General features: G+C 37.1%; 3 protein-coding genes across 10 annotated transcripts in view; 2 read left to right on the top strand and 1 right to left on the bottom strand.

Annotated features, from left to right (window-relative positions):
• LOC133226495 (vitamin D 25-hydroxylase) overlaps positions 1 to 2,199 on the top strand; it is an 8,781-nt gene extending 6,582 nt beyond the window's left edge. For all 7 annotated transcript variants that reach the window (XM_061380111.1, XM_061380110.1, XM_061380113.1 and 4 more), the window contains one exon: positions 1,921 to 2,199. In XM_061380111.1, coding sequence (XP_061236095.1) covers positions 1,921 to 2,096 — 176 coding nt within the window. In that variant the 3' untranslated portion in view covers positions 2,097 to 2,199. The remainder of the gene's footprint in view (positions 1 to 1,920) is intronic.
• Positions 2,200 to 15,067: 12,868 nt separating this feature from the next.
• Positions 15,068 to 111,293, bottom strand: PDE3B (phosphodiesterase 3B). Of its 2 annotated transcripts, XM_061380481.1 has the most exons (16): positions 109,928 to 111,293; positions 39,611 to 39,661; positions 38,520 to 38,765; positions 34,535 to 34,674; positions 31,293 to 31,399; positions 29,664 to 29,874; positions 29,048 to 29,121; positions 28,426 to 28,529; positions 27,513 to 27,647; positions 25,180 to 25,291; positions 24,230 to 24,343; positions 21,487 to 21,686; positions 19,526 to 19,729; positions 18,909 to 19,070; positions 17,270 to 17,516; positions 15,068 to 16,986 (listed from the first exon to the last, which is right to left on the bottom strand). In XM_061380481.1, the coding sequence occupies exons 1-16, from the start codon at positions 110,960 to 110,962 to the stop codon at positions 16,763 to 16,765; spliced, it is 3,366 nt and encodes a 1,121-aa protein (XP_061236465.1). In that variant the 5' UTR covers positions 110,963 to 111,293; the 3' UTR covers positions 15,068 to 16,762. The 2 variants fall into 2 exon arrangements, with proteins under 2 accessions (XP_061236465.1, XP_061236466.1); XM_061380482.1 differs by lacking the exon at positions 38,520 to 38,765 and having other exon boundaries at positions 109,928 to 111,291.
• A 22,989-nt stretch (positions 111,294 to 134,282) lies between these two features.
• Positions 134,283 to 144,002, top strand: PSMA1 (proteasome 20S subunit alpha 1). The gene is made up of 10 exons (XM_061342531.1): positions 134,283 to 134,322; positions 135,119 to 135,163; positions 137,910 to 138,011; positions 138,498 to 138,601; positions 139,390 to 139,478; positions 140,239 to 140,309; positions 141,252 to 141,381; positions 142,119 to 142,198; positions 143,058 to 143,162; positions 143,657 to 144,002. Exons 1-10 carry the CDS (start codon positions 134,320 to 134,322, stop codon positions 143,711 to 143,713), a joined length of 786 nt encoding a protein of 261 aa, XP_061198515.1. The 5' UTR covers positions 134,283 to 134,319; the 3' UTR covers positions 143,714 to 144,002.
• The last annotated feature ends 177 nt before the right edge of the window (positions 144,003 to 144,179 follow it).

The raw sequence follows: 144,179 nt of genomic DNA on the forward strand, positions 1-144,179 counted from the left end.
TCAGCATTTATATCAGCACCAGAAACTGCAGACCTGATTCAGAACTAGCCTGGGAGTCAGCATGCAGCACTTCATTCTGCCCTAAGGAAATACTCTTAACAGTCCCAAATCATTATGGATTTGTCTTTTGATGCCTTTAAAAGTGAATAATTTGCTTCACATATGATTACCAACCTAAAAAATTAGTTTTATTGTCCTGGTTTTGGCTGGGTTGGAGTTAATTTTCTTCCTAGTTGCTGGTACAGTGCTGTGGTTTGAATTTAGTCTGAGAATAATGTTGACAGTACACTGATGTTTTAGTTGTGGCTGAGTAGTGCTTACTCTAAGTCGATGACTTTTCAGTCTCAAACAGTCTGCTAGTGAGGAGGTGCACAAGAAGCTGGGAGGGAGCACAGCCAGGACAGCTAACCAAAATTCTATACCATAGAATACCATACTCAGTATATAAACTGGGGGGAGTTGGACAGGATCACTACTTGGGGATGGTTGGTTATAATTTTATATATATATATATACACACACACACACACACACACACATAAATATTATATAATACATAAGTATATATTATAATATATAATATATATAAATATCATATATATATATAAAAATACAATAATGGTTGCTGGCTGGGGTTAAACCATGACATCTGTATAAGCTAACTGCCAGGGCTACCTCTGCAGACCATGGAAAGAGAGCCTGCAGACAAGGACTTGGGGGTGCTGGTCGATGAGAAAATGAACTTGAGCCAGCTTCAGTGTGCGCTTGCAGCCCAGAAAGCCAACTGTATCCTGGGCTGCCTCAAAAGGAGAGTGACCAGCAGGTCAAAGGAGGTGATCCTGCCCCTCTACTCTGCTCTTGTGAGACCTCACTCGGAGTATTGTGTGCAGTTCTGGGGTCCTCAACATAAAAAGGGCATGGAACTGTTGGAACAAGTCCAGAGAAGATCCATGAGGATGATCAGGGGACTGGAGCTCCTCCCGTATGAAGACAGGCTGAGAAAGCTGGGGCTGTTCACCCTGGAAAAGAGAAAGCTGCGTGGAGACCTCATAGCAGCCTTCCAGTATCTGAAGGGGGCATATAAGGATGCTGGGGAGGGACTCTTCATTAGGGACTGTAGTGATAGGACAAGGGGTAACGGGTTAAAACTTAAACAGGGGAAGTTTAGATTGGATATAAGGAGGAAATTTTTTACTGTTAAGGTGGTGAGGCACTGGAATGGGTTGCCCAGGGAAGTTATGAATGCTCCATCCCTGGCGGTGTTCAAGGCCAGGTTGGACAAAGCCTTGGGTGACATGGTTTAGTGTGAGGTGTCCCTGCCCATGGCAGGGTGGTTGGAACTAGGTGCTCTTAAGGTCCTTTCCAACCCTAACTATTCTATGATTCTATGATTAATTTATTATGCATTCTGTTTCTTTTTGCCAGTTCGACCTTACCAGTTACAGATGTTCTTACCCATTCATCTTTGTCTTCCACATTTATTCCCTGTAACTAGTTATACATAGAATGGGAACTAATATTTAAAGGCATTATCCAGATCTGTTTGATATCTTTCTGCTTCCCAAGTTGTAATTATTGCCAGGTAATAACAAGTGACAATAGATGTAATTAACAAAACAGTAGGGGACAAAGGCTGAAATTCACAGTATCATTATTTAAAACATCTTCTGTCTAGATTGCTACTTCAGGACAAGATAAAGTAGCTGATAGCATATCTAAATAAATTTGATATAATTTGTGTAGTAAGAGGAACAAAATGGTTTCTTGCTGTTAATTATCACCAATCCTCTCTTACAGAATACTGCAAAGTTCATACAGCTCCTCTCAGAACACAAAAAAATAACCATTCTTATTCATAATAACAGTGAAAATGTAATTAAGCACATTTTAAGTCTTTCTAAAACTGTTTTTTCAATCCAGGAAGAAGACATTGCCTTGGAGAGCAACTGGCTCGAATGGAAATGTTTTTGTTTTTCACTTCATTACTGCAACGATTTCACCTGTGTTTTCCTCATGGCATGATTCCAGATCTCAAACCAAGATTAGGCATGACATTACAGCCGCAGCCATACCTCATCTGTGCAGAAAGACGGTGAAGAGAAGGGTCTAGATTGTCAGGTGAAACGCAGTGTTCCAAGTTGCAGCTGAGGATCTACTTTGACTTCTATTTCTAAATGTCTTCATGTCAGAAGAACAAAATTTTAAAGGACTTGCAGATAAGTAAGTTAATAGTTTCTTTTTACTTGTTTTTCACAAAAAACCCGCCCTGAACCAAAACCATGAAACACATCCTGCATTTAAAGTTCATGTTTTCACTCCAGAAGTCTTCTAATTCCTAACTTCTTACTCAGCTTTTAAATATTTAATTATCTAGCAAGCCATTTTATTTTGAGAGGATATTTTTATAAGCGTGGAGAATATGGCTCAAAATGTTCATACTCAGATTCATCCATGAAAATAGTTTACATTATTCCAGCTAAGATGTTCTTTATAATTCTCCATTAAATTTACATAGCTAAAAAGTTTTCAAAGGTATCTATTTAAATTTCTGTAACTCAGAATAAACTGTCTTTTCCAGCTTTAATAAATTGTTTATTGAAGGATTTTAGTCTTTCCTTCTCTTTGCTCTATCTTCCCAGTTGGTCATACTTTTTCTAGAGAATCAGATGACTGTGAATTCACTTTTGAGATCTTTTATGGCTTGCTTCTTATTTAGCAGCATATACTGAGTGTTCAGTTATTGCTGTACTCCTGACAGTCACAGCAGTTCTTTTGCCAGTTTATTGCATTACCAGAGTATGGCCTCCATTGCCTCCCAACACAAAGCATTATGTAATGATTAATCTCTGCCTAAGTAGTCTGGAAAAAAGAGTGTCTGTGTTAGTCACATGCCCCTGTACTATGAGTAAAGAAAATAAGCTGCTCCTGAATCTGACCAGAGAAGAGACCTTTTGGCAGGGGGACTGGAATAGGATGGGGAGGAACAGATTTTAAATGGATTCCAAACACAAGTTTTAGGCTCCATTTTTTATTCTTGACAGCTATTGCTTTATTGGTAAAGATTTATGCAGGCCTTGGGGGAGAATCTAAGTATGGCATGATAGTTTCCACCTTGTAGGGAGGAGTAGGGCCTCGGAATAGGGTTCAGAATAAGCCATACACTGAGCAAGCTGCTCTTTAAGGCAGGGCTGAATATTAGACGTTGTTCTTTATACAGCTTGTGCTGCAACTTGGAGCTGCAGGAAATGTTAAAGGCAGGAATTAGTGTTTTTCTGCTGACCTGATGTTTTCAGCTTATGCTGAACAGAAATGCCTCCTTTCTTTTGAAATAGCAAAGGAGAAGGATCAGAACTAGTACCAGTCCACTTAGGTAATAGTGTAGTGACTTAAGATGGAGCAGGTCCAGATTAAATTACTCTGTCTGAGGGTAGTCAGACCCACCTGCCCCGGAGAGAACACCTCAAACACATGTTCCTGGTGCTCTGAAGAGGGTTGTTAGGCTACTCCTCTTGCTGAATAACTGACTTTCTGTAAAGATTTAAGATTCAAAAAGCAGAGGAAGGAGGTAAGCCTCATTGCTTCCATGCATGGTGTGCATTGGGCACACCATGAAAGCTGCAAATAAACAAATAAATATTGGCAAACAGTGGTTCTTTGGAGTCAAGATTGAGGCTTTTCTGGATATGTGCATAAGTAAATGTAGGGTGCTTGTGAAATGCTTAAGTAAAAATTGGGGAATCTACCAAATTTAAGTGCCTTCAGTATGAAGAATATCCAATAGGAGGGTTCATTATTACACCTCTGGACTCATGGTATTTCTTCCTGCATCCCACCCTGTGCTCTTAGATGAACCAGATAGAGTTTTGTTAGACTCTAGGCTTGCCTTCTGGATTGCAAGAACTCTAGGACAGCTTTTTGTTAAAACACGATTCAAATAATCCTGATATAAGTGGGAAGATAGTTATTTTAAAAATATATATATAAAAAAACCCAAATCAAGAACCAGTTCTTGCAGGGGCTACTCTCAAAATGCAGCTGACCAGTGATAATTCCCTTTTGCTGAGGTTTTCTGAGATCTAACTCCTGGCTAGTCTTTAATCCATTTAATGAGAACCATAATGATTATATGTCATTCTGGTTTATAAATCAAAACACCTTATAAAAGCTTCAGAATATCAATCCAAGCTTTTACCATTATCTGCCAATTTATGGCATCATTTAAGCAAATACATTTGACAAACTGTCTTTTCTAGAAATTGATATCAGTATTAGTTATATTTACATGTTTCATTACCAACTTTTTCATTATTTTCCCTCTGACTTAGAACTATCCTAATGATTCAGTTTAATAATTTGAAATACTGACATAGGAGTTTTTTCCAGTCCTCTGGAAATTCTTCATTGTTTCAAGATTGATCAGTGATGAACATCAATCAGTAGCCAGCCAAATGATCAGAATTTCCTGATGAGTTTTCTAAAGCTGAGATATCTAGCATAGCTGACTGCTGTTTAACAGTCAGGGATTAAAGTTTGATATATTAACCAGTATATATTTTTCTGGTTGTAGATTTAAAGATGAAAAAAGACATTAAGTAATGTATTGAGGTAATACTGTTCCTATTGGAACAGTATTGGAGGGGACTGAAGCACCTCCCATATGAATTTGCTTTAAGCCAGAAACTGCAGAAGTAGTTCTGTGCCTTTGCTTTTTGTGCCATTTCTGTACCATGAGAATCGGTGCTTTCTGCCCTGTTTCTCAGATAGTCTATTCCTGTCTCCACTCCTAGACTTTAGGCCAGGCCTAGGGTGATGCATCTTGCTATCCAGCAGGAGATTCCCTTCTTAACACTGAGGCAAGAGCTGCAGTCTGCACCACCATAGTATCTTAAATCCCCCTTTCTAAAACTCTGTCCTTGAACTTAAGGTTTTGAATTAACCTTGACCAACTCAGCATCCACAGAAACTGAAAAGGATACACCATAAGCATGTCATATATGACACTGAAAGAATGCCAAAGAAAATTAAGCACTTGATTTTGCTTAACTTGCACTAGTTTCTGTGATACTGGGGAACTTCAGCTTAGTGTGAACCAAATGCAGGAAGGTTCATTGTTTTATGCACTAATTATATTAAGAATTTAACTATATAAAGTGGTATTTCATACAAGTTCAAGAAACATGACTACTTCTCCAAAGCAGATAGTGTGAATTTATTGTGATATATTCTTTATATGTATCCAGAATATGTTATGATATGATGTGAGAATCATAATAGTGCTGTATTGTGGTTTGCCAGTACATATTAGAAGTAGCTCAGCTAACTTGGACTATAATCTAGGATGTAGCTGCATCTTTTCTCAGTGAACAATCTCTCAAATTCTCTTAATAAGGGGTTGATAAAATAGAAACAGGGAAAAGGAGACCATTCCAGCTGGTGTTTACAATACACCATGCATTCTAATGTTATTTACAGAACTGTCAAATTTGTAATGTTTAACTGGGAACAAATAACTGTCCAGAGAACTGGTCATATCTGGAAAAAAGAGAAAGCCAAATAAAGAAAAAAATTATAAATAGGGACAAAAAGAGTAGATTGAAAGTAAAAAGGCAGTGGGTTCTAGTTTTTGCAGTTATTCACAAACCATTCTGAAGCATGAGTAGTTTATCTGGAAAAATAATTACAGTTATTTTAATGACATTTCTGTATTGAACTGGCAGATTTTTTCAGACTAAGTACCAGAAATAGCTACATCTGTAGCAGCCAAAGTGCTGGTTCAGACTGGAGTTCACAAAGAGCCTGTTTCTTTCACCTTTAAATCAAGTATATCATAGAACCGTGGTAATTTTTAAAGCTGTACAGAATCAGGGTTGGAAAGCAGCAAAACTTACATTTAAGGTCTGTAATGACTTAAGAGCTAAAATATGTCTGGAAGATGTGATCTCCCTTGTCTGTGGTTTGAGCATCACTGCAGGAAACATGAACTGAACCTGCAAGGGAAATGGACTTTTCATTGGGCAGAACGAGTAGTTCCTTCTGGTATGGGGATATGTCACTGTGTTATGGGTAAAGGAAAGCGTAGTGCCTAAAAGCCCTAGAAATCTATAAGGAGAGCAATGCAAATATGCTTTCTGTAGACCCAGAATAATTTAGGTTATGTGGGACCATGATGTGGCAGTAGCTGAGTGACCTTCCTTGAACAGCCCGGGAGACCTATGACAATGCCATCTTTAGCCTGTGGGTGACTGGACAGCAGCTGGGAAATGTTCAGGTGTTTTGTGAGGATAGCTGTCACCACACGGACAGAAATATCTCCTTGTGTAGTTTCTGATAAATGTTGAGAGAACAGGCACATCAATCAAAATAATGTATTACCAGACTGTCCAAAGTTCCAGTTGCTCAACATGCTAAGGACAGACCAGGCAGCTTTGCACAGAGATGTTTGAGGTGAGCTAATTTCTTTGCAGACAGTGTTCAACAAGGATTGTTGAAGCAAATAGTCTAGGTAGGATATCAGATCAGCTCCTAGTAGTGTCCATGGTGCTTTAGAGATGTACAGGCTTTTGTAGAATTGCACTTATTAGATTGCAAGGGAAGAGAAGCTTGACTGGTACCTGCTTGTATAATAGCTATCTATTATACAAGCAGTTTCTATTTATATAGAAATATATATTTATATAGGAATATATACTATATAATAGACATCTGTTACACAAGTACTAATGCAGTTTTTCTGCTTATTAACCCATCATCATCATCATAAAAACCATTAAAACCATTAAACCATTAAAAACCATTCTGCATATTTGTGGACTCATTCTCCTTTCTTCTTCCTACTGACATGAATATTCGCTGAATCTAAAACTGCTGAGCAGATGTGCATGTCTCCCTTTCCTCTACACCTAATTTTCTTGCAAAGGAAACTTCAGTGTACTCCAAGTGGGAGAATAATTCTGCAGCCACAGTGTAGGCAGTGTTGATGACTAGTATTACAGTACTGCCCAGGGTATTCCAACGTGCACTGATTTTATGCTGCAGGAATTTAGTAGTCTCTATTCAGACGTACTCAGCATCTCCCTCCAATTGTTCCTTGCCCATAACTAGACTCAACCAGAGTTTAAGGTGAAGTCATGAATTTTTCTGCATTTGTTTTGGTGATCCCTCCTTAAGCATCATCATTGTGCGTGTAATTTTCTAATACAAGATCACTCTGGTATTTTTAGTAATGTTGCAGAAGATATAAAATGGTAATTCTGAAAAGAACTCAGTTCATTTTCATTCATTTCATACACTCAAACTATAATCTGTTCATTTCACAGAGTATGTTTTTTGACCTCATGGGCCAGATCCAATATCAATAGAAAGAAGGTCTTTCATTTGGACTCTGGCCTTTTTGGACATGTCCAAATATAGATTCAGATGTCTGTGAGCCAGTGACACAGAAAACAGGCATAGGATTAAGGAAATCTATATTGAAAAGCTGTAATTCTGAAAAGCTTGGGATTCCTGGTGGATTGTTAGTTAAACATGAGCTTTAACACTGCAGTCAAAAGATCACAGGATTTAGATTGGAAAGATGTTTAAAATCCAGTCCAACCATTAACAGATTACAGAAGCTATGCATGTGCTGGCATAAGCATTCCTTGGATACTGTGTCGTACTCTGCTGTTTATAACTGTTAAAATAAATAAATAATAAGGTAGTGTTCCTATAAAGCTGATAAAATTACAAAGACTTTGTTTATGCTAGATATTCAGAACTGCTGCACAGAAGTACTTCTGCTGATTTATGAGCTGACCAAATAGTATGTGAGCGTATCAGGGCAGCACTATATCCAAGCTAATACACTCCCACTTCAGAATGATTTATTTCAGACTTTGTGACACACTGGCACTGTTAGACAGTTTTTTGATAAGTTGGAGCCTTAAGCATGTCTCCAGAATATACAACACAGAAGTGTACTATAGAACATACTGGCCAGTGACACACTCAAGACAATTCAGTTTATTCAGTGCAGCTCTGCAGAGAAGGACTTGGGGGTGCTGGTTGATGGGAAAATGAACATGAGCTGGCAGTATGCACTGGCAGCCCAGAAAGCCAACCGTATCCTGGGCTGCATCAAAAGGAGTGTGACCAGCAGGTCAAAGGAGGTGATCCTGCCCCTCTACTCTGCTCTCGTGAGACCTCACTTGGAGTATTGTGTACAGTTCTGGTGTCCTCAACATAAAAAGGACATGGAACTGTTGGAACAAGTCCAGAGGAGGGCCACAAGGATGATCAGGGGACTGGAGCACCTCCCATATGAAGACAGGCTGAGAAAGTTGGGGCTGTTCAGCCTGGAGAAGAGAAGGCTGTGTGGAGACCTCATAGCAGCCTTCCAGTATCTGAAGGGGGCCTATAGGGATGCTGGGGAGGGACTCTTCATTAGGGACTGTAGTGATAGGACAAGGGGTAATGGGTTCAAACTTAAACAGGGGAAGTTTAGATTGGATATAAGGAGGAAATTTTTTACTGTTAAGGTGGTGAGGCACTGGAATAGGTTGCCCAGGGAAGTTGTGAATGCTCCGTCCCTGGCGGTGTTCAAGGCCAGGTTGGACAGAGCCTTGGGTGACATGGTTTAGTGTGAGGTGTCCCTGCCCATGGCAGGGTGGTTAGAACTAGATGCTCATAAGGTCCTTTCCAACCCTAACTATTCTATGATTCTATTCTATGATTCTATTCTATTCTGTATTGTCAGTAAGATGGCGCATTCACCTGAAAAGCAGCAAGTTCTGAGAGAACAGTAAGATAGCCAAATCACATTGCAAACGGAGTGAAAATAAGATTAAGTAAAATTTGCAACAATGCATTGAATGGGAAAATATGAAGATTAAACAGGTGGAAGTCATTATGGTGAAGATGCAAATCAGAATTTATCTATTTGATGGAATAAGGAAAACACAAGATAACACAGCCAAGTACTATTCAATATAACTATTCAAATGTCTGAAAGATAAACTCCCAGTATTGGTCTGTGAACCTACAGACATACATTTTCATAGCAGCTAGATGTCCGAGGTATTTGTTGCTTTTTTTTAAGTGGCCTCATAATTCAAATGCTTAGTGTAACCAAGATCCAATTAAACTTCTGTTCTGGAAATACTATTCCTTATTCTGTCCTTTCATACAATACAATTTGAGAAACAGCAGCTTCTTCCATTTCTAGATTATCCTTTTAGATATTTTTGAAGGCTGTCAGCTATCTAGATGTCAATGTTATGAGAATTAGGCAGAACCCATACTCAAAGTGGCAATTTCTTCGGACTACTGCCAGACTTCAGGAGACATTACATTTGTTACATTCTTCTGAATATGTAACATTCCAAGTAGATTAAATCCATTAAAATAATGAAGCATATCAGGAACATGCAATCTAATCCAATAGTTTACTGTTACCGTAGCAGATGGCTGCTTGCCTAGAAGTTTACATGTGATGTATACCAGCCTATAGTAATACACCAGAAAACAGAATAAACCTACTATTCATTCCCTTGCTGATTTTAAGTGATGACTCCCTTTTCTATGCTTGTACTAAAAATTTTAAAAGAATTTTTTTAATTTGAATAAACTATGACTTACCAGAAGCATAAAAAAAAGTTACATATTAAAAAAAAAAGGAGTTTTTTACATTGTAGCTAATTTGTTAGGATGCTTAACCACATTATTCCCACCATTAGGCTTTAGACAACAGTGTCCACACTGTACGCCCTATGGCCACTCTTATACCCTCAGTAAAATGAGGGAATAAAGGATGGCTCAACTGTTGTTCAGGTCCTTGACTAATACAGGTAATCCAGGCAGGGTTTCATACCAGTAAGGAATGAAAGTTAGGTAATGAAATCACTATAGCTCAGTTATTCTCAGGTAATTCAGTTTCATTTCTCGACACACATCCCTGTTTAAGGGGTCCAAATGCCCTTTTGGTTGTTTTCAGCTTGCACAATAAGCTTAGTCAGGATAATAATGCTGCTGAACATGCACCACAGCAGAATTCTAGAAACCTATGTTTTCCAGAAAAAATATACGTACTTATGACCCTTGTGCCTATACAGGTTAGGAAGTTAACTGTTCTTTTTGGAAGCATAAAGGTTTCTTTTAAAGCCTATTCAGGGCATCTTCAGGTCTTGTTCCATTGTATTTTACATTGCATAAGGATACACTGTTTTTCTCTCAAAGAATGTACAGTCTAAATTGTCACAGTATAGAAGGAAATGCAACATTGAGTTTACCTCATCACAAATTGTGGACAGTCTAGAATATTCAATTTCTTCATGTCATAATCAGTGTCACAATCATGTATTTGAAAAGTGACTGCAAGAATAATCCATAGTTGATTACAGTAAAACTCAGTGCTAAGGGCTAAATTTATCTAAAAATCCTTTCCTGCTTAAACTAATCCTCTTTGTAAGTATGTGAATTACATCATCTTCAAAAGCATCCAACACCTCCCAATGTCTTAAGTATGCACTTTCTTAAGATCTAGAGAGGACCATATAGTTTGACAAATACTTAAAATATAATAAGCTTTAGGAAAATAACTTTACACAATCATACATTTTTTTAAAACATTTTGGAAACTCAATTTCCATTTATTCATAAGATGACAACTAATCAGAATCTGAACTCTGGCTGAGCTTCAAACCATGTCTGTGTTTTCAAAAGGATTCTAGTTCTCTCTCTCAACAAATAAAAAGGTTATTTCTGGTGGGAGGTGCATTACCAGTTAAATATTCAGTAAATTAGAAGTTTTTAATATTCACTGAATTTGAGATTAAGTTAACACATCCAGTTACCGTTGTTTTATCGTTATTATTTTATTATTTTCTATCATTGTGCACATTTTCTTATTGGCATTTAAAGCACCCTGTATCAGATCTCTAGGCCCCGTATTTAAAAAATGGGTTCAGAAAGGATTCAGCAAGTTACGTAGTTCACTCATCTAATCCAGTAATACGTCTTTTTCAGACTGTGTTTTATTTTAAAGACCTCCTTAATACTGCAAAGCAGTATATTTTCGTGAGTCACAGCCATCTCAATCCTTAGACAATTTGCCGTGTTGGGCCTGAATCTTACTTCTTGCAATCTAAAGCTGTTACTTCTTGTCCTAAACACTATGAACACTGAAAGCATTATTCTGATTAATTTGCTCTTTGAAGCAGCCTTATTATTTAAAACGTCAGAATATCTCACTCAAGTCTCATTGCTCTAGACTTGGAAAAATCTCTGGAATTAATTTAACCTTACTCCCTCTCTTTAGGCTATGTCTTCCATAATTCTGGTCAGTCTCACTACCCTGTACTGGAATTCTACAATCTGTCTAGGGGACAGATACTTTTCTTGGAGTGTGACATCAGAAATCAGAAACGTTATTTTGTTAATGGCTTATTTCTCATGAATAGAACAAAACTATCACAAACCCATTCTCAAAGATAAATAGGATGACTTTTTCATTCACTTCTTTGAGAGAAAGCTTAGTTAATATATGAGTCAGATAAATTGGCAATACCTTGGAGATTAATAAATTCTAGTAGGATAAACGTCATGATAAATAAAAGGAGGAGTATACTACATCTATTTGAATGACCACATATAAGAGCAAGTTTTCACATCTAACTGGCATAGGTGACAAAGTATGCAGTCTGCTCTGCATGTGCAGTAAGTAATGTCAAGCTTATCATTTGGATTTTTTGTATAAAACTTACATTTTAAGCTAAGCATTAGTCTTTATTTTATATTCCAGAAAAAATATTTTGATGTCATGGTAGGTGCAAAGGGTTCTGCTGATCTAGAGAGATGAGTCAGAAGTGACTCATCACCTGTTTTTTTTTGGCAAGATACTTAAAACATGGACAAATCACAAGGTTAATGGTAGGAATAATTTGAAACACTACAATCTCTCACCATTATTTAAAGGCTCTACTGGTTTAATGTTAACGCATTTCTATTTTTCTGAAAGCTCTCAGATAAACCAGAAGGTTTCTCCTCAGTATAAGATTTTTACTCTCTTAACTTTGATTTCACTGAACGTTAACATTCTGCCAGGTAATACAACCTGTGCAGTAGGGTATCATACACACTAGATGCTATCACCTCTGGTATCTTGAAGCACAGAAACCAAAAGATGATTCACAGGGCACAGATTCCAAAAGAATCCTTCCAGTCAAATGTTTCTGACTGTGTTGTGCCCTTTTTAAAGAGTGTCTGTAGTGTCGGATAGAACCAAGTAAGTGTCAATCCCTTAAATGCATTAAGCATCTGTTATTCCGTACCCTGATTGTGTCACAACAATAGCATTTAAAGTCAGCCAATTTCTGGACAGATGTTCCTGTCTCAGTAACAAAGGAAAACAGTTTCTTCTTTACTGAAATCATTTTCTGTAGCTTAATGATATTATAAACTATAAAAGCAATTGCTAGTTACTTTTTTTTTTTTTTTAATTTTGAGTATTGCAGGTAACCAGAAGTATTCTTTCCAGTCTAAGCCAGAAATGTCTTAGAGAAATGTGATTAATGAATGTCCAGCAAAACCACTGAGACAGAAAAGTTCTGTATTAGGTAGATTCAATCGGATGTGGGGATGTACACTATGCCAGGAGAGTCACTGCCAACTAGAAACTCAAGCACATTGGAAAGTTTATTCTATAGCAGCTTACTCCATAAGCATAATTTTCTCTTTCCTCTGAAATATAAGACTTTATCCTTTCTCATTTAGCAGAGGACAAAAGTACTAATTACTTATGGCCCTATTAAATGAAATCAGATAGGGATTGGGTTACAGATTTCTTTTGCCAGCTTCATCTCTGAGAATCTGCAGGATGATTCCTATAGCAAGTTCAAGGCTTGCTTCAGAAGATATTAAAAGGAAAATTCTTTGCAAAAATGAAAGCAGTTCATAAGCTCATATGAAGCAGCATATGTTGTCCAGAAACACAATTCTGAAGAAAGCTGAAGAAAAAAAACCACTCCTTTGATCATAATTTTTGTACCTCATTTTACCAATGTCATATATTTATTTTCCCTCATCTAATCTTTATTGCTGACAGAAAAATAAATGTTCTTAAACTTGCGTTACAAGTTTTAGAAAATTTGTGTTAGTAGTGTAATTTAATTTAAATTTCTATTTTCATTTTTAATAATCCAAATACTCTTACCAAAGTTACCCCCTTTCCACATTCTATCAAAGACAATGAACTGGCTGGAAACAATAAACAGTGTCTCTCTTCTGAAGAAGAACCATTTGTGAGTGTATGCCATCCTTAACATCTCCTTTCTAATTCTTATCACTAAACTAACTCCATCCTTTTATTCCAAAGCATGTCTCTCAGACGGGTTCCTGATCTCACACTCATCAGTCAGTGTACGAAAACATGTTATTATATTTTTTAAAATAACTTCCACTTCTGCACCTCTCACACCTTCTCAAATGTTTTTTGGACAAAACGGAAAGTACTGCACTGTGAATGTTAGTACCACACACTGGATTACCTCAAATTCCATATATACTTTTAGAGGAACCAGAAGCCCAGCCTCAACTATGCCTGCCAAGGAGGAAGCACCAATGTTAAAAGTGACTTCTTGAATTCTGGTAACTCCTTTTTGTTGATTTACCTGCCACTGGTTGTGGCTAAAATTGAATCCAAGAGCAGAAATTGTTCTATACACAGAGCAAATCAGGTCTTGCAAAACTTTGTTAATTTCGATTTACCATAAGCAACGTTACAGCAGTCCTTTCATTCTGAATCTTAGATTTACCAATGAAGTTTGTCATGGAGAAAGAATTCATGGGAAAAGGACCCATGTAGTTAGTTTTGACTAGTTCAACACCACTATAACATCCAGATCGCCAGAGGCATGAAAGGAATTAGGTCCTTACAGAAAACTTTGTAGTGAAGTTCTGTATCCACTCTATGCATAGAAGCAAGTAATCCAACATACATTGTAAAAGGCAATGAGCTGATGGGACATTTTTGATAGGAAAGGGGCTGAAGACTTTACTTAAACCTGAGAATGTTATCCATTAAAAGTATATCTACTGTAGCAGCATAAACTTCAGAGCAGGCTAATTTGGCATACTTCACCAAAAAAAAAGAAAAAAAAAAGGAGTATTGCCTTAGAAAGTATTTTAGGTGTGTTTTGCATACTTTTCTGTGCTCCTTAGCATCCCTTGGTAGCTGTAAATTGAAGTGTGATCACAGATGTAGATTGGGTTGTTATCAGAACATTGGGTTGTTATCAGAATAAGTGATATGCCTTATATGGAGATGTGTTATTGCTGACAACAGCTCAATCAACATTCAAATGATCTTCCATTATCATTTCTAAACAATTAAGACACCTTCAGCTACAGTTATATCCACTTCTGCAAACATGCTCTGAATCAACCTTTGATAACATTTGTACATTCTTTTCCCCTTGCTCATAGAGTATCAATTAGTTACATATTCTGTGTACAGAAATAACAAATACTTTAAGGTGGATTCTGAATAATTAAATGTATCTTTGAAGCAAGCTATTGTAACTTAAAAATATCTAACTGGAAATATGTATCAGCACTACATTTTATTAAATAAACACTGAGGTTTGCTACTTTTTTCTGAATTTAAGAATTGCTTCAGTATTTCTAAAGAGTTTAAGGAAACCCTGAGATAAAAAAGTTGCTGGCAAAGTTGTCACCAGATATAAATGCTGCCAATGCTTTAGTAATAGAAAAAATGTTATTTTTACCTTCTTATTTTTTCTTTGGATTAATTTTAAATATTCATTTTTAAAAGGGAACTAAATGGAAAACTGTTATGTAGAATAATATAGCAGTAACTTCAGACAAGCTCATTTGCATTTTTTTCAGCTAAAGCAAAATGAAACTAAACAGTTATAAAGTGAATTTTTTATACACAAACACAAAATCTACATGCAAAATGCTGACAAAACAGCATACTGAAACAAGCATAATTTCTGTAGACTTCAAATTATCTGTTAGGAAAATATATGAACAAGATAAGTAAAATACAAGTGAATGATCAGTAAGTGCCAGCTTCAGTAGTGCAACATTTTATTAATGACAGAAATACCTGTTTTTTAACACTGCTTATGTTACAAAAAATGCAGTGATAGTAATAATGGCAGCAAAGGGGGATTTGGCACTGAATATATAAAATAGCAAAAGCACATCTCAGTGGTCTTCTAAATGGATGAACAAAAAGTTTATTAGTAGAAAATAATAATAAAAAAAGAATTCCTTTCAGTTATTTAAACTGGCCAATCAAAGAGCAGAATAAAAATTTGTTTGTATAACATAGTGCAATACAATTTACACAAGGCTTTCTTAGGAATGTTACCTTTTTTCAAGTCAACTGATGTAAATGTAAACACAAATATGCTAAGTTTAGGAATTGCATTTGTTTCCATTCAATTCGACCGCACAACATACAAATGTTTACTACTAAAAAGTGCACTTTTAAAACTAGCTTAAGTTGTAACTTGCTTGCATACTTGTAGTCAAATTTATGCCTTTTTTCCTTATTATTATAGACTACAATGGTAGTGTTCCTAAAAATACATGTGTGGAATGTCTAAGTTTTATTTAAAAACTCAACAATCTAAAATTTAATATAGGACAGTGATGTTTATCTCGCTGTTAGGTTTTACACAAAGTTTTCACCATCTGCTTTTGATTTGTCTGTTTCAGGATGTACATCAAACTTGAAGGTAATATAATGCAGGGCACATTAAAATACACTAGCCATTTTGAAACAGTAGTTTGTCTTTTTTTTTTTTTTTAATTCCCCTAAAGTTTTACATACAAAGAATAAATGCAAAACAATCTTATTTCCTTAAAATTTAATACCGGAAATTGGTGCAAGGTAAAAAGCTACGATGTGGTTGACTTGGTTTTAAACAGGAACCTGAGTAAGGGCAGGAAATATAGCATTAGACTTAAAGAATAAGATTCCTTAATAACTTAAGTAGCGAAAAGGTTTTTAATGTTCTACCACAAAACAGGAAGGCAACAGATGATAATGGCCTTGTATTCGATGAATTATCATGAACACCCACTGCAAACCTTAATATTTTCTGCAAAAATAAAACATCAGGTTATGCACAATAATAAAAAAGCATCAGAAATAGATGCACCCGGATTTTTCTTTTCTTTTTTAAACCACAAATATCAGAACTCAGCATTTATGTCACAGTCATTGAACAGGTGCTGAGGTGACTACATTAAGCACACTACTGCACTAAGTAGACACCCCACAACAGGCTTGCACTACAATGATAACATAGTTTTCTTAGAGGCACAGACTTTTTCTCATTTATGTTCAAAAACAACATGAAATAAACAACTCAAGACAATATTAGGATTCATCCCAAATTTCCTTGTTAGCTAAAAGTTCTTGCCACTTTGGTAACAGAAGTCAGTGAATGCTTTTAAAAATTGCAGGTACCTCAAGAAAAATGAGTTCCGTATTCAGCAAGGCAGCATTTTATCAGGATATTTTATACCAACTAAGGCATAAAGAACTATGCATCAGGGTATACAATACTCAATCTCTGAATAAAGTTCCATATTCTGTGTGGTGAAAGTGCATAGGAGTGGGATTCCACTAGAGTAGAAAGAATCCTCTCACAGTATTAAGGCCTTTCAAATTTTATGTGAAATGTGTCAGGCTAAAGTCAGCACAGTGGAAAAAAAATGAGCTATCATCATACTGGACACCACTGAAGATTTCTTAGGATGTCTTGTCTTCTAGTTGTCGCTCGTCATCTTCATCAGCTTCCTCAATAACCTGAATTTCATCTGCTTGAGGTAAAGGTGAGATCTCACTCAGCAGTTTAGCTCCTTCAGCTTTATTTTTTTCTTCCTCTTCAATCATTTTCTTCCATATTTTGTGATTTTCACTGAGATGGTGTATTAGCTGGCAAAACACTCGTCTTCCTTTTTTTCTTTGAGCTTCTGTAAAATTATAAGCATATTTGTTTGAGATTCAGAGTAATTGTATTTTACACATAAAAAAACAACGGCACATTTTAACACATGGATGCTTATTCAGAATATTTAAATAGAGACAGGGCAAAGGATAACAATGAGTTTTTTTCAAATTTCATGTCTCCTGGTTTTAACAAAATTTTATTAAAAAACTTATTAAAAATTACAATATTTGTACTGTACAGTTTCAAGCATCTTTGCTATGTTTGAATCTATTAAATGACAACCATAGGCACCAACTGAAACTTACTGAAAATAAGATCATGTTCCATTTCTTCATCATCACTCTCCAACTGTGCTCCATCATCATCTTCAGTACTTTCTGCATCGTCCTCTTCATCAACCCATTGGCCTGGAAGCAATCCAGCTGCATCATAGGAATTACAAAGGGGGCCAACTATGTGAGTGATGAAAGATTCTTGCAGTTTTGCAAGCTGTGGAGAAGAACGATCCATGAAGGGGCTTACAGGTAATCCAAGACTTGCTTCTTCATCACCCTGAAAAAGAAGTGAAAAAAAATGATCAGAACTTCTCATAAAATTAGCTTTAAGTGTTTATTTGAAAGAATACTTTTAAGGAACCAAGTAACCATCACATGGATTGTATCTTTTTACTAGATGCATTAATACTATAGACTAAGTGACCGAGAATGTAATTAGGCCAATTTAAAATAAAGACACACTATGGCTCAAACTTGCATAGCCCATAATCCTCCCTTCAGCTTTGCTGTGAGATATTCTTCTGCATAGATGGAGACCTAGTTCTACTGCAGCTGCTATTCCTCTGCCTTTATAGGACAGCTTTAGGGTAGGCAGAGATTTTCAATTGCTGAGCTAATGAACAGAGAAAATGAGAAAGCAATCAGTAGAGTAAGGCATTGTAGTAAATGGCTTCCTCCAAAAGTCATAGAAGAATGAAATGAACTATAACATCTAAAAAATGGTTTGGTTTATGGTTTTTTCCCATTTTATAAATTGGGGAAGAAAATATTGAACAATTGCTCATACACAACTCTGAGTTGCAATCCCTTACCTCAGCACTTCTGTGGACCTGAGAGTTTTACAAAAAGGTTTTTCTTAAAGGAACAACTTAGAATACTACAGTCTCACAGTAAGCATAAACACTTCTGATTATTATTGCTATTGCTTAAATCTCCCAAGTGATTTTGTTGTTCACTTTTATCTTCCTTGTTTGAAAAAAATATTTTTCAATCCTTGCTTTTTGCTTCATGAATAGTTAACTCCTCAGAAAGTTGACTATGGGAAAATGACAGAGTGAAAACATAAAATATATTTAGGGGGCTTACAGAAGTTATAAAAGTAAAAATAGGCAATGAATTTTCAGACTTTTTCCCAGTTAATCTTGATAGAATTATTTACCAAAGTTCCACTGTCAAGTTCTTGCTTACATTTTAATATTATTAGTTACTAATGTGCATTTTTGATATTTAAGTTTTAAAGTTTTGTGATATTTTCTGTCTTTGCACTGTGTTAGCTGAATATACATTTCCAGTCTTGTGGAATACTATACATATTGTTTCACCTGGAAACATACCAGTTACCTTAACTTTCCAATGTAGAAGTTATTTTGGTTTATCAACATCCTCCTACAAAACAAAACAAAACACCCCAAAACTGATACCTGAAAAATGGACAACATTGGCACAGAGCTTGTTTGCAAGCTTCTAACGTAACTGATAACAAGTAAAAGATCATATTCATACACTACCTATAAGAAAAAGTGTTCAGTATTCAGAAAGAGAATACAGAAATACCTTCAGATTTAACACAAGGAATGTTTGGCTTAGTTCTGTTATCATTAATCTATATCATTAGGCAACGCAAAGAACTGTCATTAAAAAAAGAGTAAATTGCGCTTTCCATATCCACCTGTTCATAAAATTCATTAACAATGCCTTCTGTCCATTTCAGATGCAGCTCTCTGTCTTTTGCTGGGCCATTAATATCTGCCAATTTGATGCATATTTGACAGGCCAGTAGGCGATCATTTTCATTGCTCCATTCTATACCATGACTGTTGATATCATTGACCTGGATTGAGAAAATACATTTTAATAAATCAAAACAACACACACTTGAATTATTTTTTCTATATAATTTTTTATTTTATACAGTAAAAAAACCAAACCAAAATAAAAAACTAACACAAGAAGAACCACCAAAAAGCAACCACCCAAAAAGTCCTCATAAAAAAACCCATAAAAGCCCAAACTAATTTACTATCTCTCAGGAGATGGAAGCGAGAGGTATGATCAGTGTCTCCTGGGGGTTCCTATGTCACATCTTCTAGGCTTATTAAGCAATGTACAAACAAACTACAATTGGTTTGTACAAAGGAAATACTTCATTTGCATTTTTTGTAGTAATTTAAATTTAAATAATATAAAACCTTAAATGCAAGTCATTAATATTAATAACTACTGATTAGCAAAACTAAAATCAGTATATTGTGACCAGCTCAGTGCAGACACTAAAATGTAACAAACCTTGGCATTAAATTCTGCAAGGAAATCAAAATGCTTCTTGAGATCTGTGGCAAGGATTGCTTCAATCACTAGGAAACGAAAGCGCTTGAATTCTACGTGATCAAGATTTGATAAAAAGTTGTATTCCGGTCGTGATAAGAAAAGATTCCAGGCAGAAGCAGCATGGTGATTTTCTAAGACTGATCTGTCATTGTAGAGCACAGCCTACCAAAAAAAAAAAAGACAAAAGAGTCATAAATGACAGACTAAAGATTTAAAATTATAATAAATATGCTGAAGCTTAAGGGCTAGTCAGAAATGAGTCTTTAATTAAAAAAAAAAAAAAAACAAACAAAAAACCAAACATTGGCAACAATGTTTTGTCTTCTAGTTTTGAGAGTTAAGATGAAAGAAAAATGGCAGATGAGGATAAAATAGAGCAATGAAACTATACAATTAGTGAAGTTTTTTTTCTTTCCTGAGAAGTCCTTAATGATATCCTAGTGACGTCTACATTCATATTGCAAACACACATAAACAAACCACTTAAAATGTAAACCTTGCACTCTCGGCAGGATTAGGGGAGCACACACCCTGACATTTATAAAAAACCTCAAATCAAACCTAAACCTGAGATTTAAGTATATGCTTTTAATTCTTCTTAATTCCAGTATTGTTAGGGAAAAAAAAAAAAAAAAGGCAACCAAAACCAAACCCAAACCAAAACGCATGAACTCCAAAGTATATAAGAACTGTGGTTAATATGAAATGGTGTGAAGAATCGCTAGTTTTCAATGCGCTACATTTAATGCTGATGAATACATTTTAACTGCGAGTTAACTAAAATATTAAAACAGTAGGTTTTACTCACAACTCCCATGTTTATACAAAACGTCCTAGAAAATAATTAATTTAATATGATTGCATAGGACCTAAAAAACTTACTTGGAAAATGGCAAAATAATCTTTATGTTCTGAGTAAAGGAACATACCATTAACAAAATGAATGTATTTCTGAAAATCAGAGATGAATGTCTGTGTTTGTTTTTTGGTTTTATTCTTCCTTGTGTCTGTTTTCAACAGAAATATGTAACTGCCTACATCTTAAACGGCTTTTTTTTTTGCAATGAGGAATTGTTGGAAACGGAATGAAAAGTTCACTTTTAAAGTTTCCATCTCCTGGCAAGCTCTACTGGTTTCTGGTTTACTATTCTGTTGTTGTTATTGTTTTCTGTCTCTAGTTTATTAAGCGATCCAAACAGCCATTATAACTATTCTTCCCCAGATACTATTCCACTCTTTAGATAAGACCACCTCGCCATGCAGTTTAGGCATCTTTTCTGCAGTGCTTTTCCTTCCTTTCAATAATTTCCTGCCCCACCCTTTTTTTTTCTTTATTTGTTATCTGCTACTTTGTTTAGCTTTATCCTGTTTTACCTCTCCTCTTAGGCTTTTAGATCCTGAAGAGCACAGTATCTCCTGTCTTTCTACTCTCTCTTCTAACAACAAAGTTGAATAAGGGAGATAAAAACAAGGATGCCTTGCTTATTTCTTCTTATTTCACTCACCCTCCCTTAAAGGTAATGCTTATTTACATTTTTACAGTAATTACAGACACCACTATGATTTCAGAGGACTGCCAAAATGTAAGGTATTAATGAACTAGCAGCTTAGATAGTCCTAGGGCCAGCTCTCTATGAAATAAACTTTCACTCTAACCTTCATTGCTTTATATTATTTTCAATTTTGAAAATCTAAAATTATTTTTACACATATACAAAACCAATATGGAATTTATCAGGCCAAATTAAAAAAATAAATAAAAATAGAAGTACTATACAAGTTAAGTACAAATTACTTTCCCCATTTCTTAAATTGGCTAAATGATCCTGAACAGGCTACAGAAGGGATATAGAAGAGAAATTGTCATTATTCTGATTTCAGATATAGACAAGTAATTTTCTGGTTAAAGAATTTCTTACCTGAGGTGCGTTTGTAGCTACTAGAAAAGCATTTGTACGACCAGGATGATCATAATCATGCATGGCAGCTGCTACATATAAAGCCATCAATTCCAAAGCAGGAATATTTGATGCCAGACAACCATAACTATCATCATCAATAAAGCAACTTTTTGAAGAAATGTAGCTGACTTGAACAGGAGAAATACCACTGGCTTCGTCTAAGAAAATTTAAAATACAAAAATAAAGGGTTTTTTTTGAACATTATTTCATTCATATTTTTATAACATTTTAAATGACTCAGCTAGATAACTATCCTGAACATAATCTTAATACAGTTATCCTTGTTACTGTGGAGCTGAATAATTGGCAAAGAAAAACTTGTACCTAAAGAAGAAAAGTCACACTGTTTTTTATGGATAAACTACCAATTCTGAAGAAGTTGAAATGCCAGTAAATCATAAATTCATCATAGCCACACAGGCTGTACGAAAGAAGAGGGTAGGCAGCCTTACAAATACATAAAAAGCTTCAGCTATTTCATGACACTAGACTAGGAGGGCAAAATCCTACAGGATGCTGTGGAGCCTGTAAGAAGTGTCCCAAAACTGGAAAGTGAAATGTGGCTGTTCTGAAACCAATTCTTTACCTAGCACTGCATAAAGATACACCTTGGGATCAATTTTTCGGACAAGAATTCACATTACAATCCTGAGGGATAACTGTCATTCACACAAATAAAGGAGACTTTCAGAAGAGCTTTGAACAGTCATAATCAGGAAAAAGAAATATTTTTAATACACCACAGTCACAGTTCACTCTTGCCATGCAACTTTAGAAAAAGAAACAGACTTTAAAATTCTGGCAATATTGTATTGTGGGGCACAAATCCAAGCTCCCTGCCCTCATCAAAAGAGGGGAGGAAGGAAGAAAAATGTGCATTGGTCCTTGAAACTCTGTGGTGCCTTAGAAGACATAAACCAGATGAAGTCACTCTCTTTGCAGCTACAGTTCACTCCATGCTGCACAAGGCTGGTTCAGAGGAATGTTTCAGCAAGCACAGAAGGTAAACTAGTGGAACAATGGATACTGCCATCTAGTCTGTGCCTCTTGACTGCAGTAGAGTTATTATTTAGATTAGAAAGCAACCATAATAATCTAAGCTTTTAATTATTAATATGCACTTGTAGGTATTTGTGCCATGGGAGGGAATGAAGAGGAGAAAAATCTAGCAAAAATGTACAGTACAAATGGCTCCACATTACTGTTAAGGTCTATCACTTTTTTACTTTCCCCTTACTGTCATGATGTTAAAGACCTGCTGTTATGTAAAACTGGAATTTCACTGCCTTCTTAAAAATGATAACACTAAAAGAGAATTCTACAATTTCTCTCCAATCTCAGTAAGGCCAATAAAGGGTCTATCAGCATCTCCTGTAGTATTTCTATAATTTGCCCATTTCTTGAACTGCAGACCTATAAGAATAGCTCAGGGGACAGTGGAAACTACTGCAAAAGGAGCTAAACCCCTTAAGTTAGAAGTATGTGCATAATAAGGAGTTCATAGTTTTACTCTCCTCTTCTTCCAGACAAAATCACTACTTAAAAATAAGGAAAGAAAAAACAATAGTGCTTATTTAGTCACTGCATAACAAAAGGAGGACCTTTTGCCTTAATAGAATAAGCGAGGATTAAAAATCCTAGTAACACTGACACTGAAAGAGTTCCAAAGCAATAAGAATATATATTTATCATTTTAATGTACCTTTTTTTTGTAAAACAAAAAAAAATTATTTTTATCATTTTTCTTTCCTCTAGTCAAGTCTCCAGTCCCAACCCTTTTATAACACTCAAAGGAAGAAAATGCAATAGGGTGCAATCAGTGGGTATTGACAAACATAGAAAACAGAAAAGTGACTGCAGAGGGGGTTAATTAGTAAGGAAAAAATAACATATAGTGTACGATGTTCTGTACAGTTCACAAATTCTTAAAATTACAGACCCAAATTGTCTTTTTTTACTGCACATATAAATCAGAGTTCTTAGAGAATGCTTGATTTCCCCATATTATTGTGATTAAAGACATAGATTTTAATATAAGTGTATATTTAGAATCATTCTACTCTACTTATAGTATACATTTTAGTAAAAACTACAAACCTAAGCTTAAAAATTAATTCCATGGAATAACAGACAACAGAAAAGTAAGCTTCATTAGAATTAATCTCATACAAAAGTTGAAGTCTATTTCTCTTTAAGGGATGTTATTGTTAGGGTAGTCATGTAAACGTCTGCATGTGATATCTAATACAGGATTCTGAAATACTCATTTTTACACTAAAGCCATTAAGCACAACTTAAGTTACATACTTTGGTATTTTTTCTTTGGTCTATTTAATTTTCTGATTAAGAAATATTAGTCTAATGTATTTCAAATACCAAAAATATGCTGACTGTAGAATTATACAGGAGTTTCAGCACAGAAAATTTAAGTGAGTCTGTATTCTTGTCTGACAAATTCGACATTACTCATCTAATAATTTTTCTAAAAATCTACTGCATGGTATTTCTGAATGGTGCATACTAACACTGTGATATTTCTGTTGCATTATATTAAAATACAAGGCAATAAAAATTTAGAGTTACGAGAATAATTAGATATTTTCTTCCAGAGCAATTTCTTTTACCTATTATAGTTTCATTAAAATATTCTTACAGCAAAAAAAAAAAAAAAAACATACCCCAACCTATGTGAATACATACCCATATCACTTTCCATTATATGCTCATTAGGAATTTGCTGGAATCCAGGAATAGGCCGTGTTGTCAGATACCATACTGCATGAAGAACATCTGTTGCATGTATGCGATTGTGATCTGAAAATTATCAAAATATAATCAAAAATATTATCTGAAATATAATCAAGAGGATCAAATAGAAAAGGGGGAAAAACAAAAGATAAATTCAAAACAAAACCAAATCCAGAAAAGCAAACAAGAAAACAAACAAAAAAAAACCCCAAACCAGAAAACAAAACAAAACCGAAAAAATCTGCAAAGTACCAAATAAGGGAGATTTTGATTAAATATAAAGGAAAAATTGAATTTAAATTGTTACTGGGGGCTGTATCAGCAAATGCTTAAGAAACAAGCTAGATAACCACCAAACATCCTCTAAGCATACTTCACATCCTTCCTGAGAGTCAGGAAGGGATTAAGTAGCCTTTAAAATCAGTGATGGTGAGCCACTAGCATTGCTTCTAATCTAATACCTACAAGCACGTGGTATGAACATCTGTGATATGGGAGCTGGAGAGGTAGGGGAAGGTGAAGGGTGGTTTTTTGTTTTATTTCCCAATAAATTTGTCTGCCCCAAACAACAAGATGAATAGTTATGGTCAAAATTCTCTATTTTCTTGTTATTCTATTATGGGCCTAAACCAAATTTCTATTAAATCAGCAATTCACTCACTGAGTTCAGTATGTTTGATTCAACCACCCATTCAAATTCAACCTATATATTAACAAATTCAGGTATTAAGTCCACTAATTTTTTTGTTGCAATTCACTAATCAGTTCTAAATTCTGAAAAAATAATTAATAATATATTAAGTTTATATATTGTCTACCTCTGTATTAAACATCAAAATAATAGACACACGAAAGGAGACACAAATATAAAGGAAAAAATTATGTAATTGGATAGTACTTACAGGGAATATCTCGGTAGCCATTTTCTAGTGCACGGAAGTAATTAATGAATTCTTGAGTTGGGATTTTAAAAATTTCAAACAAACCAGTGTCTTGAAATAAGGTGTAAGTTACCTAAATATATATTAAAGTGAATTTTAGTTTGAAAAATATACCTGAGCATAGCCTGCCTTTTCACGTTTCAAAACGTTTCTGTGTTTAAAATTTTGCCTGGTGATAATAGTTGGAAATTACTGACATTCCATTAAAGATTATTTGAACCTATTATTAAAGAGATATGTTTAATGATTTTTTTATCACCCTCGCAAGTACAGAATAATAAGTTTTACTTTACTGATAAATTCTAAACACGATTATTTTTAATAAAATTTTCCCAAATTTGCATAATACTCATACTTTATTCCATTAATGACCTAAAAAAAGCAAAATCTACACTCTGACTTATTAAAAACCTGAAATCACTAAATATAGTAGCAGAGGCAAAAAAAACCCCAAACCTAAACAACAAAACCAAAACAAACACCACTTCCTACCCCTCACTCCCCCCCTCCTCCAAAAAAACCCCAAATCAAACCAAAACCAAATCAAAACCGTTTTATATGTTTTTGAGACTCTGGCAAAGAAACTTTATTTCTTTTATTCATTATGACTTATCTTAGCTATTTTTAACACAGCTACCTGGTAAATGAAAAAATGTATTTCAAAAAGGTACTCAAAACACCCACACATGTATATACTCTGCAACCATGTGTACATGCTTTGGAAGTAGAACTTAGTGACTAGAAAGACCTAATTCCCCCCCAAGACTACAAATATTAAAAAACCTTTTCAAAACAAGTCACTGCTACTGATTTTTGTCCCTTCTTTCCCAGACACTTGAGAGAAAGACTTAAGTTCTTGAGTGTGAGGGATGCCCAAATGAACCAGAGAGCAAGGGAGAGGACATCCCTCCTTCCACCTATCCCAACCATCCCCCTTACATGTAGCAAATCTGAGAACCTTACAACTGATGATACTAAAATATAGGTTTTAATTGCCTCTTAACTAAGATATGCATCAGGTGCTTACAAAGCACAATAAACGAAAGGACTGGGACAGGAGGAAGAAGACAAGTAGTACGTATATATACAATATCAGGAAGAACTGAGACAGAAATACTGGTAGAATTAAGTAGAAACTTGCACACTGAAGTGCTTACAGGTTTGAACTATGCCCTATATTACACAAAATAAATGCAAGTTAATATGAATCACAGAGTAATAGTATACTACAGTAAAAAAGACCACTCAGAATTGGATTGTCGCATTCTAGTCTGCACATTAACAGTTGTCACCGACATGACAAAAGACATGAAAGCATTTGAGAGAAAAAGGTTAACTGAAGATTTAAAACAACACCACGAATATTGTATAGTATGAAATAAAAAAACAGTGTCCAATGACAAAATATTGTCTAATGACAATATTATCCCCATTATTTTTATCTTTCTTCTGTATAGGTGCAGGCCTATGGCTCCAACTGGACCTGAGTGCTTCTGAGCTGCTTAATTCCCTCTCATCAACTGTTCTCAACACTACCCCTGAACAAGAGTAACACGCATTCTACTCCAGGGAAGAAAACTAAGATACTGGCAATAAAAATATTTTGTGGTCAGATCAGAAGCAAATCCAGCCCACACTATAGCTCCATGATTGCTAAATCCACTATAAAGAAAGAGACAGAAGCTTCCAGATGACATTGATGAATGGGAGAGGCTGGGGAAGAGCAAACAGGATTATACTATTGCACCTGCCAATAGATTTGCTTCAGCACAACATGAAACTGCATGAAAAGAGCTTAATAGTAATTCATAAAGAGATAAAAAGGGTTACTACATGCAAAAAGCAGCATGAAAAAAAAAAATCCCATTGTTTGTCTAATCAAGAGGCAAAAGACTGCCTAAAGGTTCACTTCTCTTCCCCCACAGGTGTAGCATTGGGTGAAATATTTTGCCGAAATAAAGAAAAAAGAAATGGTTGACAAACACAGTAGTAATTCTGAAAGCAGGGGACATTTTTTTTCATAGGAAATGGCATATTACTACAAAACCTAGTAACTGTGAATCTAACCTATTTTTATATTGAGAATAAAATTCAGAAAATTTGGAGCAAGTTGTCTAGAGATCAATCACTTTCTATGGTTTACAATGAGATGGAGTACATGAGAAATGACATCTGCACTTTTCAAGTTAGTATTCATATATATGTTGACCACAAAATTTTTTCACAGTTTAAATAAAATATGATAGCCTGACAAGCTTTACACACCCTCCCACATATAATAAAAGACAACAAACCTGGCTAAGGATCCTTCCAGACTGGTCTCCCAGTTCTTGCACAAGGTCAAAAATTTGGAAATTCCAATTGCTCATTTTCTCCATTAGTGAATCATGGTCTAATAACATTAGTTCTAATGCAGGACTCTGATCCACCTGTGTGAAAGTAAGGTACTTTATCAACCCTAAAATAGCAATGAAAACTAATCTTTCAGTTTTATTGGCAAAAAAGCCATGAAAATGGTAAATCATTATTGAACTTTTTGAATAGTGTTGTAACTATGCCTATGAGAACATAATAAATCAATAATACAAATACTACAGTTAGGGCTTGACTTTTCCTACTTTGAGGCAACAGATTCCAGGGCTTTTTGAGACAGTGCTATATTTTCATTCTTACTCCTTTTTAAACAAAATGAGTTAATAAACCAAAGGAAAAATATGCATAGGCTTATAAAACATTTACTGATGTTTAGCAGCTCATTAATTAAATAAGCTTTAAAAAACACATGTATAAACCTAGAATGTTAGTAAAGCTTAAACCATTTGTCTTCCTGCACTTCCAATGTACTGCACTGTGTGAATGTTAATTTATAAGCCTCACTGAAACTGCCCCATCTTTCATAAACTTCCAAGACAAAATACTAGGCAGCCAGTGTTTGAGCATTCTATCAACACTACATCTACAAAAATTGGTTTTGATCAACAAAAAAATTAATACAATCACCATAATTTTTGTCATTTGGAAATAGAATTTATGCAAGCTGGTACACAGCTTGTTAAATGAAAATTTGAATTCAAATGATGCACCATTTCCCTTCAGAAATTACCACTCTTAGCAATGCAATGACTTCTTTACAGCATGTTAGAAGTGATAAAGGAATACTGTGTTGATAAAAGTTACTGCAAGGCTTTTTTGCAATTACATGCTTACAAGAAGATTATTTTGTGTTTGATCGATCATTTCCTTCGTTTCGACTTTTTTCTTCTCTGTATGGTGGAATGATTCTTTTGAAACACTAGCACTTCCAACTTCACCTTAAAGAAAATATATACATAAATACTACATCAATAACTTATTTGTAAATTATTACTGTCTAATAATTCTTGAGCTGATCATACAATTATTCACAGAAATATCTGTAATAGCTTTTTTAAATACTTTTTAAGATTTCCAAAACAAAAAGTTGTAAAATACAAAATTTATTAGTCAAAACCTATTTGAAGATTGAGAAAAGCTAGAGGCATAATTTTTTACTTGCAAAAATTTCTTCAGTGATTAGGTTAGCTGAGATGGCAGAGAACTTGTTTGATATATGGAGTACAGAACCATAACGTCATGACTAGAAGCCTATTATAAAATCCTTACTATGAAGCAGGCAATATTTTAGATTATCTTAATCATCCTAGGTCACAAACTAAAATAGAATATATGCATATTAGTTACCTAGGGTATAGGAAAAAAATTGTGTAGAAATATAAAAATTTTAATTTCATTGGCTTTTTAAGAAAAAAGGCAAACTGATATCAAATATTTGCCTATTTTGAAAACTCACCTGATTTCCTGTCTTTATACTCTGCAAATTCCGGTTCTGGCGTTGGGACAGGCTTGAATATCTGACGTCCACAGCTTACAGAATACATGAAAAATATTTACATTGAGTAATTTTTCTTTTGCTACAGCTCTGTTGTACTGAAAAATAACTGTAAATTTCTTTAAAAGACATGCTTTTGAAGGTTCCTCCATAAAATTACCTTAGTATTTTTTCCTAAATTGGGCACATACAGATTAAGCCTGTAATTAGAAAACGGTCAAGCAACACCGCTCATGGACTCATCTCATTGAATTAATAAAGTAGAGCTAATTATTTGGAAAGTATTCAGAAATGCAGGATACAATTCCCATGTAGGAAGTCCTCCCTTTCTAAAAGTTTGTAAAATATTGTTACTCTAGAATAACTGCTGCCTTTGAGGATGAGGTATTTGAAATCAGTGGCATACATACAGCATTCTTTAGTCATTCTGGACAATATAGTTACAGATTATTATGAAATATTTTTTTTTTCTCTAATATACCAGTCATAGCTGTATAAGTCTTGTTCTATTTTTCATTTTAATTGTATTATTTTCAACACACATGAAGTTACTAAAAACGTTAACAGTTTACAGTACCTGTTACACATATAACCTATAGATGTTTTAACTTGCTGCTGAAAATCTGGAGAACTAAATGTGTATCCTGGAGGCTTATGTATATTAATGCTTGGTTTTGTAAGAAAATCAGCAGTATCAGGAAATTCTACAGGTGACCAGCAGCTGAAAGCCCCACTGGAGACAGATCCATGACTAGGTGAACCCACAGGACTCAGGCCAGGAGATGCACCTTCCAAAACAAACATTGCATGGCATTCAGATTACAATAAAAACATTGCTGCTTAGAAAGACTGAAATTAAATAACAAAACCCTTGTATGTTGTAAAGAATGTGCAAGCTGTCAAGACACAGTCTCTGGTTCACACTGTCAAACACATATTAAATACCTAGATCTATTCCAAGTTTTGAGATCTACAACTATGTAGCAGTCTAGACTACACGCCTGAATGAATAAACTATGTAATGTATTATAACATCTGGCTTTCAAAGGTTTGATTTTGGTTTTAGATTTGGCAAAATTAATCAGTAGCTAAGTCTTTCCATATTCCTTTCTGATTCAGGACTGCTTTTTTAAATAATAATAAAAAAAATATCAAAATCATCAAAATCAATTCTGTATTTATAAATTATCTAGATAAAACTCTTTTACCACATTGTTTTGCAATAGAGAAAACATATGCTTGAGACCTTTTTAAAAACAAAGTAAAAAGCCCAGAATGGGTAATTACAGATAAATAACAAAAGCAAACACACTTCCATCAGAAAGAATGAAGTTCCCATGAGGAAGAAGAGTATTGCGATTAAATAAGGAATTCATAGATAATATACTTCATAGGCTACACTGACTTGACTCACACATCCTGATAGTAGTATATAATTGCATTTTCTTACAGTAAATGACAAGATTTTTCACAGTTCTCATTGCTAGGTATAGAGACAGACGTTTTAGAAAGCAAAGGTCACTTCACTACCGCAAAGAAAGACTGGAAAGTTGAGAAGAAATTTGTAAATTCCCTTCCAGAACTTAATCAGATTAATACTCTAATGTTGGTTACTTAATTTCATTCATTTTACATGTACAAATTTGTCAGGTTTTAATGCATACATTACACTTTATTGCTCACAAGATTAAATGGAAAAAAGCAGAAAGCAGCTCAGCTTTTATAAAGACAGAACCATTAAGAATATGCAACAGTGTGTTTAAATGCAGATCTGGCCTGAGTTCATACACTTCCTGGTGTTTAGAAGACTGAAAGGGAAACAACCAAACCATCAGTAAGTAATACAAAGAAAACTGGTCAGGTTTGGGGTTTTTAAACAACAACAAAAATTAGAAGTGCATTCTCCTCACTCAATCCAACCTGCTTATTTAAACTTTTATAAAACGAAATTATTATACAGGTTTATTTTTAATCATGGTAAAATGGATAGGCAGAGATGTCAAAAGAAGTATCAAATTTTCACTTAATATGGGCAAACAGACCAGTTATAATTTCTGAAATACTGATACACACATTATTTTAGCATTACTGCTATGGTATTTACTAGCTTATTACACTGACAGTGTTAGAATAAATTCTATGCCAAATCCTTCCACAATTTTTATACTCACCTCAGATGGCTATCAGGTCTTTAGGAGTGTCTTACCTGATCGTCGGGGACCTATATGATGAGCCAGTGTCACGGAAGATGATCTTTGTTTTGGTATTGTCAGCATATTTGCACCAAAAGATCCATTTGAATGAGATCCTTGGCTGAAAGTAAAACAGAGTGGGTTTTTTCTTTCTTACCTTGTTTTGAATTTTTATTAAATAAAATGCTTACAGAATAGCCAGACTGCTCTGTTACAGACCCACTACCATTCAAGAAAAAGAGAGTACAGAAAGAAGTAAAATTGAAGATCAGCTAGAAGAATATATGTCAATAATAGGGAAAAAAAACCTGTTGGGTACGGAATAAAGTTAAGAGAAAACTTTATACAGTCCTAAAATGACACAGTATATTTGGACAACATGCCATAGGTTTTACTGTCTAACATGGTTTCCTTGAACATTATAACAAAGCAGGTTATTTTCTAACAGATCTGAGAATATTTAAGATTGATTACTTCGGAAATACTATGACATCTTATACAGCCATGGCTTGGCTTTTCGAATCATTTTTTCATATTTAATAATTTTATTTATTATAATCTTAAAACTAAAGCTGGTTTTGACAGTCACACTGCAGTAGCTAAATCATTAAACTCAACTGTTAAATTATGCCATCTGCTGTTCTAGTCATGAAATTGCACATCAAAATTCCAATTACATACTTCCTTTAGTAAAAAAATATGTATTATGCAATTAAAAATAACTGTATGCATGTATTCTAAACTACAAATATTTTATGTAAAACTACTTCTTTCATTTCAGTGTGGGAAAACAGTATTTACCAAAACAGGTTTAACCTTGTTTGATCAGATTTCAAACAAAAGTCAAATACAGAAATAATACCTGCTCTCCCATTATTTGTTTAAATATACTAATATACAGAAATTAGTTAAGTAATAAACATAGATTTATTCTTCTGAAGATTGATGATTCTGATGTGTTAGTTAACTTAAAAAAAATGGGTTGACAACTGGGAGAGATTGAACTTTTTGCTATTTGTACACTGTTTAACTATCACAGCTTGCATGTATTCTTTTAACACACATAAAAATGCTGCAACAGTATTTAGTGTAGGAAGACTATATATTAAGCAAGGTTAGTTCATCCTGAACTAGTGTTTGAATAAGAAACCAAGTCAAGAATTTGCATGCAAATAAAACAGCAGCTCTCAAGAGTGTCTTTTGAACACTGTTTGGATAGATAGGAAAAATCTCCAACAAGACTTTTTGTAGCAATATTAATTTTTTGTTCTGTTATTTAATATCTTATCTTTCTCAGCTAGAATTCAGTTGAAATCAGTCATTAAAGTAAAAATATTTTGACTTTTTATAAGCTTTCCAATTAGTGAACAGTTTGCTGTTTTACTCTCCCTTTTTACTATTAGCCTGCTGCTTTTTGCTTCTCTTCTAAAATTCATTAAGTCCTTCACTGGACTGAATCATCTTCCTAAGTCAGGAAAAACTGTCTTTTTATTGCTGTTATCTTTCTCACAAATTAAGGGTCTGACTCAAGAGCCAGAGCCAATGGCACTGAGTGCTCTAGGAATGCAGGACTTTTTTTTGGCAGCAGGAAGAGCTACGACAGTTTGGATATTTCATTTCACCTTACCTGTAAGTTAAGCATCCATGGCAGATTTTTGAGTTGATTATGTGTTAGAAGTTAAAGGGAACCTGGTAAGAATGCTCACTGGGAGATGCAAGAAGATGGGGGCAGTGCAAGTGTTGGCAAGTACTCTGAAGGGCAGGACACAAATCACAAAAAAGGCAAACACATATTCTAGGGCTGTATGGAGGTGACAGGAGCAGGGAAAGGGAACATGGCTAACTAGAAGTACTGATCATCAGGGTCAACAGGTAATTTAAAAGTGATGGAGTATGAGCAAGGTTGTTTTCTGTATTGCTGCTTTCATCAGGTGAGCCTGAGTAGGTTCTTCGGTTGGTAAAAGCTGCAAGGAAACTCTCTGCAAACATGCACTGCATCTGCACCAGCAGTGCTGAGCCTCAAACTGACATCCAACAGTCTGTTTAAATCAATTTGGCCTCTGGTTATTTCTCGTGGCTATACCTGAGGAGGTTCTTTCAAACACTGGTCATTAAATCAGCATGAAAATACAATCTTTAAACTACTACTACTATTACTACTAGTATCTTCAATTATATTTTACACACAAAATTAAGTTTTGCCATGTTAAAACTTGAACAGCATATTTTACCAAGAGGAAAAAGCTATTGGCAAGGGCCAAATTATTTAAATGGTTCACTTCAAAATTAAACAAAATACTGACATAATAAATTCTAGGATGTGTGTTTATAAACTTTTATCTACTGCAAGTAAGTATCAGTTATCAGCATAATACATATTTTCTTTTAAAGAATGCCCTTATGACCTATGTAAAACCATTAAAATCTTAAGAAATACCAAGTGTATTAAAAAAAATAAAAAAGGCAGCAAACCCACACACATTTTAATGTATTTAAGCTACAACACAATTTCAAACAGCTGTTGGACTTTTCTTAGTTGATATTAAGCAAAACCATACACATTTAGACATTTAAATAAAACTAAATATGTGACATTTCACTCACAAGCCACATTAAACAAAAAAGAAAAAATGTACTATTATTGTAATCCTAATTTAACATGTAATCGTCATTCTGGAAAAAAAGACTATTTGCACCATACTGACTTAACAAGTAGAGAAGAGATGATTTTCTTAATCTATTTTACCGCTTGATTGATGACCATAGGAATAATAAATGTTGCAATACACACAACAGTGGCTACTAAATGAGAGAAAGTTATGTCATCTTTTTTTAATTAAAAAGAAACTAAAAAGAAAATATTTTTTAAACTAAGAATATGTTATAAAGGAAAGAAATTTTGCGGCATGTGAAAGTTGGAAAGAGATAAAATTTTAAGTAAAAAGAAAAAGAAGTCCATAAAGGTTTAGAAACTAAACAAGTCTGGTTTGCAACCTTTTTTTTTTTTTTCCTACTAAAACTGATAGGCATGCCATTCAACCTCAGAACGACCCAATTTCTACTTGAAATCAGAGTTACAAAGTATGGCATATTATTAAGTTGAAACATTTTTCCACTTTGTTCTGGCAGAATTTGGAGACTTGATTCGTAAGATTTTACACTAAACATTTCTGCTACCATGTTCCAACCTTGCAGACATGAACATTTCAGAAAGGCTGCATTTATTATTGCCCTTAAAATATGGTTAAATGCTTACCTTAATGTGTTATATTCCTGATGAGATCTCTTGCTGTTACTCCGTTCCCATCTAGATGCTGATTCCATAGGTGGGATACCAGAAACTCCTGAAGTTCGTCTCAGCTGTGGTGTTGGCAGGCTATTTCTGCTATTTAATCCCTGTTGAATAATTTAACCATGATTAAAATCTATGTAATTAAAAGCAGACATAAAATTTTATTTATGGTTTGTGAAGACTATTTATTGAAATTTTTTATACTGAAACAATAAGTACGGTATCTTACACTTACTCATTGCTCAAGAAAATAGAATAGATGCAAAGTATTTTGCTTACTAGGAATAATTATTTCTCGTATCTGTTTTTTTCTTTCTCCAAATTAAAATATGCAAAGACACTTGTAATCTGAATTGCATGTGGTCCAACAATTACTCTTCAGAGTTTTTAAAAATGGAGACCTTCTAGAGATTGTTGCAGTAGGATTATGGATTTCTTTTTTACATATCACAATCACATGACTATATAGTCAGCTCTCAAGATAGCCTGAGATTTTGATAACTGAGATATTAAATATTGATGGTGTAAATATTGTGGAGCTTCTGGAAAGGGCGATGCACAATGCACAGGATCAGTTCTAGTCCACCAAGGCTCCCTCTCTGCCTCCATACCAGCCCCACACCACTCAGAAACCTTCCCAGGCACTTCTCCACTCCCAGCCTGAACACTATGTTGGTTTAGGCACACTGCAGCCCAGGCACTGGGAGTCATCATTGTACTTGAACACAAAGCCCTCTGCAAAGCAGGACAATGCACTCAAACAGTCCTGTATGGAAATAACTCAGGACTTACTAGCTCTGCCTTACTGAAATACCCTCAGAAAAGTATATCCATGTTTAAGTAACAACTGGTAGAACCTAACTAATCGAAAGGATAGGATCACTGAACTGAAACTGCAAAGTCAGCTCTGGCATACCTGCACTCCTTGCACAGATGTTGCATTTTAAACAAATCTATAACCAAAAAAAAAAAAAAAAAAAGAAAAAAAAAATTATCTCTAACTGCATTCAATCCACAATCCATTTGCTAATACATTCCTAGATTTGGCACTCAGCGGAGGGAGGGGGGTGTGTGCAGGAGAATTCTTCTGCATGGCATAGATGTGAGTAAAAAGGACGCCAGGGGGAAAGGAAAAAAAAAAAAAAAAAACTTAAAACAAAAATCCAGAGCAATATTTGCAGTTTCAGGTAAGGTCTGCAGCGTTGTCTGTAGGGACAACTGACCCAAGGATACTACCATTTCAAAAGTCTGGCAAGAAATGACTTCGCAATTTTAAGCTTCTTCTGATGGTCAAAAATCACACTTAACTCACAAAGCTCTCACATATTTAAAAAAAAAATAATATAAAAAAATGAAAGTGTTGACACAAAAGAGTACAGTCTCTTAGCCTGAAAAATGAGACTGCTTTGGGTCCTTGATATGGGATGTACCTCTGCTTTGCTGCAAAGCTGTAGTCACACCCAGGAAGGTGGAAGTGGACAGGCAAAATAAGACCACCATACCACCCACAGAAACATGCAGCGGTCCTTAACCAGCCCTACCAGAAAGAGGACTGGAGGAGCCTGTTCTGTCTGCTATCGTATAGTGGTGGAGCTTTAAGGCTAGAATGAACTTCAGCAGAGCATATCAACCTCACCTGCATGCTCTCTGCAATAGTTGTAAATCCCCAACATTGGAGGAGAAATGTTCACTCCCTGAAACAAGTGCACTCATTAACACAGTATGGAAAGAAGGCCCCAACACTTGTATTTATTTTATCTTCTTCCTGGCTACTACAAGAATGAGGGAACAGAGAGGATATGACAAAACCCCCCTACTAGATAAAGAAGCAGAGAATAAACAAAACATGGGTAGCAAAGGACTAAGGAACTCTAGATTGCTATGTGCTAGCAAAGTCACTGGTAATCACTATACAAAGAGGAAAAATTCCTCTGGAAACAAAATCTAAACTGTGCCAGAAATTGAAGTTATTATGAAAACAATTTCGGTTACCAGCAATAGCAAGGCCAGGAGACAAAGGGTGTGGATACTCAAGTGCTTGCCTAGACAACTTTTATTTGCCTGAAATATTAAAACTGTTAACATCATGTCTGTTGATAACACCAGAAATCCACCAATCTGGAAAGTATACTGTGATACACTAGAAAATCTGGTGACAGTTCTGTCATGATGGAAGTGAAAAGTCTTTCTGTTGCAGAGGAGTTCTGAGATAATTTTTCATGCAATCAAGATTTCCTTTTTCTTTTTAGGAATTTAAATAGATCAGTGAATAGCACCAACAGGGCAGTTTATGCTTACCAAGAAATTTGAAGCAAAGAGTTACTATCAGACTACCAGTTATTACTTCAGTTTCTTTCTTTTCTTTGCCTTTTTTTTCTTTTTCTTTTTTTTTTTTCCCTCTTTATAATCAGAAGTAAAAAACAAAAAAAAAAACCCAAACCATAACTGAATTCACTTTGGAAGCCAGTCAGAGAAGAGAAAAGACCGTGTACATATGAACCTCAGCAAAGAAACAACTTCTTTGAAATATGGAGACTTTTTCTATTCCAAGTCAGGCAAAAAGAGACTGAGAAACTTTCAATACAGTCTGAGGAGTTCCATTTTGAAAAATACTTTCCGTGGTGTATCATAATCTGGAGTTTACCCCTAAACCTACATCAAAAACATTCAATGAATGACAGTGACAAGCGTGATTTTATCCATCTGGTAGACTAATATAAAATAAACAAACCCCCCAGACTTAGAGTTTCCTTCAGGAAGGAGGAAAAGAGAATAGCTGTGAAAAAAAAATGTAATCTTTCAATCTCACATAATCTTTATAACCAGTATTCAGCAATGAATATTTTTAATTTTAAACAATTCTGACTAGATGGATAGAATTAATTTAAATAGTTAGATTTTCACATTCACATAAATGATATTTTTCAGATTGGTATACCCATCTTTAGCAGTAAAGAAAAACATGCTGAATGATTATGATCCCTACCTAACTGATCTCTGCAAATATCCATGTGAAATTCTAAGTAATTTCATGCTGCAATAATCCTACGGGATCTGCCACAGAATGATCTGTGGACATTGAGCTTTTCCCTAAAAGCCTTTGTTGTGACACTGGTTCTCAACAGGTATTTCACAGGATGAATCTGGCTCAAAGCAGTTATCTGGCTCCAAAATAGCAAGCCAGTTTGGGACAAGCTGCCCACTGTCTGGAAATGGAAGCAACTACAGGGCAGGGAGCTCCCAGACCACCCTCCAAACAGTTTCATGCTGTCGATACTGGGTTACTCTAGCAAGTAATTCTAGTGCAGGTACACTGCAGCTAAGTTCCTATAGTTGAATATTTTTCCACCACATTCTTTAAGATGTCATATGGTAACTACATACTTGCTTTGACTCACGGAGAAGTGACAGTAGATTTACACACCAGTCCCATAATGGGATGTGCTGCACAGAAAGAAGAGTTATTTCTCCTTTTACATAGCTGATTTGCTTCTGTCTGATGGCTAGTTTGATGCTCACAAAAATAAATTTATTTGGACAAAAAAGGCCAATGAAAAAGCCACACTGACAGTAATTGCTTGATCAAGAATGTGGAGGAATCAAGGAGAGCCCTGTTTGTGCCATATCATGAGAATATAACAACTTCATTTTATTTTTGTTTTTAGCTTTTTTTAATCCTCTGTTTATTTTGAGGAATCGTGCATCAGCGTGTAGGCCAGTGCTTTTACCTGTCTATCCATCAACCCCTTAAATTTGCATTTTGGTACCTATCTACATTCCACTCGATATATTTTCACAGCTGCTCTCTTTTGACCTCAAACAAAGTTCACAGCTACTCAGTAAAGAAGTTACTATCTATACAATTCTTTCCAGATTAATTTTCCTTCTTTTTTTTTTTTTTTTTTTTTAATTGCAACACAGACATGAATGGGAATTAAAGTCATTTGACCTTGAGCAGCTTTTGATCTTTTTCAGCAGGATCCTCTATTTCAGGGTAGGGAAAGAAACCAGGAAATGGTGTGAATGGACTAGCCTTTGGCCTGCATGTGCCTGAGAAAGCACCAATTAAGCTATTAACGCTTCGAAGGGAAGAAATCACTTGTGGTGGAAGGGATGGGTCAGTCAGGAGGTCTGTTAGCATGCTCCGAGCCTCATTTAGTACTGAAAGATCAACTCCATTTCCACTGCCAGCATTCTAGAATAGATGGAAATGTTGCAAACTATTAACATCTCAAAACATTTCACAGTATTCTAAGATTTAAATAAGCATCTTATCCATTGCAAAAGTAAAATATAAGTTAAAAAAATAATGCAATGTACTTTTCTTTTGAAGAAAATATATACCTATACACATGTTTACACACCATTTTTGTGGGGTTTGCCCTCACAATAATAAAATATTTCAGAATGCAATGTTAGCTTTCAGTTTCTCCATTTAAGATAAAGATTTGGTGCCAGTTTTTTTTTATTTACATTTTCGTTACTTTCTTTCAAAATTAAGCTTAGTATTCCTATCTCTTTTAATAATATCAAAAGTAATTTTGGTGTCCTAACTGTCATAGACCTCTTACAGAGGTGCAATTTCCACAGCTTCATTACTTTCATTAACCCTAATTCTAATGAAACAAATCCTAACAATTCTGTAAAAAAAGTGATTAGTTTTTATTTGGTATAATTCTCTGAACTTGAACAGCACTAGCTGATTAGAGAGAAGGTTCAAGAGAGAGGGGGAGAAACAAACAATCAAGAAAAAATGTGAGAATCTGACAAACCTGCACTTGGTGACATTGCTGGGAAATCACTCCCTAACTTTATGCTATTGGATATTTCAAAAAATCCACTCTCACCTTAGGTTTGAGACTGTTCTCATATACACCACAGAAAGAAGACCCCCGACAACTTGGTCAGAACTGGTAAATATCAAGCCTCTCTTACACAGAGCTAGAATGTACTAGGCCAACTTAGGTAAATGAAACATCAACAGAAAAAAATTGAAACGTGACAATTTACAATGAACTCTATACTCAATCATATACTGACCTGGTAATAGGGCTTGTACCATTGCTTCAAATCCCAATCCCAAAGTATCATCTGCAAAGTGAAAAAAAAAAAAAAGATGATTAATTGGGGATACGGTAATGCTGTAAAACAACAATGGAATACATCTGGATTATGTGATGCAGCAGAAAACACTTCTCTCCATATATAACCTTAGGCCATCTTCTCAGTTAATGCTACCCCAGTAAAAGTCCTAAAGAAGAGTCTGAAGAAATTTCATACAACAGAGACATCTTAATGACAGAATTATTATATGGCCTTATTTATTTCACTATTTCTGGAATGTTTATAAATCATTTAACATGTTCATTAAATTAGGTGGTGACAGTGCTTTTCTGCTTCTATTCACCTCAACATATAAAAGTAAATCTATCCCAAAACCTCCAGTATATTTAATAATTTTTTTTCTTTCCAGAACCATTCAAAGAGTAGCAATTTTACAAATGCAGTGCAGAAAGGATTACATTAACATAATTTGGTATTTTAAAAGGCAAAAAGTTCCCCAGATTAAAACCTGATAATTTTAAAAGCATTTTCTTGCAGGAGGTTTTGTTAGGTTTTGCTTGAATATGGTTACAAATCTACATGTTCTCAATAACTTCACAAAATCCACCAAACCCGCAAAAGAACATCAACACAATCTGAAGATACTATCAGCTTCAAGTACGTCAACAGCACTAACTTTATTTCTGTTCTATACTGACAAAAAAATAAAAACAACATGCCAGAAATAAAATTCAATTGCCTGTTTTGCTTCAAAAGTATTCAGTCTTCCTAACTTGACAGATTCTTATTATTCTCTGATAAATGAACTCATTTGCAGAACATGTGTTCAAAAATAAACAAATATAAAGATAACCCTTTTTTCCCCCCTCTTTTCCATAACTACAGAGCATGAATAATGTGCCAATATCCCACTTGGCAGTTTATATTCTTAAGTCCTGTATGTTTTTCTGCTTATTTTTACAGGTAAGAACTATGTTTGGTTTTGTTCCTTTCAGGCTAACAGCACCTTAATGGACCAAACAGTGTTCCAGACTGTCACCTTCTTTCCAGCAGAAGGTGCAGAAAGTGTCAATAAACAAACACAGGCTGACATGTCAGCTGTAGCCAGGCAAGGGCATAATTTATAGGCTCTTCTTCTCTTCTGCTATCTTCATAGAGATACCATTAAACCATGTTTAAAGTTAATAGTTATGACTTACTATGAAAAGTGAAGAGATCCATCATTAAGTACATGCTTAAACTAGGAGTAAGATAGGCTATGTCAGACAGTCATAATATTGTGTACAGCAAGCAGGTCAAGAATTAATAATATAAGAATTTGAGTCTTTGGGGTTTTTTTTTTAAGTGATTAAAACTTCCATTTTTTATAATTGTTTTAATTAATATTTTTTAAACCTTAAGCATGAGATGACTGTTACACAGTCAGTGACAATCATTAAGATGATGATCACCAGCTGGCCATACTCATTTTGCATGATTATTTGGTTTTAGCATGATCATTGTAAAGACAAAGGGTTTTTTTTTTCTTCTGTAATAAACTAGAATTAGTTGTCCATCTGGGCATTTTTTCTTGTTTGTTTGTTTCTTTATTCTCAGGTATCTATTTCCAGACTGACATTTATTTACTGTATCAAACATAAGAAAATCTTTTGGTTTCATTCTGTTCTCCCTAGCTTGGATGCTGAGACTGCATTAATTTGCTTTACTGACTTTTGTCTCAACTAGCAACAAAGATCGTATGTCCATGTGAGTTTTGTTACTTGTATCAGCCACATTTGAAACTGATGGTCCATAAAATCATGTCAGTTTGCTGGCAATTTTGCAGACTATCATTAGGGGACACAAAGGAGGTCCCCCTCTTCTGATATTCTATTTTTCATTTAAATACTTGGTTAAGTTAGCTAATTTTACCTGTTTGTTGTATAAAAGAACATAATAAAATGTATATTCTTGCTAACTCCAGACTATTTCTCTGCCAAACTTTGAACTGCAACTGCTTTTACTGATACAATCTCCTTTATTCATTCTTTAAGCTTTTGTGTACATGTATGTTCACACACACATGCTCACATAAGGTACGCTGTTGTAATTCTGGGAACAATCTGTATGGCTAAACAAGTTCAAAACTTTCTTTTGGCTTTAGCCCTGCTATTGTAAAAAAAAAAAAGTTCAAAGTTGCAGAGGCAGCAAATATTTAACAGAAAGCGCCACTGCTGCATCTAGTGTCCCATATCAACCTAGTATACACAAGGTAAAATACTGTGCACAGCTCATGCAAAAATCTACTTCCAATGCAAACAATGGTTTGATATTTTAAATGGTAGGGCACCATTTTATAAAATTTTAATTAAAAAATTTCACAGGATGGATTCGTGATTGAAAACTTTCTGTTGTCATTTAAATCAGAATATTTAAGCGTCTCTGCTGATACCAATTTTACAGCAAAGAAACTAAAATAGTTTTAAAATAAACAAAACTTAAGCTTACTTGTATGGTGCCAAGAGTTTTTGGTTTGGGGTTTTCTTGTTTTGTTTTGTTTTTAAATTCACTATACATCACCATTAATTTGAAGTCATATCCCCTGAAAGAAGGCAGTGGTAGTATATTAACACAGCTGGCAAGCTACCACAATCTATATTAGCTGTAAAATGTTCAGGGCTCATTCCATGTGCCACACACAGAAGTGGTCAAAATAAGCTGATGAAAACTTTAAGCACAAAGCAGCAATCTCTTCTACTAAGCACAAAGGAAAAAAATGCAGATTACTATACAATGAATATCTTCCCATGGTAAATACAACTCAGTACTTCTCTATCCTAATCAAATCCTTACAGGTTAATAACGGGAGTTATTACCTTCCCTTAGCTGCTGACAACACACCACAAGATGGCACTCAAATCCAGAAAGCCTCCCCCACAGAAACAATTTCGGGAGAAAGGAATCGAAACCAGCTGCATATCCCTTAGCAGAATTTCAGCAGAATTGAAATGGTTTGAGGGACGGGGGATGTGTGGGGTGTGTGTGACACTTTCGAAGGTTAAGATCTGGTAAATTCTGCTTCTTTACAAAAACTTCTCCTTTTAAAGAAGAATTTACTCTCTACCATGCCATTCAGAAACTAACTGTAAAGAAACCATACTTTGTTTCTTGCTACTTAACGCTTAGTTTCATTAGCCTAACTTCATGCTTTACAAGTTAAATCTGGAATACTAAAAAAGCAGCATTTTTGGCATTATTTTGTTGAGAGTTTGGCAGTCAAAGCCTTGATTAATTCTGGTGGATCATTAACAAAAGTTACAAAGTATTCCTAGAGTTGCATGAATGTTGCAACTGGAGTAAAAAGGACACAAGTTTACTTTTAATGTGAATAGACCAAGAGACCTTAAAATAGGTCTTAGGCAGAGTCTTGGCAATTTTTGATTTTGCAACCATAAAAGTTGTTGCAAAAAGATCTGTAGTCTGTAACACTAAGATTTTGTAATCCACTGCACATAACTTTCTTCCTTGCCTCCTCCAACAAGAAACACCTGATCTAGGAGGGAACTGAGTCACAGAAGATTCAAGCTACAACTTAAACCTCTGCTTAGCAAGTCATACGCTTTTAAGCATCCATTCTCAGTGCCAACATCACAGCAATTGCACATCTGGGAGGTACTCTGAAAATAAAACTGCAGTGGGCTCCAATACTGCAGATGAAAGGTAAAAAAATGTATAGCCGCCTCTGCATAAGCACATATACCAAATTACCAGTCAGTTTGGAGAAAAAGTCCTCTTATCAGGCTGATTCTAACCCTAGAGTCTCCCAGTCCATTCAAAGAGCAGTGATCACACTTTCGTGATTTTTTATGATAAGAATTTTGAAGAACAATTAATGAAAACCAAAACCAAACCCCATGCATAACACAGAACTGTGCCTTGCTGTTTAACAGTCAGGAACTGTTAATGTTTATGCTTAACTACAATAATTGAATCTTTTTAGCCTATGAAATAAATTTCAACACAGTTAAAAGAATACAAGCCAGCTTATGAAAATCCTTTCAGTGTAAGTGACATGTTTTGATTTGGCCGCAGTCAGGCAGTGATAGGTTTAGTTCAAACTGAAACATGTCACTCAAAACAGGCAGCGAGTATCAACAGAAGGAATTTACATTACTGGAAATACAATTTTTTAAAAGGCTTTAAAAGTTGTTAAAGCTCAACAAATCCTCCAGAGGGTTGCTATTCTGAAGAATGACACTATATTCAGTTCTGTGGGTGGTTAGTCAAATCTAAGGAGATTTTAAAATACATATGACTTGCTGGAAATATGCAGGAAAACTGACAATAGACATCAGATATTACCTTTTGTTTATGTTTTCTCAATCAATGAAAACAGTATTTCCATATACTCCAGAGGCACTGTCATGCAATTCGAACTTGAGGATTTTAGAATCAACTTCTCTGACACTATTGGTAACACATCTATTCACTGGGGAGGAGGGGGAGGGAGAGGTGAGAGGAGTAGAAAAGGTGAAGGCCCTGATTGTTGAATCAACCCAAGAATTACCAAAACTTGAGGCTAGCACACATTGTCAGGAACATCAGAAATATTTGTTTAGAAAATACACAAGGTAACAGTAATAAAGGCCTTCCCTAATATAATACACCTTATAGTGCGGACAGCAACAAGAACAAACAATAAAAACTTTTACACAGAGCAAGGAAAAAAAATGCTCCTGAGAACTTTATAGACTAGATAAACTAAAACCAGATGAGAAAGGAGACAGTCAGTGAAAACCAGCTTCAGGGGATTTTGTTTGGTTTTTAGTGATTTTTCTAAACAGAACGTTATCTTTCCTGTAACAGTCAACCAGTATTTTCCAGGGCCTGTAAAAATGTGGCTTTCAGAAGTGAGTTGATGCCATGGAGGGTGAAGTTCTTTTGGATCTTCTTTGTGTGAGTGCCATAGCTTCATTTGGCTAAAGTCACACTGATTAGTATTTTCAACTTCTAAAGGTTTGAATGCAATAAAAGCCTATAGGGTTTACTTTTCTCAAGTTATAAACCAGTAGAAGTACTATAAAAGTAAATTAAGCACTTTGATACTTCTTTTTTACTTTAGTGCTCAGCTTAAACTATATCTTGCTAGATAAGTGTGTACTAATATTTTCAGAATAATTCAATTTATAAAATACAACATTTTATCATTTTAGCTATCTGAGAATTACTTGTGTTTATGCAAAGTTATACTAAGGACAATATTCATACTTATGTTTCAGAGCTAAGAAATCTAAAAATCAATTCTAAAATTAAATATAATTAATATTTACTCTATAACCTAAGCTGAAATGTGAACACTGAGGCCATACACAATGTAGTATCGCTGTTTGATTGCCTGAACTAGGTAAGGGGAAAGTTTTAGTTCCAATGATGATATTGTTCAGAAGATTCAGCCTGTGCTTTAATGCTTATTAAGAAAACTTGTCCTACTTGCCATCACCCATTCACATTCCATGCTCCAACATGGGGAGAAAACAAGTGCAAAAATGAGCTTCTACTTCTGACTGAGTCTTTCATTGGTCAGCTATAAAAGATTCCTAGTTGCTAGTAGCATCTGTTTGACACCATTAGGCATTAGCTCCATAAATAAGTATTTCCATAGCAACCAAGCATAGAATTAACTAAACAATGAAAGCAACACCATAGCAACTTGATTCAGAAATCAACTCTGTAAAACATCACCTCATTCAAAAGCTAAATTCTACAACCAGATGAGAAACTAATTTATTGTGAAATATGAAAAAGGTATCCTCACTTATCCCTTTCTTTTTATGACTGCCTTTCAAATGTGACTGATGCTAGATTCATTGATTTTACTTCTAAATTAGTTTTTTCTAATCCATGTAATTTAATGACACAAAACCAACACAGCAGTATACAACTAGAAGTCTTGATTTTATTTATTTCTGGGGGTTTCTCCCTCTCTCTAAAAAAGGTAGATTTTGAAAAACAGTATGTTATTAGGCAGTTAAGTTGTATTCAGTAACTAAGGTGATGCAACCAAAGATGACTGTCAAAGTAGAGATAGCATTATTTAGATAACACAGACAACATGCTATTGTGAAATCTTGCAGGCCAAGATGACAGCCACTAGAGTAAATTATTGTAATCAAGGCAAAATTTAGCACTTGGAGAAATCATTCAATACAATACTTAAGGCATTTAGAGTCACAATATTTCTCCACTCACTAAACCTTCCACAAAAATAAATGGGACAGGAAAAAATAGGATATTTTTTGAGTCTTACTACTTATCACTTCCTGACTCTATACAATTTATTTATCCAAGGTTGCAAATGGCTAATAGGTTATGAAGTCTGCAGATAGCCACAATCTTTTAACAGAAACTAAGTGTTTGCATGAGTCCAAGGTTTAGATACATGTACTGAAGGAAACAGACGTATCCTGCCCTAGATGCTGTTTTTGACTCTACTGGACTCTTTTATGAAAGGCATTATCTTCAATTTTTTAGGAAGTCTAGAAACTTCCTTCAAAAGAAAGAAACTTACTTCTACTTTATTGCTTTAGTTAATACTATTCTATACATTAAATAGTTCCTGCAACATATCTGGCCAAACACGTAAGAATAACACTGGAACATACAGGTGTCTGGACACCATAATATTTCCACCAGACTCCACAGTATTCTGTTCTTCCCTGGAAATGCAAATCTTTGACAAGAGCGGCACCTAAGTAAACTTTAACAAATCACTTTAGAGTGTTCATGTATTTAGTTACTGTTTTCAGTAACTTTGTCCTCAGCACAGGTATAAAAGCAGAGCAAAAATGTTCCACTGTTACACCTTCAGGAGGCTTATTTTTAAAGTTAATATTTCTCCCTGTGAGCTGAAAAAATATTTTTTGGTTGGTTGGGGTTTTGTTTCTTTTTTAATGTTTGTTTCATTTGTTTGTTTTTAAAATGCCATGCTACTTCTGCTTTTGTAACCAGGAGTATCAAGCAGGTCAGCTTCTACTTTTTCTGCTGTAGGAAGTTTTATGGGAGTTTTATTGCTTGTTATGTTTGCTCTGATCTTCCTTTAAATATTTTTATTTGAAGTTCTTCAAATGTTTCAAAAAGTTTCTAAAAGGTGTTTTGCCTATCAAGGGAATGTAGGATGTTGGTTGGGTTTTTTTTGGTATTTGGTTGGTTTTCTTTTCTTCTTATGTAGGTAATGAAAAAATGGCTAAAACCACACTTAGGTCATTTCCTGTTCCTTCTAGGTTTTGTCAGACTTGCACGTCAGACTAAAGGCCAGCCAGTAATTTACGGCAAGTGGGGGAGGGAGGCCAGAGGAAAAGAGTCTGCTATGTGCAGATGCTTTAATTGCCCATTATAAGCATTTTCCTTTGGAGCATGTGGTCCCAATCACCATCAAAGAGAAGAAATAGTGCTAGGTGGATTATTGCTCTGACTGAGTACAGTTGCTTCGGTGTTCCGGAATTCTGTACTTTTACTGTCATCCAAAACCTAAAACCATTTTTTAAAGTTGTGTTTGTTTTACGCAAAAAGCAAAATCTAGAAATTGCTCCCAAAACATCCTTTTCACATTTACCTATTGGATTATTTTACAGTTACACATACTAAAAACCTTTACTGCTGTGTTGACACACTGTCGATGTGTCATATCGGAACAGAAGGAGAGAGCAACCTTACATTTTGTCTTTCTGTAATAGAAGGATAAGCACAAATCTTATGCTGAAGGATTTTACTGTATGCTGATATTTTCTTCATGCAGTAACTAAAAACACTAGAGATGAACCAATTTCCCCTCTATTTACTTGAATTTTTTAACCAATGGGTTTTTTCTGCCTCTTACACTAGAGATATAGGAGTGAGTCTCTAGATCTTTTTTCCTCCCAGCAAACAGAGAAACTATTTCATATGACCTCAAGTTGGGTTTTTTTTCAGCACTGAGCTGAAGAAAAGGAGATATTGAATTTTTCAAAGATTTTTATAACAACTTTCTCTATAAAAATCTCTTAAAAATACTTACATTTCTCCTCTCCTCCCAGGTACCCCTCAAACAAGCAGCATAAAATTAAGCTGTACAACTCTTGTCAGCCAAAAACTAACATGAATGTGAGAATGGGTCACATCAAATGAATTAGACCAAACGATCATCTAGACCAACCTCAAGATAAGAATGTTTGTAACTAAACTGTGTTAATCCTTAGAATATTTGTCAGCCTCAGCAACAAGGAGCCCTAAGTTGTATGCCTTGCATATTACAAAGGCCAGTAGGTTTTTCATCTTTGCATTTCTCTGATCATCTTTTCAGAGCCTACATAAACTTCTGGCAGATACAGTATCATACACCAAGGCATTTCACAAGTTAAGTAAGGATTACACAAAGTTACCTTCCATTCTGAATCTGTCAGCACCAAATTCCTACAGTGGGGAAGCAAACAATCTGCAACACTTTCATGAATTCTATCCACTGAACAACTTGATTTTGCAAAACCTTACAGTTGTTCCCCCCCAAGCTAACTTCAGGCACAAGACACTATTTTTCTCAGACCATGAGGCTGTACTTTCAAATCCCCCAGGCTAGATCAGAGACACAGCATCTTCAGAGTAACAAAATGACTAAACACTGCCACTTTTTTATTTTATCGCATCAACTGCTGTCTTAAGGATTTTTACAAATTGTGACAAGGTACAAGCTTTACACAAAACAGTTTTGTTTTCTTTATATAACTTGATGATGACCCAAAAAGAAACATTACAGGGACCGAAGTTAGGGAAGTGAGCTGAAAGAAACTGGTCAATAAGCCAAAGAAGATATTATGTCATAAAGGAAAGCAAATATTGCTGCAGTGCTGTGGTTGGGAGTTATGCATGGGGATTGAACTAACTAAATTCTCAGCTGCTCAAGCTAAAGAATTAAAAGCAATAATTTAAAAACAGATGAGAGTATAATTATGAGTTTGATTACAAAAGCACTTGTTAGTGAAAGTCAAATCAGTATTAAAAAAAAACCCAAACTTAATGGATATGTTTCTGGTTGAAGTGCCAGGAAATACAAGATGAGATCTCTTGGGGGAAAAAAATATTGAAACTCTGAAGAACGTCGTACAGATTGCTGTCAGAAACAGAGAAGAACAAGGGAATGCAAATTGCTGCATTCAACAGAAAGTGCCAATTTACTTTTCTCTAATGTATTCATGTTAAGTAGTACTTTAGTTGGCAGCTTCACAAGCAGCTGAGGGGGAAAAAAAAAGAAAAAAAATCAAACAGCAGCAGATTTGAAAGAACAGAGAAAATTATTTTCCACGTAGTAATGTGATGCTGCTCTAAATGGGAAAAAAAAAAAAAAAAAAGAAAACCCACAAACAACCCAAAACTTGATAAACTCATCCATCCAGGAAGACAGTATGCAGTCAGACACCTCTGTGGTAGTTGTTACTACTTGCTAATCTTGCTATGAAAAGGCTATCTACGAAAAGATTGAGGAATGAACAAGCTCAGTTTTCAGTTACAAGATGGAAAAAGAGTCCCCATTACCGTGAAACTCCAAAAGTCCTTGTGAAATGTGTTGGGTTGTTGTTTTTTTAGATAACACTTAATAGCACATCCTCCTGAAATGTACTCACTTTATGTAGATATACGCTGAATTTCACACTCTGCTAATATGGTAATTAATGGTACATTTCCAGGAAAGAAAAATCATCTCTGTGCCACAATCAGCATCTCCAAAACTACAGCTTCTTTTCTTCATTGGCCTCTTCATCAGTTATGTTTCATCCTGCTGTTCAAACTATCACCAGACTCTCCCTTGGTTGAAGACAAGGCATAATGTATAGCCTACTACATGCAAAGGTAATGTATGTATGTAGTATCCTACCCAAAAACCTGTTTTCATTTCAGTGTTTTGACTTACTCTCTAAGGCACTTTGCTGCCCAATTCACGAGCATAGCTTACGGTTAGGTGCAACATTCTCATTGCAAACGCATAGGAAATTCTAGTTGACTTGTTCCCTATTCTAAGTAACCTGACTTCTGCTTCTACAAGTGGTTACCTTAAGATTTCAAAAAGTGATTACCCCCCCCAAAAAACCTCAAACCTTTTGATAAATCAAGTTGAAATGACCTTAAAAATATGCAGACTTCACTATTATTTTTTTCTTTTATTTGATAGCATGGCTGAAATGGAGAAACTAAGGTCAAATGGAGAAAGAAGGTAAAAATGTGGCAAGTGTCTTCCAGCAATTGTAAGACTGTAAGACTAGCTTGCCAGCCTTTTCTATACAAGCAGAACATTGGGATGTTTTTTTAAACTGCAAGACATTTTTGACAAAATCATCACAATAGTGAACAACACTGCCAGTGAGAATATCATTTGCCATTTGGGACAAGGATTACAATAAAGTTGCAGTGTAGCATGCCCAATAAATCTATCAAATATTATAAATGCATGCAAAGTAACTTTTCCTTGGGGAATACCACTAATTTTTGTATTTCCCAGCTTTTTATTAATAGCCTTTAATGTGTTTTCTATGAAGTCTCTTTTAAACTATGTTTTCAAAATAGCTATTAATGAGGTGAACCTAACAAAAACAAGTCCACACTATCTGTGACTAATTCTGTTCCTATCAACAAATTCAACTCTCAGCTAGCATGTCCTCTTGCATATGTTTTGACTTTACTTGGTTTTTTTTTAAGTAGAAAAGATGAAAATACCAAGAATTTAAAGCTAACCATAGAAAAACTATGGGATGCCAAGATTCCAGCAGTATCTAACTCGAAAATTATTGTCCCAATGAGGCAAGAAAAAAAAGCTTTTGCAAAATTAATCAGACCATTTTAATTGGCTGTTCCATTTCATAAAGACTATCAGTCTTTCAAAAGGCAAATCATTATATAGTTGGGGAGGAGGGTGTTTAACTGAAATCTATGTACCTCATGCTTTAAAAACAATTATTTTTTCCATGACAGGAATTATAGTTTTAATTCTAAAATTAATACATATATCCTCTAAAACATTTAATTACAATCTTTACACTGAAATGTAACAATTAGATTTTTTGTCCTCTGAGTATTTTAATGTATCAGTTAACTTAATATATTCAAAATGTATATATTAGTCAAATACCCTTGTAAAGTACAAACTAAATAAGGAGATAGACTGGCCAAAATAAATAATCAAATATTTAATCATGCCTGATCCAACTCATGAAAGATAAGATTTAATTATAGTAACCTTCAAAGGAGTAAAATCTTTATAACGTGGTATAACCAATTACAAGTTGTGTGTTGTGTCACAGGACTAGAAATTAGCAGCTACTACATCAGCTTCTAAAGAGATCCAGAAGAATGTGGGGAAACTGTCAGAGGAAACGGACAGAAACTAGGAAGGTGGAGGGAGAGAAGCCCTGCAAAAAGAGTTTATAGATGCACCATTTAAATGACACATTGACAAAAATCAGTAGGATTTTCATATGTGGATACCATGGCCAACAAATCTACTTTTGAAATAGATTGCACACAGCAATAGAAGTGAACCAGTCAGCCGCTGTACTTTGATCTTAAACAAAACCAACAAAAACCTTGGACAGAGTTTCCCCTTAACCTCCCTGAAGAAATCGTATTTACATGGGAAGAACGAAATAGATCTCCTCTGGGTTACCAATTTATTAAAACATAGAAAGTAAAGAATAAGAGTAGAAATTTCACACACACACAAAAAAATGGCCAGTGGCACTTCATCAAAGGCTCGATCTGAGATCTATCTTAATCAACTCAAAATGAACTGAAAAGGCAAGAGAAGTCTGAAGTGTCAACATATACTGAGGACACAGAATTCCTGAGGATAGTCAGAAATAGATTTGATTGTGAAAAAGCATCAATAGATCTGAATACAGAGAGTAAATTGGCAATAAGACATTGCTGAAATTCAGTACTAGCTGAAGAGTAAACGCTGAGAAAAAAAATAAATTTTAAACTAGTTATTTAGAAAGCTGGGCTCATATTACATCAATAGCAACCAGGAAAGAGATCTTGAAGTCATTTGCATCAGCCCAATTCTCAACATTAAATAAAATATTAGAGAAGCAATGTGAAACAATACAAAAGTGTCACTGCATAAATCTGTGCTATGCGCACACTGAGTGCTGCCTGTAGATCATAGAATCATAGAATAGTTAGGGTTGGAAAGGACCTTAAGATCATCATGTTCCAACCCACTGCCATGGGCAAGGACACCTTGCTCTAAACCATATCACCCAAGCCCTCATCCAACCTGGCCTTGAACACTGCCAGGGATGGAGCATTCACAACCTCCCTTGGCAACCTATTCCAGTGCCTCACCACCCTAACAGGAAAGATTTTCCTTCTTATATCTAATCTAAACTTCCCCTGTTTAAGTTTTAACCCATTACCGCTTGTCCTATCACTACAGTACCTAATGAAGAGTCCCTCCCCAGCATCCCTATAGGCCCCCTTCAGATACTGGAAGGCTGCTATGAGGTCTCCATGTAGCCTTCTCTTTTCCAGGCTGAACAGCCCCAACTTTCTCAGCCGATCTTCATATGGGAGGTGCTCCAGCCCCTGATCATCCTCGTGGCCCTCCTCTGGATTTGTTCCAACAGATCCATGTCCTTTTTATGCTAAGGACACCAGAACTGCACACAATGCTCCAAGTGAGGTCTCACGAGAGCAGAATAAAGGGGCAGGATCACCTCCTTCGACCTGCTGGTCACACTCCTTTTGATGCAGCCCAGGATACAGTTGGCTTTCTGGGCTGCAAGTGCACACTGAAGCTGGCTCATGTTCATTTTCTCATCGACCAGCACCCCCAAGTGCTTCTCCGCAGGGCTGCTCTGAATCTCTCCTCTGCCCACCCTGTAGCTGTGTCTGGGATTGCTCTGACCGAGGTGTAGGACCTTGCACTTGGCATGGTTAAATTTCATAAGGTTGGCATCAGCCCACCTCACAAGCGTGTCAAGGTCCCTCTGGATGGCATTCCTTCCCTCCAGCGTATCAACCGAACCACACAGCTTGGTGTCATCGGCAAACTTGCCGAGGGCGCACTCAATCCCACTGTCCATGTCAGCGATGAAGATGTTGAACAAGACCGGTCCCAAAACCGATCCCTGAGGGGCACCACTCGTTACTGGTCTCCAGCCGGACATTGAGCCATTGACCACAACTCTTTGTGTGCAGCCACCCAGCCAGTTCTTTATCCACTGAGTCGTCCATTCATCAAATTGATGTCTCTCCAATTTAGAGACAAGAATGTCGTGTGGGACAGTGTTGAATGCTTTACACAAATCCAGGTAGATGACATCAACTGCTTTACCCCTGTCCATCAGTTCTGTAGTCCCATCATAAAAGGCCACCAAATTGGTCAGGCAGGATTTCCCCTTAGTGAAGCCATGCTGGCTGTCACCAAGCACCTTGTTGTTTTTCATGTGCCTTAGCATGCCTTCCAGGAGAATCTGCTCCAAGATTTTGCCAGGCACAGAGGTGAGACTGACTGGTCTGTAATTCCCTGGGTCATCCATTTTCCCCTTCTTGAAAATGGGGGTTATATTTCCCTTTTTCCAGTCGTTGGGAACTTCACCTGACTGCCATGATTTTTCAAATATGATGGCCAGCGGCTTAGCAACTTCATTTGCCAGCTCCTTCAGGACCCACGGATGGATTTCATCAGGACCCATGGACTTGTGCACATTCAGATTTTTAAGATGGTCTCGAACCAATTCCTCTCCTACAGTGGGCCCAAGGTCTTCATTCTCACAGTCCCTGCGTCTGCCTTCCAAGACTTGGGTGGTGCGGTCAGAGCCTTTGCTAGAGAAGACCGAGGCAAAGAAGTCATTCAGAACCTCAGCCTTCTCCAAATCCTGTGTAGCTAGTTCACCCGAGAGCTTCCTGAGGGGGCCTACGTTCTCCCTAATCTGTTTTTTATTTGCTATGTACCTGTAGAATCCCTTCCTGTTATCCTTAATATCCCTAGCCAAGTTTAATTCTAACTGGGCCTTAGCTTTCCTGACCTGGTCCCTAGCTTCCCGGACAACATCCTTGTACTCTTCCCAGGCTGCCTGTCCTTGCTTCCACTTTCTATAAAACTCTTTTTTCATTTGAATTTTCCTCAGGAGCTCCTTATCCATCCAAGGAGGTCTCCTGGCCCTCCTGCTGCACTTCCTTCTGGTTGGGATGCAACACTCCTGAGCTTGTAGCAGGTGATTCTTGAAGACCAACCAAGAGTCTTGAGCCCCCCTGCCCTCTAGGGCTATATCCCATGGAACCTTACTAAGCAGGTTCCTGAAGAGGCCAAAGTCTGTTCTTTTGAAGTCTAGGGCAGTGCTGCATGCTCTTCTCACTGTCCTAAGGATCTCAAATTCAACCATCTCGTGGTCGCTGCATCCAAGGCTGCCCTGCAGTGCCACATTTCCAACCAGCCCTTCCCTGTTGGTGAGCATGAGGTCAAGCTTGGCACCTCTCCTTGTCAGTTCCTCTATTACTTGCAGAAGGAAGTTGTCTTCCACACAGTCAAGGAACCTCCTGGATTGCTTGTGCTGGGCTGTACCATCATTCCAACAGATGTCAGGGTGGTTGAAGTCACCCATGAGAACGAGGGCCTGTAAGCATAAGGCTTTTCCTACCTGCCTATAGAGTGCTTCATCCACAGATTCCTCTTGATCAGGTGGTCTATAACAGATCCCCACACTAATGTCTCCCATTGCTGTTTTCCCTTTAACCCTGACCCACAAGCTCTCTGTTAATTGCTCACCAGTCCCCAGACAGAGTTCCATACTCTCCAGCCTATCCCTAACATAAAGGGCAACTCCCTCTCCGCGCCTGCCGAGCCTGTGTTTTCTAAAGAGTCTGTAACCTTCCATTCCAACACTCCAGTCACAGGAGCCATCCCACCATGTTTCTGTGATACCTATTATATCATACCCCCGTAGACGAGCACACATCTCTAATTCTTCTTGTTTGTTCCCCATGCTATGGGCATTTGTATAGAGGCATCTGAGCTGAGCTCCAAATGAAGCTGGCTCATTGGCTGGAGCAGCCGGAATATCTCTACATTGCTCCGAGCATTTATTATAGGTGCTGGCAACTGACTGGGTGTGTTGGGATGGAATGATGCCCCCCTCCCCCAACACATCTAGTTTAAAGCCTCCTTAACCAGTCTGGCAAGCCTCCTACCAAAACTGTTCTTCCCCTTCTTCATAGGACCAGCTCCACCAGCCCCTGCTAGACCTGGCCTACAAACTTGGGTCCCATGTTCAAGACACCCAAACCCCTGACTGTGACACCACCCTTTTAACCGTTTATTAACCTGGCCAATCCTCCTAGCTTTTTTTTAGGTCCTCCCCTGTATCCTGGAGAACAGATGAAAAGACTAGCTGAGCTCCAGAGCCCTTAACCACCTCTCCCAGGGCTCTGTAGTCCTTCTTTATGTTCCCCAGGCTATTACTATCTATACCCCTAGCACCCACATGTATCACCAGAAGTGGGTAATATTCCGTGGGGCTTACCAGAGCAGGCAGCCTCTCTGCCACATCCCTGATCTGTGCCCCTGGTAGGCAACACACCTCCCTTGAGACCGGGTCAAGCCGACAGATGAGTGCTTCTGTCCCTTTCAAAGTAGAATCCCCTTCTACTATCAGCAGATCTATCAGCATAGAAGAAATAAAAAAAGGATGTGCTATAAGAGAAATCAAAGATTATACTGTGAGGAGCTACACAGACTGACATCCCTGTAAATGTGAGGAAAACACAGGATTGTAACAATGCTCTGTAGTTACCAAGGTTATGGAGAAGGTAAATACAGAACCATTAGTCACTGTTCACAACCACATGAATGAGGGCCATGTAATCAGATCATCTGGCAGCAGGCTTAAAACAAATCAAAGGATAAATCTCACACACCACATAATTAAATTATTGCAGTCATCGCTGCAGGTTTTAAAGAAGCTAAATGTAACCAAAGATGTCAAAAAAGGTTCACAGATCAATCTATGGCTATCCAACACAGCCCAGACATATCCCTCTAGCTAGGACGGCACAAACTGTCATTTGTCAAAACATGTCTGAGAAGCCCAGAGGGAAAAAAAAACACAAACCACTTCATAAAAAACGCTGGGTGGACCAGTTTGATATTATCTCCAAATAATGGAGATGATGGGTCCAATTAAATAGGCCCATCTTAGCAACTTTCCTAGTTGCAGCAAACTGTACTGTCCTTTTATATCCTTAGGAAGTTTCCTTCTAAGGCCTGGTTATGGAGTGGCTCCCCTCATCCATCTCTGTTGTTGAACTACAGCTCTCAAGTGCCTCCACACTTGTAGCCTGGAAGCTCTCCTCTTCCCTCCACTCAATATGTTCCAAGGGCAGCAGCAGTCTCCTAGTCCCACCAGAGAATTCCAAATGACCCAATCATTCCCTTTAAGAGAAATATAGTTTTAAAAAAATATGTACTATCTACCAGATTTCTTTATATTATAGCTTAACTATGACAATCCATTTGTACCTTTTGCAGGGTAATTGACATTCATTCATGGAGCTCTCCTCCTCAAACAACTAAGTAGGTACCTTCTTCAAAACTTAAATACAAGGCAGATCAAAGAGCTTGGAAAACCTCTATTACATTTCCTTTTCAGACTTCCTTTATTTTTATATACATACGTATGTATATATCTATACATGTTTATACAGATATATGTATATACACACAAACTCTACAGAAACTGGTATATAAAGTAACTAATCCCATTATGAAAGTTTCTTAAAAGATATAATTGAACAGTATTGTCACCTGTGTCATACTAGAGCATTGGCAAACTAACACAACAAAATAAATGAAGAAACACCACCCTGCATAATGCTCAGAAAATCCCTTGAAAAAGTAAGCTATAAAACTTTTGCACTTTCATTTAATGTATCTCAACTTTACTTCTCTTTACACTTCCAAAAGGTTCACTAGTGACAAATAGGGAGAAGAGCAGTACTTACAGTGGCTTAGATCTCCAAATAATAGACCCCCACATGAAATAATAAAATAAATAATAAAATAAACACAAAACTGAACTAAACTGGAGACTGCAATCCAGTAGAGCTGAGAACTTCCTTACAGTTATACTTAACTAAACATACTGATGAATCGCTTATCAGCACATCCAATTAGAACCTACTTCTTGAAAACCAGATTGACCTGCAAGTCTAATCTAAAGATGGCCAGGTTGGACAGTGCCTTGGCAATATAGTCTAGTGTGAGGCGTCCCTGCGCAAGACAAGGGGACTGGAACCAGATGATCTTAAGGTCTTTTCCAACCCTAACCATCCTACAATTCTATTACAGGCACTGTCATGATCATAACTGTACCTGCTTTAAAAGTCAAAACGCATACCCCTCTAAACTGAATAATGTATAAACAAATAAAAGAACAACAGTTCAGGAAAGATGTGTAAGAACTCTTGAGATCAGCACTTTGCTTAAAACTTGCTAGAGACCTTCAGAAGTTGCATTTGAAATTTTTAATTAAATTATGCTTATTACCAACTACAGTCCTAAATGAAAACATGCTCAGTTCTTTCCCGTTCTTTACCCTTCAATAGTTTTAATATTACTGGTACGAGAGAAACTAGGTGAGCTTGAGGGAAGGGAAAGGAGAAATATGGAAGGACTAATATTCTGGTGAGTTTCTACATTACCATTTCTTAGCTTGCTATTTTAATTCAAAGTATTACTTAATATTTTAAATGCACTTTCCAGACTGCTCAGCTTGTCATACAAAGGTCCATGATTTGTTCAATCTACATATCTGCTTATTTTTTAATTTGATTGTGATGGCTGATGATCATATGAGCACATTACACTGTATGGATCAAATAAAATGAATGAACAGCTTTAAAACGTAACTTTACGTATGCTTTTAATTAAAGATGGTTATATGACAGGGAAAGAGAAAAGGAGCAAATCCTCTAGTGAAGGGTATTTATTCTGTTGACCCACAAGTGAAGGGCATTTATTCCTATGAACCACTCTAGATTTCATGTCAATTACTAAACATTTTCTTTACCCAACTGCAAATTGAATAATGTAAGGTTAAACTACTTGAATTCCCATATTCAAGCAGGAATGTTTTGCAGTAAGGATAACCAAAATAGTCAATATCTTATCCCCCTGAAAAAGTAGCAGTAAATAGGTAGAGAATATTTGTCTCTTCAGTCCAATTTTATTATTGGAGCAAATAATACAGCAAATAACAGCAAATAATCTGTATTTAAGAGAGTGTCTGAGTTTCAGGCAGAGTGGCTGCATGGTACTTAGTTGCCAGCTGGGCTCAAACCACTACAAATTTCATATAGAAAAAGTTCTATTTATGTTAGTGGAATTGGAAAGAAAATCACTGACATATAAACTTAAATGTCATGGATTGAAAGTAAAGATGCTTTACAGATCAAATATTTCAAACAAAAGATTACAGTCAGGGAGCCACAAACACAGAAATGCAAAAATAGATTGAAAGAGCTTCTCTGAAATACATGGCAAGAAAGAATGATTTATTCTGTGTTACCGTCTTTACCTTTTTTTTTTTTTTTTTCTTTATCTCTCTGGTCATACAGTTTTACTTTTTTGTATTTGTTTCTGCCAAGGACAGTCAGCTGGCCTATAAGGGCAATTACATCTGCAAGACATAGACTAATTGACACACATATTACCGGGGATTCCGACCCAGAGATCAGCACATGGCAGGAAAAACAAAAATCCCCCAAATCTCTCAATGATTTTGAGGAAGACAGACAAATTTAGCAGGTTAACACAAACAGGGAAGATGTTTTCTTAGTTTGGAACTCTGTGACAGCAGTTGTCTGGGTTTCCTGTGCTTCAATTATGCCACCAATTGCTGAAAGTATCATTTAACACTGAAGAAGAGCAGCCAAGGTAAACTTCAACAGCAGAAGATAAAACTAGATACACTCAGTCAAAGTTATGAAATATTAGGCCCAATGGGACTATTTTTATTCTTTACTTACATAGCACAGAGCAGATTGCAGTAATTTCTGCACCCATCCCATAACTAGCAACTGGTTTACTCTGAAGCCTATTTTTATAAGAATGTGTCTTTTCATGAAGCCAAACTCAGTTGAAAGAGAGTACATGTGAATGAATGCTTTAGATATCTTCTCTACATTATGTCATATACAGCCTAACAGAAATGCTTTAAATCACCTAATTTCTATGGACTATGTGGGAGCACAGAAAATCCATCCCCCCAAAACTAGTGTTACTAAAAAAAATAATAATAAATAAATAAATAAATCTGATTTGAACACTTAGAGCAAGAGATAGTTCATATCTTTTTTCAGATTCTAACTTCCTTCTCTTCTTGGAAAGAGTACACACATACCTAAGGTATTTTTTGCACATACAAAGAGGAATTATACAAATTCAGTACAGCAGGAAGACCACTGTTACATTTCAGCATTTGCTCCCAGTAGCAAAATGAACAAATGTGGCATTTCAAGAAAAGTAGTAATTGGTGAAGGAGGGGGAAATCAGACGCTTGTCATAACAACAGCTAAACTATTTACATGCCTTAACAACTAAAAAATAATTTATAAATAAGAGCACAATAAAGACAAACAGACTTTGGTGCTATGGCTAGTTTGTAAGCAGAGCTGCTCTGCAGTACTTCTTCAACCGTAAGGCAAGAAGACAATGAAACGCAGTAGCCCACATACAAAGACAGCTTGGACCAATATTGTAGATCAGAAGCTCTGACACAGCTCAACTTAAGAGGACTGTTTCCCCAGGGAAGAAGGAAAAACTATTTTCTCCAAGTTAAATTTGGTTAGAGACCAATTCTTCTTTAGAGCCTATTTTTTTCTCTCCTTTATAGTATGTCCTAACTGGCCCTGACTTAGATTAAGAAACCTTCCCACCTTGCCACCACAGCATGAAAGCCTAGCACTTCACTGGAGGAAATTACTGATGTTTCCTCTAATAATCCTTTATTTGCTTGAGTATGAATCCAAATCAAATATCACATTTCTCAAATGCATGCCTTATTGCAGAGATGTAAACAGAAACATGAATTTCAGAAGTAGTCTCTATGGCAAAGGTGATTCTTAAAGCCCACTGGAGGATTGCAGGCATGGTCAACAGCAAAGAAGAATCTCTGAAGTACAAACTAGAAAAGACTAAAAGTAATTTGCTTTAAAAAAAATACATCAGTACAGGAACAAAAGAATAAACAGACAGCAAAAGTAGTAAATTGCTGTGGCTTTTAAGTGCTGTGTAGTTTTCAGAAATGATGATTCTAGGATGAAATTTTTGGTTTACGATGGTGTGGAGATGCATAGAATGCCAATGGTAATTTTACATGTGTCTGTTCATGGGTCCCGCTCATGCAAGAAATTTTCCAGTTTCCAGAGGAGCAGTATGTGTGCACTTACAGGATGAACATATGGATAGAGAAGCATGACGATAGAATTCTTAACTACAAAAATATTGCACGAGTCTCTTACTACTCTTTGGAAGTAGTTTTCTAGAAGTTTGGCTACTAAACTTCTACATGGGGACTCTGAGCACAAAGTCCAGAAGAAAAATGTTACCCACAAATATGTCTAAAACTCTTTAGTAGAATATTGACGTTTTCCCATCATACAGTATTCCATTTCCTTTCCAGTTACCACCCTTAAAAATGCTCATACTCTTATTATATAAAGTGTATAAATTCTCCTTTCTGTTTCTGATATAAATTATTTTTTTTCAGAACCTTCTTTCACATAGGAAAAAAAAATCACTCATGGTTCTTAATATAATTTAACATTTTCATGCTACATTGTAGTGTCTGTACTACCCTAAACGTTTTTCTAAAAGTAGAGATGATTTTAAAGTGTGCTATTTAGAAACTTACAAAAATATTTAGCAGGGTGTACAAAAAAGACCCCACTGTGAAATGTCATCTCATCAGGTCCCCTCTCACAGAACGGTGTGAAAAAAGTAGCAATGTCCTAATTTATGGGTGCTTCTCTTGCAAGCCATCTGCCTCAAGCAAAACAGCTGCCAGTGATGCAAGCTGGGAAAGTAGCCAATCTGGCTCACATGCAACCATATACCCAAGAGAGCAATTAATAAGTCACGAAACAGTACCCGATTATGCAAGCATTTTTCAATCTTGGGGCTCAGAACAGGGCTGAGAGAGTATGAGACCGCCTGAAGGAACTCCCAGTGTTCAACTCAACCACAGTATATGGATGCTGCAGCACCACCTGACCTTTCTTTTTTATCAGCTTTTACACAAGATAAAGTGGGAAATTACATTTCACCTAAAGGCTGGAAAGCTTTTTTAAAAATATGAAACCAGATGACAAGATTTAAATTGCAGGAAGGTATCTTACATAATTGCTGAAGTCTCAAGACTCATGCAATGCTGTCTTTCCTTCAAGATCACAGGGGACTGTGATTCAAGAAAAGGGCCAATGATTATAGAGTGACATTATTTTGCCCTACTTATGCAAGAGAATTAAAACAAACATTATTTCCACTGTCTTCTTTCACGTGTTACCATCTGAGTTTTGTATATTTTGTTCTTTTAAAATATTAATAATTTAAGAATGTAATAAAGAAATCCTCTCCAGACATAAACTGAAAAGCAGCCACAGATATTTTTTTTTCTTTTTTTTTTGGCAGGTAGGAAGCAAGAGTCAAGCTGAGCACATATGAGTTTTGACAGTTGTAACATATCAAATTAATTCTTTCAATGCCCTTTTGTTCAGAGCAAATTTTTACCAATTGTCAAAATATATGAAAAGGAAGGACTGCACATGTTTCAGTCTCTGGGGGGCATTCTCTTCATCAGAAAAAAATTAAAGACTATGTTAGAGCTAGAAACATTAGTCCACACTTTGTATTTTGACAGATTAACTGCAGAAATTATGTATTAGGATACTATCTCCAGGCTCATAAAGAGAACACAGACTAATCCACATGCATAATAGAAAAAAAAAGCAAAACGGAAGCATTATTAAACATGCCTTATTTGGTGGTGGGTTTCTGTTTGGTTTCATAATATAGCAGGAATAGTTGTTTGCCAAAATATTAATACAGTGTCACTGCCTGGCAACTGTCACTACTGTGGAAGATATTCTAAAATGAAGAATACAACTATACCTCTGCTACAAGCCCTATCCCAACATAACTTCCCCAGAAAAGTGTATAAAAGTTAATTTTAGTTACAAGAATAGAAAAACTAGGGAGACGCCTAAATCAGTCATCTCTCTACCTTCTTCCTTTCTTCTTTCCCCACAAAATAAAAAAAAAAAAAATCATAAAGCCCAGTAATTTATTTGCACTTGTAGCAAAATTAAAAATTAAAAATATAAAAATCATTATAACTGCACTTAATAAAGCAGTATACTAGAAAACATAAGATCAAAATTAGTTTGGTAAATTTTCACTCCAACAATATAAACAACTTCAAAGAGGTACATAACAGTCACACACCTACTCAAAGTACTTGATTCAACAAGACATTTAGAATAAACAAAGAGCAGGTAGAGTAAGACAGGACCATAAAGAACTTCACATCTTTAGAAACCTCAGGATAACAAGGCAGAAGGGAAACTCCTGCTTGATTACCTGGTACCTGCAATGAAATTAAAAGATTTACAGCAAGGAACCCTGTTCCTCATAATTTCAGTGAATCTTTTGCAAAGGACTCACTATTGAAGTGAGAAAGTTTAAAAAAAAGCAAAACCAAAACACCAAAATGCAACATGAATGCCCCTAAATTAATTGAATGAAATAATGTATGGCAAAGAAGCAAAAGGGAAAAATCTAACAATTTTAAATTTAAATTGAAACTAAAATTGCCATTCACTTAAAATGTTTGCGAGGTCTTTCTCAAGCAGGTAATCTCAATCAACTAGTAGACCTCACACAGAAGCTTACAATGAAATCCTTAATACCTGCAACCCCAACACTTAGAGGAACTGGGTCATCAGTAAAAGAACGACATTTCTAACATTTTTTTGGTGAAATTATGCACCAGGTTCACAATCTAGCAGGAAAGAGAAGACAGCTGTACAGGCAAATACAGACAGCACAAACACTCTCTTGCATCTTGCTGTCTGCAAGGCAGAATCATCTAAGCTTCACTGCCTTTGGAAACAGCTAAAATACATATCATAGCTGCAATACTATTTACTGAATAAACATACTTCTTCCTCTACAGGAATTGCTCTTTCTGCTCTACTAATTTATAAAAAAATATATATAACAGTTTAAATCTATCGCACGAACTTGTGAATGACATAACAAAGTGTCAGGCAACCTCCCTAGGAACATTTAAGGAATGTAAAGGAGCTGCAGTCTCCCCCCTGCCACTGGACCCTCTTTCAATTCCCCTATCACAGAGAAATGCTGAGGCCATACAGTTACCCCTCAGATTCAGGTAAGGATTACAGCTATCTTCAGCCTCAGCCGTAGTACAGTTTTGTTGCTTGTACCATCCAAAATTTAGCTTTGTAAGCCTTTGAGTACATTTCGATACGATGTGCACTGTCAACACTTACAAACACATTTGCCACCTTTAAGCAATCCAACAAAAGCAATCAAAACCTTTAAAGATACTTAGATAGATAATAACTCTACAAACTTTTATGACACAAGATTTACCCATGTAATAACTGATTTTAGAAAAAACTCCTATAGGCATGCAATTACTTTATTATTTACACAAATAGTATGAACACTTGCCAGGAACGACAAGTAAATGTGATAGGACAGGCATGCATGTATTGAGGCCTGCCATTTTCTTAACAAAGTAATAGCAGTAATAGAATAATGAAGCATAAGCTGAGGAGTGACCATTTTAGACCACCTAACAAACAAGAAGCTACTTGTCAGACACTAACATACTCCAAGCTCTTGAAGGGACAGACGAACATTTTTAGTCAGCCGTTGCAGGGCACAGCTATGAAATTTTCCATTCCGCTTCACAGTACTGCTGATTTTATGGGTGGATGAAACCCATAAATAATGATTTTGTATAACAATAAAAGAAAATGCATTTTTATGCAATATAAATGTGGTTAGTCTAATCTGTAAAAAGATAAGATTTTGGGTTTTGTAATGAAGTCCATTTGAGAAAGGATCAAGCTTAACTTAAAAAATGAAAAGAAAGCTACATGATTCACATGTAACAAGACAACTTCAGTGTATAAAATGACTTAAGAATTGTTTTTCAATATTTTTTATCTATAATGCAAGCTCCTGTGTTCTTTTTAAAACACCCACCCACCCAATGAGTACTTGTGTGTTTAAAGAAGTTAAACAGTGTCAAAAAGGAATTTACAGGAAAATCAAAGTTCTACAAACTGAGGAAAATAAAAAGTATTACATCAGAAATTAACTTTATTCTATAATGACACATTTTAAGCCTATTACACTTCAATAGAAACCAGCTGAATAAACTCTATCAGTTAACTTCTCAATGTAACAGCCAAGATATTGAAAATCTGCAAGTTCAGCTGTATTGTTTGAATGTTGAGTTGCACAATCTTCCTAGAGCAGAACCACCAAAATTTATTCATTCTTAAAATAAAGATTTAAGATATTTAGTAATTCATCATTTCTTCTCTACCTATGTTATGCTTGATCTCCATAAGAAATAATGAACAAAATAAGATCTTTAGTCTGTTACAGAAAAAAAAAACCCAAACCACTGCAATAATAGCTTTCGTATTACTATTTTACCCAGACAAAATGCTATATTGAGTTCGAGCCATCACTTGTTATCTAGAAGTGGTCCTGGGTGGCCAGCTCTGGTTGGCCCTGCTTGAGCAGGGGAGTTGGAACAGATGCTCTTCAGAGGTACAGTCCAACTTCAACCATCCTGGGATTGTATGAACTGCTGTTAAAATTAGTGCACATCAAGTCTGTAGTCTCAAATGAGACCCAACACTTTTTTTTAAATTTTGAGCAAGTTCCAATGTTTCTTTTTCATTCATTATATTGTTTTGTGGAAAAGTTCTAATAATTTGCTTGCATGTCCACACCTGAAAACACTGAATAACTTTAGAACCGGGATAGAAATTGGTTTCTGAGGATCTCTTTTTGGGGGAAGGTGACAAACCACTTATGAAGTCACACCACTGAGAGAGAGAAAGAGAGGAAGAGAGATAATTTGCATTTTGTCTTGTTTGCTTTTCTATACCAGGCACTGTATTTTTGAAATAAAAAGGGAAGTATAGAAATATACATTATTAAAACACAAAACAAACAGAACCAATAGACAGTGGTATGAAAACATACAGAAAAAGTCTAACAGCTGATTTCTCTATCATCCATTTCTTAATAAGAAATTCCAGTACCTTCTTCCACCATTCATTTCCCACTATTTGTTGCATTGATCCAAATCACTGTAATAATAGCACTGCGCTAGTCATCAACTTCTGCGCAACTACTGAACACTAAATTCAAACAGCATTGTCATTTGAAACTTCTAAAGGTCTAAGGATGCCTCCTGTTTTCAAGCTACCATTCTGACAAACTATCTGAGATACCAGAAATCAAATAACTCATGCAGCTTAATGTTCCCTCTGGACCCATCAGTAATGTGCTACAGCTACGGCACTTGGCAGATGATGCCCTAAGAAAACTAATGCTGCTTCTGCCTTCCCTCCAGCTCAGATAACAGCAGATGACAAACCATTCCTCATCTGAAGCAGCATAAAAAAGTAAACACATTTAAAACCTTTTACCACAGCTCTATCATTTCAGATGTATATCACCATGGCCATTAGGTTATTTAAAAATACTTCATGTTTCCCAAATCTATATAGCACCCAGTTTTACACTGGACTATAGCATAAAGGGCCCTGAATTTGAAAAATTGTAAGTCAATTACCTAAACAGTACTTCAAACCTGTGGGAATGTTTTAGGGGGCACGATGACATAATGCTTGATTTATTCAACAGCTGACAGCTAAGGGCCAATGATCTCACTCTAGAGCATATATTCAGTAATTCCTCTATAGCATTATTCTAGACTGATCATGTATAATGACTGTCAAACGCAAAATATTTGCTCTGTGAAACTACAGGATTGGTTAGTAATTACCAAAAAAGTTTATGTACTAGATCAGTTTGACAAGTTGGATTATGGAAGAAAAATAACCATGGTACGCATTTAAAAAAAAAAAAAGGAAACTCCTTTGGCTGGAAAATAACATTATAGAAAGCACCCACCAGGGTGTCCCTTGGTATTGTTTGTGGCAATAATATAAACTGTCTGTTCGGTTGAATTGCTAGTTTTTTTAATTTACTTTTTCTTTTAAGACAACCTGTGCCTTCTTTCCCTGAAAAGCTTACATTCCCAAAACAATTCCTTAATACCCAGTATTAAACTCAGAAACTCCAAGAAGGATCACATAAGCACCATCCTTTCTGGAACTTGCAGACATGCTTCCCCCCTCCTTAGAAGCAATTTGTGAGTCCTTTTTTATAATATTATGATAACAGAGACTACTTAAGTGGACAGATTGACTGATAAGAGAAAACAAAAATATTTTTTCTTTTAGAAGACACCAGTCTGCACTTGGACAATACCGAAAGCCACTGCCAAGCAGAAACAAGTTTAGAGGTCAAAAAACAAGTGTCAATGATGCTATCTTGAACAATAATCACTGTATCCAGAGAATGTTTCTGCTGCTGCATTAGTATTTCTTCTGTGATGAGGGAAAAATGCAGACTGAATCTCATAGGATTGCCAGATGTCCTGTATAATTAAGAAGTCGTGTTCTAGTGATCAAATCCAATGCACTATGAAAAGTATTTATGGTATGGCTTTTCCTGTATTTCTGTGGCAACAGGTTTTTTTTCCAAACATGCAGAAATCAAGGCTACAGGCATCTAGAGAAAGTGGGGTCTATGCAGATAAATTGTACTTTCTATGGACAGCTAATGTATGTGTGCACAGTTTAGTTCTCTGCCATTGTCCCAGATTTTAGCATCTAAACTCTGGCAACCCTAAAACACTGCCAAATTTCTAGAGACAAAGAAAGAGTTGATTGTGACTAAGATGTGATTGTGACTAAGGAGCTGCTTCTGACCTCCTTCCTCTCTCCCACTGACCTTGGCAAAATACTTGTAAAATGGAACTATTTATATTCATCAGTTGCCCTCTCATAACTAGTTCATTACTGCATATTCAGTCTGTATAGAAACAATTACTGGTGGTAAAAGATGTAAATTTGACTTTTTTTATTCTATTAACATGTAAATGTTTGAATCAAATTGCCACAGGCTGGTGGGAGGGGAAAAGAAGTTAAACTGCTGAGAAATCAACATACTACACTGAGCAGATACAATCTGTCATCCTGAACAGCACATTGACATCATTATAGGCAGTTAAAGACTGGGAGATTGTTCTTCACTCACAATTTAGATAAATGGGGATGGCATGGAATGACTGAAACTGCCTACCACAGCAGTGGAGACAATTCTTCAACTAAATATTCATCGAACTTCAGCAATTTTAACCTAAATCTTCATACGCGAAATGCTGAAATATTCCCTAAGAGAACAAAAAACATAAAAACCAAAACAACACAAAAAACCCACAAACCAAAAAACCAAAACAAACAAAAAACTCCCAAACCAAAACAAAAAAACAACAACACCCACATAGAAAACCAACAGCTCAAAAGACATTTATCATCAGTTTTAAACTGTCAGTCAGCATGGGAAATTGTAGGTTCAAATCAAGGGAATAGAAATTATGTTAACCGAACCTGTACTCAGACTAAAGATAAATGCTGAGATTCCCAAAGCCAATGTTATAATAAATGAAATCAACCATTAAACCTTCTTACATGTGCTATGCAAGCAACAGCCCTAATTTCTTTGTAGTATTGTAAAGAAAGTGCAAAGTAAATTCTTGAAAGTTATGAATAAAGTAATAAAAACACTAACATGTTTACAATCCTTTGAAGCAATCTGATAAATGCAAAGCTCTCAATATATATGCCTTTTAACCTAGGAAATGTGAATTGATTCATGTCTCAGCTAGTAGAAATAGGTTGATAATGTATGACTCAAGATATGAGAATCGCTGCTGTTTCAGGTAGAGTTGAACCTACCCCAGTGAATCGGGACATTTTTCTAACCATTAGGCCCTCTCAGACCCATCCATTAGACAATTAGTGTGGTGCAAGCTGCCACTTTTCAGCTGTTCCATCTGAAGCCTCTTACTGTTTTTAAAAAACAGAATACCTCAAGTTATCACCCCTCAGAGAAAACACACTACTGGGAATGTATTACTGCACTGGAAATAAAAGCAAATCCATTGGCAATTACTGCAGAAGATGTATCATAAACTAGCCGAGCCATAGTATCATACCCACCCACATGTCTAAGTGATTACAAGATAAAAGGTTAACTTAGACCATTTTAAGTAAGGAAACAATTCAGTATTTCTTTGCATTACACATATTTAATGTGACCTTATATGTTCTTTACTATAAACCTTACAAACCTTTACTGTAAATCTTACAAACTGTGAATTAGAATACAAATTAGTTTTTATAATGAATTTTCTAGGCTTATCAAATAATAATAATAAACTTCCCCATCTTCTCCAAGACAGATAAAAGCATTATGATAAATATTTTAAAGACAGAAATACAACTGGAATAGACTAATTATAAGGATAACAACACAGCATCAGGCAAAGATTCTTCGTCATTCAGCTGTTACAAGTTCAAAATGATCCTTTCTCATTATACTTTCAACCCTGAAACAAAACCAAGCATAGGTCTTTAAAAGGTCTTACCAAGTATAGAATTTATTGCAACTCTAATTACTTACAGCAATTATTTTTTCTGAAAATATCCAGCCTGTACCTGGAGGAAAAATAAGTGCTGGAAAATGAAAGGCTCTGTAACAATCACATACAATGGAAGTGAACTGAGGGCTATTAGTAACATTTCAAGCAAAACTGCAAAGCATAAATGCAGATGCTTTCTTAAAAGATCACAGAACTTCACATAAGAATCCAATATTTGAATTTAAAAAAAAATCTGCTATTCAGTACTATATAGATGCATATTATACTATATAACATATACAAGGGGGGCAAGGGGGAATGGGTTTAAACTTAAATAAGGAAAGTTCACGTTAGATATAAGAAATAAGTTCTTTACTGTGAGAGTGGTGAAGAAGCAGAACAGGTTGCCCAAAGAAGTAGCAAATCATAGAATAGTTAGGGTTGGAAAGGACCTTAAGATCATCTTCAGATACTGGAAGGCTGTTATGAGGTCTCCATGCAGCCTTCTCTTCTCCAGGCTGAACAGTCCCAACTTGCTCAGCTGATCTTCATATGGGAGGTGCTCCAGTCCCCTGATCATCCTCGTGGCCCTCCTCTGGACTTGTTCCAACAGTTCCATGTCCTTTTTATGTTGAGGACACCAGAACTGCACACAATGCTCCAAGTGAGGTCCCACGGAGCAGAGTAGAGGGGCAGGATCACCTCCTTCGACCTGCTGGTCACACTCCTTTTGATCCAGCCCAGGATACGGTTGGCTTTCTGGGCTGCAAGCACACACTGAAGCTGGCTCATGTTCATTTTCACATCAACCAACACTCCCCAGGTCCTTCTCTGCAGGGCTGCTCTGGATCTCATCCTTGCCCAACCTGTAGCTGTGCCTGGAACTGCTCCAACCCAGGTGTAGGACCTTGCACTTGGCATGGTTAAACTTCATGAGGTTCACATCAGCCCACCTCACAAGCGTCTCAAGGTCCCTCTGGATGGCATTCCTTCCCTCCAGCATATCAACCGAACCACACAGCTTGGTGTCATCAGCAAACCTGAGGAGAGCGTGCTCAATCCCACTGTCCATGTCATCAGCAAAGATGCTGAACAAGACCAGCCCCAACACTGATTCCTGAGGGACACCACTCGTTACTGGTCTCCAACTGGACATTGAAATAAAACCACACTCTTTGTGTGCAGCCATCCAGCCAGTTCTTTATCCACTGTGTGGTCCATTCATCAAATTGATGTCTCTCCAATTTAGAGACAAGGATGTCATGTGGGACAGCGTCAAAACACTTTGCACAAGTCCAGGTAGATGACACCAGCTGCTCTACCGCTGTCCATCAGTTCCATAGTCCCATCATAGAAGGCCAGCAGATTGGCCAGGCAGGATTTCCCCTTAGTGAAGCCATGCTGGCTGTCACCAAGCACCTTGTTGTTTTTCATGTGCCTTAGCATGCCTTCCAGGAGAATCTGCTCCAAGATTTTGCCAGGCACAGAAGTGAGACTGACTGGTCTGTAATTCCCCGGGTCATCCATTTCCCCCCTTCTTGAAAATGGGGGTTATATTTCCCTTTTCCCTGTCATTGGGAACTTCACCTGACTGCCATGATTTTTCAAATATGATGGACAGTGGCTTAGCAATTTCATTTGCCAAGTCCTTCAGGACCCGCAGATGGATTTCACCAGGTCCCATGGACTTGTGCACATTCAGGTTCTTAAGATGGTCTCGAGCCAGATCCTCTCCTACATTGGGGCTAAGGTCTTCATTCTCACAGTCCCTGCATCTGCCTTCCAAGACTTGAGTGGTGTGGTCAGAGCCTTTGCCAGTGAAGACCAAGGCAAAGAATTTTGAACCTCAGCCTTCTCCAAATCCAGGGTAGCCATTTCTGCTGATAATTTCCGGTGAGGGCCCACGCTGTCCCTAATCTGTTTTTTATTTGCAATGTACCTATAGAATCCCTTCCTGTTAACTTTCACATCCCTAGCCAAGTGTAATTCTAACTGGGCCTTAGCTTTCCTGACCTGGTCCCTATCTTCTTGGACAACATCCCTGTACTCTTCCCAGGCTGCCTGTCCTTGCTCGCACCTTTTATAAGCCTCTTTTTTCCTTCAAAATTTCCTCAGCGGCTCCTTATCCATCCAAGGAGGTCTCCTGGCCCTCCTGCTGCACTTCCTTAGTTCTGAATGCTCCATCCCTGGCAGTGTTCAAGGCCAGGTTAAATATGGTCTAGTGGAAGTTGTCTGTGCCCACGGCAGGCTGTTGGAACTAGACGATCTTAAGGTCATTCAGTCTTTTCCAACCCAGACCTCCTGTGATTCTGTACATTTGTAGTAAAGTTGTATAGTATATAAGCAACACACAAAGTGCTCTAGACATGAAAAATCTTATGGTTAATGTTCTAGGATCACAGTACCACTGCCACATGTTGATGGATTCCTAACAAAAATTTCAACTCATGACTGACAGAACATGTTCTGTTACAGCAGAACAATTAATTAGCTATCACATTGCTTTTTGAGGACACGTGTGTGTAATTCATCATCATTTATTCAAGCAAATGGAAACCATTTTGCAAAACTCAATGTAGAAAACATATCTCTGAAATTTTTAGTCTCATAAGGTAGCCTCAAGTTTGATGCAATAATTATGTTTAGAGAATACCATGGCAATGTGCATAGAAATAGAACAGCAAACACTTATCATCATCATCGTCATCATCATCATCATCATGGCTTGACTTCGCGAACGAAGATTTAGGAAAGGCTTTGCCCACGCTTACTACAGGCGTGCTGATGGCTAAGAAGGCCGATGTAGGATAGGCAAATCCGGCTACAAAAAGCACAGCAGAAGGTCTCTTTGGGTGGTACAGGTGGGGCATGATTCTTTCTGCGTTGTCTTTTCTCCTCGAGGCTAGTTCTTCGTGAACTCTCAAAGGAGTCAGCGGCATTATGTATGGTGTGCCTCCAAGTCTCCCGATTGGAGGCCAAGGCGGACCACTGATGGTAGTCGATTTGGCCAAGGCTAAGATATTGTTTCAGGGAGTCCTTATATCTCTTCTTTGGGGCACCTCTCTTGCGGCTACCAGTGGCAAGTTCACCATAAAACACGATCTTAGGGAAGCGGTGATCCTTCATCCTAGAGATGTGCCCTGCCCAGCGCAGCTGCAATTTCAGCAATGTGGCCTCGATGCTGGTGACCCCTGCCTGTTCGAGGACAGTGACATTAGACACATAGTCAGTCCATCGGATGTTTAGAATTGCACGGAGGCAGCGCTGATGAAAGTGTTCCAGGAGTCGCAGGTGATGACGGTAGATGACCCATGATTCAGACCATATAAAAGAGTAGACAATACCATGGCTCTATAAACACTGATCTTTGTACTTTTCTGCAGGTGTTTGTTACACCAGACTCTTTTATAGAGTTTTCCGAAGGCTCTATATGCCTTTGCTATTCTGTTGTCTATCTCTTTGTTGATACTAGTCTGTTCAATAGTATTCTCGCAAGAATTTTACCAGCAATGGAGAGCAGAGTTATATCACGGTAGCTTGAGCAGTCTGACTTGACACCTTTTTTCTTATACAGAGTGACGATGATTGCAAGTCTGAGGGTAATTTACCTTGTTCCCAACAGTGCACGACTAACTCATGGAATTTAGCATGAAGTGCTTGGCCTCCATGCTTCCATATTTCAGTTGGAACTCCGTCAACCCCAGCTGCCTTGCCAATTTTCACCTGCTGTATGGCCTTAAGAGTCTCTCCCATGGTAGGGGCTAAATCCAATTCATTTTTCACCGGATGTTGCAGAATGGGCTAGATTCCTTCACCTTGGGTTTGAAAATGTTCAGACCAACGATTCAAGACGGAGATTTTATCTGTAAGAAGTGTTTGGCCATCTGCGCTAAGTAAGGGGCTTTGCACCTGAAATGTGGGTCCGTACACTGCCTTCAGAGCCTCATAGAATCCTCTGAAACACTTATCACTGTCAATATACAAACATGTCTTATTTTTAAGGGATTTGCAGGTGGGTAAATGAGATAGAGATTTTGTCCATCAACAAGGAATATAGCAAATGTGAGCTGCCACTTGTGAAAGACAATGGATCAGGTGCATAGAAAGAGCACAGTACTCTGCTTCTTTATTGTCCAGTGTATGGCCCAGTTCTCGCTGAATGTGCTTCAAAACTACTGAACAATTTTTTTTTTTTACTTCCTGTGGCTTTGGTATAGTGCTTACCATGATAATACCTGAATATTCACAAATATTCTTACAAAATTAGTTACAAAATACTTGTAAAATATTGAAGTATTTTACTGATTAGTAACTCAAAAAATGATCAAAAATGATCCTGCCAAATTTGCATGTCTAACTGAATCTTCAGTTTCTTTCACCACTTACATACATTTTAAGCATTCAAACTACTGTGGATACTCTTTGGCTACAGCAAAGAGTGGTTATCATTACTGCAAAACACATCCATAGTCTCAAAAAAAAAAAAAACAACCCAAACCCCCCGCAAAAAACAAACCCAAACCAGAAGACACGTACAACTAGCAACCACTTGGGAAAAGTTAGATTTCAGTGACTCACCAACGATCTCACACACACAAAGAAATTTCAGTGACAAAATCAGAATAAAACTCAGTTCTCCTCTGTTCAACTGCCTCAAGCCTATGCTCATCTTTTCTTTTTTTTCTGACCTCTGACTCATTCTTTACACCTCCTTGGGGGCACAGAATACTGGGAATTACAGTGACAAAACAAATCTAAAAGATCTGTCATTGCTCACTGTGATGCACCACAAATTTCACAATTTGGGGGGGGCAGGGAGAAGACAGGAGAAGTGCATGGAATTATAAAATTAGAATGCACAAAATCATAGGCACTTTTATTTCCAGACCAATTTATTTTCATTCCTTCAGAAACAGTCCATTTTTGCTTTTTTAGTGCTACTGCCTAATTGTTCTGAAGAAGGTAAAGCAAAACTTCCCAGTTCCATCATGTCATCACATTGATGGACTGACACCACCAGAGGATCTCTGCCAATGGAGCAGGCAATGGTAGAAGTCAGGTTAGTATCTTTTATTGAGATTAATATTAGAAAGCACAAAGAGCCTTTCTCAAGTGCTTGCTGCAGCAGAGGGAGGTGGTGTCATTCAGGGTCCAGTAACTTTTCGTGGTTTGTTTTACACAGAGATTGCAAACCAATGAAGACAAAAAAACCATGAATAAATATTGAGATGGGGAACATTTGGCAAAATTAAACTTAGATTTAGAACTTGGATGAACAAAATATTATTTTGTCAAAGTATTAATGGAACTCTGTAGTAAATTTACAGTAATGGATAGCTGTGTAGCTTACTTTTGAATTCAGGTCTGGTTTGAGAAAGTCATCATCAGGGATAAAAGCCGAAAGATTCTTTATGATGTTAAAATATGGTAGGTTATATTGGGAATTCGGCTAATGTTTATTTTTCATTCATGTAAGTTAAAAAACAACCAACAAACAAATAGAAAACCCCCAAAACATAACGACAACAAAACCACCTCACAAACCAAAAAAACCCCAAAATATATTATGTCTGTAATACTTAATCTACCTGTGCTTTCTTCCCTTCTTTTCTGTATATAATTTTAATCAAGAATACCCACTTCAACTATGAAAGAAGCAACAAACATTATCCTACTGGTTTAAACAAGAACATAAATTAGTGCCATGGTTTAAGCCCAGCCATAAATCAGAACCACGCAGCCACTCAGTACCCCCTTTCCTCCTCCTGCTCCCAGAGGGATGGGGAGGAGAATCAAAAGAATGTAACTCCCATGAGTTGAGATAAGAACAGTCCAGTAACTAAAGTACAACACAAACCACTACTGCTACAACCAATAATAATGATGATAAGGGAAATAACAAGGGAAGAGAATACAACCACTCACCACCCCCCTGCTCAATACCCAGCCCGACCAGAGCAGCGATCTAGCCATTCCAGGTAACTGCCCTTAGTTTATATAGTTGGCATGACGTGCTGTGGTATGGAATACCCCTTTGGTTAGTTTGGGTCAGGTGTCCTGTCTCTGCTTCCTCCCAGCTTTCCTTCCTACCTGGCAGAGCATGTGACTGAGAAAGTCCTTGGTCAGAGTAAACATTATTGAGCAGCAACTAAAAACATTGGTGTTATCAGTGCTGTTCCCAGGCTGAAAGTCGAAAACACAGCACTGCACCAGCTACTAAGAAGGAGAAAAATGCCTGCTACTGCTGAACCCAGGACAACTAGCTACACGGGAGCAGATCAGAAACCTCTCTTTGTCAACAGAAGATTCTTACAGAGAAATAAAAAAATCTGTTCTCTTGAACCTTCCCAATAGCCAGCGATGTGCAGTTCAAGTGCTTCCTCAAAGTGGCCCTGTACTTAATCACACTCAATGAATTTTCTTCCCTTAATTTCTGGCATCTGCAATGTCTTAAAATAATTTTTAGAGCTTAAATTACACACAATCTCAAGCAGGCTCAACCATCTGATTTCCCTACCATTCATGATTCACAGACCACTGTCATATCCTCCCTATACCCATCCTTTTACATGCTGCAGTCACAGCCCACTGCATTGAGTCCAACTGGGATGGCGTTAACTTTACCCACAGCAGCCTTCATAGTGCCTTATATAAAAGGGTTTCCAATAGCTTTGGTTATCCCTGTTACTACTTTCTCTTCCCTTTTCTAATCTTGCCTTTTAGAAATCCAACCAGGCTGTATCAGATGGATCTTTATTATCTACAAACTTGCCAATTCCTTCAAAGAATTGTCATTTGTTTGATGCAAGACTCACTAACAAAAGCAGTGCCAACTTTTCCACAAAATATTATCCTTCTCTGGGATGAGTAGTGTTAATATTTGTTATGATTTCTACCGATTTGCTTGCTACAAAAATTCATGATTATTAGTCAACAGCTCTTTAGAGTTCTCCTGGGAACTTTCCATTAAGTGACATGACATCAGCCAACTTGCAGTCAGCCGGGACCTAATTAATTTTAAGTAAAAAGTTTCATATCACATTTAGCAATTTGATTGTTTCATCCTCAAGTTTCTCAAGAACCTTGAGCATGTGTTATCTGGTCCTGACATTTTTCTGGTTTTCCTTTAACAGATTTCTCTTACAACACTTAGATTTGACTTAAACCCTCTGAAACACTGCCTGTAAACTTCCAGCACAAGAATTTTGCCCAGGTTCTCCCACAACAAACACCAAAAAGCATCATTTCTTTTCCTGCTGACACCTTATCTTATACGGATTCCCCTTCTAGTTCGGAGAACCTACTAGTCCTACAGGCATTCTGGGTGGCTTCAAGCTTCCAATGCATTTGTACAAATATTATTAATAATTACGTTTTCTACAAGTTGTTTTACAGATTATTTTTTATCTGCCTTGGACTATTATATTTAACTTGCCTGTTCTAGATACAACCTCAACTTTTTTCAAGAATGCTTATTTTCCTATGAGCCATTATTACCATTCTGTTTAATTATGGCATCTTTCTTTTCATCTTTTTATCTTGTTTTGATACATGGCATAGCACTTGCCTCAAGTTTGCAGTATGATGTCTTTGTATAGTCTCTATGCCACCTGCAGGGATCTACTTTATTCACTTTACTTTTAATTTTAATAGTTTTTCTGAGTGGATCTTTCCGTTTCCATTGCTCCAATATGAATTCTGTATTATCCTCACTGAAATTGTGATCATCATTACAGATTCTTTCTGATTATTATTTTAAAGCAGATCCCAAATATTATTCTTCCTGGAAGAAGATAAGACTTGTGTTTTCTTGCTGAAACACTTTAACGTTTAATTTGCTACCACCACCTTTTGAAACAGATTTAATACATGCTGATAAGGTTACATTAACACAGTAAACTAACAGACTGTTTGAGGTATTGGTTAAAGTACCTCAAATGCTCTCAAGTTTTTTGCAAGTTTAAATGCAAGAAAAGAAAGATGGGACACACAAAGTCATAGGGCCTATTTCTACAATGACAGAAGAATTATGAGTAGTAGTGAAAACTAACTCAGTAGTCAAAACTGATTCACACAGACTAGCAAGGAATATGCTAGAAGACTCCTAGAGAACTACAAGCTAAAAAACCTAGGTAGTACTAGCTCAGTAGCCAGAGTGGCTGGAGTTCAGCATTGATGCAGTACTTAAATATTTGCTCAGCTCCTTTCCCAGGATTCATACCCTGAGAAAAATTACAAGCTACTGCAAACATGCCCTCAGCAGTACCTGAACTAGTTAGCTACATCTACACAAAATTTCACACAGACAGGTACATAGTCTTCTAGGATAATTCCGTTTGAAAGGAACCTCAAGAGGTCATAAGAGTCATAATCTGTCAATAGTAGATGTTTTATATGATGGAATAAATGTTATCCTGTATTCCCATCTTACCTTTATACTAAAAGGAGTATTTGCCAATTTTATTTCCCTTGTTGTGCTAATTTCCATTTCAAGCCTCATTTCTACTCAGTTTACAACTTCACATACTAACAGGCGGTTAACTTTTTACATCAGAGATGGAATTCCCCTTGCAACTGCCATAAACTGGAGTAGGATGCTAACTATTAGCCATTCAGAGTAGTTTGTGGATAACTGCTGTACAACACCTAAGAGAGCCAAACTATTTAGCAAAAAAAGAATGGTAGGTTTCTGAAAGAAGGCAATGAGGCAAAGTTGCCAAAAGCAGAAAAAGAACAACTAATATTTCACAAAATATGCTATGAAGTCACTCTAGGGATAAGTTAAAGTGATTGCCTCCAATAAAGAACAACTCAAAAGAAAATTACAAGATAAATTCTATGTGCCCAGATTGCCTCCAAAGACTACATGAGGCATTACGATATTTTAGTAGAAACTAATCTTTTCAGACAACACACCTAGTTTATCTACAGGCCTTTCCTTTTTTTTTTTTTTTTAGCCATCTGTGAACTGTTCTTCATAGAAGTTTTAATTCTAGACTACAGAGAGACAAAAAGCATCTTCACTGCTTATGTACAAATAGATTTGATTTGACACTTCAGAAATGCACCTTATCAGCCAACTTTCCTCTTAATTGCTGTATAACACATGATAATATTCATTGCTGTATAACAAATAAAGCTGTATCTGTTGAAGTCTCCTAGTCTTTCAGGATATTTCTGAAGACTTTAGCTTTATACTTGTTTAACTTTATATGTGGAATAAAAGGAGAGGTGAAATGATAAGTTGGAAGAAGAAATTTACAGGCTTAAAGTTTGATCAAATTTAGATTGTCATAATCTTTGTGTAAACAGTAACCAAATCAACAAAATCTTACTGTAACTCAATTCCCAGTGAAAGATTATTCCATTTTCAGCATCTCATACTGTGAGGTATCTCGCTAGGAATGATTCGTGTCAGCAACTTAGGAGTCCTTGTCATCATCGTACTTTGGGTGGAATCGAAAATACCTGAAATCATTGTACCATGTGTAGAACGTATAAGAATGATTAGATTATGATAGATGTTCCTGTCAATACAATGATGAAAGAGAAGAAGAAACAAAGGAATAATCCTTCCTAATCAAACACTTTGTTACTTTAAGGGGTACTTTGTTTAACTGCTTGAATGCCTTAAGGGGGTTAGGTAATCAAGAGATACATCCTGTTACAGGATGAGGTGAAACTTGTGTACTGAATAAGTAACTATATAAGAAATGGAATTTAGGTGGCTAAGATGGTGGTTAAGCTTGTGACAGACATCCCCCGTTAATGTATTGCCAAGGAATTCAATAACTTTTTAAGAAGTTTCTTCACCCAAAGATAAGACCCCAGCAACAGGAGGAGAACAATGAAAAGGAACCACGTCGGTATTCGGGCGAAGGAGATGACAGGACTGGTTGAAACCCAAGACTGAGGAGTATAAGAGACTGTATCCCAGAAATCTCTGTGTGCGTCTTGGGTGGAGCAGAGACTCCCCGGCGCACCCAGTGATGCTTGCTTATTGCCTCTCAATATTAATCAATTGTAATTAAAAAAAAATTAAATCAGATAATGGACAAGATGGAATTTTTATAACAATACTAACATCATACATCCTTCCAATTTATTCAATTTCCTTATTAAAACTGAATTTTGTAAATGAGCAAGAGTTCTGAAAAGTTCTGTTGACTCTACAGTGTCTTGGAATTTTAAAATTGTAGTTACCAGTTTAAGATGGATTGAAAACCTATGAAAAAAATTGTAGATGACAAAATAATACAGCCTTAATATATTATGACACTGCACTGCAAATATAATTTTTTGAAAAGTAACATTGAACTGCTAAGAATAATCCAGCAAACAACTTACCAAATAGTTACAAAGAGCCAGCATGGGTATTTCTTGCAAGTCAAGGGAGAAATGCTTCTCAGTTTGTTATAAATTTCCAGAGAGAAGTTTTTGGATCAGAGCCCAGTTACAGGTTTGCAAATTAATAGAACATACAGGGTGGTAACTAAGAAACCTGAGACAAGAATGGTTGATATAGGTTGTACTGCAATTAGGAAATGTAATAAAAGCCCGTTGCTTTGTCTCAATTTAAGGTAATTGTGGTTAACTTACAGGTGTTTTTGAAAATTTCATATTAATATTTTATGCCCTAAATTCAAGGGGAGATTACAGTAACTGTTTAAACCATTTAATAAATCAAGTGGGTTCACAAAAAAAAAAAAAAATCAATATAGAAACTCAATGTATTTTGTATCATACCCCAGAGCAACAGCTTTTAAAATATGAAATAGGAGGACAGTTACAGGACCATAAGTCATAAACAATGAGCTATTGTTTCAAAAAAACAACATTACTTTTTATTTTTACTAATAACACATGACCTAACAAGGAAAGAGTGACCTTTCCCCTGTCTATATTTTGGGATCTGCTGTGGCTGCCCTTTGAAGTCAGTGACACTGAAAGAATAATATTCAGAATAATTATTTATTTACAAAAACATACAAAGTTGCAGAACCTGCAGAACAAATAGCTGTAAACCCCAAAACCATATGTCCAAGATGCAGTCATTTCTCTCTAAGTATGCAAAGACAGATATGCTAATTGCAACTGATCTCACACAATACAGAATCAACAACTTTCCCCTGCAAAAGGGAATTAATGTAATAGCATGGTATGATTTCTCAGTGGGTGGATTCGCTCTAGGTGTTTTGTAGGATATCTGCTATCACTGGGCAGAACTTTGAGTGGCATTTTCCTGCAACAAAAAAATCCTGATTGCAGACAGTTATCAGCCTCCACAAAACAGCAAAACTATGTATTACTCCAATATATTCAGTCTAGGCATATACAAAGTCATCAACTTTGACATATCAAGCTGGTCTCTAAAATAACCTTAAACCAATTTTTAAACATATTAGTTACTGTCACCGTCAGTTGCTACACTGAACTCATGACTCTTGCAAATTCTGCCTACAAAAACTGGTCAGTAGAAAGTTAAACTCAATAGACCACCGGAAAGCATTAGAAAGAGGTAGGATAAGCCAGGTCCAAAACAGGAAGAAGCAGCTCTTCACTAGCAGGTAATAAGCAACCTGCCCTGTCAAAGGAAGTTGTGGATGCAAGAAGTTTAAATAATTTCAAGGGGAAACTGGGCAAAGGAGGATGTGCCCATAAATTGAAGTGGAGACTGAACAGGCACTCTACAGCTAAATAGCTAAACAATATTAGGAATTTACCTGAGCTGAAAACAGGTGGAAGCTGAGAGAATGTAGGAAGGTGGGGGGAAAGTATCATATGTTGTCATACTTTTATTTTTAATGGGCCTCTGATTATGGCTACTTTCTCCCCCCCCATAATCTTTAATGCATTTAATTGCACATTAGCCCTTGCAATGGATGGGAAGATGATAAGCAGTGACTTATGATTACTGGTTTTACTGATATTTCCCTTGGTGTGCTGCTTCTGGAGACACTGCAATAACTGGCAGAGGCATAGGACAGATAGAAAAGGTTCTAACCCACCTTTTGGTCACCCAAAAAATGTTTACTATGCCATCTTCAAGTCAAGGTTGAAAAAGATAATTAACTGACAACAGAAGTTAATCTTGACCTTCAACAAAAAGATTAGAGACAGTAGTAAACTAAATAAACCCTTGATCTGAGCCATTTTTATGCTTTTATAGTAATGAAACTCACAACTTACTTCACCATTTGTGTAAGAACAGTTTACCAAATTAAGTGTAAATTCATAACTCTACCTCTGCTATTGAAAGCTGGAGAAAAGATCCTTAAGAAAATACAGTTAAGGGGAATGAAAATACAATAAAGACCTAGAAGAAGCAGCAGTAAGGACAAAGGAGTAATAGCACCTGCAGCTACTTAACTTACATTAACCTGAATTAAAACGCACTGAGTTGTTCTGAAAAATGAAAGTTCCCAAGACATGTTTACAAATGATACCAAATTGCCGTAATCAGATGGTACATGGCTGCCATCCAGAGGGACCTAGACAAGCTGGATGAATGAGTGAACAGGAATCCTATGAAATTCAACAACAATATAACAAAGCCCTGCATTTGGGAAGGAAGAGTCTCCTGCAACTATACAAGCTAAGAGCTGCTTTTCTGAAAAGGATGAAGGGCTGAACATGAGCCTGTCATGTGCCCTGGCAGCAAAGGCGGCCAACAGTATGCTGGTCTGTATTCACAGAGGCCCAACCCATCAGACCAAGGTAAATGACTGCCCTGTCTGCTCAGCATTTCTGAGACCATACCTAGAACAGTATATCCAGTTTTGAGCACTGACAGACACTGATTAAATGGAGCAAGTTCAATAGAGGACACAAGACCAGAGAAATCCTGTGAGGAGAAGCTGTGTGAGCTGGCTTTGGTCACCCTAGAGAAGAGATGGCTTTTGGGGGTACCTATCAACAGTCTGCCAGTGTATAACAGGAGGCCATCAAGACAGCAAAGCCAGGCTGTACCCAGCAGTGCCTAGTAGGAAGATGAGAGCCAAATGTTGAAACAAGAGACATTCAGACTACAAAGGAAAAAAATTCTCACTATGGGGACACAGAAGCAGTGGGACAAGGTGAAGCAGAGTGCCCAGAAAGGCTGTGCAGTCTTCATCTTCAAGGGTTTTCTAGGCCAGATTGGATGGTACAATATAATAGTTCAGTAAATGGAAGAAGATTGATCTGGACTTCAAGACCAGACCAGTAAGAACATCACAAAAGCCACATTCAAAGTCAGTCCCATTCAGCTTGACCTTTTCACTTTTATGCTTGCTAACCTCCTCTTATGTCCCACAGGCACTTTCTTTAACTTGAATCTAATTTAAATTAATTTGGAGCATTATTCTCAGCTTCATTTATTTCTGAATAATTCTGCCTCTTATTCAACCTGAAGAAGAGATTCTATACTTGTCATTTTTCTTCCTGCTTTATTAAGACATCCAGTACTACTATTTCCTGAAGGTTTTTAGCTTCACTCTTTGGCCTACCATGATTGCAGTCCCACAACTATTTCCTTTACTTTCACTAAAAGATTTTTGTACAGAGTTTTTGCTACAGGTAATTTTCATTCAATATTGGTGTGCTGTAAGTATGATCAAGGACAAAATAAAAATTCACAAAGGTCATTAAGCTAGCTCCACTCCAACTCCATTTGACACAAAGGTATGCAGTAAAATATTCCAAGAGCATCATTCCAGGGTTTCCAAATGTATAGACTCTGGCCAAAAATCTCTAAGTAAGTATGTTTCACTTGATCTGGAAATCATATGCCTGCTTTTATTTCTAATATTCCTATTTCTAACCTTGAGACCAGGTATGTGAAAGCTTTATGCTACCACACATACTCCTTTTGAATTATCATTCTAACTGTGCTATAAGAAAGAAATAAAAATGCTACCACTTTAAAGCAACAGTAAAGAGACTATATACCACTCCTTATCATCTCCTACAAGCTAGATACTGTGGCATATGCAACAGAAGATACAACTGCTAATCAAAATAAAACCCAGAAAAAGTAAAGTATGACATTGCAAACAGTATGTATGCTTATTTAAAGCAGCAATCTCTTTGGCCTAATCTAGTTACATACTTTAGAGTCTGCCCACAGCAGATAAACACACAAACCTTCTTGTGCTGCACCAACTGACGTCAGCAGTCGCTTAGGAACAGCGTTTGGTGCAAAAGTGGTAGTACCGAAACTATGTTTACAATTGCAAAAGAGTGACAGTCCGCAGGGCTCACCAGTGCTTCAGGGAAAGAGATACAAATTTAGAAATAAAAACTGTAAAAGATCTTCTCTAAAACTTCATGGGATTTAAAAATCATGTTTATTTGCTTATATATCTTGCAGCAAATACCAAGAGTAATAGATTTCTTTTTCTCTATTTTAAATAGTATAATTTCCATTCCCACCGACACCCACCCCTCCAAAAAAAAAAAAAGTCATTCGTTTTGGAATGCAAGCTTTGAGCTTCTTTCACTTCTGTTTAATCTGTAAACAAAAAATCAAATCCAGTAACAACTTCATTGGGTAATTGTTTACAAGGACAAAGCCCTGTTGTCCCCACAGCAGGGAAAGGAAAGATCTCACAAAACAACCTGCACCAGTAGAAATAATAATCTTATCACTATTTTCTAAATAGTCAAATGTTTAGAAAGTTTAGCATTTAAGGAACTTAGAACTGCTCTACTTTAAATAACCCCATACAAAAAGTATTCTGATGACCCTCAAGAATAAACAACATAAAACTATACAGCTGTTAGTGACAGCTTCCCAAATAAACTTAATTTTACAGTTGCAGGATTTTAATTTACAAAGAACATATGTGAAAACTGTACGTACAGATTTATTTATTCATCGAGAGTAATTTACAAATAAAGCCCAAATTTTGAGTAGCCTGATACTTTCCGTTCCATAACACCATATTATGAAGTTCTAACCACATCTTGCACTTCTGGAAATCTATTGAAGAAGAGGAAATAAAACAAAAAACCCCACATGATTAAAAAAAATGCATAGTTTGCAAAAGTTCAAACCCCATCATTTAAAGTTAAGTGATAGATTTACGTATTACATCTCTAGTAGGCATCCTCCATCTTAAGGCTATGGAAATTAAGAAGTTTTCTCAACGGATCTGGGTCTAATAGGAATGCGCTGTAATATCAGAGATCATAACAGAGAGAGTCTGTACCCATTCACTCACATTCCTCCTGCTGGCTCTGAGGAAACATGAAGGAAAAAAAAGGACACTGCAGAGAAGAAAACTGAGGAAGTTAATACTACAAAACCCAGAGTGCTTATTTCCATATTCTTTTGACATATTTCTGATATGAAATGTCATATTCAATAGTCACTCCTAATCCCTGAACTGTAATTAGTTACTCAGACATAAGAAACTGTGTATGCATTTAGCACAGCTTTTTTTGCTGTGCACATCTCAAAAAAAAAAAACAAACCAAAAACAAAAACAAACCTCTACCTCTTCCTTTAAGCTAACATAAGAACTACTATAAATTAAATTTAAACAGGGGAAGTTTAGATTCGATATAAGGAGGAAATTCTTTCCTGTTAGGGTGGTGAGGCACTGGAAGTGGTTGCCCAGGGAGGCTGTGAATGCTTCATCCCTGGCAGTGTTCAAGACCAGGTTGGACAAGGCCTTGGGTGATATGGTTTAGTGTGAGGTGTCCCTTCCCATGGCGGGGGGGTTGGAACTTGATGATGATCTTAAGGTCCTTTCCAACCCTAACTATTCTATGATTTTATGAAATCTGGGTAGGCTAACCAGAGCATAAGTTATATCAAGTGCCAGCGATCAAAATCAGAAACATTCCCTCTTCACCACACCAAAGGAAAGCTACCATCCATATGCAAAATGGAAAAACCATATAAAAGACAGTAAATAGGGATAATCCTCTATTTCTAAATATTAAATTCCTGACATGCAAACAGTTTTACACAGTTCATCCCCCAAATTCTCCAAAACCAAGACAAGGAAAAGGAAAAAGGAACATTTGATCTGAATCAAATAATGTGTGGTTTCATTTATCTCAGTGTTTTTTTGTCTGCTACTGAGTGGAAGACAGCTGGTTCTGTGATTTCAGTGTACGCCTAAAGAATAGTGTTTCTGGACAATGTCTAGAAGTAATCTGGGCCAATAACAGCTATTTGACCCCAAACTGAAACATTCTGACACCAGCCAAAAGTCTAAGCAGTTTATCTGGAAGTCAAGCAGAAAGATCGTAAGAGAAAATTGGCTCTACTAAACTCAGCAAAGCCTTACTCATTGACTCTGGTATAGTTCAGAAATTGTTCTGGCTTGCTTTTTGATTTATATTCCTGTACATGGACTCTAAGCCAGCACTTCCAGGATTCTGAATTTACTTCCCATCACACCTCCTACCATGACAGCCAAGAACCGGGCTGTCAGTTTTCTAATACCATTGGGGAGCAAGGCATCATTTTTCCTGCTGCTCTATCTGGAAACTATCAAGGTGCTGAAGGGAACAGCTAGCTGTTCAAACTGCTACACTTCAGGAATTTTTGAGTTCAACTGTGCTTCAATGGACAGCACCAGCAGGAGACTCTGTTGTCCAAGGCTCATTGCTGGTAAATATCCCATAGAGAGACATTCAAAAGCCATCTGGATAATCTCCTATATATAACTTGTGATAGGAAGCAAAGAACCAGAAGCAAATGTCCAGTTGTTACCAAAAATGCAGCCAATGCATTAAGCACAGAATTCTAGTTAGAATTATGCTCCTTACAATGCCAATTTTGTATCCCATGAAGAGGTAAGACTTACTGGGAGATTGACTTTGTTGTTATTCTAATAATTGGCCTTGGAAATGACCAAGTGTCTTTTTACCTTTTTCACCCTCTCTGTCATAAATGCTAGCTACTTAATTAAAAAACAAACAAACAAAACTCCACCTCACTGCTGAAATAGACAACATACAAACAAAAAATATAGTAAGTGATTAACATAAAATCTAATCTGCAAACAAAACATAAACTTAGAGAAACAATGAGAAACTTTTCTTAGAGGAGAAAAATAATTTGGAGTACCAGAAAAAACTCAGAAAAATGAGTGGGCATCAATGATAATAAACCCTTAGGCTTTCTCGTCATTCTGAGACAAGAAATTCTATGAAAATTCACCTTTTCCCTGAAAAGCAGGCTTCTTCACTACACCCTGCTGTCCATTTTACTATTCAGGCCTCCTCAAGAATACACAGTGACCTATTCTACTTTCAAATAGGTACAACACAAAATAAAACACCAGTGAAACAACTTGCTTTCACATCCCAGCAACAGTGGTAAAGCATGCCTCATAGTATGCCAAAATTTGTTCAAGAATCTCCTTCAAAGAATGGCCATTGCCATTCCCATTTAGTAGTCTTTTACAAACAAAAAAGTTATAGTCTACTGCAATAAAGGCCAAGAACATAAATAAATCAGCCAATGAGACATCATTTCAATTATCTTGGAGCTGTCATCACTAGACAGCTTGTTTCTGTAACTGGTAAAGACTGAAGAACAGTAAATTAAAACCTACAATATGAGAGGAAATACACTGTCATGTTTCACTACATCAAGATAGTCTTCCCAAAACCTGAGTAAAATACCCCAACAAGGAATATCAGAACAGCAAACACACTTTTTCAGAAAAAGCGGTAAGTAGCTTTCTGAGGAGCACACATGGTGAAAGCCTTGGGACTTCAGTCTTATGACTAGATTACCTGGAAATTTGGGAGCTGCAAGCTGTAAACACACCATTTTCCTGTAGAGTATTTGTTCCCTCTGCCTTTTGTGCCTTCTTCAGTTTTTTGGGTTTGGGTTTTGTTGTTGTTTTTTTTTTTGTTGTTGGTTGGTTCTTTTGTTTTGGGGTCTTTTTTTTTTGTAATGAGGGTGCTAGTAGGGTCTCTTTCTTCTCTTTGCTGGCTACTTATTGTCATAAATATTACAGGAGATTTATTATTTGAGATGATTTTCCTCTGTCAAATAAGCCAATGAATTCAAAGATACTAGGCATGGATGATCACGTGACAAAATAGTACTTGAATTGAACTGTCTAATGTGTGCACACATACACATGTGCATGCACATACATAAATTTGTATACTTTTATAAAATATTAGAGTCATCATTTAATACAGGGTTATATTGTCAATAATTTCATCTATGGAAGTACACCCAAAAAGGAAGTCAAAATAGCCACTTCAGAAATTACCTGAAAAACAGACATCTGTGGTAAGGGAACAAAAATTACTTATGAAGGCCAGATATTTGACAGCATGAGACAGCATCTTTTATTCGTATTTAACAGGAAAATAAAATAGGATACAGGATATTGTTTCTTAAACACTTTTTGTCCTGCAACATAAACTTCAGGGATACATTTGTTTAGCTAAAAGACATGTTAGCTTCTTGTAAGGACTGTGATTGCAGGAAGTAGCGCAAGTTCAGGACTAAAGCTTTAACAGTGAAAGATAATATTGAGAAAACTCAACTTGGAATTCACAAAAATGAATTGGTTAAGACTAGAAAAGCTACTTCTAAAAAACATGCTGATTCATTTGCAGAATGGAACAGTTCAATTGAGTTATCTTCACTGAAAAAAACCCAAACATATTAGTGCTTAAAAAAAAGGTGATGTGGAAACTTGTTATTACAAACATTGTAAGACTGACTCACACTAGTATGCTTAAACAATGTTAACTTTCACTATCATTCTTAAACAGTTTTAATTAATTGCCTCAGGACACAGAAACTGAGCAGCTACTTTCCAAACCAGAAAATGCAGTTTCTCAGTGTGTATAAATGATTACTAAAAAATGACTACAACAGTTTAAACAAAAGCATAACGTACAGTTCATACAGGTTATGAAACAAGGCAGTATAATAACGTTTTAAATGTAAAAATGAAAACACTAATTAAATTTCAAAGTTTTTTGATGGTATTTTTGACATTAATAATAATTTTGCTAATATAAAACAATTGTGAACCTGCTTTGAAGTTATGAGATTTTGGCATTTTACAGTATCACACTTCATAACAAGTCAGTCATTAAATACACAGATCTGAAAAGGGGGTGGGAAAACCACATTTTATTAATGTTAAACATTCTATTTCCTTTGTTTCTTTTTATAAAAAAAATATAATTTTGTGGTATATGGATTTGCTTTTTCTTATTTTTATTTTTACCTTTGAAGTAAATGTTCTAACAATCATTACTAAATAATCAGCACAGCAGAATGCAGCAATCCTTCAATCAAATAAAAACAATAAAGATACATAAATCACTTGCAATAAGTTATGGAAAGAATTAAAAAAAAAAAATCCACATCAGTTCACTAAACAGTATTCATGATAATCTCAATATTCTTTGCTTTCATATTGAAATTTTGAAACATTTTGTATATGCTGTTGGGAGTTTTCTGAAAAATACTCCAAAGTACTATCTTTAAGCATTTGGGCAGAGTAAGAATTTTTAATAAGCTTTATAAATGTTCCAAGAAATAATGAAATCTCATAAATACAAATGCATTACAGCTTTTTTAGCATTTTAACACATCAACAAAATCTGTAATCTTATTATGAATCATTCTATATTAAATACCAATACAGTCAAACACCTAAGAGATTCTGAAATCCCTTCTGCTTAATGTATGTTTCTGACCAAGTGATAAAAAAGTACTCTTTCATTTTCCTCAACCCATACAGGATTGTAACCAATGTAATTAATTAATTAAATCAGCACACAGTACATTTGCATTGAGAACAAAGCCTTCAGCGTACAAGAATGATGAGGTTTTGACTGGAGGCCCCCATGTAATGAAGCATAGAAAATAAGGCAAGGAAATTGGATTAGAATTGCTTAGTCTGGCCTTGGGTTATATTCCTGTCAGCATTGACTGTTTACAGAAAACAGTGGCTAAATTTCACAGAACATTCAATTTTGACAGCTTGGGCAAAATATTTTAGCCTTGTGGGCTACTTTTCCAAATGTTCAATTATCAAAAAGATTAATTGCAGAATGGAATTCAACACAAAATAGTTCCCTCCATGTTCACCCAATTTCCCAAGCAGGTTTCAGTGTGCTGCAGACTGTCTCACCTCTATCATTAGCAGCATTAGATACAGCTGTTTTAAAGCCATCACAAATAGTAGTCACTATATCCCTTTTCTTGAGATGTTGTAGGGTCATTATATCTTTTTTCAGTCATTATAGTGGATGACTGCTAAGGGCCCCTCTTGAACTCTTCAAAAGGGCTTGCAAAACTGTCTCCATCAATGAATAATTCCCTTCAACTGTTTCTTACAACATATGCCTAATAATGTTTTCAGTTGAAAACTCTTTGTACTGTTTTAGCTCTGCAGTATATTTATGCCAACTAGCCCTACTTGCAAGGGCATATTCTGGGAATTCCAGTGACAGAAGACCCTGCACATCCTTCACGCAGCATCATCTAGAACAGATTATCTTCTACAATCACTATCAAGTAGATGAAGCCCTAAGAATTGCTAAATCCTTATTTTGACATAATAATAAATAACAATAATACTGTTGTAACTCCAACTTCTGGCCAGGAATAACTGGTATGGAAGATTAAAATAAAAATTATCAAGCAAACTCGGCCTGACAACAAGCTTTACTTACAAACCTTATGCTTTTAGAGCTGTGTTTCTACTTTATGTGAGTAAAGTTTTCTTTCCAATTTATCGTTCCTTTCACTTCCCTCTCACTCCTCCTGGGTTTGAGTTAAATGTTTGCTAAGCATCTTTATAATTCACATTTTTTTGTTGGTTTAAAAAAATGTGAACTTAATTAAGGGCAGATTTCTACTTTATCTTCCTGAACATTATATTCTTTAAATAAAATAAAATATGTGATGAGAAAGCGTCCATGTATTAGAAAAGCATTATTAGTTGCATGATGCAAGATCTAATATTTCAGATTTTATAAAGGGATAGAGCTGACAACTCAAAGCAGCAGGACTGCAGGTGTTTTCACAATATTTTCTCTTTGATCATAAACCTCCAACATCTGGTAGGAGAAAATTCAAAATGTTCACAACAGAAACAAATACCCGATGTCATTTGTGGCTACTCCTCAGCAGATTAATTTATTCAAAAGCTGAAATGGGACATGTGGTGCGCCTGCTTCCATTTCTCCACTCCCTATCCCTTCTGCAAATAATGATCATTGTGGCTAATGCCTTTTACATTGGTGAGTACTGGGATCATGGAGAGAAGATAGAAGCAAACATGTCTATAAAATGAACATACCACATACTATGAGTTATCATGAAAGGAATAAGTGACATAATTGGATTGCACAATTTCATATTACAGAAAGTTGTAAACCTGATAGAACTCTGAAGCAAAGTCATGAGACCTATTTGTCCCATGAAATTCAGTCTGCTCTTGAACTATCAAAAAAAAAACCAACAAAACAACTACACAACCTGTCATTTTGATCACATTTTTCTTTTTGTTGCTATCACATGTGAATTTTCAGCAACATGAAAATTAAGAGCCAAGAAGGGTTACTGCAAAGGGCTGGACTGAAGTTTCCTAACTTCAGCAACTTATTTTATTGTAAATCTCAGGTACCCCAAAGAAGTAGGCAGAAAAATCATAAAAATACCTGGAAGCATCAAAGAGGGACAGGAGCATTTCCCAATTCAGCGTGACAGGACTTCCACTTGTATAGTATAAGGGAATAGTTTTTCCCTTCTATGGTTATTACATATTTAGTCCTGTAGGTGGAAGCACGATGGATTGATGAGAGTCCAAGATTCATAAGGTGACTCACAGAAGTATTATCAGAGTTTTATGATATTTCATTTTACTAAACTCTGAAAATAATGAAGAATTTTCACAAAAACAAAGCACTATTTTCAATTAGTGCCAAATACCCCGGATATTAGGAAGAACCATGCGTCCTCTACCCATTCATTCTGTTCTCACATATGAGTGCAGTATGATTTTGCCTGTTAACACACAATCCTAAATTGTTTTTTAAAAGAACCCTCTGCCCCTTGTACTGTACAACTCTAACTTAAATATCCAAATTGCACCTTTCCATTCAAAGTCTTTTGTGAAAACTTTGTGTATAATGTTATATGCAGGCATGATACCACACCTGACTGGAATTGCTTAATATCTGGCATTTTAAGTACCTATTTGTCATATTTCTGCTATCCAATGTTGAAGTACTCTGTTCTTTTATCCTCGAGCAGACAAACATAGAATATATAGTACACTCAAGACATAGAAAAAGTATAGAGGCTTTTGGGTGTGAGGGGATGCTATTTTGACTGATTTATTGGGACGTTCTAACACATCCATTCTTTACACTGCAATGCCATTAGTTCTCTTAAATCAGCACAACTTGGCATTGCAACAACAAAGGAGCAGTCCTGCCTTCCTTCAACTGCTCCTTCCTGTGCGTGTGGCTCCCTCCCACATGCAGCAAAAGCATTCATGCAGACACGTGGCAAGGAGGTACAAAAAGAACCGATTACTTTTAACATGGATTAGTTCCCCAATTTAGTTCACTGTGTATCTCATGAATGCTTGTGTCAGCACAAAAGGGGGCGGTGTCAGGGCAGGAGCGAGCAGGCAGTGCTGGGAAGGACCACTCCTTTCAGTGGAAGTGCCACAAAGCAGTCAGGGAATTGGAACATTTGAGTAGGAGCATTCAGATTAGAAAGGATATGTCCAAAGGTCAAAAAAAAAAAATAAATAAATAAAAAATTTCCTTTTCTGTGCCTACATAAGAATTGCTTTAAATTGGACACAGTTCTTAGCGTCAGAAAATTATCGTGCTCTGTCCTCAGAGCTCAAAATTTTAATCCGGGCTTGCACTGCAATTTTGCCTCCCAGTACATAAAACCTGCTGTTGCACCACACATTTTAGTTAGCTCTGCTGCTGGTATTATCAGGAAAAAAGAAAAAAAAAAAAGCCAGTGGGGAGGAAACCACCAGAATATCAAGGAACAATGAGACAGACTGGGGAAAAAAACCAGAAGATATCAGACAGAAATACAGGAGCTCACCATTCTAAAATGAAATAAAATAAAAGTAGGGAGGTATAGAAAAGTTACTGATATCACTGTATCACTTGACTTCAAAAGCCATTGAAGTTTTGGCCTCCAAGGTGCATCTTAGCAAAGAACATTTCTTCTAAACAGCTACAGTGCACAGAGGACAATGTTTTAAGTCAGAAATGTTTATAAAAAAACTACCCCAGAAGAAAAATATAAGGATGTATAAAGATGGAAAATAATCACCTGAACTAATCTAAGGCAATGAAAAGGAGAAACATGCTCTCCATTCCACAGGATTTTAAGGAACTTTACATTCTGTTAATTAAGGACTCAAATTCTATGTGGATACCAAACACTGAGAGAAAGCCTGACACTGAAGAAACTGGAAAGAAGTTACTTACTTGGACACAGGCAACAAATAAACAGTGAAAATCACAAAACAGTAAAGGAAAGCTTGCAATATGCCAAGAAAATTTAGAGATGGCTAAGGCATTCCTCTCTGTAATTCCCCCTAGCTTTTACCCTCTGAAAATCCAAAAAAACAAAGAAGCCCAAAGAGGTTTACTGCAGGCTGAAGCTGCAAAGTCCTACGGTGGAGCTGTAGAGAAACTTTCTATTCACAGGAAAGAAGGAGATTTTAATATCAAGAGAAAGGGCTGGTGAACATAAGTAAGTCTACATAATTTCATCTATTGAACTTAATGATAACACAGAAACAAAAAAACAACAAAAAACACCATACATTACTGGCAAAGATGGTTTTAAAATAAAAATACTTGGAAAAAAGCCATTCAAATTAGACAATGGGAATAATAATGTGTTTTTAAAAGACTGCCCATCTTAGGTAATTCTAGTGATCATTTAGGTACATAACTATATGATGAGAAAATAAAACAAAGAAAAAAAACCCTTTGTATTGCACAAAAAACATGAAAATATTCCTGATGAACAAAATTATCTATGCAAGGTGCTCTGCCTGCTGGCCATTTTAGCTGCATGCATAAAGAAGCAATGGACTATCAGTCACTTCCTTGATGTTTTCAGTGGAATTTTCTACAAAATACTTCTAGCGTAAGAGTTGCAAATAACATTTTACTGATTCATTTTTAAAAATCAAAACAGAAGAAAATGGAAGAGACCTTAATCCCTTTTCTCCTTCATAGCACCCATCTATCTGGTTCTAAAAATTACAGAAAATACAGTATTAGAAAAGTGGATTTAGGAAATAAGGAGACTGCAACAGATACAAACCAAGTGTTTTCCAAGAAATCATATAAAACTTCAAAGACTTTGCTGAAAAAAAAAATGCAGTCCCTTACTGCAGCGCCTGAAAGATTAAAAAGCCACACAGTGTCCTACGATGCTGCAGTTCAATCTGTTACTATTGTCTTGCATGAAAACTGTATGGATACCAAATACCAGTACAGACATTCAGAAAGGAATAACTGAATGTTGTCAGCTCATAAAAGCTCCTTGAAAATAGCTAAAAAGTGCCAGAATGAAGATTAAATTCAGACCATTAGACAATAAGTCTAATTAGTCTAATTATTATTAGTCTGTTATTGAAAAAAAAAAGTATGTGATCATTTAATTCCCATTTACATCACTGAAGGAAAACTGACAAGGCTTACAGGCTAAAATACTAAACAAGGATAAAACAAAATACTCAACATGGTTAATGCATCTGTGAGGGTGGTGAGGCACTGGCACTGGTTGCCTAGAGAAGCTGTGGCTGCCCCATCCCTGGCAGTGCACAAGGCCAGGTTGGATGGGGCTTGGAGCAACCCTGTCTTGTAGAAGGTGTTCCTGCCCCTGGCAGAGAGTTGGAACTAGATGAGCTTTAAGATCCCTTCCAACCCAAACCGTTCCGTGAATCTGTGACTCTAGTACACAACTTGCAGGCGTTGCCCTAACAAAAATGCAGTTACTGGATGTACAGTCATGGAACCCAGCAGCAACCTAACGACACCATAACCTCCATTTTCATGTCCAGAACTGAAGGGATAAAGAAGATTCAAGACAAAATTCACAGTTAAAAATTGTGATTTCCGGAGCTTGATGTGTTAATATTTAAATCCCAATACTCATCAACTTCAATGGTAAAAATTCATAACTTGCAATTGAACTAATATGAATACATACCAGATAAAGCACATACCAAGCAGTGGTCACATTCAATGATGTGTTAGTGAGGTTGGACAAGTCAGTCAAGCTATTTTGAACTAGCAGGAAATACATTTACTCTTCCTTTCAAATAGCATCCCAGTGCTTTAACCATCTTCACCCACACATGATTTATTTTTCTTTTCTTTGCTTGTATTTTGGTGTGGGTTTTGTTTGTTTGTTTGTTTAATAAAATCGAAGACAATGCCATACAAAGATCCCAGGCCATATAGACAGTGATCGGCATTTGGAATGCAACCCCAGTGACCAGCTAACCATTGATGACACTGGCCTACAGTGTGAAAAATGTCTTAAATATATGGGCTGCCAGAGTCTTACAGCCACATTAATCTATCAGAAATGTGCAGAAGCAGAGATACGCAATCTTTCTAAGCCTTACATTTGGGGGGGGGGGGGGGAAGAGGGGCGGGGATGGTGATGGAGGGGGATGAAGAGTGTGGTTTGGAGCTGGTTTTCAGTTGTTAGAGAGGGTTGTTTCAGGGATTTTGAGAAGGTGGGAAGATCTGGTGACTTGCTTGTTTTAAATTTTTCTCCAGGAGCTTTGCATATATACTTCTGATACTAACACAGCTCTAACAGATGATCTGTCAAAGTTTTTCTTTTAACAAGAAAGAAAATGTGGGGCTTTTAGAGAGAAGAATTCTTCCAAAATAATTTGAAAATCCTACTATCCAAATGCTTAAAAGTATTCAACTAAGCTTCACACAATCATAGGAACACAAGTGTATTTTGTATTAACCTTGACATTTTAACAAGTTTAGCCTTTAACTATGTACTATAATACTAGCTTACTAAAATCTAAGTTTATTCATGTGTTTGCCTATGTAACAAAAAAAAAACACAAACACTTTTGGTTAAACCTGTTGGTCACAGCATGGCTTTTCCCTAAAAACTAACTAGTCATAGCTACCCATAAGGCAATACCCACAATAATAACACACATCAATATTAAATCAGCTACTGTGAATTTGTTTACAGTTTTTAAGTGAAATGCAGAAGACATGATGATTTTCTGAGATAAAACACACATCGCTTTCAACACTAACTGGGTTATATTAATGACTAGGTAACCACTGGAAGTTTCTGAATTTTAATCAATGCAGAAATGAAGTACTTAGAAAGACAATCACTTGCTTTAGAGGTTAAACCTCAGGTAACATTAATTTTGAAAACTATGTTTTAATAAGTAACACAGAAGAATACTTCAGTATAATTGCTGGAAAAGACAGTGGCATCAAACAGGTGAAACTCGCACAGTACTTAATTATGGTAACTAAGGAAGATCATTTTCATACAGATTAAAAAAAATTGATTATAAGTCTTTCAGAATCAAGCACAACTGCAATGTCATTTGGGGAAGTAGGCTGGAGAGTTTAAATAATTTTTCAATTTATCCTGAAGTAGCAATTTGCAAATTCGTCTGTCCGCCACAGCCACAGTCACAACTGAACAGTTTGAGCTGAAGCCAGTCTTTTCCTTTGTAACAGTAGAGTTCAGCTTGCAACGCTATCAAAAATAAAAGAACTGTAAGTTAATTGCTGGCAAGTATGACGCAAGCAGTTTCCTAGGTAACAGCCCAAGTTGCTGAAGTGCCTGATCCAGCATTTCCTCATCTGTTTGCACTCACACCAGCAGTCTGACAATGTAGTCACTGCATCCTGTTTCACTCAGCAGCCAGCGAAACATACTGAGCTTAACCCTTGACTAACATCTTTGCAGCTAACCCGCCCTATCTATAAATTAACTTTTACAGTGATGTTTTGTGTATACACTTTTAATTTTCTCACACCTTTGCAGTAGCTCTCTACACTGCATTTTCTTTTTAATTAAGGAAAACGTAAAAAAGAAAATATCTTCTAAAATTAAAATATATAGAATCACAGAATAGTTAGGGTTGGAAAGGACCTTAAGATCATCAAGTTCCAACCCCCCTGCCATGGGCAGGGACACCTCACACTAAACCATATCACCCAAGGCCTCGTCCAACCTGGCCTTGAACACCGCCAAGGATGGAGCATTCACAACTTCCCTGGGCAACCTATCCAGTGCCTCACCACCCTAACAGGAAAGAATTTCCTCCTTATATCCAATCTAAACTTCCCCTGTCTTAAGTTTTAACCCATTACCCCTTGTCCTATCACTATAGTCCCTAACAAAGAGTCCCTCCCCAGCATCCCTATAGGCCCCCTTCAGATACTGGAAGGCTGCTATGAGGTCTCCACGCAGCCTTCTCTTCTCCAGGCTGAAGAGCCACAACTTTGTCAGCCTATCTTCATACAGGAGGTGCTCCACTCCCCTGATCATCCTCGTGGCCCTTCTCTGGACTTGTTCCGACAGTTCCATGCCCTTTTTATGTTGAGGACACCAGAACTGCACACAATGCTCCAAGTGAGGTCTCACAAGAGCAGAGTAAAGGGGCAGGATATGTAACAGATTTTTAATTTGCATTCGTGCTATTGAAAGTTTCTGCCACAAATTAAACTTTAAAAAAAAAACCAGAAACAAAACAAAAAACCCAAAACAAACACCAAAACCAAAACAACTAGTCACCTGAAGATTTTACAAAAAAACATGGAATTATCTGTAGCTCTGATTTTAACTTTATAGTTCCAGAGGATCTATCAAACTACTTGTCATTCACTTCAAATAGGTGTGTATTCATACATAAGTAGAAAGCATGTTTTAACAATGTATCACAAACCAGTTACTGCATACACCAAGGAAAACAAAATTTCATTTTGAGCTAAGAAGATGTGGAGGGCATGGATCTCATCAGTGAGCTGTCTCGCACGGAAACTGCAGATTCTAGTGCAAATAAAAAAATTACCAAACATATTAATGTAAAAAGAAAAATGCAAATGATGCCCTTTCTCTAAATATATTGCACAAAAAATGATTTTATTACTTATTTTTAAATATTGGTTTGAATTTGGTCATTTCAGGACATGAATAAACATGAAACAAACTATTTCCAGCACAGAGCTTTTATGTGCTGACATCGGTGCTTATCTGGTATAAAAATCAAATGTTTTTCTGTACTATGAAATGGTTGTGGGGCACAAACAAAGCAAAAAGGCAAGATAATTATTTTGCTTAAAAATTATGGGCAATGCTTCACCAAGGCAAAATGCACATGAAATTTACTGCTGAAAAGAGTCTGCCACCTTCACTGACCTATTCAGTGCAATTTTTAGTGGGAAATCCCCTAAAGTGTTCTGAAAGACAGATGACAGTCAAGACAACCTGTCACAGCAGCTTCCTGACCACTAAAGAGAAATAGGTATCAAAAATGTCAAGGTGCAAATACGAGGTGATGTTAGGGACTTCTCGGAAAAGCTTAGTAACTCAGGATGCCAGTCAGAACTGCTGTAAAAGGAGATCTAAACCAGTCCTGATTTTCCAATAACTGGAAGGCTCATTCCTTCAAATACCTCATAGATTCTCCGGTTTCTTGGGAAGCCTTCTTGGCCAAATCTAGTACTATAATTTATACATATTCCAAAACATAAAATGTGAGGATTTAGGCCAAGAGGCTCAGAGGTCCAGACAAATGAGTGGCCTAAGTTAAAACTCCAAGAAACAGCATGCAGGTAGGCACTGGCAGCTATACTTATGCGGAAAATAAGAAATAAAAAAAGGACTATGTATTTACACAATATGACTGATGCTCTGGCTTAGTCAGCAATTAACTGCTTGCTAGCATCTCAGTGATGTTTTTCTATAAATGCAGATGTTCCCATCAGCAGGCTTTTCTACTCTATTAGCAGTTTCCCTCTGTATCACTTCCTCCCATACACCTGCATTCCTCTTTGTTCTGATGTTGCAGTAGGCATATAATAGGTAGGAAGGCAGAGAAAAAGAAATGTTTTCTTCACCAATAGACTATTTCCCTCAATTGAATGGAAAGCCAGCTCAGGAAAAAAAAAAAAAGAAAAAAAAAAAGGAAAAAAAAAGTCTAGTATGTGGTCATGTAAATTCTAGAAAGAGATCAGGAAGTTTCAGGGGTGAAGAGGCAATGATAGGCAGAAAACCTGTGATGACATAAGGCATGTTGTGGAATCCAAATATCACTGTAGGGGAAGGAAGAAAACCAGCACAGTGTAATAAGACTATTGTTGCAGTGTTATGCTGGGTTATAAGAGATTCCCACCTCAACTCTACTCAGCAATGGATCAGGAGTCCTGAGAGAAATCATGAGCCACATGACAGCTTTAGGTTATGGGATCCAAAGTTCAGACCGGTTCTCCAAAACTGAAACTTAAAATGGTTGCTGAGGACACATTTGGAAAAATGAGGTTTTAGATGTCTGAATTAGAACCAAGTAGAAGAACATCCACATACAAGTTCTGTCGGAGACCACTAAAAAATACTTCGATCTAAATATGAGCACTGGCACCAAGTAACAACCATTTCAGTTAAGTGACTGATGTCTAACACCACCATTTTGAGCAGAAGGGTAGCCTCTACAGGGCTTGGAAGTCTACCCAAATACTGATGATTGATTTTTGCAATGCTCAGAATTGTTATCTGTCTTATAACAATCCACCAGCTACAGAATCCACCATCACAACATACAAGAACTCCAGCTGCTTCCTCCTATACTCTGACTGGGACACAAAAAGAAAAATACAGCTCTGTTCACCAAGCTAGACAACTCCCAAATGATGCTTATGATGATAGACGCAGGGAACTCATGCTCTTTTTTTAATCTGGCTTTTCTTGGCTTACCCCTCTTCCTGAAATCTGCAGGGGTACCACTGCAGAACATCTCAAAAAGTGAAGCACAGCTGATGGAAAAAAAAAAAAAGACAGACCTGGGACAGAGCTGGTAATCTAACAGACATGCTGAGCCAAAATATTACTCAGATATTGGAAATAAAGTCCAGAATTAAAAAAAAATAATAAAAAATCTGAAGAAGTCCAGTTAAATTTGCTTGCTCTTGGAGATAAAGCTGAAACTGCCTCTGCTCTTACTGACCCTGTTGCAACTCATGCTGTAATCAGAATTAAATTCCTCAATTAAATTTGCACATTTTTGTACATTTGAACATCCGTATTATAAAGATCATGCAAAGCTTTCTTATAGCTTTCAAACAACCCAGGAAGGTACAGTGCCAAATACAAATCCCCTAAGTCTTTCCCATTTTGAATGGAGAAGAAGTAAAAGGGAGTAAGATGTTCAGCATTATTTTTCAGGGTGGTTCATTCCATCTTAGCACTGGTCAGCCATCAACTCTGGCTACAACTGCAGCACTTGAGCTAATACTACTCCTATTTCTCCCTCATCACATGCTTACAATAGAGAAGTGTTAGGCAAAACATAAACAAGATGGCTAATGGCTTAGTCTTCTAAGAAAACAAACCAAAACAAAACCAACAAAAACAAACCCCAAACAAAACCAACCAAACAAAAAAACAACCCCAAACACCTAGAAAACCTCTGTCCCCTCTTATCCAGGAAATAAACAGAAGGCTGTTTTGAGCTTTGCAACTAGGAAAGACATACAGATTCTCTTTGGGCAGCAAAGAATAAGCTACTAACTACAAAAGCCTACAAATTCAGATCTTAAAAATAAATTTGCAATTGTGCTTATGCAGAATGAAGCTGGTGAATAAGTGTCTTGCATCTAACTTGCAGAACTACAAGAACAAAGTGAGAAAACAAAGAACTTTACAATATTGTATAGTATCAAGTTAAAAGATAAAGTCTGTATGAGTGTGACACACCTTTTCAAAATCAGTCTACTTGTGTATAATTTTTAAATAATGGACATTTACATGGTACTGAAGTAAGAGATTCTAGGAACATTTTTATACTGTAAATGCAAAGACCTATTTATTCTATTTTACAAAACATATGTTACTAAATGTTCTACACTTTTTTTTAAACAATAATTTGATTGCTAGGTTTCTAAAAAAATTAACTGTTCTCAGCCAGACCATTTTTATGCCTTTGCTGAAAGATACTTGCAATTTTGGACCAAACTAGGTTACTGATCTTGTAACAGGTAGAAAGAGAAAGAACACACTGATAGGAAGAGGTGGTAAAATTATGGCAAAAATAAGAATTGATAAAGACAGAATAGAAAAAGAAAAATTATATTAAAAAAAGAAAAAAACACACAAGCAAGTAAGCAATTTATTATTGAACATTAATCTCCTGTGAAATTATTTTTCTTGTCCTTTCAAGGCCCAAATAATTAAAAATTAAGACATGCTTTCTAAAGGCACACCAACCCTGTCCATCACCAGTCAGGTGAAAGGAACACAGCTTTAAGAATGTATTCATCTGAGATCGTTAACACTTGCTACTAGAGAACTAAAGTTATAAATTACATTAAACCCTGTGAATATTTAAACAAGTAAGGACTATAATCTTGGTCCTTAAGCACTGTAAAACACATGTTCTTTTCCACTTGAAAGTTTAAGTGTTCTGCTGACTCTAGGGAGCTTCCTACTGGAATAAGTGTTAAGAGAAGTACAGAAGATTTACAAATCTTTAGCAATGAGATTCTGACTAGCAACTAGTCTTATACAAGAAAAAATACATAAGGCTAACTATGTAACTTTATAGGTCCATTATTAAAGCCGTATTGACTCTTGCAGTTAATTCTGAAATGGCATCACTTTGTTATATGAAATACAGTTTAAACCTTTTCTAAAGTTGTAAAATACTTTCCTGAACAAGCTCTCAATTTCATATTTACAGATATAACATCAGTTTCTAAATAAATTTGTCTTGAAATTTTATCTTTAATGGTGGATTACTCAAATTTCATATGCAAGCACAGAGTTTTACTCAGTTTTAAACAAGACTGTTTGAGGCCTAGGGCCCTTTAACTAGTTTTTCTTCTTATTCTTCATTTAAAAAATTACTACCCTTCACATATAGACTGAAGTACTGTTTTCTTCTTCATAATATTTTGCACACGTCTCTGATATGATGGTCACTGCCCCCAGGGGTTTGAAAACACAGGTCACACTTAAAAGCGATAGCCAGCATCTGCCTCCACTCAACTACTGCTGTTTTCTTATTTTCATCTTGACATCACAGAAAATTCCTCACAAACCTAGTATTTTCAAGCTTCTTTAAAAATCATTTGGAATGTAAAAAACAGGCTGGCAGTTATGAAAAATAAAATAATTACAGCAATGACAAAAAAGACTGGTCATTAACATGAACTCTTTTTTCTTAACCAACTTGATCAACCAGAAACCCCAAATAGAAGGAGAAATTAGGTTTTCAACAGTATAATGGCATGGAAACATTCTATGGTGAATAAAAAGTAGTAGGAAATCCTGATACAGATTCTAATGAATGCTTGCCATAACTGCATAAAAATAAGTTAACAGATACTGGCAATCAAAATACTTTCAACTATGCTTTGCTATAGCAGCACAAAGCTGTCATTTACATTATGGTAATCGCTCATTTTAACTTCAGATAGACATACTACATTTATTTAATCATTGGAGAGATCCTAAGTAACATTCCTCAGCTTCTTACTATTAAAAAAAAAAAAAAAAAAAGACTAGAAGATGCCTAGTTAAACGTGTGTGTGCATCATGAACTGAAATTCTCCCCTTGCAAATTTCGCTTGGAAACTGCTTTGTAAGCTGCCTCAGTGATCCCCAAATGGATATTATGTTGCCCTGAAAATGAAGCTATTTGAAATAAGGACAGAAAGAGGACACATACAGGGTGGACAACACAAGATTGTTAATATGTGAAATATTCTGCTTTATCCTATACTAAGATCTTAGGAAGAACCAAGCCACTGTCATAATTAATGCCTGTGTTTATTTAACCCAGTCTATAAACAGTAATACACTGTAGGTACATCTGTGTTTCAGTGCACTGGTCTACGGACAATCTCAGTGGAAACAGTATAACTCAGATCAACATTCACCTTTTCCCGAGCAAAATAAATCCTGTTTCTTGAGGATCCAACTAGTAAAGAGTAAAACTGTGAGTGTGCTTTTACTTCTTCCTGTCTGAGCCAATTCCTTCAAGGCACTGCCAGAGCAGATGGCATTTCACAGGCACAGCAGGATCTAAAATTTTCAGTCTCCTAATCCCACCTTCAGGTTTCAACACAATTTTCCCTCCCCTACTATCAACTAATAGGACCACCAAAACCGCTTGTATCTGCAAAAATGCAGTTTAAATTAACTGAAATTTAGCTTTGTACTGTCTAACGAGGATAATTCTAAGGGGGTGAGAATGTGTACTATGCTACGGAATTGCAAGAGGTGTTTCAAAGAGCCTGTGAGTACATTTTCACATCACACTGTCTAGGTGGCAAACCAAATGAAATGAGGGCTATTGCAGGCATTAATCAAGACAATGATCACTTAAGGCTTCTCCCAAAAATATTCCTTTCTTTTTAAAGTTAGCATCATTAAACTATACACAACATTGAATTTTAGTAACTACTAACGTTTTACAGAGATTAATCCCTACCTCAGGGAAAGCTCACAAATGTCAATTCACTTCCACAATTACAAGCCCAGCTCAATGGCCATCCACTTCTGTAAAGCATGAATATAGTAAGGTTTCTTGGTCACAAGAAATCTCTCACAGAGGATAACAAGATTAGTGTTTATCAGTCATCAAATGCTGAAAACCAGTAGGTGCATCGGTAGTTTGTGTGAAAGGACAAGCTGTTCTGGAGAGCCAGAAAGTACCAGAAAAAATTCAGTGATACCTGGTCACAAAAAAAAACCTGTACTTCTTGTCCTATATTAATAATTTAAGAGTACCCAGAAATTTAGAATTCCTTTAAGAGAATCTACTAGACAGAAGGAACAAAATTATATTCCTGAAGCGGCAAACAGGTATCACACAACAATGCTTGGGGGGGGGGGAGGTGGGGGGAATAATATAAAAACTCCATATAAATTATACTGCGATTGAATCTGTAATGTTAAACTGACTCTTAAGAAAAATAAAAATACCCTAAATGTAAATACAGGCCTTTAATTTTGGGTCACATTGGAACACAAATCATACTAATCCTCTTAGTGTTAACAGTTAGCCTAGTATTTTTAACCTTTAGTTTAGCTCCTATCCTGTTAAAGGGGTTTAATCTAATAAAAAAAGAAAATGTAATATGACCAATAATGAAGACTAAAAGAAACACTCTAATACCATAGTGCCTATGCAGAGAGTAATATTCCAGCTTTTATTTCAATAAAAGCTGATAAAACTTACCTCTGCAAACCTTAAACTGCACATGCTTTCAGAAAAGTTTATTTGGTATTATGAACTTTGCTGATAAAACCATACTGACAAGAGATGCAACAGTCAGGTGTAACACAGGCTTGCTGTATTATCACCTAACAGTGGCACAGTTCCTTTGGGGTGGGGGAGCAGCACTGTTTGTTTGGGACATACTGAAAATACTCATCCCAAACTAAATCCCATGTGTATTTCTCAGTTGCTCTTACCAGTGTGGATACAGCTGAACCAACATACCTATACTGCTAATCATACCAAAAAGTCTGGAATGTTCCTCATAAAAGAGGAAAGATCTCTCAAAACCAAATCCAAAGCACCCAAATACAGCTTTACATGGTACATTTTCTGTGGTATCTTGAATAGTTTTAAATTACTACATTATATAGGAAAAAGATCATTTTAACATTTCATAAAACACACTTTCATGGATCAAATGAACAAGAAATGGAATATTTGCTGCAATTATGCCTTTAACTTAGTGAAGGTACTTGGGTTTGCAACTCAGTACTGGATAAAAAAAACTTGTCAGGATTACCATTCGATCAGTCATTTAATTGGAAATATGTCAGGTTTTTCTACACCTCTTGTCCAAAGTGAGGTTAGCACTGGGACTTACGATTGTTCTGCATAGCAGCACTGGTTTTCATAAATATTGGACTATCAGATACACAGAAGGATATAAAAAATATTTTGATATCTGTGCCCTTTTCTGTCCCGCTCCCAGTAAATATGGAGTTGTTTCAAGAGAACACACTATGTGTAAAAGCTAGGAAGTAGGGATGGCCCATCACATCCAAACATACTTCTGGTCACCATCTGTCCATATCTGTATGAATTATGTCCTTTCCCAAAGCTGCAAGGCCTGTTTTCAAATATAAAAATGCTCTAAAAACTATAATTTTATTTCAGCAGTCATTTGCTGTTATGCCATCTTTAGTTCCTAGAATACATTATTTTGTCACACTCGTCACTAAAGCCATTCACTTAACTTGGTCTTCCATAAGGACAGATCCCTTCAATACGTTTCTGTGACACTTCCCATTCCCAAACACCACCATCTGTCAATTCACTTGTTACCCTGTGAAATCTAATTTATTGGTTCCTGTCCGTTTGGAAGCCTCTAGTACTCTTTTATTTCCACTAGATCCTTAAAGTAACTAATCTTTATGCTTTGCTAACATTCTCTCATATATTACACAGTCTGCCCTTACCAATCCAAGCCCTCACTTTTTTATCTTTATAGTGCCTGCTACCAAGTTGCAGAAAAGTGCCACTATTTTTTTTTTCATTAGAATTTATTCTGTTGTGTCTTTCTATCTTTTTAAGCATTGTTTTCACCCAATGAAAAAGTCATGATGAAAACTGTATCCTTTCAGTCCCCTTTACTCTCAAACTATTATTTTGGCTCTCTCCACACAGTTTTATAATGGAAAAATTGAAGAGATTTCAACAAAATATTCTGTGGCTGTAATTTCCCATGGTCTGCCCTCCCTTCTCATTTGGCAGGCAGAAGTTTCTCATCAGTTTTCCTCAACAAGATATTTCATCAACAATAGAAAAGACTACATCTCCCAGTTCCCCTGCCTGTAATACTCACCTTTGCACAAAAATACAAGATTTACTTTATTGCATCTTCAGCAACTAGTATCTGAACATCTGACCCAAAAATTACACTTGGTTTTCTTCAGAGATTTGTTTGAACAAAGGTAAGGTTGCACAAAGTTTTCATTTTTAGGTATCCAAAGCCAGAAGAAAAAAGTTGTTTTTTTTTTTAAATATAATTTTCCTATCAATTGTCAAATAAGGCATGGGCTTTAACAGAATTCCTGTCCTCTGGTTCTGGTATTCACTCATGACATGAGAGACACTCTCATGTGGATTTTAAGAGTTCAGCTAACACTGCAGACTTGCCCTGTGTAAGGGCATATTCCATTTACTTCCCACTCACCTTTTTTCCAAAACACGTGCTGGAATTTGTTTGAAACTTCTAAGGCCATAATATTGAATCAGTTCAGTTGGTCAAGTTCAACTATTAGAATAGTACTGTCAGGCATACACGTGCACAGACATACACTGCCTCAAAAGATGAGGCTTTTTCCCATGAGAAAATATACATGACTCCTTGTACTTCTCATTCATTTGATATTTAACTTTACAGAAAGTACTGTTCACAAACCACAGTGTGGAGGCTGTTCCCTTTGCTATTCTAGACACATTCCTGGGCACCTTATCTCTAAAATTTTCTTTCATTAGTTTCAAACGTCTCCCTAGTCAAAGCTGAAAATTAGTGCTTTATCCAATAAATCCTTTAGTTTTCTTTGACACAGCCAATCATACAGTTCTTGGAACCTTCTCTCCCAACCTCCTCCATTTCTTTCCTACTGGCACTCTGGCCATCCCTTTAATATGCCACCCTCATCTTCCTCCAAATTTCTTCATCGTTTCCACAGCAGCTGTCTTCCTCCTTTCTCCTTTTACATTACCTTTTTAGGAAACCACACCTGCAGAAACAGACAACCCTTTTGCTATCCTGACTGGTCACTTTGCCAGAGGACACCATCTTGAACGCTGACCATTGGTATCTATGGGCAGACCATGCTCAAATCATCCTTTCTTTGCATTATAATACCTCAGGAATATAACTTCAGGATAAAAATATATATATTTTTATATATATATAAAGGATGCAACTCTTACCAAGAGTCTCATTTGACATTTCACCTAGTGCAAAACATTTTGTCAAGGTCAGACAGAACCAGACATCCTATAAAACTCAAATACAGATGCAGAAACAGGTTTCCAAGACGATTCTTTTCACCGTGTAATCCTTCTTTTTCCAAATTCCACACTCAGTTGTATCCCATTGAAATTGACTACATTCACAACTTAACACACCCACTTTTCTACCTTGATTTTCTCCATAAGACAAACAATAAAACCCGAAGAGATACAAAGTCTGTTAACAACAGGAACAAATCTAGACATGCAGATACACTTGTGGCAACAGTCATAATCATTAGAACATTTGACATTTCAAAGAGCTAGTTTGTCAAATACACAGCAAGATTTACATTTTATGTTACTGCCTGCAAACAACAAGTAAAGGCTGATGTGTTTCTAGGCTGCAACTGTATCTGAATTTAACAATTTTAAGACACTATAAAATGCATATTAACAGACAGGCTCTACACTAGAAAGTTTATACCTCAAGTACTTAAAGACAGAGTATAATTTGTTTCAAAAATAGGTAACAGACAGAAATAACCTGTCTGGGAATAGGGAATTGCATTAATTTCAGGTTACATAAATATTATAGACTCTTGAAATTGAGTCCTCATCTTTCTAAAGGTAATGTATCAAAGGTACAAGATAGCTTGGGAAAGAAACTGGGGAGAGGTGGCAGTCAATCCAACAACCTAACCACAAGACAATTCTTCCTGTAATTAACAGTGTGCAACATGAAATCAGTCTTTATCCATGAAATATCCCAGCCACCTATATATTTGAGCCTAGTGAGGTAACTAGGAAAATTATCAGCTCTGCTTGCAGATTGTTTGGGACACATATCCTGTGTGTTTAGTTACAAAGGCCTACTCTTTACTCAAGGAAAAAAAAAAATCCTCTGATACAGTGCTTCCAAGATCTCCAATAGTGAGAAGCACCTTGTAGATTCCAAATTTTGATTTGGTTTTCATGTGGGAAAAAAAATAGAAATCCAGTGCTAAATATGCAACTGTCAATGAAGACAATCTCTTTGATACCAGCAGCTGTAGGTACAGCTAATAGATTGCATCCAATTAATACTTGCAATCACCTACACAAAATTTGTACTGCCAACCAATACTGAAGTCACACTGCTAATAAGCAATTCCTCTTTAGGGCCAAGATGAGCAATGAGGTAAGAATACAAAAAGCCCATTTACTGCTTAAATCATATGAATCTCTGTGAGCAGAAGTATTAATACAATAGAACTCAGAAAAAACATTGCATTTGCATAATTTTTAGCCTTAATCATAGTGGTATCACTTCCTTCTCTGTGTAGTTATGTATTTTGACAATGGCATTTAAGTATACTCACGTAAAAAATTAAAGATACAATCTATTCAAGATACTGTCCTCCCACCTCAAACTACATTGTGCTTACAGGATCCTGCTCACAGGCCTCTTTCCACTTCTACCCCAGAAAACAGCAATAGCTCCATCCAGTTCCAGTGTGCACTCATTGCTGGTCGTACAATACCTCTGTCATGTGTCCTTCTCCCCCACCACATGCACACAGACCCCTTATAATTGCTGACTTGAACTTATTAATGAAAATACAAGCCAACTTGATATCATTATTTTCTTGTGTACTTAACTAGACAAAGAGTCTGCAAAATTTCAAATCAACAAGTAACTGAAAACTTCAGGTCAGTACTAGCATTCCCTGTTTTCCTCAAAGAGTAACTAAAATCTGCACAAGAAGAAGATTTTTCACTATTGGAACAATTCAGCCATTGGAATAACCTCCCCAGGGAAGTGTTGGATTCCCCAACACTGGACACTTAAAACTGAGCTGGACAGGGTGTTGGGCCACCTTCTCTAGACTGTGCTTTTGCCAGGAAAGGGTGGATCAGATGATCCTTGAAGTCCCTACCCACCTGATATTCTATGATTCTACGATCTGGGGTTTTTTGTTCTTATATGCCCCTGCTTGCAGAGGTTCATACAAACCTCTACATAAACTAAGTTTACAACAATCATAGAAAATACATCTAATGGAATCACAGTAGCAACTTAGCTCTCAGTCATCAAAGTATTCTTGTCATGATGAACCTGTAGCACATTCCTTGTATTCCACTGATCTTACAAACAATGCTCATTAAACTCACTCTTAAAATATTAATATTGGAAAAGAAACATTGTAATTCTTTTATAAATAATTGCAAAATATGCAATTAGTCCTTAAAGAAAATTCACACAATAAATGTTCTGTGAAAAGCATCAAGTGTGCACATTCTCTCTGCTTCCAGGAAACCATATAAAAACCTTGTAGTGTTTACTCAAATAAAGTCACACATTATGGGCTTACTTCTCTCTCCCCCACCCCCAAACAATTGACGTTTTATCAGCTCTGCAATGTTTGATCTCTCTCCAAGTCACACAAGAGATTGGGAGATTTCACCTGTGTTATCCTTCTAAAATCATATATAAAATACTGCACAAAACACGTATCTATGAATCTCATTTAAACTGTGCTTAATAAAGCATAAATATTTATTGTAAAGCATACTAGACTATTAGGAAAATAAAGAACTTCAGATCTCTGTTATTTCTGTTCACTTCTAGAGATAACAAAGACATCAAATTCTGGAAGCCTACCAAACAGTTACATTTTATTACGAACACATATGATTTAAGTACTGCCAATAAATTCTACATCTTCAGTTATGGTTGACATTTATGATATTACTTAAAGAATAATAAATGCCTTAACTTGAAATACGTGCATGCCTTTAGGAAGTGAGGCGAATACTAACGGAAGCATTTAGTAACTTGCATGAGAACAAATATCTTCTATCACCTAGGAACGTTAATGAAACTATATTTTCTGGGGTTTCATATTGCAGACAAATGGGGGGGGGGAAAAGAGAACACTCGCTATCCAGAAGGGAAAGAAGGGAACAGAGAAAGTAAATTATTATACAGTATTCCCTACGTATCTTAACTGCTAGTACAATATTTTAATGTGTCTTTCATAGTGTGCATTTGATAATTTTAAACTCATTGAATGAGTTGTTTCTGAAGCCTGTTACAGCATACTTGCATTGCAGCCTCCTATGCAAAAACAATTACCGTTGTATTACCCTATTGTGCAAGTGCAGGGAGAGAAACGCTCGGAAACTACTCCTCCGTTTCAGATTCACCTCGTATTTTCTCACACCTATCTCACAGTCAATTACATCAAGTGCATTACGGAATATATGTCAAAGCAAAAGTAGAAAATTTCATTTAGTAGCCATCAATTTCAGCCACAACAGTAGTAGATGGGAGGTTCTGTAGCAACAATCACTTCCCAGAAACTGTTCGTTCGCACGTTTAATGAATACACCGCCCTTATTCTCCTTCCTATAACGGGCTGATAATTCACTTGCAGCAGCCTCGGACCAGTTCCACCGGCAACACAACTCGACGTTCCTGCAGTTCACGTGCAAGTTCCCAAATAAAAACAAACCTACCCCCCTTCCCCCTACTACTCCCCCTCTCGGGGTTTACACTACAAGAAACAAGACTCACTGAAAAGTTTTCCGGGAGGTAGAAACCAACAGGGTTCCATTCAAGAAAACTGAACGTTTCGGGCATCCCTCCAGACTCTACTGAACAGCTCTCTCTTCAGTAAAAAATGAGTTTAAATCACATCAACTCAAACCTAATGTTAATGTATGTGAAGCGAGGAAGAGAGACAGACAACGATATTTGCAAGGCAGAACAGCTCCTATTTAGACAACACCAACATTTGATAAATCATGTCCCTCAAAACCTGGTATTTCTTTGGCACTTAACAATCATTTTGTCGACAGAAAGCGGGAAGAACCAGTCGCGAGCAGCTAGAAAGCTGTGGTTTCTTTCTCTCTTAAAAGCGGAGGAGGTGGGCTTTGGAAAAGAGGCAATCAAAATAACAAGGTAGCTGGTAGCTGAAGATGTTTGGTTTGGGGTTTTGTTCCAATCAATAAGAATTACTTTTTAATATTTAAGATCGTACAAAAAGCGAGCGAGCTATAGCAAACACATTATTACTGCTTAGCTTCCATAGAGACATAAAGTATTATATCGATTCTACAGAACCGAGATGAGAAACCCGCTAAGGAACTAACGTTTTCCTCCATTCCTCTAACAGGAGCTTGTCAGTTAGCCAGACGTCCAGCACAAACACATACAGCGGTTAGGAAAGCGAGTGGCGCTCACTCCTCAGAAAGTTTTTTCCTCCAGTTTCGGAGACACCTACCTGCTCTCTGGAAATGCAAGGCAACGAGGGTCTCCTAAACATTTTGCAGCTGCCATAGTAGCTGGCCGAAGTTTCCCCTAAGGATACGCAGCTAGATCTTCTCCTGGGTCTGATCACAGGCACTTTTTCATCCACGCTGGGGAGCCGTGAGTGGTGATGATGCTGGTGGTGCACTCCTCGTCTCTGAGCCGAGATGACGTGCTCCCCGCCACAGAGTGCCAGGAGGCAGCCTGCCACCCCGACCGAGCCGGCCAGCAGCGGTCTGAGGGCGGGGGGCACGCAGGGAAGGCTGGTGAGCGACACCAGCCACACCAAGATGGAGAAGACCAAGACGAGAAGGCTCCGGCGCAAATTCAGGGAGCTGTGCAGCAGGGTGAGCGCTGCCATCAAGCCCAGCACTGTCAGGAGCCTGCCTAGGACCATCTGCGGCTCGGCGGGGGACTGGGGCTCCTCTTCGTGCCCCTCCGCGGGCACCAGACACTGCAGCGCCACGAAGTCCCCCGAGTAGCAGCACACGGGAAGCGCCAGCAGCCACCAGCGGGTCGTGCCGCCGCCGTGCTCCCCGCGCCTGCCACCGGCCAGGTAGCAGGTGAGGAAGAAGAAGGCACAGGCGATGCTGAAGAGGGGGCTGAGGCAGCGAGCCAGGCACAGCAAGGCGTGCAGAGGCCGGGAATTCCGCCAGCTCCTCCCGTCCTGCTGACCCCCGTCGCTGTCCCAGGAGTGAAAGGCCAGGAGTGAAAGGACAACGGCGGTCAGGGCGCCCAGGCAGAGCAGAGCCCGGCAGGAGGTGGAAAAGGTGGTGGCTGGGAACAGCAGCAGGGAAAAGAAGCTCTTCGAAGGGTCCTGCCTCAGGGGGGTCGCGCAGCTCTTCACGTAGCCGTTCCGCAGGCTCTCCGGACTGCCTCCGCCGCCGGGCAGCGCCAGGGGGGCAGCCGCCCCGCAGCCGTCCAGCTGCTGGCAGTGCTGCAGGGGTCGGCTGGGTCCGTGGTGGGAGGCGGCCACGGCGGCTGCGACTTCTTCTCTCTCTTCCCTCATGGTGGCTGGGAACGGGGATGAGGCGCGGGTCGCGCTAACTCCGGCCCGGCCGCGCCTCCCTCATCTCCTCAGGAGGAAAGCGCCGGGCTGAGCCGCCGCTTCTCCTCCGCGGGCAGCGGCGTCCGCAGCATGGTGGGCGAAGACGGGAAAAGAGAGAAAAGGTAAAAGTCTCACCCGCTCGTTCGCGTTCCCCGAGCGGATCCAGCGGCGGGGACTCGCTGTCGCCTCCCAGCGTCCACCGGCGGCGACGGCGGCGTCCCGGTGGGGGTGGGAGAGAGGCGGCGAACAACTCCCCCCCTCCCGCCTTCTTTTCTTTTCTTCTCTTCCTCCCTCCCTCCCTCCTGCCGCTGCACACGGCGCGCGCGGAAGCCCTTGAGGCGGCACGCGCCCGGGAGCGGTTGCGCGCTAACGGCCGCAGGGGAGCGGGGGCGTGGAGGCGCGCGGGGGCGTGGAGGCGCGCTCGCGCTCCGTGCCCGGCGCGAGCAGCTGGCTCCTTCCTGCCGTCCCGTGCCCAGCGGCTGCCGACCCTGCGGGGACCGGCGGCGGCGGCGGCGGCGGCGCGCCCGGGTGCGCCTCTGTCCCCAGAGAGGTGTTTGAACCGTGCGCCTCTGTCCCCCGCGGCCAGCGCAGGCAGCGAGGAGCGGGTGGCTGGACGAGAGCTGTGGAAACAGGGACGCCTGACGGGCTGGTGTAACTTTGTGCTTCATCTTGGTTTTCTGCTTTGGGATGCCACGGGACCGTTGTTAGCGCACACAGGGTGTGGAAGTATCTTCCCTCTTTGTTTTGGTTTGTTTTTTTGTGGTTTTTTTTTTTTTGGACTTGACAAGTAAGTATTGATTAGAGTAATTCTCTACATTTGGTGGTTTTTTTTTCAGTCTTTGTTAACTAATTTACAGGTTAGACCGCGTTGCTCAACAGGTTTGATTTTTTGCACAGCTAATCCCTTTGGAATGGAGCAAAATACTAATTTAGGACCTTTTTAGACTGCTGAGAGTGAAAATCGGCAGCTAACGGGATTTTGAGCCATTCCTTCCCTCATTCATCCCGTTAGTTTGCTTCTCGAAGGGTGACTGCCTAGCACTTTTAAAACTGTAACTGTGTATCTTTACCTCATTACTTACAGTAAGTGTCCTTTGAGCCATGTTTCTACATAATATTGTAAGGCTTAAATTGATTTAGAAATGAGATCGGGTAAGTTGGTGATGGAGTTTTTGGCTTGCTTATTAAAACAAGGATTTCTTGACATGTACTCGGTGCCGTTGCTCGTGATTTGCTACATTTGAATAGCACTCGAGCAGCGGTTGCTTTGGGGAAGCTGTAGTGCAGCAGGAAGTGCTGCTGCTCAAGGCTACAGGCCTAAAAGTTGGTAATATGCACAAACCCTCCAGCATGATTACTTACAGCAAACATAATATGCACTGACAAAGTTACTCTGTGCGTAAGAAGATGGAAATAAGTAATAGATATTTTTTTTTTTGCCTCCTGAAAGACAGATCAAATTGATGGAATTTTAATACTTTAGTACACCTTCCTCTGTTAGAAATACCCCTACACACTTTCCCAAAAAATGAATTCTGTCCTGACTCGGTACACGTAGTACCAACAGGGTAGTACAGAACCCATGTAAGAAAGTTTTCAAATGGGAAAATGTGCAGTTTCTCTGGGGATTATATTCTTACATTTAGTCCTTTTCATACGTTAATGATATCAATTGGACCACAATCAAGTATATATGCAAATGTTTCCAAGACTCAAATGTATCTTGTTAGTATTTATATTCTTTATTTGTTGATTCCTTTGAACTTTGCTATAAGTAAATGCATTCCAGAAACAATTAGATAGTGTATTTTCATTGAAACATCTTATTTGAGTATACATGTCTGTAGCAGTGGACACTAGAAAGTGCCCTTAATACCTCAAATGGAACCATTTGTGGCTTTACCACTTTCTGAATCAGAAGTGATGTCTTATTTTTGACAGTTCTCAGTAGATTTTTATTCCTCGAATTTGCCAAATCATACACTTTTTAAGTCCCCATAGGCTTTTGGCATCTGCAGGAAGAGGTCCTTGCTTAATGAGGTTTGACTATGCATTGTTGAAATGTGGGGTGGTTTTGTGTTGTGTTTTTTTTTCTGGGGGAGGGAGCTTTTTTGTGGGTTTTCTTGGGGGGAAAGTTATTGTTTTTGTTTGTTTTATAAGTTTCTGTCTTTGTTCATTTTCCTAGAAACAATGAACAGTTGCTCTCTACTCACCTTTGCTCTTCAGTTCATCTTTTTCTGTATTTCCTCAGTCTTGTACTTCCCAAGCTGGAGAGTTTTAGTCTATGCTTTTGGAGATGAGGAGACCAGGAGTTACACACAGTATTCGAGGCATAACAGCAGTCAAAATAATGGTTTTAATGTCATTACCCAGCTCTTTCTTTGTAATTCCTGTAATTTATTTGTTTTGCTTTGGTAGGGAAATGAGAAAGTGGGTGAACTGAGCATTGTTCAGTGTTGGCCTGTTCAATGTTGAACAGATGTGGAACCTTGTTTTTATAGCATTAACTATGTAGATTCCAGGATCTGTTTTCTGACTGTTAACATCTACATCTCCTAGATAATTTTAAAGGTGAGGTGGCAGGATTTTTTTTTTTCTGTGTTTACATTATGGTTATCTACATTAAATTTCACCTGCTTATGCACTCTGGATTGTGAAGTTATATGCAGATTCCCTCAGCCACTTAGCTTCAACAGCATATTTCACCACCATACTGTTTTCAGATCATTTATCATGATTCAGTTAGCCTTTATTTCAGAGGGTATGCCTCTGCAAAAGCACCCCGAGGGAGTATATACACAATTCATTCAAAAATAACTGTTCTCTGGTATTATCTTCATTGACTAATAGTACTCTTTCTAGCATATTCCAGGCCCATGTCCTGAGTAGTTTACAATCTGATCGTGAATGGTTTCAGTATAAAGAAAAGTTGGTTTGAGTAGTCTGGAATCATAGAATGGTTAGGGTTGGAAGGACCTTAAAGGTCATCCAGTTCTAAGCCCCCTGCCATAGGCAGGGAAACCACACACTAGACCAGGTCGCCCAAAGCCCCATCCAACCTGGCCTTGAACACTGCCAGGGACGGAGCATTCACAACTTCCTTGTGCAGCCTGTTCCAGTACCTCATCACCCTCACAGTAAAGAACTTCTTCCTTATATCTAACCTAAATCACTCCTGTTTAAGTTTTAAACCATTGCCCCTTGTCCTATCGCTACTGTCCCTAATCAAAAGTCCCTCTCCAGCATCCTTGTAGGCCCCCTTCAGATACTGGAAGACTGCTATGAGGTCTCCATGCAGCCTTCTCTTCTCCAGGCTGAACAGCCCCAACTTTCTCAGCCTGTCTTTAAAAGAGTATTAATTAAATTTCTCCTAGTGACAGAATAATTTTTAGAATAAAACAGTACCTTTTCATATACTATTCTTTTAACACATACAGGAAAATCTTACCACATCCACTTAATATTTCTAAGTTTTAAGCATTCACTTCTGTTTGCACTGGACTTTTTTGGGGTTTTTTTTTTGTAAATGCTCTGGCTATTTTGTGCCCTGTAATCTCAGAATTCATGGGGACCACCCCTGTTCCAAATTGCTGTGGTTTTCACCTCAAAGTACCTTTCTTGTCTCCTGTTCTTCAGACACATCAAATGAAAACATTTGTTTATTCCTTCCTAATTTAGTCCTGCGATTCTGATCAGTTTCTAACCATGTGAACAACTTTTGCAGTTCTTTAATAACTTTGGACACAGTTGTCCATCCTTTCACTTCAGAAAACTGTTTTGTGCTTTCCCTTGTATCAGCACAGAAAGGTTAATCAAATTCTAGGAAGTCCTCTTCAAAGTTTCTCTTCAAGCCTTCCATGTATTCAGCATAGTAATAATAATTAGATCTAATGATTATCGTATGTAATTGTGCCCTGACTGTAATCCTTGCCCTTTTTACATGGTGTCTAAATTGGAAACTTTCACAGGGTAGTATTTCAGAAAGCTATGAAACACATCAGTCCTCTTTAGGTTCTCCTTTTTGTCTATTTTTGTGACAGAATTGTCTCAGATATGGTTGACAGCTTTCTCAAGCACTGAACTTTATCTTGGCCAAAATGCATCTATTCTATTTGAGATTCATTTTTAATAATGGGCTTAGGCGTAATCAACTTCTCTAAACAAAGTATCCTTTGAAACTGAAAACAAAAGAAATTTCAACTAGCTACATGGTTTAAATAGCTTGGCTTTCTAATCATAATCTGGGATCATTTGTGTAGAAATTCTTGTGTATGACTGAAGAATGGGTAAATTGATGCCTTGTTCTAGGAACAATATTATACTACCTGATACTGGTGTAATGTAAAGCATATGTGGAAAAAAAAATACAAAACCACCACTCAAAAAAAACACCAAAAAAGAAAACCAAAACAAAAAAACCCAAAGGTGGGATCAGAGAACATATTTTACCTTGGAGCTCCGAGTTAACAAGTTATTGCATTTGCTGCTTTCCTTTAATTCATATCCCTAAGAAAGTTGATGCCCAAATACCATGGTTTTAATTATTTTTTCTTTGAATATTAGAGTTTCAGCAATTATTTTGTCAGTTAATATAAAAACAGTTAAGAAAGTGCAGGCAGTAACTGTCTGTGTGTACCACAACTTTGTTACCAGTTTTACATCAGATGCTTGTATAAATAAAGAAGTGACATTACTACAGCTACAATCAGCAAAAAAAACTGTCAACAAACAAAGGAAATATTCCACCTCCAGAAAACCCATATAAGTGTGGTTCACTTATGGAAATCAAAAGTCTTAACCAAACTGGAATGAACACTTGAGGAACACCAGCATTACATGCTATCTTTATGAGTTTGCATTGTGGCAAGCACTGCTGCTGCTCTGTTCAGTAAACTGCAGAAATAAGTGCTGCAGCTAGCAGCTGGAGCTGCATGGATACTCTTGTATTTATCTGTGGTTAATATATTTAAGGCAGGCTACAATACCAACCACCAAGATGCGCAAATGTCTTCAGCCCTGAAATCCTAGAGAGATCTGCAGTGGTCCATAGGCAAGCAGACATAATGGATACAAGTGACTGAAGGATACCAAGATGCAGTTACTAAAGAATTTTTTAAAATGCAGGTAAAAGAGGCTTTTTGTGCAAGTGTATTCACTATGCATGGTGTCAGTATACTTGCAATAAGGTGTTGTTAATGTATTTGACATGTCTAAGGGTGGGAGGAGAGAGATCCAATTGTATCCACATTAAGCAAAGGATCTAATTTCAAAGGTAAGTAATGACATTTTCAATTTCCTCATGTAGCAGCAAAGACCAAGTTACTACAAATTATATCTTTTAGTTCAATTTGTCCAAAATGGGCACATGGCAAAAAAAATGGAAAGGAGTAGTGGAAAAAAAATTGTTCCTTGTATGATAAGATGTCTCCAGTGGACATAGTGTTTGTCGGGTTAAAAACAAATGTCATTGTTAGATGAGATTTCTTATTTCTGGTGAAGACAAATACTGGTGCCATGATCCAAGGTGTAGATCAGCAACAACAAATTTTGAGGAGCAATCTGTAAGTAGCAGAAAGATTGCATCAGCCTAGTTAAACACTGTTTGGAATCTAGAAGGATACAAATCTCTAACTGATCTCTCAAGTTTTTTCTAATGTTCATATATTTGTATTTATGAAGAGAAGCAGTAGTATGTTGACTTTTGGTACTGTACCCAGATGCTTCTACTACTGTATTTTTTTAAACCTAAGCTATCATTCCTCATCTGAACAAACTTGTATTCTTCTGAAATGGACCAACATGTGCATCTCCAGATATGCATGTAATGATGTACACCTCTTCAGCTGAAATGTGTTTTCACCATGCCCTAGCTCTCACTTTAATGATGAAATTGTCAATAGACAATGATTTCTAATGTTTTGCAAACAGGATGCGTGTGTGCTGTGTGATTTCAATAGTCAGGCCACATATAGTCTGCATGTTCAGTTAAATAACAATAGTCTAACACTTCATGTTAGCTTTGTGTAAAGGTTTAATGGAATTGCGTAACTTTAAAAAAAAATTTTTATACAATCTATAATTAAAAAAATTGTGAAATTATTCAGAAATTACACATTTAAATAAATGTTTGGCTCAACATTTTTCCCCAAGGTATCATGAATTTGTCTGCTAATTTCTAACAAAAATAAAGATAATGAGCTATCAAGTTCAACAAACAGCTGTCAAAACTCTGGCTTTAAGATGTTAGAGAACCGTGTAATTATATATGGTACTGACTTTTTTACATGAGCTTATTTGGAGAATAGTGGTTTACTTGAGTACAATTTGTCATCCTATGGTATAAGCAAAACTGATTAATAATTAATTAATAATAAAAGAGTAAATAGGTGACTGCATATATGGCATTTCTCTATAAAAAGTTTACTTTATGCTGAATCATGTTTTATTATAAAATCTACACCTTCAGTTAAATAGCATTAAACTTAAGAATGCATACTAATATTTCAGTGGCAATTCAGTCCTTAACTTGCTAATTGAAATTTCTCTTTTGAATTGAAATAAAAGCATTTTATGGACTCTGTTCATTATTAGTGTTAAAGATTAGATCTAACTAGGGAGCTGGTTTGGTTTTTCAGAGAAGTCTGACTTAACACATGAACATCAGATGCATAAATATACCCTGAAAATGATCAGAATCAGTCTGAGTCAGGTCATTTATTGGGAGGGAAGGAAAAAAAAAAGGTGAGCTGAATCATTCAGTCAGTTTCTCTCATTTCCACGTCTTTCAGATACCCGTTTTATTGACCCTAAATCATTAAGAGAAGTCGTTAATTAACATTCATTTAAATTCTGTTAAATTGCTAAAATTACATTATATTGTCAGCAGGCATGAAACAACCCAGTAAAGAAATTGTGCTGAGTTAGACCTCTTCAGGGTCTGGCCTGTGGTGTTTCATCACATGCTTGAGTATCATCTCACCTATTCTGTTTGTCTGTATTTCATTCAGCTATGTGTATGAAACCACTATGGGTTTAATGTATCCCAAAGTTCTTCAAACCTAATGCATTCTTATAATAAGCATTGTAAAAGCCTGGACCTAGAAGAAAATTATATTAACACATTCACTATTTGTCTTGCTCATAATTAAACTGAAACCTTTGACTTGAAGTATCAGGTTGCAGATGTCTGAATAATAGTGCCATGATAGAAAATATGTGGTGATATGTACAATATCTTACCTCTTGAATTAAAAAATAATATTACCTGGAATACTATTATCAAAGATTATCATAAAGTATTATATACCATTATGTTGACCTCTGAAATGTTTGGAAATTAATTTGGTTTTAGCATGCAAGGTCATGATGGTGTAATAAGAAAGTCTATGAAGGCAAATCTCCAGAACAAAACAGGTAAAGATAACAGAGAAGCCTAAGTGAATCCTGTAATTGTGACTTAGTAACTGTTTCTTCTGGAAATTCAACATGAGTTTAAAAGAATAGCATCATTATGCAATTAAGCTAATTAGCTCATTAATGTGGAAATATTTTGTCCTTCTGACCACAGAAGGAATTCATCTGAGTAAAAAAGCAGACAGGAATAGAATGCGGTATGAGACAGAAACTGTCTGGTTTTAAAATGATAAATGTATGTGGTTTATGTCTGTCCTCTCAAACCTAAGCGCTTTACCAGCACTTCTTAGATTAATTTTATTGTTCTGAATTGTTAAGGCAAAATTTTTCATCATACGTAACCTGAGCCTTTGCTGTCTAGGAATTCATGACATGCAGTGAAAATGCTCCAATTTCATCCAACTTGTTTAAGTAACCTTTCCTATTTAAGTCACTCATTCAGCTAAAAGTTGCTTTTCTTCCCCATATAATGCAGTAAGGAGTGTTTAGCATTCATAATCAATACTGTGTACAATTGCAGTAATTTATCTACCTGCTCTTGGCATCTCAGCTGAAGCTCCCACTGCCTTTCAGCATCCAGTTTATTGAAAGCAGTACTCGTGTGTTTTGGGCTTAAGGGAACTCAGAGCCTGAATTTACAACATCTGAAACTGCACAGCAACTAAAGATGTGAAATAATTTTGTAACTGATAGGTTTGCTGCTTTTGTCTCCTCTGTGTGGTATAATGATACATCGTAATAATTTACAAACATTGAGGGATTGTATTTAGTTGTCAAAGGCAAACAAATGTAGGTAAAGCAGACAGCAGTTTTACCAGATCAAGTAACAGATAAGTGCTTTGATCATTTAACTCAGCTATTCTTGTGCTCAAAACTAGCGGGGATTACCCTGAGGCATGATGTTAAGAGGAGGAAGAACAGTTGGATGTGAAAATGTATTTAAATATTTCCAAGATGTTAATTTTTGTTAGTAGATGTTCTTTATGAGTAAGAATATATTGGATATTTTAAAAAATACTGCTACTACATGGGGTTTACTCAAGCAGCAAAGACTAGTCCATCTCTCCCCTGTTGTTAGCATATATGTGTTAGCATGTATGAATTGAATACATCAGCAAAAAATGAGGGTATGCTGTGGCAATTTTACAAATTCCAAATCTATATAATACAAGTATATTAACTTCAGTTGATTAGTTTTTATGTGCTTACTTGGAGCTAAAATGTGTCCAGCATACTGGGGTACAAAGTAATGGTGTGGAAACAATCGGCCATGTGGATCTGTTGGATCTTTCTTGCAATGAAAGAGTAATAGTTGGCCTGCAAGAAAGAAAGCAAAACATTTAGAAGGGTTCTTTCATTGCTTTGGAGTTTTTGTGTTTGAAGTAACAACAACCTGAGAGGAAAGGACCTTGAAAGAGAGCAAACTGGACACAGCAGTAGGTTTTACCAGAGCTGATTCATGAAATGCAGTTTATGTTATAATTGCACTTATGCTCGATTAGTAATAATTAGGTAGCAACAACTAATTCTTAATCTAACAAACACTGTATCAGTGAAGAACTACAATTAAATTTACATTGTTAACTGATTTCTTATTTATCATGTACTTGCAGGATCATTTATACCATTCTGTAATTATTCCTGTTGTGAAGGGGGAGTGTCACGAGGATGGAGCCAGGCTTTTCTCAGTGGCAAACAATGATAGGACATGGGGCAGTGGGTACAAACTGGAACACAAGAGGTTCCACTTAAACTTGAGAAGAAACTTCTTCTCAGTGAGGGTGACAGAACACTGGAACAGGCTGCCCAGGGAGGTTGTGGAGTCTCCTTCTCCGGAGACATTCAAAACCCGCCTGGACACATTCCTGTGTAACCTTACCTAGGTGTTCCTGCTCCGGCAGGGGGATTGGACTAGATGATCTTTTGAGGTCCCTTCCAATCTCTAACATACTGTGATACTGTGATTCTTTAAAATATGTAAGAGTTTATGGAATCATGGGGAAAAAAATCTTGAGGTTTTTTTGAGAGCTGAAAATCTTTATAGTTCAACCTTGATGGAATTATATTGGGAAAAAATGTTATATAAATTCCATGAAATATATGTATCTTATTTTATTACAACTATTAGTGTAACACTGACCATGAAGTAAGTTAGAGGGTTTTATTTATTTAGTGTTTGAATATTTTTCTTTTCAAGAGGAATAGATATTGCATAATAAATTTCACTGATACAGTGTTCACAAGTGCTGATCTACAACAAACTGCAGTACTATGTTTACTTGATTACTTATATTGCTATATTTGAAATGTCATCTTTACTAGAATTAGAGTGTTCATTAAATGTGAATATTTTGCCAGTATATTGCTAGAGAAAAAAGCATAGTGCACAAACAGTACAATTAGTAAATTAAGTGAATATGTACCTGTATTACCAATTATTATTGTTTACTAACTTGCTAATTTGTAAAATTTGCTACTTCGTAATTAGATTCTCTGTAACTGTGGCTAATTAAAGAGACTAGAATACATAACAGTTGCTACTTAGTACTAATGTGGGCTTCATATGGTTTTAAAGTTTGTGATTCCTGGCTACTTTGAGTTTTAGTACCTAATTATTGTGAGGCTTATTTCAATATCGTAATTTTATAAATATAAGTCTCCTAGATGCATACAGCCTTTGGGATCTAAACCACTACGTACTGGATCACTTCATGATCAGCAACGTAAAAGTTACAAAAAAAAGCTATGTATCAGGGGGTTAGCCAAATACCAGTGAAGCTGAGTGACATACTTTAACTGAAGTTGCTTGTATCATATAATTAAATTGCTAATTCTAGGGCACTTTTGTAGAAGTGAATATCAGATGTCTAGTATTGTTAAAAGTTGGGTTTAAATAAGATTTTATTTTCTTCAGTTTTGGCCTTGATTACTTACTGAGAAGTTATGTAAATTTGTTAAATATTATATACTTGGCATGTTTGATTTCTTTAATGATGAAAGTGAGGAATCTATTCTTTACAAGTAAATTTAGTTCTGCTTTTATATATTAACGTGTCCCCTTCCCAGGATTGATGCATTCTTCATGCAAGTTCTGAAAGGGGTGCAGGGAAGAAGGAAAACAGCATTTTTTTAAGGAAATGTTTAGTTAAACTTTCGATGCTGAGACACTATGGGAAAAGAAAAAGATAACCATCTTCCGGACAAATTTTATATATTTCCAAGTGTAGGAATTCTTAAACTGTACATAGGGTGGTTGTGGTGTTAGTTGAAATGCTGGGGGGTATTCTATTTACTTAGCTCCCTAGCCAGATCTCTTACACAAATAGGTCTGTACCAAACCTAATAGTGCCATTAACATATTTCTGAATGGAGAAATGTTGAATTTCTGTAAAACATATTAATCTGGCATGTAAATTAAAATGACTAAGGAATTTTCAGGTTTTGAGTGGAGAGGCCCAATTTCATACACTGCCCAGCAAAATAAAAGAACCGTAGACAGGGTAGTCAGGAATGCTGCTTTAGTATGTAGGTTTTTTTATTCTGAGGCTTTAGGCAATAATGATCTATAACCAGGATCATGCTTCTGAGAGGTCTAGCTAAAAGCCTTTGCTTTTATAGCTGATACAGGAATATATTGACTTGGGACATAATGAAATTACTATATTATTTTACTATATGTAAGGTAACAAGATTCCAGTTGCTAGAGCAGTATGCACAAGTACGTTTCTGTTTCTGTTAATCTGAAATATATATAAACTATATTTATAAATGGACATGACATTTTAGAAGATGTTTGTGAAGTCAGTCCGTGCTTTCCCAGTTAACTTTGAAGGTTAGTCTTAAATGACAAAATGACTTGTGAAAATTTAACTTACATGAACCTTAACCAATAGAATCAGGTACTTTCCATGTATTTTAAAATATTTAATCACTGAACATTGTTCAGAAATGCAAATGTAAATTTTTTAGGGTGCAAACAATATGTTCCAAGAGTTGAAAGCCATTTCTTCTGATAATAAATGTGATCTGGTTTTCATCCTTCCTTACCTTTTTTTTCCCTTTTCCCACCTCCTTCTTCCATTTTTCCATATGGACAGTCTATGGGGCTTTCTAAGGATTAGCTTCCTTAAAAAGCTTCCTTGATGATTAATAGTAAGCCAAACATGCTTTGTTTAAATTAGGCAAGGATTCAGTATTCTCTTTATCAGCCGATATATGCTTATGTTCACCCTGAGAGTGTATCTTTAGTAGTACGATAGGTCAGATAATTTTACTAATGACAGCAGTAGGAGCATGCATGACTATCAACCCCCTGCATAATTTCCATGTGAGAATAAGCACAGTCTTCTACTCAATTGCTCTTAAGTGTTTACTGAATCAGAATGATTCCTTATTTCATACAGGTACGTGGAAAGCTGACTTCTAACTTTGAAACTTTTAAATTTTTTATAGGTAAGAGTTTTAATTAGTATTTTTATCCTACTTTGTTTAGGCTCTGCTTTGGGGTTTTGAGAGGTGCACTGATCTTTGCAATTATACCTTAGTCTCAGATAACCACTACCATTGCTTTGATAGCCCATATTCCTGGATAAATTTGTCATTTTGCCCACTGAGATCATTAGCACTAGCTTTGGGAGTATTTGTTAATTAGGTTTGTGGGTTCCTCAGGAGCAAATATCATCAAAATCCCATCAACAGAGCTAGAGAATTGCTTTTGAGCACCCTGTTTCAGTCAGGGTGGGACAGAGCTGTACTCCAGGCAATACCTGGGATCCTCTGATTGCTGAGTGAGACCTTAGTAGTGAGTCAGCTCCATGACCATGGTGGCAGTTAGAGAAGCTGGTCATCATGCATCATGCTACCTGTTTTTCAGAGCCCTAACACAGTCTATTGCCGTATTACCATGTTCTTAAGGGAAAGATCTTCCTGTGTATCTTTACCTCCCCTCAGTGTTTCCTAAGTACTTTCCAAGGCTATTTTTCTAAGAACTTCTGAGTTACTTGTGCTCCATAAAAGACTGGACTCTTCAGCCTCACTCCAGTTCCACATTTGGAATTATCTTGAGTGCTTCTCAAACTATATCCACAGGATCTTTGACCATACGGTGACCCTTATCACATTACTGCCCAAAGATTTTTGCCAGAACTTTGACACTCAAATTACTGGTCATATGTCATCTACACCAATCCTGCAAGCCTCACTTGATGCAGCAGGGACAACAGTCAGTGCTTTCACCTCCTCCTTATTGCTTAAGCAGTTTTCTTGGCTTCTGTGTTCCTAGGAAGAATAAAGCAATTATAAAGAGATCCTCTTCCAAGGGGCCATTATGGACCACAAAGTGGTGTGAGCTGGAACATCATGCCAGAAGCATGCAGAAGCGATAGGAGATAGCTTACTCTTCTGCTGGCTGTTTAGTATAGTTTTGCCCTTTTTTTGAAGTACAGACTTCTTGTGGCTGAGTCTGAGTAACATTACAGTGTTCTTCTAATTACCCATTCTCCCAGGTCTTTATAACAGATGCTTGCTTTCTTGGCTAGAAGCTGTCCTTGGGTGACTTGAGATCAGAAGGAGGCACGCTGTCCTCCCCAGGAGTATAGTACAGACATATGTATCAGACATTTCTGCTAGCAATCTGCCTGGGTTCTTGAATGAGCTGGAAATAAGATTAGGTCATTTCAAGCATCTGTATCACAATCAGAAAATCCATGACAATGTTCTGGAGGCTTTTCTACAAGAATATGGTTAACCAAGACCTTTTCTTCTCATAGATGTGAACAGGAAATGCCATCCTTTTCACTCTAGAGTGTCTTCCAGACCTTTTTTTAATCACCTGTTCAAGGGGACAGAGGCATTCATGTCAACTATATATGTGTTTCCTAATCTTCAAAGTTGCTTAGAAAGATAAAATAGGATAATCAGGATAATTCTGGTAGCTATGGATGAATGTAAGGGAGATCTGACATAATTTAAACTTTTCTGCTGAACTTTGTTCAACTTCATTGTTGAAGTGGGTTTTTTTGTTGTTTTCTTTTAATCCCCAGAGAATTTTGTTTCCCTTCAGAAAAATACCCTAATTAATAGAAGAACAAACAAAAGGCAGATGTATTTGGCCAAGTAGATTTAATTTGCCATGTGATACACAGAAAAGCCAATTTTCCTTTTCTTGGCCTCTTGGAATTCTGTATTTCCTGGATAGCGCTGGGTTCCTCTATAAGCTCGATCTATTTGACAGCTGTTTCAGCGCTGTGCTTCCAGGCTGAAGGCCTCTTTGTTTTTGTTGACACTATAGTGATTGTACCCTGAAGAGTTTGTTAGTTTGTTTGGTTTTTTTCTCCTTTATGTACTAGTTTTCAAGTAGGATCTGAATATCTTAGTTGTTTCCCTTGAGTTTCCACTTTTTGAGTGGTCAAACATGGTACTTGAGCTTTGAAGTGCCTGTGAATGTTCATCACAAGTCCTCATAATTTATGTTACTCTTGGAAAGGGGTATGCATTAAGAAAGAAAAAGAACAGAAGAACACCATACCCAAGGGTAGATATATATTAAAACTATTATCAGCTATTTAAATAAAAGACCTTAAAATGGTCTTTTCTTCAATGGCGAATGGTATTTTCTTAAAATGCATAATGCATACATGCAGCAGTACAACTTACGAAACAGTGGTTTTCTGAGCTGATAAGCATTCTCATTCTGTGAAATTCACATTTACTTCACTTGTAAAAGTGATTGGATAATAGCTAGAAGTCAGAGAAAATTGGTCAGTTTTATAAACCATTTCTAAGCAATGAAGTAGTGCTATCATTTTACTTGTACGCTACAGTTGCATAACACCATATTATTAAAACCGTGTGTAAAAATACAAACGTTATTCTGTCAATTCCTGTTACATTTTTTAATTTCTTCTTTGTGGCTAAGCAGTTTTGGGCCAAAATTCAGAAGATCATTCACAAATATGTTGCTGCAGGCTGAGAATCGTTATGTAGATTAATCCTTTAAAGTCACAAGGCAAATGCTATAATACGAAATTTAGAGAGATACCCATACCCACCAGCTTTCAACAAAGGGAGAAATAAACTATATATAATTTCTTAGTTTGATTTAAATTTGACAGTACTAGCTACACGTTCAAGATTTCAGTAAGTGTATGGCTATACTGAAGTTGAAAAAGAAATTGTAACTTGGAAGCTGGATTTTAAAACTGTGGTTGAATGTATCACAGTATGTTAGAGATTGGAAGGGACCTCAAAAGATCATCTAGTCCAATCCCCCTGCCGGAGCAGGAACACCTAGATAAGGTTACACAGGAACGTGTCCAGGCGGGTTTTGAATGTCTCCAGAGAAGGAGACTCCACAGCCTCCCTGGGCAGCCTGTTCCAGTGTTCTGTCACCCTCACTGAGAAGAAGTTTCTTCTCAAGTTTAAGTGGAACCCCTTGTGTTCCAGTTTGTACCCATTGCCCCTTGTCCTATCATTGTTTGCCACTGAGAAGAGCCTGGCTCCATCCTCGTGACACTCCCCCTTTATATATTTATATACACTAATAAGGTCACCCCTCAATCTCCTCTTCTCCAAACTATAGAGACCCAGCTCCCTCAGTCTTTCCTCATAAGGGAGATGCTCCACTCCCTTCATTGTCTTAGTTGCCCTGCGCTGGACTCTCTCCAGCAGGTCCCTGTCCTTCTTAAACTGAGGGGCCCAGAACTGGACACAATATTCCAGATGGGGTCTCACCAGGGCCGAGTAGAGGGGAAGGAGGACCTCTCTCGACCTACTAACCAGCCCCCTTCTAATACAACCCAGGATGCTATTGGCCTTCTTGGCCACAAGGACACAGTGTCGGCTCATGGTCACCCTGTCGTCCACCAGGACCCCCAGGTCCCTCTCCCCTACACTGCTCTCTAACAGGTCGTTCCCCAACCTATACTGGAACCTGGGGTTGTTCCTGCCCAGATGCAGGACTCTACACTTTCCCTTGTTATATTTCATCAAGTTATTCCCCGCCCAACTCTCCAGCCTGTCCAGGTCTCGCTGGATGGCAGCACAGCCTTCTGGTGTGTCGGGCACTCCTCCCAGCTTAGTGTCATCAGCAAACTTGCTGATAGTACACTCAATTCCCTCATCTAAATCATTGATGAATATATTAAATAATACTGGTCCCAGTACCGACCCTTGAGGCACTCCACTAGATACAGGCCTCCGACTAGACTCCGCCCCATAGACTACAACTCTCTGGCTTCTGTCCTTCAGCCAGTTCACAGTCCACCTCATTACCCGATCATCCAGACCACACTGCCTCAATTTAGCTGCATACTGAAGAAATGTTTAATGAGTCTGCTTTGCACTACAAATATTTATTGATATCACTTCAGTAGAGAACTACATTAAGAAAGGGCAAACTGTATATTTGGGTGAAGTTTGGTAATTACAGATAAGGAAGCAGTGTCAGAGCATATTTCAAATTAAATTGTATAAATGGGGTTTGGATAAGATCCAGAACAAATTAACTTAAAGTTTTGCTTTACTGGTAAGAAGACTATGTTTGTCTAAAACTAATGTAAATAAAGTGTGCTGACTGTTGTGTAAAGTTAATAGTGAGAATACAGAATTTGATAAGAGGCGCATTCTCTTTGTCAGGAGCTTATTTTGTAGCTTTCACCTATGTGATTTTGCACAATATTAAAAAGAAATACAAATCCATTCATATTTGCTACTCACTGTGAAGCAAGGAGGTACACAGGGCTTCTGGTAATTGTATTGCCTAAATTCATTTCCAGATGCATAACAAAAAATTGATAGCCTTTATCACTGGTCACCTTTAAAAATCTGAAAATACAGATTTGATTTCCCACCTGGAAAATACTTCCCTTACTTAATTATTATAGCACAGTTGAAAGGGTCTGTATCCTTCAATAGTCTTCTGATTTCACACATGCTCTATTCTTATTTTTTTTTTAATTTATGATTTCCAAGTATAAAATCTTCCATTTTCTAATACCTTTTGTCTGAAGAATTATTATTCCTGTTCATTTAATGTGATAAACACAGCTTAAAGATACTTTGGTGCTACAGAATACTTTGGTGATCTGTTGTGAATGAGACTTCTGCAGTCACAGATTTATTTGATATATACTTGTTAAAACCAAAAAATGTGCAGATGTGCTGACGACGTAGTGATAATGCTAATAACTACTGCAGAGATTTTTAGATACTCACTAGTTAGTTTCAAGTCAGGTTTATATAGAGTCGGTCTGGAATTAATTTAGGCCCATCACTGAATCCTTTCATGAACCAGACTTAGAAGCCAAGGGTTGTGCCAAATACTCTGGATTTAGAATTATCCTTACATCACTGGAATTTATTAATAATTTAAGCATGTATGATGCACTGTCTGAGCTCAGTGATCTGTCAGAACGATTGCAGACAATGGGCATTACACTGCCAGAAGCTCTTTCACAGGCTTAGATTTCTGCTTGCATTGTTGTTAGTTTAGGAATATGCACAATAAAGATGGCAGTGCCAAATGGAAGTTTGTACTATAAAAACAGGGATATGCATGACAGCAAAACCATTAAAATTCATGTAGAAAAATTAAGAGCTTGGCAAACAGTATAAAAAACCCTGGCTGGTGTCAGCAAGACTTTCGAAGATTGAAGTTTATTCAAACATTTATAATTTTCCTCTATATTAATCCTGTATTATAGTTTTCCCTAATCAAAAACTGAATCCATGCGAAGAATGGGCTGAGTCACTTTTTAAAAAGTGCAATCCACAAATAGCAGAACTGCTGCCTGAATAGTAACTATTACAATAAATGTTAACACTCCCATAGAACTTAAAAATGCCTGTAAAGAGATGTGTTGGCGAAATCCCTAGTATCTTGCCAGGAATAGCAAGTTGTTCCTAGTCTTTCAGTACTTAGTTTAGTAGCCTCTGGCAAATTCTGTATGTGAATGTATTTCCATTTTTCAAGCAAAAATTTCTGGCAATACTAACATGGCAGAAGCATTGTGAACATTTTATTGTATGATCTACACATAAGTACTCATTGTAAAATATTTATGCAATATAAATGCATAACTAAGAAGGTAAAACTGTGTCTAGCTATTATATTTTGACAGTGATGTCTGTCATAAGGAAATGGGATCCATTAGTGCTCTCATGGATTACAAAGGCTTTCTGTATCACTATCTATTACTTCCAATCTGTGCTGACAATTATACTTGATTCTTTCATAGGTAGAATTTTTGAAAAATTTCATCACTAACATAACTGATATAGTATTTATTCATGAACTCGTGCGTCATTCATAGATGTCTGCCTCAAAATGTTACATATCCACTGCTGAATGATGATGCTTTGGTTTAGATTCAGGTGTACTCAGACAAAAATGATTCCAATAATATGCATCAACAGTAGCAATTATTATATTTGGAAGAGTTTATGCATCTATATGCACACTGAAATTGATCTTTTCTCCTCAGAGACTTAAAATAATAACTGCCATTCTTCTTCATTGAGATAAAAAGCTTAACAAATTTTCATAACTTTCTCATATATGCCACAATACTCCCATTAATTATGATAATAGTTCTTCAGTTATCTTTTGGTGACTAAGACAATACTATGTCCCCTGTTTAAGTTGTAACTTCTAGGCTAGCAAGCAGTTTACTGCTCAAAAGACCTTTTTCTTATACAATTAATGTATATTATACAGAAACCCTTCCTCAGAAGAAAAAAAGAAGTTTCAAATCCAAGAAATAACTAACAACAATATCCATGTGAATTTCTCTCTAAATATATTTTTGTTTTATTCAAACAAGAACTTACAAATAAAAGCTATTTCCATGACCGGGCTATGCTACAACAGCTTTACTGTGTTGAACCTTGTTTCCCTTGTTTGCTTCTGGCCTGGAGAGAAAGAGTCAGACTCTTTTCAGCAGTTCTCTTTCCGCAGGGGTTATTTTAGCCTGTTTTCAGCACTGCCTGGTCTTTCCCAGCCAGCTTTGATGATCAAACAAGGTCAGTTGCCCTGAAGGCCTGTCCTGAAGAAAGACAAATTATGGCAGCTCACAAAAGTGATAGATTTTTTAAAATGAGGAATAGGCTTTAAAAATTTGTTAATGTTTTTCATGACAAAATATTCCAGTGTTTCAAACGAGTCAGTAGTTTGAAAAATGCCTTTAGCAACATGAATGCAAGGCTGTCATAGGGAAAGAAATGCCTGCACCTCTGCTGAGAGTTTGCAAAAGAATAGGAAAAGAATTTGGCATCATTTACAGTGACAAGTTATTTTTTCCTATTTACAGTACTAAATGCAATAGATCTTTTTTCTTTGTGAGCACTTCTGAGATCATCTTTAAATGATTCTAAAGACAAGTATGTGTTTTTATAGCAGCTGTCAAGCTTTTGTTCTCAGTCTTAACCTAGTTGATGAAAATATCAAATATGACCAATGTCATACATGAATGCCTACACTGAAGTAGTCTTTTCACCTTATAAAAATATCTAATAATGAAGTAAATTTATTACTTGAATTAAATTCTAATATGGACTGTTCATGTTGTTGAGAGAGTAAGGCAGTTCTCAAAGAAACTTAGTCAAAATGTTCAGTCCTGAATGTATTACAAAAATATCAAATTTAATCTTAAGTACCCTTATTTTGATGAAACCAACATGAAGCTGAAATGTTTGTATGTATGTCCGAATGGAATAAAGGTGTTTGGGCCATTTAAATCCAGTTTTATTTTAGAGATTAAGATCCAGTTTTGTGACATTAAATGAAAAGACACAAATCAACGACTTGAGAAGTGGAAGAGGCACTTAATGTAAAATAATTACCAACCATGGTAACTTGAGACTATTTAGGTTTAAATGTCATCCAGCTAAATACAGCATGTCAAATTGAAGAGTCTTCTGAAACAAATTCTGACCTTCAATATTTGTAGGCTACAGTGGACAAGATGACAATTTTTTGGCTTTTTTTTGTTTATTGTCTTTTTATAGGGGAAGGAAGAACACCATTTTAAGGTCTCTCCTCAGCAGTTCATTCTCCTGATGATAATTTTTAAGAGTCTTGTACTCTGTTCCAAAGGAAGATATCCACCTCCTCTTATGTTGGTCTAGATGATTGATCATCTAATAGACAATCACCATACAAAAAAGGGAGCAAACGGTAAAAATTAAATTATTTCTGTCTCAGGATTTTGCTGTCCTTAGTTTCTTAGTGTCCCACATTTAATTTAAACAGTGATAGTATTATTATGAAACCTAGTATTACGAAAAGTGTTACCACTGGCCCCAGTGAAGAAAATCTTTACCAAAGAAACTCTGTACAGCTACAGGAGTATAGTACATAGCAACACAGTTGTTTTACACAGATGGATGATGAGTGGTATCACAAAAGGGGAGTTGAAGGAATGCTGTTTCCTTTAGTGAATTAGCAGAAGAGGAGGCATAATGGCCTTGCCTTCCAGTTCCTGTATATTAATCTCTGTGGAGCAGTGCCTGACATTGCTCAGATGTCAGATGCTGTTTATAACTAGGCTGGAAACATAACATAGAACAAAACAGTATCATTAATTTCTCTTGAGACTGTATATGCATGTTTTAGGTTAGCTGTTTTTTCACTGGTGCACATAGTACAAATGTGGTATCAGCAATATTGTAGGGTGGCTTGAAAAGTCATTTTATCCAAGAATTTGTCCAGCTGCTCTCTCAATCCATGACCAAAAGACCACAAGGTGCAAAGGTTTTCACAGGACAAGTATGACATGTCTTGGGAAGTACCACCATCTTTGCTTGATCCTGCCGCTTTTAATGACACCCAATACCACCGTCGGAGGACAGAGAAGCAACATTATCTATTCAGCATCTCCATGCCAATTGTGATAATTGTGATTTGATGAGTGTTTGTCACCTTTCCTTGTTTCCTGCTATTTGCACTGAAGGCTAATTCTACTCTTTACTGCCATTCTTCATATAAAAGTGTTCCATAATTTGAATAATTCTTTCCACTCTTCCTAAGGTCTTACCTACTGCCACATCGTTTTAAAGTGGGAAGCAAGAATCACAGACAGTATTCAAGTGTGAACGGTGTCAGAAGAGGTTGGGTGCTTTTTAACAAGAATGTACTGAAATGTAGACAGAAATATATTACAAACCCAGTGACTTTAGCCCTGCCTACACAGGGCTCATACAGAGCCTGAAGGGCAAGCAGGAGCATTCAGAAGGAAGTGAATGACTTCCTTCCCCAGTAAGCATTTCCCTTTTAAGAGATTATTCCTGCCTCTGACATCCTCTTGTGCTGCTACTTTGGGAATACACTAACAGTTGTCCTGCCTGAAGCACTGGAGAGCAGCTGGAACTCCAATCCATGCCACTCTTCCTGCCATCACATGGCCTGAATCCACTTGCTTTAGAATAAATTTTTAATAGCTAGACATCTGCTTAGTTTGGTTTTGAATATATTTTTCTATCCATGTAATAAAGGATTGATAATAAAGGATTAGTAAAGAATGTTATTTAATAAATCTGTACAATGGTACATTTAGCTTCCAAAAGTTCTTAATTTATACAGCTTTTACCAGTTTTCTATGTGAGGTTTCACAAATCCTGCCTTTTCATCACTAAAATTGTGGTTCCTTGCTGTATTTATACAGAACAGTGTACAGTCTTGGCATAGTTTAGCATTTTATTAAAACTAACATACTTTTGCCAGGAGAGAGGAAATATCTATCTATTGTTCTGTTGCTGTAGATGGAGTAAAGGGATCTTTAGGGAGTCCCTGATTGCTCTAGGAAGTTATTGCAGGATGGTGTTATAGCCGAGACTAAGGAACTATCTGCTGAAACTGCAGTGAAGTTTGAAAGCTGTTCAGCTCACTTAATAAAATGTTTATATATCCTGTTTAACTGCACACTGAACAATATTGAAGAAAGGAAGTTACTTCAGATCAAATGAAGTTTTATTAATCAGAAAGCTTATAAATAGCAAAACAAGTTAGATAATTTAAATCTGTTTATTATTTTTTTTTTTTATTTTTCCTGGACAACGCTGTAGCCCTCTCCAGGGAAAAAGAGAAAATTGTACAGTGGTAAAAGAAATGTGTCATTGGTCTGGCGGTTCAAAAGGTGACTCAGTACTAGTTTGACTTTAAAGACTGTGACCTCAGCAGTTGGATCATAGAATCATAGAATAGTTAGGGTTGGAAACGACCTTAAGATCATCGAGTTCCAACCCCCCTGCCATGGGCAGGGACACCTCGCTCTAAACCATATCACCCAAGGCCTTGTCCAACCTGGCCTTGAACACTGCCAGGGTTACCTGTTTAAAAAAAAAAAAACAAACTTATGAATACAGTATTTTTCTTTTGTCTTAATGCTTGAGTCATGCAGTCCTATAGAGGATCTCTCTCAGCAATTTTTAACTCACTTTTCAGATTTAAATATGTAAGAGTACTTCATATTGTCCAAAATAAGATCCCAGCAAGCAATTAATTGTTAAGCACTTGTAGTTTATCTTTGAGAGCAAAAAGGCATATTTAGAAATTTAATCCCATCTTAGCTGTAATTAAGAAAGACATAGCAATATTTTTGTAATGTAATTTATAATAGTGCTTCTCATTTGGTGTCATATAATTTTAGAGACTTCCGCTACTTTTTTTCCAAAACAGAAATACAAAAGGATTTCCATTCTGCTACGTCTGATTAACAGTGGCTGTTGTCTTACTCCTACCCAACTGCCTTCATTTGGTTTTGGTTTGGCTTTTTTACCCTGAACTGCTTAAGCTCATACGCGTTATGAACCTGGACACTGCAAGAAAACTTAACTGCAGTATCTGGGAGCACACCACTTCACAAACTGCATGCTTGTCAGAAAACCCTTTACAGCTTTAACACCTTCTAGTGGTTTTAGAGTGTGGAGGGTTGAGCTCTGGAGCCTCCTGAAGCATGAAGTGCCATTCGTATGCTGTCTGCGCAAGACTGGTGCGACGTACTTAAACTCCAGAAGCATGCCTTTTCCTCGATAGCAATGGGTTTTGCCTCAGAGTGGAAAAAATGTGAGGAGAAAAGCAATACAAACCTACTATTGATGGTTCTGCAGTACCTTTCTAAGTGCCTGTGCACATCTGTGCAGAAGCTCACAATGCAGTGATCAAATTCTTACAGCTGTTCTGGGGAGACCTTTCCTCCAGTTGGCAGGAGTTGGGTTCCTTAATCCATTTTTAAAGAGTGTGATTGAATTTCCCCATAGGTACTCTGGCTCCAGCTAAGGTGTTCATGTAACCTGATGCTATTTGTAACAATGGCTGGAACGGCCGTTTGCTTCCATGCTCTCTCTTCATATCCTGTGAACGTGGAGTTTTCCCAAAGAGTAAAGAAAACGGGATGACAGCAAATGATCCTATCTTATGTCAGTGCCTTTATCTTAAGTATGTTTAAAAGCACTACAGATTTTCCAAAACCAACATCTCGAGTTTATTGATAAAAACAGATGACTTTCAAACTCCAAAATGCAAGTTTTCCTCAGGTAATGAAACTTTCGTATTGCACGCAGGAACCTGAAGAGACACGCTGCGTTGTTTCGAGTGGCAGAAGCGCTGAGCAATCACAACCTCCGGGCAGAGCAGGCTCAGTGCCGCCGCTCAGCACTTTAGCGCACATCGGCTCCTGCATTCTGTTTACCTGGCCGTGACCAGAACCGCGGCCGCAGCGCCTCAGTGTGCCGGGATCCCCTCCGCAGGCCACAAGCCGCTGCGAGTCCTCCCGGCACCGCGCATGCTGCTGGGGCGGGGCGAGCCGCCGTGCGCTCCATCGATGACTCGAGGTGCGACTAGCGCTGCTTGACTGCTTCCAGTCCGGAGCGATCGCTATCCCGGAGCCCGTGCCGCTTTAGGGGGAAGGAGGATGGTGAGGGGCAGCTGGGCCGGGCCGGTTCGGGCCGGGGCACCCCGCGCTCCCTGCCAGGGCTGCGGAGCGAGCTCCAGGGGAAAGGGGAGGGCGAGGAGGAGGGAGCGGGGCCGTGAGTAAGCAGTTCCTGGGCCATGCGGGGCCGGGCTCGCCGCGGGCCGGGGACAGGCCTGTGGCTGAGCCTCGCCGACGGGGCTGCCCGGGGAAGGTGGAGGTCGCGCTTCCCTCACTGGGGCTGGGACAGGGAGGGAAGGAAGGGGAGTGTGGCGTCGGCGGTGGGGCTCGGCCCGTTTGGCCCTCCTCAGCGCGGCGCGGCCCGGCCCGGCGTGACGGTGCAGAGCGGCGGGTCAGCGCTGCAGGCAGGCCGAGCAGCATCGTTCAACCTGGCGCGGAGCGGGACAGGCAGCGACAGTGGCTCTCCCAGCGTGGCACTGGGGTCTGTTCTTACGCCCCTCATGGCCTCGCCGTGCCCTGAGGATGCTCCTGGACTCGCGCTGCCAGCGCAGCGCATGCTCCGGCTGCAGAAGGGAGTTGGCCGGCAAGCGATCCCTGCCTCAGGCCTGGGAACGGACGCGTCGTGTAGGGGGCCCGGTAACAAAACGGCCAGAATTGGAGGTTGGACGGGGCTTGGAGCAACCTGATCTAGAGGAAGGCGTCCCTTCCCGTGGCAGGGGATTATAACTGGATAATCTTTAAGGTTCCTTTCAACCCAAACCATTCCATGATGATTTGCTTGGGAGTGCTCTTTCTGCCAGCTTATAAATTACACTAATGGATTTTATTTTGCTTATTCTAGTTTCGCAACCAGTATGACAATGATGTTACAGTTTGGAGCCCACAGGTAAAATCTTTGTGAGCTTGCTAACAGACTTCTTCCTAGCTATTTGGTTTTCTTCCACTCTAGCAGAATTGGTGTCACAATAGTGTAGATTGTGTTCAAGTGCCTAGAGCTTGCGGCAGTCTGCTCCCTCTGGCTTTGTAGGCTGCTTTCTACAAGGCTGTTAACACCTCTCTGAGCTTCTGTGTATGAACCTGAGTGATGCTTAGGTGGGCCATGTTACCTCAAAGTACTTAAGGCCGTTGTTTTCTGAATGTACCTGTGAGGTACAAAATGGATGCTATCTCTGGGGCTTGGAACTAGATGATCTTTAAAGGTTCCTTCCAGCCCAAACCATTCTGTGATTGTATGATCAATTTACAGACCTATAATGAAAAGTTAAGATATGAAAAAGCATGAAACTGAGCTTAAATCTCCCCTGTGTTAAGCTACTGCTAGGTCATTCTCTTTTTTTTTACTAGCTAATATTGGAAAGGAATTATTTGGTTTACAGTTGGGAAGAACTAATTTTTTTTAGGAACTTTATTGTATTCAGATTTTTCAGAATAAAAATAATCTGTATGTTTTTTCAGATTATCTCTGGTTTTATGCACAATTACACAATTTTTGTAGACTTACAGTAAGCCCCTCTTTGAATGACGGTACCCATGTGGCAGTCTGAAATGTGGAGTCTGAGATACTGATTTTTGTAGTATGAGTTCACAGATCTTAATTTTTGAAATTGAATTGAAATGGTTAAAAAAACCCTGCTGAGTGAGTTAGATGTATAATGCTTGTAATTATAATGTTGAGAGCTAGAACGTGTGAGTGGTTAAACGCCATTTTGTAATGCAGTTAACACTGTGCTTCAGGTATGAAGTCTGTGCAGCTGTGTTTCCCATGTTGTGGAATGTCAGGGAGGCTTCACGCTATCTGTCTTTAAGGTTATATTGAGATGTACTCCTAAATTGGAAATGTTTTTACCTCCGAATCAGTTTTATATTGTGTATTGCTATTAAAATATATATGGTGTGTTCTGAAACTCACATAGGTTGTGTTGACTTCCAAATAAATATTCTAGAGCTTTAAAAGCAAGTGTCGGTTCAGGTGTTTACTACCGCCTCCTCTCTTGGTATGAACATTTTAAGATAGGATACTAATGGAAAAACAGAGTCTTGAAAATTGACATGTTTCTAGCAATAGCAAAACTAAAGCTTTATTTTAAATGCAAATAGTAAATTGTATTAATGTAAAGTTAATATAACTTTAGTGGGTTTATATTAATACTGAAAATCATGGTCATGTAGTAGTATTGTTTAAAGATACATTTTCAACGTATGTTGCAATAGAGCATGTTTCCTACTTTTCATCCTATATGAAGACAGTCTTGAATGTTGGAATGTTCTTTAGTCAGTACCATGGTGGCTGTAGATTGCTTTGAACTGGTTTATTCTTCTTAAAATTTAATTACTTTTAAAACTGTCGCATTCTCTTAACACCTTAAGTAGATATTATGAAGTCATCAACATTTTTTCTTTCATAAATTGCCTCGAAAATTTGAGTAGTGTTGATATCTTTTGTAAAAGACATTCAAAATTGCTGTTGTGCTGCAATTACTGCTCCATACTGTCCTGTAGGTGAAGCAGTGATACGATACTGCAATAATCCTTGATACAGGAGCAAAGAATAATCACATTCTATTAGGAAAGGTTTTAAAATATTGTTATAAAGAAAAGGGAATAAGAGATTAAAGGCTAGAAGGGATTTTGCACTTTTACAGCCTTGCAAGTCATTCATGAATGTTGGTAAATAGATGTTGGACAGTGTTTCATACTGCTGGACAGTATTCACAGTGATTCCATACTGCTCTTGGGCAGGAAATATCCCATGTTACTGAAATTTGATTTATAACTTATGGATGAAATGGAATGGTAGGGTATCTTAAACATCTAGCAGACTTCGCATTTCTCTAGAGAAATTAAGTGAAAAGCCTTGTACCAAAAAAAAAAAAAAAACCAACAAGTTAATAGAAAGTGATTTCCTGTAATCTCCAATACATTTCACTGTAGGGAGCTCCATCACAACTGGTGGGATGCAACTGTGTACTGTGGTCAGTAATTCTAGTACTTGCACATCAGCAGTGAACATGCTGACTATTTGATGTAGGGTGGCCAACTAGAGTGCAGAACATGAGCTGTGTTGCCCTCAGTTGTTGCATTAAGAGGACATTGTCTTATTTTCTTCCAAAGCTCCTGGCTGCCTTTGCAGAACTTGTGGGGACTTAAATGTCTTTGAGACCTCTACTCCTCTTTCAGACTTTACTGTAGTTGACTAAGAACTTGTTTAGAAGTTATTAGGGAATGGATAGTGAGACACAACAATTGCATAAGACGTGTTTCTTCATGAAACTCGATTAAAAGTTAAGCATCCAAGTTCAGCTGGAAGGTCTGTCTTTGAATCACACTGGGTCAAATACTGATTCCTCTGAAGACAGTGACAGAAGTCTTATAATGGCAAGATTTTTTGCCACTTTTTTTTTTTTAGTTTGACTGTTTCTTTGTATGCAGTAATGAGTGGCTCAGAGACGGCCAGCTTTTTGGCAGGTTAATAGTGAGGTGTTTCTGGAAGTTGACAGAGGAAGTCTATTGTAGGTTTAAACTGTTATGCAGTAAATTAGGGTGGAGGAATGAAACGTTTGAAAACCAAAAACTGTTGAAACTTGATTCAGATTATTAACTTTACAATGATTACTTTTGATTTTATTCTCTAGGGCCGAATTCATCAAATAGAATATGCCATGGAAGCTGTGAAACAAGGCTCAGCTACTGTGGGGCTGAAGTCGAAGACTCATGCTGTCCTGGTTGCTCTCAAGGTAATGTCAAATCTGTGTTCTCAGGACAGTGATATTAGCAGAAAAGTTTTGATTTGGCAAATCAGTTTTGCGCAGTCTGAGCTCTTACGTGAATGCAATCAATCCCAGCTTCCTTTTGCTTGTGTATCAGTATTGGACTATAAATATTTTCAGTGCCTATGTAAAGCAGATTTTCATAGATTTTTGAAGGAAGTGAGTGGTTTTTCTTCTCTTTAAAAGATTTGTTCCTCTTCTTTTAATTTTTTTTTTTTTTTCATTAGTTATTAAGTGGTAAAACTACTTCTTTCCCAAAGGCTTGAGTGTCTGTTGTTTCTTTCATTCTGGCAGTTTCCTACTGAAATGGAAATAGGTTTCTGTTTCAAGTTTATAAATTTGTTTGTTTGTTCCATGATCATACTCAGTTCTTGCTGTAAATGTTAGCACATTTCTCCACAGTGCTTGGCAAACTGTTCAGGCTGCCACATTGCTTTTTCCTTTTATGCATAGAGAGCACAGTCTGAGCTCGCAGCTCATCAGAAGAAAATCCTGTACGTTGACAACCATATTGGTATCTCTATTGCTGGACTTACTGCTGATGCAAGACTCTTGTGGTGAGTATTTTGGTTGTTGACATACATGGTTCTGCAATAATGAGTGAAAGTTCATTTGTAGACTATTGCAAATGAAATTTTCTGGTCAGCTAAGGATTAGTATTGAATTGCTGCTCTGTTGTACTATGCCAAAGACCTCAGCATGAAATTCTGGCAGATGTTTAACTAGTTGGGAGAAATCTCACTTGTTTGTCCCAAAATTTTGCTCTTTGGTTTTGTTACTAGTATGACAGTCCTGTCTGGTTTCCTCAGTGCAATGGAGTTTCCAAGCAGTCTGGGAAAGTACATCACTTAGATCCCACTAGCAGCTGCTTCTGTGTATGTACATTTAAGAAAGTTATTAAAGAAGTACACTGCTGCATGTTTCAGCTTCAGAGGGGCTTACTTTTTACCTGCTGGCTGTATAGTTTCATCAAATGAGGTAAATGTACACAGAAGGAGGAGCCTTCCTCAGTTGCTGTAGCATTACAAAGAAGTGTTACCATTTCACTGTGGCTTTTTTCCAGATGGTGTCTGTTGCGTGAATTTCTACCTTCTTTGCATTTGTATGGCTGAAATACAATAATACTCTTTCAAACCTGTGGTCAACTATAAATAACAGTGATAGGTCATGATGAAATGAAATTATGGAATGCCTTTGACCTTTTTTCTCAAGGAGCAGAGTTGAAACAAAAATGCTTACAGTAAGAGACAAGTATTGAGACAAAAACTCATTGTGACTTTGATCTCTGCATTGGTTTGATTTTCTTTCACCCCACCTTCCTTTTTTTTTTTTTCCTTCCTCTTAGCAATTTCATGCGTCAGGAATGTCTGGATTCTAGATTTGTGTTTGATAGACCTCTGCCAGTTTCTCGCCTAGTGTCACTAATTGGAAGCAGTATCCTTTTTTTACACTTGTATCACTTTTACAGCTTTTTACTTGTTCATACATGTTCATAAAATTTTCCTATATCCCAGCTTAAAAGTCAATTTACATTAAAAGAGTTAATTCAAAGTTAATTTTTCTTTACTCACATAGCTTGTGTATTCTTTCAGAGAATACCTCATAACGTGCACTGAACTGATAGAGAAGCAATAAAGTGCTATGCAACATTTAACATGGCACTGTTTTTTATTCTTACATAGCACCATGCCTTTGGAGGTGGGGGAGAGGAGGTGACTGCACCATCCAAAATAGGATAATTTACTGGATTGTAGTTGCTCACTGGGATACATATATATATATATATATACACACACATATATATACACATATATATGTAGTTTTTTATCCTGTGGCAACTTCTGTCTCTCCATGGAACACAGCTGAGGCCTTGTATTCTGATGTCAGGTGCCTAGAAAATGCTCAAAGAGATAAGAAATTAAATGAGGCTGTGCAGCATTAGGTGAGGTGTTTGTATTACTTGGTTTAATGCACCACTCAGTTATTTCAGAAAAGCTAATTTCTAAATTTGTTCTGATGGAAAAAAAATTGGTATTCCAGTTCATTGTGAGATCTGGGGGTTTTTTTGAACATAGTCTTCACTCCTCAGGAAGGTTTGCTAAGGCTGTATAATGGTTTTGGTGTATCTTTGCTTGGCTTAGGAAAATGGGTAATTAGGATGTTATTTTGAGATTGTTTCCTTAGCTTTCTTAAGAAACCCAGATACCAACACAGCGTTATGGCAGGAGACCGTATGGAGTAGGACTGCTCATTGCAGGTTATGATGTAAGTAAGCTTCAGTAGTTACTATTGATCTAGAAGAAAATGTGCTTAATGCAATTCTATACAACAAATACCTGTTAAGAGGGGAAGATGGAAGAGGCAGACTTATCAAAATTCTCACAATAAGTAAATAATTTTCTGTATCTTGACCTAAAATATAACTTTCAAAAATGCTTCTGAATAGCTAATTCTACCTACACTTACGAAGTGTACATTTGCAAAAATGAACAACTCTTTACTGCAAAAATTAGATTTGTGTTTTAAGGGATCAAAGTGTTGATCCCACAATTATAGCGATTATTTTACTATTGATTATGAAGATCTGTGAACTATTATTTTAAATGTTTTCAATAAAAAACGTATGTGGAAATCCTTGCTGGCCTATATCTTACTTGTTTAGCAACAGCAGTTTTCTTAATGCAGCGCACACAGAGTCTCTGACCTCAAGAAGTTTGACATGAGAAAGGTTGAAGGGAATTGTCATCTTGCCTGAAATCTTACATGGGATGTTTAAGCCTATAGCAGGTTTTTAGTTCTTTGCAGATAAGATTGAATGTGTGTGAAATACCTGCTGCAAGCCACGAAGTAGAAAGCATACATAAGCATAGTACTGCTTAAGGAACAGAGAAGGAAACACTTTAGTGCCAGCTATCCTGCCCACATAAAAACTGCATTTTAATGAACAAAGTGAAAGGAAGAATTTTTTTAATAATTTTTTTTTTTTTTAGATTATTGCTTTTTTGTTCTGTAGTTTTGAAGGAACTGCATAAGAACAGTGATATGATAAGCAATATAAAATACATTTATGTGCATATGTATAAGCTGTGTGATATGTCATGAAGCAAAACTGCTTTAGAAAATATCATGTGTTCCAGCACCAGGCTTGGTGTGAATTTATACATTTATTTCATATTCTGTGTGTTGGTTTTCTTTCTCTGTTTGTAGGATATGGGTCCTCATATCTTCCAGACTTGTCCCTCTGCAAATTATTTTGACTGCAAAGCAATGTCTATTGGTGCTCGTTCACAATCTGCACGGACTTACTTGGAAAGGCACATGACTGAATTTACTGAGTGTGAGTAGTGAAACCCTGTCTTTCTAATGGTATTCATCAGTTATGCAGTTTGTTTTCTGCTACTGCTCCATTCTTTCGCATTCTGGGAGCCAAATTTTGGTGGAAGTGTGAATCTGCATGAAGACAAAATTGTAGAGGAAATGTTACAAATTTTCATGTCTTAACTTCTGGGTGCTTATTACATCTAATGAAAAGAGAAGTTTTGCTCAGGAAAGCAGAGAAAAAAACCTAAAAAGCCTCTGCCCTGTTTAACCCAGGGAAAGGACAATTTTGTCCATAAAGGAGCAGGGATAGTATGTCAGGGTAGTTATTTAAGTGGTGCATTGAAAAAGGTGAATTTATTTTTGCATGAAATAGTGATGAGGAGGCTATTGAATAGCTGCTTAGATAAAAGAAAACAAACAACTTGATTATCACTGGTTGCTCTGGTGGCAAGGCAGGTGCCAAAACTAGATGCATGCAACCTCAAGTTTAGGGAAGGGCTTGTTTCTCAAGATACACTTATTGTCCTGGGTTCAGCTGTAGCAGTCATTTTTTTTCCTTCTTAGTAGCTGGTGCAGTGCTACCTACACCTGTCAAACCAACTCTGTATTTAGTACCAGAAAGGAGAGGAGCTCTGGAAGTCAAGTTAGCCAAGCTGATTTTCTGGTTATCAGCTAGGAATGCGAAGAAGGGAAAATGGGTGCCTAGAGATAATAGCATATAGTTTGTAAATGTCTTTCTGATTTCATTTGAAGGCAATCTAAACGAGCTAGTTAAACATGGACTGCGTGCCCTGAGAGAGACTCTTCCTGCTGAACAGGATCTGACCACCAAGGTAAAAACTAGGTTTTCTCATCAAGAAATTTTACTGTTACTAGAAATAACTGTGACAAAATTCATGTGAAATATTGCTGGCACTGAAATTTGGAAGCTGAATACTGGTAGGTAATTTCATGTCACCACTTAATCTACAGTGTCCTTAATTATCTTAGATTTAAGTTTCCTATCAAAAGTCATATTGCCTCTAAATAAGACCTTGCTTCCCTGGTGGCTTCATTATTTTAAACTTCGGTCAATGTTTAAGATACATCATATGCAACTAGAATCACAACTTGGCATTGGAAGTGCAGTCAGTAATTCACCTGGGATGTGGGGGAAGGTAATGCACAAACAGTTGATTGAATATCCAGCATCAAAAGTTGCAGAAACTTCTGACAATAAAGTAACCGTTGAAAAAGAAAATTCTGAGGGTATCTGTTAGGTGGTGTTTTGCTTGTGGCTGATCTGCCCTTCTCCATGTTTATCTTTTGTTATTCTTAGCCCTTCTTGTTTTTTAGAACTCTTAAAATAACGAAAATCCAAAATAAGACTCAAATAGTTGAGTTTGAAAAATCATGTATCTTATTAAAAATGAAAAAAAATTACAGAAATTAGAATCCTTAAAAAGTGGTTTTAATTGCAAGATTTTGAAAAGCTATAGCTTTTGTAGGGTATAAGTCTGCCTCACTTTCCTTTCCTAGTAAAATGTGCCAAAAAGGGAGTCTGTGGATTTTTTTTTTCCCCTTAAGTTGACTCAAAGAGCACAGTGAGTCTCTCTGTCGTGGGAGGAAACTTTTCATCTGTTTCACAACTGTAAAGCCAGAGTTCATTTGCAGAAGACTGCTTCACATTTCTTTTGAAACTTCGCTTGACAGAATGTTTCCATTGGAATTGTTGGCAAAGAGATGGAGTTCACCATCTATGACGATGATGATGTAGCACCATTCCTAGAAGGTCTTGAGGAGAGGCCACAGAGAAAGGTGTGTGTGGTTTAGATAAACAGGCTTTGTTGAAAGACAGCATTTTGTGATATATGACCTATCACATTTGTGTTTATGATATTTAACTCTACTACTCTAGTAGTTTTAGGAATGGGAATTTTAAAATTTGAAGCTACTATATGAAAACCACATAACCTTGGTTATTATATGAAAACCATATAACCTTAGTTGGAAACTAAGACACTTATTAAATCAGTTTATGCTGAACTGGCACCACACTGTACCAGTGTCATCTTTGCTCAAGTACAGGTTTTCACTACTTTTCAGCAGAAGTGGCTGTGCTATGTATGTTTCATGAGTGTAGCAAGATGCTCAGTCCTGCCCTATGCGTAATTTGGATATTGCTACTTTGTAAGCTATTTGCTGACATGAGCTGCATTTGCCACTGGTGGTGCTCAAACCAGTGTAAAGCTGATTTATTTGTAAAGTGGTGTCTTCTGCTTCCTAAAATACTTGTTTTTCCTTTCTTCAAGCCTGCTCCACTTGCTGATGAACTTGCAGAAAAGGCAGAGGAGCCAATGGAGCACTAGTTGGTGGATGAGTTCCTCTCTATCAATGTATGTCCAATTATACAGGAAAGTTTATCCATTTGCTGGTAACTTTATCCTCACCTATTTCTGCCCATACATTCTGAGGATTACTCTTCAAAAAAGAAAGAAATAAACCCGCCTATCCTTAAAAGGTACACAGGAGGTCATAACTGGGTGTTTCACAAGAAAGTTGTAATCTTTTCTAAATAGTACATGAAACTGTTTTTTAATAAAAAGTATACTGTCTTAAACTTGTAAGGACAAGTGGAAATAAATCACTTTCTTGGAATCTGCTGTGGGTTTGGTTTCTTTTTTAATCTGAACAAACATATTCAAATTACTCTGTTGTATCAAGGTGTCATCATGTATTTGATCATGTGTCAGAGTGAGCATTTACTTACTGTGTATAAATATGGTGCTTTGTTGAACTGAGAGGACTTTAAAATGCTTACAGAACTACACAATG

Source organism: Neopsephotus bourkii, unplaced genomic scaffold (assembly GCF_033783945.1).
Source record: "Neopsephotus bourkii isolate Nb327-2 ecotype Australia unplaced genomic scaffold, CSIRO-AGI_Nbou_v1 NB_1792, whole genome shotgun sequence".
Taxonomy (NCBI): Eukaryota; Metazoa; Chordata; class Aves; order Psittaciformes; family Psittacidae; genus Neopsephotus; species Neopsephotus bourkii.

What these genes read in the sequence shown, in the direction of transcription:
- PSMA1 (XM_061342531.1), top strand. An exon ending in CTGTCCTGGTTGCTCTCAAG is followed by an intron (nt 138,012 to 138,497) that starts GTAATGTCAAAT and finishes TTTTATGCATAG; the next exon opens with AGAGCACAGTCTGAGCTCGC. An exon ending in AGGAGAGGCCACAGAGAAAG is followed by an intron (nt 143,163 to 143,656) that starts GTGTGTGTGGTT and finishes CCTTTCTTCAAG; the next exon opens with CCTGCTCCACTTGCTGATGA.
- PDE3B (XM_061380481.1), bottom strand. Translation starts at nt 110,962, where the DNA reads ATGAGGGAAGAGAGAGAAGAAGTCGCAGCCGCCGTGGCCGCCTCCCAC. An exon ending in TATAGGTCCCCGACGATCAG is followed by an intron (nt 29,875 to 31,292) that starts GTAAGACACTCC and finishes TTGTTTTGGAAG; the next exon opens with GTGCATCTCCTGGCCTGAGT. An exon ending in TAGCTACAAACGCACCTCAG is followed by an intron (nt 19,730 to 21,486) that starts GTAAGAAATTCT and finishes TTTTTTTGGTAG; the next exon opens with GCTGTGCTCTACAATGACAG.